The following is a 143,579-nucleotide window of genomic DNA, read 5'->3' on the forward strand; positions in this document are numbered from 1 at the left end:
GTGGATGCCCAACTCGGAGAGGGTGGAAGGAGGATCTGACACAGTATCGAAATGTAGAAGGATGAGAGCAGAAAGAGAGTTAGCTTTAAGTGCGGAGCGCTCCGTGATACAGAGTATAGTCTCAGTTGAATGACTATCTTGAAACCTGACTGATTAGGATCAAGAAGGTCATTCTGAGAGAGAAGCGGTAGAGCTGGCCAAACGGCACGCTCAAGAGTTTTGGAGAGAAAAGAGAGAAGGGATACTGGTCTGTAGTTGTTGACATCGGAGGGATCTGAGTGTAGGTTTTTTCAGAAGGAGTGCAACTCTCGCTCTCTTGAAGACGGAAGGGACGTAGCCAGCGGTCAGGGATGAGTTGATGAAGGTGAGGTAAGGGAGAAGGTCTCCGGAAATGGTCTAAATGATAGGGTCAAGCGGGCAGGTTGTTGGGCGGCCGGCCGTCACAAACTTCAATTTCATCTGAGAGAGAGGGAGAAAGAGGTCAGAGCATAGGGTAGGGCAGTGTGAGCAGAACCAGCGGTGTCGTTTGACTTAGCAAACGAGGCCGGATTTATCGACCTTCTTTTGGTTGGCTAGTCATCTGCAGAGAGGGGAGAATTCAGGAGGGAGGAGAAGGTGGCAAAGAGCTTCCTAGGGTTAGAGGCAGATGCTTGGAATTTAGAATGGTAGAAAGTGGCTTTAGCAGCAGAGACAGAGGAGGAAAATGTAGAGAGGAGGAGTGAAAGGATGCCAGGTCCGCAGGGAGGGGTTTTCCTCCATTTCCGACTGCGAGCCCTGTTCTGTGAGCTCGCAATGAGTCGTCGAGCCACGGAGCGGGGAGGGGAGGACCGAGCCGGCCTGGAGGATAGGGGACAGAGTCAAAGGATGCAGAAAGGAGGAGAGGAGGGTTGAAGGCCAGGAGATAGGTTGGAGAAGGTTTGAGCAGAGGAAGAATGATAGGATGGAAGAAGACAAGCGGGGGGAAGATATTTGGGAGCAGTACCACAGTAGGGGCAGTGTGGGAAGTGTTGGATGAGACAGGGAAAAGGATACAAGGTAGTGGTCGGAGACTTGGAGAGTTGCAATGAGGTTAGTGGAAGAACAGCATCTAGTAAAGATGAGGTCAAGCGTCATTGCCTGCCTTGTGAGTACAGGGGGGAAGGTGAAGGGTGAGGTCAAGAGAGGAGTGGAAAAAGGAGGCAGAGAGGAATGAGTCAAAGGTAGACGTGGGGAGGTTAAAGTCGCCCAGAACTGTGAGAGGTGAGCCGTCCTCAGGAAAGTAGCTTATCAAGGCATCAAGCTCATTGATGAACTCTCCAAGGGAACCTGGAGGGCGATAAATGATAAGGATGTTCTGCTTGAAAGGGCTGGTAACAGCATGGAATTCAAAGGAGGCGATAGAAGATGGGTAAGGGGAGAAAGAGAGAAAGACCACTTGGGAGAGATGAGGATCCCGGTGCCACCACCCCGCTGACCAGAAGCTCTCGGGGTGTGCGAGAACACGTGGGCGGACGAAGAGAGCAGTAAGTAGCAGTGTTATCTGTGGTGATCCATGTTTCTGTCAGTGCAAGAAGTCGAGGGACTGGAGGGAGGCATAGGCTGAGATGAACTCTGCCTTGTTGGCCGCAGATCGGCAGTTCCAGAGGCTACCGGAGACCTGGAACTCCCGTGGGTTACGCTGGGACCACCAGATTAGGGTACTCAAGCCACGGTGTGGAGCGTTTGTATGGTCTGTGCAGAGAGGAGAGAACAGGGATAGACAGACACATAGTTGACAGGCTACAGAAGAGGCTACGCTAATGCAAGGAGATTGGTATGACAAGTGGACTATAGTCTCGAATGTTCCAATTGTTTTACGTAGCAAGAATCTTATTGACTAAAATGATTAAAATGATACAGTACTGCTGAAGTAGGCTAGCTGGCAGTAGCTGCGTTGTTGACACTACACTAATCAAGTCGTTCCGTTGAGTGTAATAGTTTCTATTGGAGAAATGTCCTCTGGTCTGATGAAACAAAAATAGAACTGTTTGGCCATAATGACCATTATGTTTGGAGGAAAAAGGGGGATGCTTGCAAGCCGAAGAACACCATCCCAACCGTGAAGCACGGGAGGTGTCAGCATCATGTTGTGGGGGTGCTTTGCTGCAGGAGGGACTGGTGCACTTCACAAAATAGATGGCATCACGAGGATGGAAAATTATGTGAATATATTGAAGCAACATCTCAAGACATCAGTCAGGAAGTTAAAGCTTGGTTGAAAATGGGTCTTACAAATGGACAATGACCCCAAGCATACTTTCAAAGTTGTGGCAAAATGGCTTAAGGACAACAAAGTCAAGGTAATGGAGTGGCCATCACAAAGCCCTGACCTCAATCCTATAGAAAATTTGTGGGCAGAACTGAAAAAGAATGTGCGAGCAAGGAGGCCTACAAACCTGACTCTGTTACACCAGCTCTGTCAGGAGGAATGGACCAAAATTCACCCAACTTATTGTGGGAAGCTTGTGGAAGTGCTACCTGAAACGTTTGACCTAAGTTAAACAATTTAAAGACAATGCTACCAAATACTAATGTGATGAATGTGATGAAAGTGATGAATGTGATGAAAGAAATAAAAGCTGAAATATATAATTCTCTCTACTATTATTCTGACATAAAACATTCTTAAAATAAAGTGGTGATCCTAACTGACCTAAGACAGGGACATTTTACTAGGATTAAATGTCAGGAATTGTGAAAAACTGAGTTTAAATGTGTTTGGCTAAGGTGTATGTAAACTTCCAACTTCAACTGTATAGTATATTTATATATCTCTTGGAGCTGTGGCGACCACTAACTAAGGCCTATTTATTTTTATTTGGTCTGGCTAGTTTTAGGCACTGCTGGAGAACACACTAATGATCTGACTTTTTCAATTAAGCTGCTTGCTTTTCTAAACGGAGCCCAACATTGTGTTCCAGAATTAATTACAAGTCAATATGAGCTAGGGCCCTGTTGGGTTGAAACAGCAGGGGCCTCATGGTACTGCTATTGGATTGGAAAGAAGTGAGCGAGAACACAATTAACCAACAGACTGCTAGCAGCAGTGTTTTTAACCCTTGTCTGGGACTAGGACAAGCCACTAGGACAAACTAGGGATTGGAAGACAAAGGAAGATATTTCTGAGCAGTAACAGTAGCTAATGTGCAGATATATACAGAACTCTTTATAAGGAGATTGCTCGATGAATAAATCACCCACACGGCAGAGACTTGAAGAGTGTCATTGAAGGTCAATGGAGAACATCCTACAAATGTACTTATCAGTTTTGAACTTAGAAACTCATTTCTGAAAACACTTGTTTTAAATGTAACGTTGCTTCCGCTTTATACAAATGTCCAGTATTTCCACAAACCATCTTAACCTAATAACATTTATTCACATATACACCATCTTACAAATACTCAAATCTGACTCTTATCACAACATTATCCCTCCGCAAGTCTACATCAAAGTGAATCAATCAAGTCTGTCGATCATTAAATGCAACTACTCACGTCTGACTTGTGTCTGTATATGCCGCTATTTCTGATGTAGCCAGTAATGGGCCAGGTTAACCTCTAAAAGTCGTTGGGGTACTAAGCTAACATATGCAATTGTTTTAAGATAGTCATACCATAGATCATTTAGCGATTTGATTTGGGACTTTAGGACCCCTTTAGGTATCCCCCTCCAAAATATATATATATACTACAGCCCATGGAAACGCATATAATGACACAATCAAAAATGGCAAAAAAAAGACAAGAAAAAAAAAATCAATCATAAGGAATAAGGCTTTGAAGTGTCTGTCCGATATCTAGGAGATATAAAGAAAGCTCAGGATTATTTCTCTTCTCACATTATTAACCCCATATTTTTGCGACACAAATCCACTTCCATACTTCCATTCATTTGTATAGGTTACCTTCAGACTAGTCCTGTGACACTTGTGGGGGGGAGGGGGGTCATAGTTTTGTAGGCCAAACCGTTTGGATGCTACAGAAGCTTCTGCGAGAAGACCGATTTTCGGGATGTCCCATGTTCTGACAAATACAGCTGTAGCTCGACTACCTTCCACCGCAGATGCGGAAGGCAGACTACATGCGGAAGGCAGACTTCATGCGGAAGGCAGACTACATGCGGAAGGCAGACTTCATGCGGAAGGCAGACTACATGCGGAAGGCAGACTACATGCGGAAGGCAGACTTCATGCGGAAGGCAGACTTCATGCGGAAGGCAGACTACATGCGGAAGGCAGACTGCATGCGGAAGGCAGACTACATGCGGAAGGCAGACTACATGCGGAAGGCAGACTACATGCGGAAGGCAGACTACATGCGGAAGGCAGACTACATGCGGAAGGCAGACTACATGCGGAAGGCAGACTACATGCGGAAGGCAGACTACATGCGGAAGGCAGACTACATGCGGAAGGCAGACTTCATGCGGAAGGCAGACTACATGCGGAAGGCAGACTACATGCGGAAGGCAGACTGCGGAAGGCAGACTGCATGCGGAAGGCAGACTACATGCGGAAGGCAGACTACATGCGGAAGGCAGACTACATGCGGAAGGCAGACTACATGCGGAAGGCAGACTACATGCGGAAGGCAGACTACATGCGGAAGGCAGACTACATGCGGAAGGCAGACTACATGCGGAAGGCAGACTACATGCGGAAGGCAGACTACATGCGGAAGGCAGACTACATGCGGAATCAGTGGATTGCGACCCATGCAAACTGTTCTCTAGTTTCATTTGACGGATTTTGATGGGGGATTTTTAAAATTATGTTACCTGTGAGTCAATCTAAGTGTGTCAATAGACTAGTAAGGATTTTTAACTGACAAGAGTGCACTGCAACATCTTCCTTTGTAAATAGACCTGTAATATAAACTTGATTCAAACTCATGAACAAAAAAAGCAAAGCTGTTCTAATACAATCCACAACAAGAGTCAATCAAGAGTTTGATTCTGATTCTCAAGATTAGATTCTGTAGCAATGTTCTAATTAATCACCTCAATCTGGAAGCCTGAACACCCACACTCTCCAAAGTTCACCACCAGAACCATTATCTAAAGATTTGTCTGTAACTGGTCATCTCAGCCACGTTGGAGAATCTACTCTTTACACTAGGAAATGTTTCTCTCACTCTGCTTGACATGGACTGCAATTTGGTTACAGTACTAATTTTGGATATTTAGGTGTCATATTCTAGAGCCAATATTCTATAAGAGGTTCCCAGTAGTCAAGCAGCAGAACACTTGAGAAGTGCAGCTACCAGTACGGGTGAGAACCAGCCCACTTCAAGCAACGCTCACAATGTCAGCGGATCAAGACTGCCACCTTCAGTTGAAGCTGTGCCAGTCAAACCCTGCAGATTTTTTATTTATTGCTAAATCTACTTTGTGGGCGACACATTATAGTAAAGTACACTTTAATAGGACATTAAGTATTTCATAAAGTGTTGTTAGTTCATAGTTTAAAATCAGTAATAAACAGTTAACACATTTGAATGACTACAGGTAATGGAGAAGTTCGGGTTTATTACATATATTTATTGTTCAAGTACCTTTAAATGATAACCGCACAACTCAGCACTAAGAAACAGGTCCGGGGTAATGAATATCTCCTATAATGAATATCTCCTAAAAGTGAATTGCTGGTTGATGACATGTACAATTTTTTACATATTTACATAGAACATTTTTATCCAAAGTGAGATGTGACATAGGAGACACTTCAACAGAACATGGTTTGTAAGACGCAAAATAAAAATTTAAAGCAAGGCCCTGGTAACACTTGAGAATCACACAGCGGATGTCATGAGAGGAAGGCAATAAAAGGCACTCTGTGATGGTTGTTATATACATTTCAATGACCATAAGTGGGGGAGTTCACAGTAAGAATCACTGCCCTCCATTGGAAATACACAGACAGTGAACATCTAATAATCTAATGATAATCATAACAGAGAGACAAATTCTACATTGTAGTGTGACAGATGATGGTCGAGTACCAATATTGTCAAAGATCATGGAGTAAATGCCTCTCGTTATAAAACCATAAAGTACGGTTATTCAAATCTTTAAACAGGAGCAATAGAGGGTTGTCCATTACGTATGTTAACTTCATACAGATTCTTTAAAAATATCCATCTAAATAAATACAAAAACAGCATCTCAGAAAAGGGAGATCGTCCTCTTATACGTGGTGTTGATAAGAGAACAACACCCAGCAATACAGCACTCTGATGAAAAAGGTCCTTACCCTCCTAATCAAACACAACGGATAGCACATTCTACCTTGCACTGACCCCCGGCACAACGCCCTGGAACAGGGCTCTCCAACCCTGTTCCTGGACACCTACTGTCCTGCAGGTTCCCTCCAACACGAATCTAGCGCAACTGATTGTAGTAATTAGCTGATTGATGAGCTGAATCAGGTTAGTTACAGCTGGGGTTGGATTGGAAACCTACATGGAAGGTAGCTCTCCAGGAACAGGGTTGGATTGGAAACCTACATGGAGGGTAACTCTCCAGGAACAGGGTTGGAGAGCCCTGCCCTAGAAAATTGTACCAGAGAATTCCACTTCAACACAGGGATTTGGAGAATAATCAAAGAGTACCCATGTGAATGAGGGTAAATAAAGAAGAGAAAAGGGGATGACAAACATATCAACTTCTACTGTTCTCTTTGGTGTATTGTGACCTATTAAAAAAAGTGGATCACTTCATACTAAAGTTATTTCTAGAGACAATTTCTGCCAGGCACCAAATTTAGCTCTATAGAGCTATGAAAGGCTACAAGTCATTATTCAGCTGTATTTGTGATATATCAACTAGGTAAACATATATGATGTCCTTTCGTTGTCCAGAGTGAAACCATGGGGTCAGGAGCCTTTCTGAATGCATGTGAACACACATTAGATGATCAATGCTCTATTGAGACAAGCTTCCGCACACAGACCCTTTCTCTACACAGACACCCGTGTATGAACCTTCAGGAGACTTCTACTATGGACTCTGGTCTTAAATGCCTAACAAAAGCTCTAGACTGTAAATAGAATCTGGATCTGAACTGTCAGTAGCATGTACACAACTGGTTGTGATTATCTCTGATCAAAGATGTTATTTTCTGCACTGATCAGCTACAATTAAGACCTAACTGTAGCAAAATCTAAAAGTTACCGAACATAGTGGGGATCAATTTAAGTTGGCAGGTGTCTGCAGGTATGGGTATAATAATGTATTTAATGTGCATACACACGTACACTATGGGGAATAGACCTCAGAGTACAGTACATTGTACACAGATCGAGCTACTGCTGGGGAGTCCCTTCCTAATTGAAAAACGGAAAACATGAGGGCAACCTCAAGAAGGCATTCCTTTTCATTTTGCTCCATTGACACTAATGCATAATACAGTGATAAGTGCAGCATGACAACTCAATGCCACTTAACTTTAGAGGACTGGCAAGGTTGAGTGTTCCTGTAAAAAGCACTTGGTAGAACATGGGGCTGTATAATAGTTCCAACAATACTTGAAAAACAGCCCTGTCAAAACACTTGGATCTCGTCGAATTGGAACAGCGCCACTGCTTTAATAGGATTAAAACGACCGCTTTTTAAAATATTTAAATAGATAATATAAAACTTTATCGTTATGTTTTAAACAGACAATCTGTACACATCTGGTACGAACACAGAAAAATGACACGCTTGGTTACATTAGAAAGGATACCTTCTGATACGTCATATCAAAAATAATATGCTGCTTTAGTAAGCAGATTCATAGCATTTTTCTTCTTGTCAAATTGTACAATGCTACATTACATTACACTCAGAAAGACACTGAAGGAGAGAATGTCCGCTTTTTTTTGTCCAATGCTTTCCTACTCTGTCTGCACAATGCAGTAGCACTGAGCAGATATGAAAGCCTTGGAGTCATGAGTGTCTCCCACAGTGATCACTATGCACTCTTCTCATTTCCTCCTCCCTTCATCCATTCCCTCCTGTAGCGACTTACTCCGTACCTTTTCTTCCCCTGCCAATCCTCCCTCTAGTCAAACACTTTCTCTCCGTCTCTCTGAAGTGAACAGCTCATCCGTCGATAGGTCCGCCGCAGGCCGACTTTGTGAACGTCTCCTTCCTCTCCACCTCCATGTCAATCAATCAATCTTTTCCACTTTCCCAATGATCTTCTCCTCAAAGATGGGCAGGACAGCATCATCTTCGCGTACCTCTTCGAACACCACCCCAAAGTCATTGCTCACCTTCTTGAAAAAATACCTAGACTCGGTTGGATAGAGAACAGTTGGTTGTTAGTTCAAGTGCATTGAAAAAGCTTGATTTATTGTGCACAAAATTTACATAAGATGAAAAATGGACTTTGGGATGTGGTTCATCATTTTCCACATTACCATAAACACAACAAAAACGTGATATCCAATTTCAAGGACTTCGGAGTTTAATAGACTAAAATGTTACATAACATCATCCTGTAAATCTAGTTTCCTGTACCTCACCAGGTATAGTGACCTCACCTGTAGCTTCCTTTCTTAGTCAGCAGCTCTTTGAACTGGCCCAGCATGACCATGCGACCTTTGACCGACGTCCTATATGGGATTGGCTCCCCACAGAAGTAGTAGGCCACCGTAATGTTCTCACACGCGGGCTTCTTCGTCACTTTATGTCTGCAAACAAACAAGTAAGAGGTTCAATAAATGTATCAAGTCAAGGCTTCCTTTCATCTTTCGAATGAGATGTTTCAAAGACCTCAGCAGAACTCCAAGCTCTGATCATTTGACATTTGACAGAGTACGAGTGGGAGGGGGGGGGCAATAATTCTGACATCGAGGTATAATTTCCTCTCAGTCAGAATCTGATGTAGGAAAACAAGATTTCAAGTCACTCATACTCCCTCTTTACAACTTATGAATGTTTTGGCTGTGACAGCCACCAGAGTTGCAATGCAGACTGTTTAGGTGGTGAAGCATAATCAACCAGGGGGACAGGGACCCCTAGTGGGGCCCTTAGTTTGATTTCCAGAGGTCTGCCAAAAAGGAGACAACCAATAAATGCAAAATATGTTTGACAAACAAATTCAAAGAATCAGTTTCATGATTTGAATACTTCATGATCCACAATGTGTGACTTTACAGCATTGATTTCCTCTAAAATGCTATCAAATTGAGCACTCCTGGTACAGGTAATATTGCCCTAAGGACCTTGTCCGGGGAAAGTATTAATTTATCAATCAGAGTTCTTGGAGGTAATGTTGTTCCAGCAAGGAAATGCTGAGTTTAAATGAGATTGTGATGAAGACGTGTTATGCCTAAATGCTACCAGCAGGGAGCAGGCTACTACAGTAAGTAGTGTTCCAATTGCATGCCCACGGGCCTGTTGTTGGGTTTGATGGTGTGGAGTGAGGTGGTGGAGGCCCAGTGATAGGATGGGGTGGTAGAGACCCAGGGGCTATGCCAGGATAGCCGGGCTTTCATGTGGTCCTCACTGCAGCTATCCTGTCCCCCTACATCACTAAACTGTCCATCGGAGGAAGAAGCCACGGGACATCAAACAGACTGCAGCTTCACACAGAGAACATCAAAAGCTCTGCATTCTCGCCCCACGCAGCTTACAGTACACCTCTCCCGAGCTGCTGCCTCCTACTACCTCCCTCCCTGTTCCCCAGTTCTATCTTCCCCATCTCTCTCCACTTAATATCAATCTAATCCCTCTCATCCCCTCTGCTTACCAGTGTGAAGCTAGAGGTATGATCATTCTCACCGCCATCCACCGTCTCACTAACTGCCATCCCACCGTCTCACTAAGAAATGGCTGAAGAGGTGAGACTGATTGTTCTAATCCCCACCCATACATAAGCAAATAATCAGATCAAATATGAATTTATAATTGACAAAAAAACTAAACTACACACAGATGTTATTGTACAGGAAACTACAACTTGATTATGGGGATACAAGTATTAATGCCAGTAATCAAACATATATGCCTCAATTAATCTCTATGGAGTCTAGTCATACAGACAGGCCTCTGTTTGGCTGTGCAGATACAGAGCAGTCGGGTCTGGATGCTGCTGGTGATAGACATGGGAGGTGGTGAGGTGGGGTGCTGCTGTGACCAATGGGATGGGGGTTTGGGTGCTGCTGTGACCAATGGGATGGGTGTTAAGGGCTACTGGGGTAAACCAGAGTGGACGTACTCGGACAGCTCCGTGTCAGAGACGGCAGGCACCACGCCGAGCGGTGGGAACAGGGCGGGCCTGGCGGCAGCGCGCCCCCGCTGGATCACTTCCATCACATACCTGAAGGACCCAACAACCCTGGGAGTTAGACACGGACCAGCCACAGGGCCACACACACCAGGATACACACACCAGGGATCATGCACAGATGTGCAATGAAAATGTAAAACAAGGTTGATCAGTGCATCATGCTACTCAAAGGGGGGTTTGATCAATGAGAAAAGTGAAGGGAAAAAAGTGAAAAATATTTAATTCTTTAGAAGTCTGAGACTCTGTCATGCTTCAGCTCACCCAACCATTTGCTGTTTCAGCACAAACATTACTTTTCGATAACAACGTTACTCTTTTTTCCTGTATTATCAAAAGGATGAGTTTGGGGATTCAGTCACATGGATGCCACAATCACTACAACAATACAACGGATGGCTAGACATGACCTGAAGAACCAGGCTGTGACAGAAACATCCCCCTTCCTCCCCAGGTAACGCAGACTCACCTCTGTTTGGTCTGTAAGGTCCCAGTCTTCTTCTTCTCCTCCTCCAGTCTCCTCCTAGCCTCCTCCAGCTGGGTGAGGGGATTGGGGGCCGGGTTGGGGGGCATGGTGGGGTCCTGGATGAAGGGGTGTGAGGGCTGCACACTGTTCCGCAGCTGGGCGCTGACCCACGGATGCACTGCCCCCGGACGCTCCACAGAGCTGGGCCGCGACACCTCGTGGCTCGACGGGGTCTTCTTGGACCCTGTGGTGCTCCTGGGAGACATCCTTGTCATTGTTTGACCCAAATGCACACATACCACCATAATACAGATCAGAGAACATTCAAATGACTTGCATCTCTGTGGTTGTACGTTACCGATTCCCTACGCGGGAAAGACCCATAAAGCCGGAACTCACCCGTAGGGGCTCTTCTTGTTACGGACCGCCTCTCCCTCCATCATCCACTGGAGGATCTTCTGGTTCCTCTCCACGTCCTCCGGAGGCACGGGCACCTCAAAGGTCCGCACCTCCTCAGCTTTCTTAAATGGCCGCTTCGATAGCGTGCTACCTTTGCTACTACGAAAATTGTATGATAAAAGGACAACAATGTTAAACGGCAAGTGTTAAAAAAACATGTTAAAAAAACAGAGACATGGTAGATCTAAAAACATAATTCAAAAGAGACATGAAGAGGCTGTGTGTTTCTGTGTGTACCTGTAGCCCATAGGATCCATCGGGCTGGGGCCCATGCCGTCAGCATAGTTGCGAGACTTGGACCCATAGTTGTGCTGCTCCATCCCCCAGTGGAAGTTACCATTGACCCTCGTGGCTGCGTCAGCCTCCACCTGCTCTTTGGGCTTCCCTCCGGCTGGGTGGTGGATGTGGTGCACGTGTTTGTGGTGGTATTGGTGGCTGGCAGCCTCCCCTTTGGGCCCCAGCCGAGCTGGGTGTTTGCCTGGGCCTGTGGGCAGTGGCATCCCAGGTCCGGGCACCTTGCCACCTGCAGGGAAGCCGTCGGGTGAGCGGGACTTGGGGGAGTGGCGGCCGGTGCCCGGGGACTGGCAGCCGGGGGTCTTCATGACTCGCTGGACGTGGTCGTCCAGGATGCTCTCGGGGTTCTCCTCGTGGGCGTCAGGCCGCAGCGCCAGGCCATTGTAGCCGATGTCAGAGTAGCGGGGGTTGTTGTAGTGCTGTGGGTGGGCACCAGGGGGCAGTCTGTGACTGGAGAACGAGGTGGATGTGGAGATGTCTGCATCCTCACCCTCTTCCTCCTTCCAGAAAGAAAAAGATGATTAAATATACTGAAAATGGTTACTACCCAACTCAACAGCAATACCACAAGTTGACATATCAGAGATTATATCAGTATATAATATACAAATATATCCTACCCACATGTATGAGCTTCAGTGTCTGGTCATTTCCCAAGAAAATAAACGGAGCCCCAACTTACCACATTGCGAAATAACAACTGCTAAAAAAGGCTATTTGTTCCAATCAGTCACACCAGCAGATGGCACACTTCCACAAGACCATATGTTAACACGTGCCGTGGCATTATCACAGCTCTGCTGCAGAGGGAATGTTCTTCCTCTGTGGTGCAAAGCTATTTCACTCTACATCACGCCTGCCAGCATAATCTTTACTACAATTAAATAGCTCTATGTATTTCAAGCTACAACACTGCTATGTTCTAGTTTCTAGACAAAGGCACGAACAGCCATAGTAACTAACAGTATGACACGTACAGCCATAGTAACTAACAGTATGGCACGTACAGCCATAGTAACTAACAGTATGGCGCGTACAGCCATAGTAACTAACAGTATGGCACGTACAGCCATAGTAACTAACGGTATGGCACGCACAGCCATAGTAACTAACAGTATGACACGTACAGCCATAGTAACTAACAGTATGGCACGTACAGCCATAGTAACTAACAGTATGACACGTACAGCCATAGTAACTAACAGTATGACACGTACAGCCATAGTAACTAACAGTATGGCACGTTCAGCCATAGTAACTAACAGTATGACACGTACAGCCATAGTAACTAACAGTATGGCACATTCAGCCATAGTAACTAACAGTATGACACATACAGCCATAGTAACTAACAGTATGGCACATTCAGCCATAGTAACTAACAGTATGACACGTACAGCCATAGTAACTAACAGTATGCACATTCAGCCATAGTAACTAACAGTATGACACGTACAGCCATAGTAACTAACAGTATGACATGTAGCAGCAGTGCATACCATTGTGCCCTTATTTCACCAGGTCGGTCTCTGTAACTAACTGAATTGCTAAGGATGTGTTGACCCGGTCTTCCACTCCCCTAACTAAAACACATCAGCCCCCATTGGCTCCTCACCCTTCCCACACACCTTTGATGGCATTTCAACATGGGAATCATTGGCAAATAACAGTGGGCAATTTATGTGGTGGAGGCTTTGATGCTCACTCCAGGTAGAGGAATCCTGGGCGGGAGCGAAGGACTTTTTGATGAGGGTCTGACTGGCGCATGCAGATATTGGCCTGACTCAGAGCAGCTATGCAGGCCATTGCTCTGCACTCTCAGTTACCCTGTTCGTGCCAAAATGAGGCCAGATCCAGACCTGCTGAGCCCATCCTGCTAAAAGGCATCTACTAATGAATGTGATGTACCGAGTCTCTCTCACTCACTCTCACCTCAGGGAAGAGGAACGTACTGCTGCTATTGAACATGTAAATTATACATTAGGTGGGCCAATATTCAGAGCTTTGAAAAGAAAAGCGAAAAACACCTATTAAGTTATTGATCTCTCAGTGGCACCAATGCATTGATCCTAAAGGTTCTGTATTATTTAGAGGCGAGATAAAGACGAATGGTTTAATCAGTCAACAGCACCATAATACCACAGGCTATCCTGCAGTATTGACCCGTTCCTTTCAGACACTACTGGGGGAGTATGCCTAGACCGGATGTGACCTCTCCATCAATCAACATTGGATTGAGGCCACATTCAGTGAAATCAGGGTGTAAGTCTGTGGATGAAAACCAGGTCAGAGAGCAGAGGAGAGGAATTGGGGGCGGGGGGGGAGGACTAGCTTATCTTTGATTAAGGTAAGAATATCAGTTAATAGAGTCACTATTTGTCACTCCCCTGTCTGCCACCAGCTCTTAATAAAGAGAAACCTACTGTTCCATGATGGCGGTTCCTCTTACGGAGGGGCCAAACGACATAAAATATCTGCCTTGAGACTTAAGACCTGGCTCTGTGTACCGAAAGAGATTCCATTTGCGGTGAGCGCAGGCATTTCTTCACGGTCCAACGGACTTCAAACAAAGTCATTACAGTGCGCCAGGCTCACAAGTGGCTCAGGCTGTCTGCGAGTGTTCCATCTGATGCCAGAGACAAAGGGATCCAAGATACAGTGGGGATGGATCCCTGATAGGCCAGAGCTACACTTTTAGAAATGATTCATAATGGAATAATGTCTGTTTCCTTTTAATGAATCAACCCGGTCCTTTCAAACAGAGATATTACAGTGTACCTTCTGATAGACAGCCAGACAAACGGCGACCAGCTGTAGAGAACATGGTAAGAGGTTGTTAAGAGGATGATGGTATAGAGTGGTATAGCGCCCCACCAGGGAGGGGGATCACACCGACAAGCATGGTGGTACTTCTGTGGACAACAACGTACCAATCGGACTCTCTTCAGCCGCTCCTCCAGTTTCTCCTGGGCCTCCCTCTCCCTCAGCACTCCCTCCAGCCGGCTGATCAGATCCGCCGCAAACTTCTCCGGCTCCACGTGAATGTCCTTTGGTATCCGGTTTGTGCGCTAACAGAGGGGAACACACCATTTTCCAGTTCATTTCAAATTGTACCAGTAGTCCGTTCGCTGATAACAATGTCACCGTTTTCTCCTGAAAGGTAAAAACCTGTGGTCACTATGCTGTTCACTTCGGTTGATGGAACAAAAAGGGAGAAACTTAAACAGGAGGAAAGGCTTATCAAACATGTCGACAGTTTATCAGGGAAAAGTTAACAGGGGACCTGTAATGGAAATTAAGGTGCCAAAACAATAACCTCAAACCGAAGTCTAGATGACTGTTGCTTAGTAGCTAATGTGGTAGTCTGATATAGGCTGCTCTGCATAATGTATGCTGTAAGGCGTATAATAAATAATAAAACGTTTCAACATAGGGCACTTCCAAAGTTAGAGAAAATGTATAAGATAGTCAAATATCAGCCATAAACAACTTTGTTGGTCTGCGACTTTATAATATACTTTTTTTTTTTTAGACACCGAAATCAATCTCCAGATCGACCCGTCACAGCGTGACACTGTGCCCCACTTGCCTAGTTAAATGAAAAGGTTAACAGAGTCTGAGCTACAGGCCACGTCTGGAAAAAGACAGTGAAAAGTCGCTGGTACACCACAGACCAGAATTAATCTCTAGACAAGGTGATTGTCCGTTCAAAATAATCCCTATCATTGCATGTTTACTTACACGCAGCAAAGTGAAGTACATTTTCTATCAAAAGGAAGATGCTGGGAATATGCAGCTCTTAGCTGGTATTCCCAACACAACTCAAGCCTGTAAGGTGCATTGTTGTAGTAATCTAGCAAAGAGAGATTAAAGTACATTCTGGGGATAGCCTAAATATTGTAGAGGGCCGTTTTACTCAGGGCCCCACCAAAGCACACAAGATATGTCCACATGCTGATTACAAAGCCGGAGACTTCTCCAGCTCTGACTGCTATTTTCTCTTTGAATTCGGATTCAGTTGGATTCATATTCATTTTACCCAACACAGACAAAGTTTTACACACAAACAGCCAAGAGTAGCTTTATGGCTGTTAGAAGACCTGGCTGTAGAAATTACTTCACTACTTTGGCTATTACCCTCTATTAGTGAAGAATGTACACGGAGCGTACAAAACATTAGGAACACCGTCCTAATATTGAGTTGCACCCCCTTTTGCCCTCAGAACAGCCTCAATTCATCAGGGCATGGACTACAAGGTGTCAAAGAGATCCACAGGGATGCTGGCCCATGTTGACCCCAATACTTCCCACAGTTGTGCCAAGTTGGCTGGGTGTCCTTTGGGTGGAGGACCATTCTTGATACACAAAGGAAACTGTTGAGCATTAAAGACCCAGCAGGGTTAGAGTTCTTGACACAAACCGGTGTGCCTGGCACCTACTACCGTACCCTGTTCAAAGGCAATGCCTTGTCCAGTCACCCTCTGAAATGGCACACATACACAATCCACATAACCTATCGTCACCTTCATCTACACTGATTGAAGTGGATTTAACAATGACATCAACAAGGGTTGATCACTTTTACCTGGAGTCACCTGGTCATTCTCTGTCATGGAAAGAGCAGGTGTTTCTAATGTTTTGAATACTCAATGTATGTAGTGCATTCAGAAAGTATTCAGACCCCTTGACTTTCTCCACATTTTGTTACGTTACAGGGTTATTCTAAAATGTAATACATGTTTTTCATTTTCCTCATCAATCTACTCACAATACCCTATAATGACAAAGCAAAACAGGTTTAGATTTTTTGTTGAATTGTTGAATTGATAAAAACAAGATGTAAAAAACCTGAAATATGACATTTACATAAGTATTCAGACCCTTTACTCAGTACTTTGTTGAAGCACCTTTGGCAGCGATTACAGCCTCAAGTATTATTGGGTATGACGCTACAAGCTTGGCAAACCTGTATTTGGGGAGTTTCTCCCATTCTTCTCTGCATATCCTCTCAAGCTCTGTCAGGTTGGATGGGGAGTGTCACTGCACAGCTCTTTTCAGGTCTCTCCAGATGTTCGATCAGGTCCATTCTGGGCTCTGGCTGGGCCACTCAAGGACATTCAGAGACTTGTACCAAAGCCACTCCGGCATTGTCTTCGCTGTGCTTATGGTTGTTGTCCTGTTGGAAGGTGAACTTTCGCCCAAGTCTAAGGTCCTGAGCAGGTTTTCATCAAAGATCGCTCTGTACTTTGCGCCGTTCATCTTTACCTTGATTCTGACTAGTCTCCCAGTCCCTGCCGCTGAAAAACGTCCCCACAGCATGATGCTGCCACCACCATGCTTCACCAGACGTGACACTTGGCATTCAGGCCACAAGAGTTCAATCTTGGTTTCATCAGACCAAAGAATCTCGTTTCTCATTATCTGAGTGTCCTTTAGGAGCCTTTTGGCAAACTCCAAGCGGGCTGTCAAATGCCTTTTACTGAGGAGTGGTTCCATCTGGCCATTCTACCATAAGGCCTGATTGGTGTAGTGCTGCAGAGATGGTTGTCCCTTTGGAAGGTTCTCCCATCTCCACAGAGGAACTCTAGAGCTCTGTCAGAGTGGCCACCGGGTTCTTGGTCACCTCCCTGACCAAGTCGCTTCTCCCCCAATTGCTCAGTTTGGCCAGGTCGCCAGCTCTCGGAAGAGTATTGGTGGTTCCAAACTTCTTCCATTTAAGAATGATGGAAGCCACTGTGCTCTTGGGGACCTTCAATGCTGCCTCCATTTTTTTGGTACCCTTCCCCAGATTTGTGCCACGACACAATCCTGTCTCGGAGCTCTACAAACAATTCCTTTGACCTCATGGCTTGGTTTTTGCTTTGACATGCACTGTCAACTGTGGGACCTTATATAGACAGCTGTGTGCCTTTCCAAATCATATCCAATCATTTGAATTTACCACAGGTGGACTCCAATCAAGTTGTAGAATCATCTCAAGGATGATCAATGGAAACAGGATGCACCTTAGCTACATTTTGAGTCCCATATCAAAGGGTCTGAATACTTACATGAATAAAGTATTTATGTTTTTGATTTGTAATACATTTGCAAAAATGTCATTATTTAGTAGATTGATGAGGATTATTTTAATTTAATCAATTTTAGAATATGCCTGTAACGCAACAAAATGTGGGGGGGAATACAGGGGCCTGAATACTTTCCAAATGCACTGTACGTCTCTCCATTACCACTGCAGTATGTGTCTGGGACTAATCCATTAGACAAAAACAGAACAATCAAGGACAAGGCAGCCAGCGTTTCCATTTTTCTGCTATGCATAGAGTTAGTTTCTTTATTATTTTGTATTCTGTGTACCGAAAAGCAGAAGTCAATGAAAAAAATATATATTATATATATATATATATATATATAATATATATTCTACACAAAAACATAAATGCATCCTAATGTGAGGGAGAGAGTCTTGTTAAGCAGGACTCTTGACTCCGAGGCCCAATTAGGATGGCAGTTCTCCTGTAGGGAGCTGCAGAGGAATGCAGGGAGGCGGGACTGCCACAGAGGAGAAACACTGCTGTCTGATGGGCTTCAACACAGACAGACAGCTGAGGGCTGGGGAGAGTACCAGGCACAGTTTAGAAAGCACAAACCTCAATATGAGCTATTCACACACCCTACACAGGCCCAGAGAGAGATGCAGTCAGGCATCTTACAATGCAGGAAGGTGGAGAGATGGGAACATTTGAGAAAGACGGATGTTTCTAGAATACCAGATAAAAGCAATGTCAGCTGTCTTTGATGAGCGAGTGGGGTTCTTGCAGGTATGTGTGTATACTTGTTTGTGTAGGGGTGTGTGTGTGTGTGCAGCTAAACCAAGGTTAACTTACAGGAATATGAGGTAGTGGCACACGCCCATTTGCTTTGGCACTTTCGTGCATCTCTCGTCGATGCTGTTTACGATATTTGTATGGTGGAACCCCATCTCTGGAACAAAAACCAAAAGGACAATTTTACAAACATATTCAAAACGAGAAAACTCATATGTAAATGCAGCTTCAAAGTAACCTTTCTAAACAGTAGCTCAATCATCCTAAGAGAAGGACAACATTTTGGGACTTCATGGTAAATTGAGCGGGTTGAGATTTCTGGATTTGGGTTTCGGTAAATAACAGAGTATCTAAACCCTGAGGGTTTCCTCTGTATCCCTACACAGTAGTGAACAAGCAGAGAATGGTGCGGTCGCTGACACCAACACTATGAATTGTTTTATTCCAAGTCTCAGTGGCCCTGCTGGGTTTGACTCGTCTGCGCCAGGAGCTGTGGAACAAACAGCTGATAATGGCCTCTAATCTATCCTGCTTCTGACACATGTTTTTGTCCTGCTGAGCAGCCTTTGATGTTTCTTTAAACATGCGTTCCACTGTGCCATCTCTGAACTTACAGCACCGTTCCTGCCTTCTCTCTTCTCCGGCTTCCCTCTGCCAACACATCCTAGCTCGATTTACTCGAAAGGAAACATGCTGCTTCCCGCTAAGGCGGAAGAAAGAGGATTGCCGCGCTAAATAACAGCTTGTGTCCAACATGAGGTCCTCCAAAGGCACTACTTATACCCATCCTGAAACAAACCATTGTCAAGCAATGTGGGTATGTCATATAAGAAGACCTAGGCTTATAACATATTTTTATTCATTGTGTACCGACTCATTTTACACAATTATGAGAGCCCGTCAAAATCTACTCAACCTGTCACCGCCAATTCTCCACCATTTCCTCAGAATTCCAGGAAACTTGATTTAAAGGGTAACAAGTCAATGCCTTCAGATGACATACTGTGGCCCTGTCATACCTCCCAGTTCATAGCTCTATAATTAGCATAAGTAATGACATTTAGCAGCTTTCACTCGTGTGGGTAATGAACAGATGGCTGTTCTCTGAGGAGAGGAGCAGAGAGAGATGTGTTGCTGCTCCCAGTGACAGACAGACAGGGGGAAATGGCACCAGTCTGCGTGCAGCAGGAGGTGCTACAGTCAGACTAGGGTCCTATTCATTTGGCACCAAACGGAAGAAAACATACTCAAACTTGTTCAATTTAATTCTGTTTTCTGTGGCAAAACGTTTTGCTACTGTGTGCCCTAATGAATACAACACAGGTAGAACTCAGATACACTGGGCATGGATGAAATTGAAAACAACAATCACTATTCTCTATGCCCACACACTCACATGTCATGAAATGGTTTGTGAAGGTCCTCATGCTGAATAGGAAGGAACAAGGAAGCTACACTTCATATCTCGAAGGCATTCTGCCCTTACTTCTGGTATGTACTATTACAGTTTGACCGATTGTGTGTGTGTGTGTGTGTGTGCGTGCGAGTGGGAGGTGACGCGGAGGCTGTGCGAGTACGTACACACTGCTGTCGGTCAGGGAGAGTGTGTCTACGTCGCTGGCACTGGACATGCTCTGCTGCTCGCTGTCGTTGGCGCTGGTGGCAGGGGCCATGGCGTAGCCCGAGTTGACATAGTACGGGTTGACAGGCTCCCGCCACGGCACGCGTCTGGAAGAAACGGCAACATTCAGAGAGATAGCATTAAGGCAAAGTCATTAACAATAGAGAGCACATGACATAACACAATCAATTCGTGTCAGTGTATTAGCACCATTAAACAATAGATTCAGGTTCACATGAGATACATGCAAGTACATTTTACAAAGATTATTGCAGCACTGTATTATCACAGCATTAGAAGGGAAGGACGTTGTTAGTTATTTTGGACAAGAGCCGATAAAAGCTCAGTGACAATGTAAATGTAATTTAGATATAAAACAAAGAAACATTTCCAAATAAGACTATTGTAGTATTTCTGTAGTAATACACGCTTTTCACACCAAACCACCCACATTGTCATAATGAATATCCTTCAGAGGGTTTCTACGGGTAGGTACAGTAGACATCCTGATTGAATTCTTATTGGAGGCATCGCATCACCACAGCCTCCATCGTTGACTCAACCTCCCTCAACACACTCCTCAAACGGCTCCCTTCACATGAATTATAAATCTGGCTAGGCCTCTGTTCTCTTCATCTTTAAACTGAAAAAGATCCCTAAAGTGGTCAGTGCGTGCTCCCTCCCTGGGAACTCTGAAGGTCTCAGTCTTACCAGAGACCAAACCAAACCCAGGCTACATCCGTCTGGTTATCATTAGTCAGCCCATATTCTGCCTAGACGAAGAGAAATAACATCTATTGCGAAGTGGTAAATCATTTTGGATTAAGAGAATAATGGAGAGTAAGTTGAAGAATGTCTTTTAGTTCTACATTATGTAAGTAAAGGGATGAGATTCTAATGTCTAGAAATGACAAATGGTTCTCTTTGAAAAGCAATGGCAGTCATGACAGAAGATAGCATTTATTTTGTCATACCTAGAATGCCAATCTTATCGAATAAAATTACGATATAAACTAGATGTCCATCCAATTGTTGGGAGATTTCCATGCGACTGTTCCTAAATCCACAAAGTAAATCCGCGCATTTTCCCAACAGTGGTGGATTCCCACCAAACTGAATTGTCGAAGATAAAAAAAACAATCAGTGCCTGATGACGTGGTGCACAGAAAATGTACCTTTTCGGCGCCCCGAATAAAATGTGAATGTTTAACGTGTTTCCATCGCATTTTCAACTCTACCAACGGTTTTCCCACAAACACTAGCGGCAGGCTAGTCTCCTTTGCACCCCAGTATCTCTACCTGCACATTCATCTTCTGCCGATCTACCATTCCAGTGTTTAATTGCTATATTGTAATTACTTCGCCACCATGGCCTATTTATTGCCTTATCTTACCTCATTTGCACTCACTGTATATAGAAGTTTTGTTTTCTTTTGTTCTACTGTATTATTGACTATGTTTTGTTTATTCCATGTGTAACTCTGTGTTGTTGTATGTGTCGAATTGCTACTCTTTATCTTGGCCAGGTCGCAGTTGCAAATGACAACTTGTTCTCAACTAGCCTACCTGGTTAAATAAAGGTGAAATAAAAAATACATTTTAAAAATGATGATATCATCACAGATAAGAGCGAGACTATTTTTTTGATTTGTCAAACGGGGGTCAAGCATCGATCATCATGTCACCAGAATAAGACCCCAAACATTTATTGGAAAGGAGCATCAAGCTCATCACCGTGCACGTTCACCACCCTGTGAAGTTCATCGTAACTTATTTCATCTGTAGCCTAATAAACTGCATGGTTTCCTGAGTCGTGGTGGGAGGGACCGCACACCATGTGATCGAGTGACTCCAAGTTTACTTCGATACAATGGCTATCACTATTTGCGCATAAAGGCATTTCCACCACCATTTTGCGCATAATAACATTTTACCAAAACAAAGAGATCCCACCATGTCAAACGAACAACTTATCGGTCAGCATTTAGAAAATTGTACTGAAATTTCCTGTTTCCATCACAGTTGTTTTATTTTTAAACTGGATGACTTTACTCACATAAAATCTATGGATGGAAACGTGGGTATTGGCTATAAAAATGACAGGACCTAGGCTAGTGGCACTGCCGTCACATTCCATCAGGACCATATCAGGGTGAGGTACAGCTATTCGCAAAGAGCAATAAAGTCCTCGAAAATCTCGGAGTGAAATTTCTCCCGAGATAAACAACACAGAAACATGCCTCACTTCCTATTCCACATAACATGGACATAAATACAGGTCTAATCTTCTAAAAGAACATGTGTCCAGTCATGCTTCCTGAACAGAGAGAGCCCTGTCCTGTCCGTCAACCATAAGTCCTATCAGCGTTTATCACTGGAAAAGAGATTACAGTTTAATACTAAAGCACTTTAGTCATGAAATGATGCTTATGGCCTTTTAGCATTTTCCATCCATAAGCACTGTGAGCAGTAAACCTTTACATAATCTGCCCTTCAATGGAAGTCTACTGAATTACCCATGGCGAACATGCATGACATTTGCTTTTAGCTTACAAGCCAAATCTAACAAAACATGAAATGTCATAACGTGAACAACTAAGAAAACAAGGGAAAGAGGTCAGATAAGTACTTCATTTGGAATAGTCAGCAATTTTGCAATAAAGGTGAGTTTCCTATGAAGTCAAAAATGTCTCTCTCTCAAAAAAAAAGTTCAACAGTTGAGTAGTAAAAATCGATTCCCTTCTCAAAACAGAGGCTCTGAGGAGAACACATCTTTGCTCTGGATGCTCTAAAAAACTACTTTGAGGAACAAAACGCAAACAATGATGGCATCCCTCATGCTACATTTATCAAACAAAAACAGGTGCAACCAATACGAGCCGTCAATGCATAGAAATGTACATTTTGTGGCTGAGGTGCAACGTGGTTGTGGATAACGACCACGTTCTATGGCCAAGGTTTCAAATTGAGTGGGATTCATTTAAAGGAAAGAGCGTTGCGAGAGGAAATGAAACTGAAAGGGGCAGCTGCAGGAGGCCACAGTCTGTTTTAAGGAGTGTGCACGGCAGGGGAGCGAGCGCCAAGCAGGAAGCCACCTTTCTACCAGGGTTTCCCCTTGACCTGGAAGCCTGCTTCCCCTGCTGCCTCCTAGAAACCAGGGCTTCCAATTCCACAACCTGGCTGTGTTCTCTCTTCAGGGCACCACAGGGAAAATGGCAGCCTCCTACCAGAACCTGAACCACAGCCATCCGTCCTACTGACTGGTAGTGAGGCATCTGTTTATGAGCCTCTAAGCCCAGCCTGGTTCAGCCTGAGAGGAGGAAAGGGATGGATCACGGGTGGAAGCAGCTCTCGGATTACTGCAGCCTCTGATGATTATTCCCAGGCAGCACTCAAGCCCATGATCTAGAATCTTCTAATGATTGAAGCAGCAGCCATGATGTCAATGTTCACAGAATCACAGAGAGAGAGCAAAGAGAGGCCGGAGGAGGGAGACTCTTTCAAACCAACACCGGTTTCATCATGGTTGTTTTTTATCTGCTGTTTAGCTATGACAGTGTGGGTGCACAGCTGTAACTGGATGACATTTCATCACGTTTCTTACGACCGACGAGTAGGCCAGATGGCTTTCGTTTCACCGAAACGTTACTCGTACCTCTCAGAAAGCCCATCAAAACATCATCCATACCTTTGAATAGCCCTGTCCTGAAAAACTAAATTAACTTGTCCTCCTGATGCACAGTGATAGAAGCTCAATGCCAAAGCATTAGATGTAGGGCCTTTTGTTGTTCCAACGACTCGCGCATTTCTTTGCACCTAGAGAATAACTACTGGTCCTTTGGTCACCCCCCTTTACCCCTTTACATTGGAGTGCAGCCACCCCTGGATCACCACTGATTGGTTACACAGCAACATAGGTGAAGGTATCAGACCTGTTAGCAGCTTAGTTACTCATTAAATTCTCTCTACAATTACTCTGAAGATGATAGTGTTATATAAGAATGGAGGCTATATATCTAACCTGTTCAAACCAGAAATTGTCATGGAGATGAACCATCTAAGCTACTTTCAGAGGGAGACCTGGAGAGAGGAGGGGCACCAGGAGAAATGTTCCACGGGGAACCTGAGTCAGGTGTGAATTGAACGAGTCTTTCAGAATGAACAGTTTCATATAAAATGTGTATTCATGCTCCTCGTAGCATGTAAACATATCCAGAGAGCTTTGGCTCTACAAGAACAGTGACTGGCTGAGGCCATCACCTGCTTGTCTGAGAACGATGTAAAAATATCACGCAACAGTTTTTTGGTGCATTACTACACAACTGAGAAAGACGAAAAAAAAAATTCTCCCTTTTAATTCCCTGGACTCTGGTCTTCACACATTAAGAGACATCTGACTGGTGCAAAATTTAGTTGCACAAAAACCCGAAGGGTGATGCTAAAAGGCTATTTAAAAATGGAGGGTATAATCTTTTTGTAATTTCCGCCAAATACTAGACCTAATGAAATAGTCATTTGAAAACAACCTTAAAAATGCACTGCTCTCACTAATTAAAGCCAATCATATCCAGGGGCCATAGAATACACAATCAGAAGTAGGGTGGAGTGGGGAGTGTTTGTGGTTTTAAAATATCCTAGTCTTTCATTCTGGCACATTTATAGGCCCGCTGTAAATGAGAAAAGGCGACATATATGCCTATACACTGTAACTATACTAAAAACTCAGTTCGGAGCATCTAAATAGACTAAAGTCAGACAAAACAATATTCCTTAGCCTAAACAATGTGCTATTTCTGAGTAGACCTATTTTCAAAATCACAACACTAGTCCCAAAATGGAACAAAGACTTGGAAACGTTACCATTTAGTCAGGCTAATTGAAAAGACTGATTTCAAGTCCCTCGGCCCTGCGACCACAACTCTTCAACACATCCTCAGCACACTAAGGTGCTACTGCATCTTCTGCATATGTCAAGGTTTGTCTAAGACTGTTGATGGAAAAGTGGGTCAACTTCTAGGGATAGAATTCTGCAATCTTCAATCTCTGCACCAGACAATGCCAACAGTGAATACAGTGTCCTTAAGCACATCTGAAAAGTAAAAATGCTATGTTCTTACATATTTCAGAGCAAGGCTAAATAAATCCGCAAAATCCCTCCACATATTCTTCCCACAACTGGTGATGATAGCAGCTTTCCTTAGTGACAAATACGGAACAAATTCAGAGATGTGCGAATATGTCTTTAAAAAATATATAGATATTTCATTCACAGACTTTGGCAGGAACATTTGTAGGCCTAATCCTTTGCATAGTGGACTAAAAAGCCCAGATGCGCTGTTTCTGTTCCAACAGGGCGAGGATTAGAGTTTTAAGTAGTCAGTCACGTCGCACAATCCCATTCTGCGCAAATGAAATGACAGAAGGCTGTGACACAAAGATTTCTGTCAAATATAACACAAGCATCATATTACTATTAATTAAAGAATGGAAGACAGATAAACAAGACTGTACTTTTACAATCCTATTTTAGTCATCCAGAAGAGAAATTTGGGGAGTGCTTCCTTTTTTTTGTTGTGCCGGGTTCATTTCCATAGACAGGGAATACTTCCTTTGACTTTCTGCTGCAGTTTAACAAGACTTCTCCATTTTCCACAGTCAAAAGAGAAATCATGTTGAGCTTTTCTCCGAGAGAACCTTTCTTCCACTAGAAAAGCCTGCCATTCACAGGAAACCTGCGTGGGGAACACAAAGAGCGGCTGCCTCCACCTTCTAACAACCAGCAAATGCTCTCCCTTCGACCCCTGCCACTGCCTCACCATCACAGGTACTTAAAGGCCTCTGCCTACACTGCATTCCTCTCATCTTAAGCTGTCCGCTGTGCTAAACTCAGAGCCACTTTTCATCTCCAACTTCAGGCAGCAACTCGCACAGAGGGGGGGAGGACAAGTTCATTTCTAATTCAGCACTTGCACAGAGAAGCTAGATAGTTATAGAGGCTGGAGAGAGAGAGAGGATGTCGGGAGAGGATTTACCTGTACTCGTGACTGTCCTGGAATCTCTTGGTGCTGGTGACACGTTGGGAAGCTGTCTCCTGAAGCAGCTTCTGAGTGAGCCGGTTGCTGGGATCACTCTCCTGCTGCTCCTCCAACTCGTGGTCACATCTCCACTCCTCGTCCTCGTTCAGCGTGGGCAAATACCCTGGTAAAACCTTCCCACCCCCAGAGACTGAGCTCTGGTCGCTGTAGAGCTTAGGGCTCTCCCCCCCAGTCCTGGTGTATTCCAAGTAGATATCTGACTTGAGGAACAGAGGGTAGGTGTTCTCCTCCATCATAGTCTGAATCTCAGTCTGAGCCTGGTCAAACATGGCCGGGTCAATGTGCAGCCTCATCACACAGTCCTTGATGAAGCTCTTGGTGGCTGGTTTGATCTGTCTCGAGACTATTCCATTGTTGTCCAGGATGTACTTTTTATAAATGGCTTTCGCCAGTTTCAGCTTCTTCTCCTCGCCCTGGCCCTCACTGGCCTCGAGCTTACGGAAGCCAGTGCAGGCGAACCAGAAGTCCAACATGTCGGCACATTCCTCCTGCTTGAGGAACGTCCTGAACAGGTGGATACCATCCTGGTCGTCCAGGAGAGAGTGCAGGGACTCTGCCCACTTAAGGTAGGGTGGCGTGGGGGAGGCACTTCCCTCTGGCTCATAGCCCAGGTCCAGGTCAGGTCGTCTGGGCGTGGCCGTGGAGGCCTCGTTCTTGAGGCTCTCGCTCTTGAAGGAATAGAAACCGTGGCTGTAGGGCCGTCCATCGCTGGACACCAGCTCTCCCTCCTCCCCAGGGACCGGGGGTCTGGGGGCATCCTCAGTGAAGCTGCCCCCCAGATCCACCAGGCAACCCCCCACCTTGTCGCCCACGCTCATGTTCACAGCGTCCATACACCCCGTCCCAGTACAGCCCACCGTGCAGAACGATCAGATCCACCCCTCTACTTATGCCACCGTGAAAGAATTTCTCCTGTAAGAAAAATACAAAAATATATAATGAGTGGTAACTTTAAACACATAAAATGTAAACGTATTCACAGGCAAAGTGTCAGACGTTTATTATCTAATTTTGACAACTTAGTAAAAAAGAACAAACGTTTGAGACAAATTGGAAATCCATTCAATACGGAGAAAATAAAAGCAGACTGAATATCTATGTCTAAGCTTAGAATTCACACAAGTCGAATATTTCAAAAAGAAATCCTGCCAAAACAGAGATTAAATAAATGATTTCATTGCTCACATCGATAGCACCCATTTAAAGGTTGAAAAAATATTTTGACTACTAAGAAATACAATTCAATATCCCCTAAAGCAAAGGGCATTGAAGAAATCGATGCACACGAAAAAAACTTGATCTGTGTGTCATATGTTCACACAGATTAGCACGTTCCATTAATGACTCCCTACAGCAATACCTTAACATCAGAAGATTCTAGAACATATTTTTATTGTTGGGTTTCTGAACTGCAGCTAGGCTATATGTTAGTGTGAATGAAAGCTATTCTACAAAATACAGAGGTAGTGAAAATAAAGAACACTATTTCAGATATAGATAGCCTAACTGCTTCGTGACAATCATATTGAATGTATTTCCGACTTCAAATGATTGGCTGAAAATAACTGAACGGAAAAGGGTTATGGACACCCAGTAGTAGGGTTCCTCTTCCTTCCATTCTTTAATACTGTCAGGGTTCTTATTTTGTTTCCCCCCCCCCTGTAAGTAGAGACAGATGTGCACATCGACCCCTCTTCACTGTTGAAAATACTTGCATGTTTGACATGTGTCATGTGAAGGATACAGAGAACAAAAACTCCACTTGAGGCCACTGATGACAGACACAGATCTGAGCAGTGTACTACAGGAGCCGACCCTGAGCATGAAATAGAGCGACAAGGGCAGAGCGTTCTGGAGGTTAAAAGAGGAACTGTGGGGTGCAGGCAGAGCCCAATCTGCCATGACTGTGACCATGGCTGCTGTGTGTGGTGAATTCAGCCAGGCAGGCACTCCGACTGATCATATCAGAGGACGACCTTGAGTCAAATATTTTCAGTCCCTGCTGAGACCTGGAGGAAGTGGACCTCCCCTGTGGCTGTCCGGGAACTATGGAGTGGACAGACAGGGTCTTTTACACATCAGAGTGCAATGAACCACTAACTATCCTCAATTTCTCCTTTTCACGTTGACAGTGATGATGAATATACACAAAAATGTGATACGCTCAATTCTAGTAGCAGGAGTAGTACTTCTCTTTAGAATGTTACATTTCAAGATTCTCAATATCTTTAGAATGTCATCATCTATCTAGACACCAATTGACCTAGAATGACAGCTCATAAATACCTGGGTATCTGGCACTATCATTCCACACGCACATCAATAATCTTCAAGCAAAGGTCAAGTCCAGAATAGGCTTTCTCTAACAGAACAAATCTTAATTCACACACAGTACTAAACACACCATGGTCCAAATTACAATACTCCCATCCTGGATTATGGTGATGTCATCTACAATATGGCCCCAAAGTCCACCCTCAATAAACTGGACGTACTTTACCCCTCTGCCATAAGCTTTGTCACTAGTGCCCCATTCCAACTTCATCACTGTGACTTATTCATTAACTGGCCATCCCTACATGTATGACATAAAACCCACAGGATAACATTCATATACAAATCCCTCCTCGGCAAGGCCTCCCTTTATCTCAGCTCCGCACCACCAACACCAACCTGAGATCCAGCAATTACATAACCCTTCCAATCCCAAAGACACTCAGTATCTTTGGTGAAAATGCTTTTCAATTACCTGCTGCTAGAGACTGGACCATGCTTAAAAAAAACACAAACTATGCTCTTTTGAGTCAACTGGTATATTTAAAAACAAACTGTCTGAGATTTTAACTGATAACTGCGTGTGTTTTCCCACTACCTCTTAATTAAATGCGGCACATTACTCAATATCTTACTAACTGGATTACTGGCTGGGCATTGTGTGTACTTTTGACTGTTGTATCTATGATATTGTTTAACCTATGTGTGTGTTATACGTGCTGCGCCTGCTACCTGAGGTCTCATTGTAAATAAGAATTGGATCTTTATTGGCACTGTAGGTGTGGACGTTAGCTAATGACAACTGCTTTGACCACTGGACATTAGTTCAGCCAACTACTCAGAATGATTTGTACAATCATCAACATTATATGCAATGTATCATGTCAATATCAAACCATAAATCTAAGTTCCCCTCTTTACTGCTTTAATTAAAACGGCTCAGTTTAAAAATCAGGGGGAAAAGCTTATGTGAGAATGAAAAACGAAGCCTGCAATGAATTCACAACTTTCACTGTGGACAATACCAACACAACACTCACTGTTCGAATCAATTAACTTAGCAACATAGGCTTCCAGCAACAACGTAACAAACATGTAGGAAGCTGACGTTATACTGGAACAAAAAAAAGTAACAATATTGATGCTGGAATTCTATTAAACCACAATGTAGCCTACGTAGTAGCACATTTACCAAAATAGCAAGATCACATTATCAAGAACAGGCTGTGTGATATGATTACAACTATGAACACGTAGATCGTGCACGTATTATCATGCGCACATTCACAAATACTGTGTTGCGGTCTTCAGTTTCGTAATATGCACGAACATTTACAAAGAGCGTAATCTGTCGCTACTATAACTGTATTACTACACCCATTCCCTCCCATCCCTAATGCTTTGAAGTGAGCCCCACATTCATTGCATTCATGTCTTGGCCTCTGAGTATGAGCAGCACAGCAGCAGAACGGATGGGGGAGGGGAGGCAGAAACAAACTCCGTACACACAGCCAGGCCCTTCCGCAGCCGACCGACTAGTACACAACTTTGCAACACTATTTGCCTACTAAACTGTAAGTATCTTAGGTAATGAATGTTCAGAGTTGTTCACGACCAACACCCCACCATTTTTCAGAATCGATAAAAGACGCAGCAGAGATAGAACACTCGATCTCGGAATTGACTAGCGCGCGCACACACACAGCAAAGCGATCATCTCCGGCTACCGCAATCCCAAACCATGAGCTGAAAAAAAGTGCTCTATACTTCACCTGTGAAGACCTACTTGCCGTTTTCGAGTGCATCGGGAATTTTTGCTTGTACAGCTCACTGTGAATCGTGTCATAGATGCGAATAGCAAGAGTTTAAAAATAACAAAGAAAACAGTCCGTTCTCCACCTCTCCATGGCTGTCTCTCACTCCTGTCTGTGTGGTGGTTCAGAAGATGTACAGCGCCACGAGCGTTCAAAAAACATACTGCCGCGGTGTAGAAGAACTGGAAAGGGGGGGGGCTGAACTAGAGAGAGAGAGGGATGATGTGCATTCTCTTCAAATATTCTATATAGTAGCTTTCTCTACCCAGGCGACTATATATATATATATATATTTATCACATGTATTGATGATAACGAAGATAACCGGATCAAACCTTCTAAACAAATCAAAAGCCTAGAATGATAACGTTACATCTATACCATTATTTGGAAATCCTTTGGCAGAAAAGGGTCAAATTGAAAAAATGTATAAGCGATATTCTTACAGAGATAAACATAACATTTGTACGGAGAGGAGCAATGCCGCATGTAAAAGCAGATGATGTGGCAATAAGAGACAGTCGACCACCTGTCTCTATACAAATGCTATTTACAATATTTTCACAAGAACTGTCGCCAAGGAACTGTTTTGAGAATATAGATTCAAAAAGGCAAGTAATAATTTCATGTGGTTGTCCTTTCCCCCTGTTCTATTATGTATACGGCTGGCACAGAATAATGAAGAATGGAGTTATTGTGTTTGTCTGCTGCCACTGTACTGTAGTTAGTTCACTTTGAAAATGTCCGTGAAACATCAATATCAACACACGGGGAATATGAACGTGGAGTGCAGCTTATCTACCTTGAAGGTCACACAAGAAGAGAGCCAGAGAGAGGTTTATTATCACCATAGGTCCACTACATTACAACAGCCAATGAATTATTGTATCTTATCATTTAATTCTATCAGCTCTGCCGGAGTTTACCAAAGAGAAATGCAGGGTGGTATGATGTTACTCTTTAACTCTTCTAGCTCCCTTCTCACAGCTTGTAAAGAGATACAGATCAAAGGTATGCCTGTGATTGTATTCCTCCACCTGACCAAACGAGAGAAATGCTTAGACAAAAGATCATGCATGTGCCTTTCAACTTGCTATTTGAATCTTTTGCCCCCTTTAAGAAATACACAAGGGAGTAAGAATGAACATTTATTATTACTGGAATGTATATTTGCAAGGGCAATATGTGTTTTGACTGTGTATTCACATGTTGTGTGTTTATCTAGACCTGCAAACTAGCTGCACACACCTGCAAACAATCAGGTCTGTAATCTCAAGGCTTTATTGTACTGAGATCAAAGGCCATTGGAATGCAGAAAGCTATTACTGGTCTTGATGGTTTGATTAGATTAGATCATTCAAAAAGTACAGAGAATGACTGTACATATTTTTCAACTACATTATATTTTAGGGGGGTTACACCTGAACTGAATGAGCCAACACAAATCTAGCATATGTGCAGCCCTTCAAGAATTGGAGGTCCTGGTGTTGTGTAAAATGATCATAGTAAACAACATCTTGCTGTGTTGTTGTAACCTGGTTGAGGTTAGATATAACTAACTGTATGTGCTTCAAGGCACATTTTATTAAAGAGATTATCCGTGTACTTTTGTATACTTTTTAGCCAGTAGTTCTGAAAGTATCACTCAATAGCCAAAAGTGGTCCCTGAAAATTGTGTACTATGCAACATATGTGAACAAAGTAATTGCTCTCTCTCTCGTGTCCATTGAGCATTTGGGCCTGCACTGCAATCTCATTGGATAATGCTGGGCAGGCCTCTCCTAGCTGTGACTCAATGCGAGGGGATAGCGCTCATTGGCTAGAACTCTAATTGGTAGTGGGCTGGCCCACGTGGAGGGAAATGTACAGTTGAAGTCGGAAGTTTACATACACTTAGGTTGGAGTCATTAAAACTTGTTTTTCAACCACTCCACAAATTTCTTGTTAACAAACTATAGTTTTGGCAAGTCGGTTAGGACATCTACTTTGTGCATGACACAAGTAATTTTTCCAACAATTGTTTACATACAGATTATTTCACTTATAACGCACTGTGTCACAATTCCAGTAGGTCAGAAGTTTACATACACTAAGTTGACTGTGCCTTTAAACAACTTGGAAAATTCCAGAAAATAATGTCATGGCTTTAGAAGCTTCTGATAGGCTAATTTACATCATTTGAGTCAATTGGAGGTGTACATGTGAATGTACAGTGGGGCAAAAATGTATTTAGTCAGCCATCAATTGTGCAAGTTCTCCCACTTAAAAATATGAGAGAGGCCTGTAATTTTCATCACATGTACACTTCAACTATGACAGACAAAATGAGAAAAGGAAATCCAGAAAATCACATTGTAGGATTTTTCATGAATTTATTTGCAAATTATGGTGGAAAATAAGTATTTGGTCACCTACAAACAAGCAAGATTTCTGGCTCTCACAGACCTGTAACTTCTTCTTTAAGAGGCTCCTCTGCCCTCCACTCGTTACCTGTATTAATGGCACCTGTTTGAACTTGTTATCAGTATAAAAGACACCTGTCCACAACCTCAAACAGTCACACTCCAAACTCCACTATGGCCAAGACCAAAGAGCTGTCAAAGGACACCAGAAGAAATCAACTGTGGGAGCAATTATTAGGAAATGGAAGACATACAAGACCACTGATAATGTCCCTCGATCTGGGGCTCCACGCAAGATCTCACCCCATGGGGTCAAAATGATCACAAGAACGGTGAGCAAAAATCCCAGAACCACATGGCGGGATCTAGTGAATGACCTGCAGAGAGCTGGGACCAAAGTAACAAAGCCTACCATCAGTAACACACTACGCCGCCAGGGACTCAAATCCTGCAGTGCCAGACGTGTCCCCCTAATTAAGCCAGTACATGTCCAGGCCCGTCTGAAATTTGCTAGAGAGCATTTGGATGATCCAGAAGAAGATTGGGAGAATGTCATATGGTCAGATGAAACCAAAATATAACTTTTTGGAAAAAACTCAACTTGCCGTGTTTGGAGGACAAAGAATGCTGAGTTGCATCCAAAGAACACCATACCTACTGTGAAGCATGGGGGTGGAAACATCATGCTTTGGGGCTGTTTTTCTGCAAAGGGACCAGGACGACTGATCCGTATAAAGGAAAGAATGAATGGGGCCATGTATCGTGAGATTTTGAGTGAAAACCTCCTTCCATCAGCAAGGGCAAGATGAAACGTGGCTGGGTTTTTCAGCATGACAATGATCCCAAACACACCGCCCGGGCAACGAAGGAGGGCTTCGTAAGAAGCATTTGTGGTGTGGTGTGGGGGCTGTGCTTTGGCAAAGTGGGTGGGGTTATATCCTTCCTGTTTGGCCCTGTCTGGGGGTGTCCTCGGATGGGGCCACAGTGTCTCCTGACCCCTCCTGTCTCAGCCTCCAGTATTTATGCTGCAGTAGTTTATGTGTCGGGGGGCTAGGGTCAGTTTGTTATATCTGGAGTACTTCTCCTGTCCTATTCGGTGTCCGGTGTGAATCTAAGTGTGCGTTCTCTAATTCTCTCCTTCTCTCATTCTTTCTCTCTCTCGGAGGACCTGAGCCCTAGGACCATGCCCCAGGACTACCTGACATGATGACTCCTTGCTGTCCCCAGTCCACCTGGCCATGCTGCTGCTCCAGTTTCAACTGGCCTGGGCCCTAGGACCATGTCCCAGGACTACCTGACATGATGACTCCTTGCTGTCCCCAGTCCACCTGGCCATGCTGCTGCTCCAGTTTCAACTGTTCTGCCTACTATTATTCAACCATGCTGGTCATTTATGAACATTTGAACATCTTGGCCACGTTCTGTTATAATCTCCACCCGGCACAGCCAGAAGAGGACTGGCCACCCCACATATGCTCTCTCTAATTCTCTCTTTCTTTCTCTCTCTCGGAGGACCTGAGCCCTAGGACCGTGCCCCAGGACTACCTGACATGATGGCTCCTTGCTGTCCCCAGTCCACCTGACTGTGCTGCTGCTCCAGTTTCAACTGTTCTGCCTTATTATTATTCGACCATGCTGGTCATTTATGAACATTTGAACATCTTGGTCATGTTCTGTTATAATCTCTACCCGGTACAGCCAGAAGAGGACTGGCCACCCCACATAGCCCGGTTCCTCTCTAGGTTTCTTCCTAGGTTTTGGCCTTTCTAGGGAGTTTTTCCTAGCCACCGTGCTTTTACACCTGCATTGTTTGCTGTTTGGGGTTTTAGGCTGGGTTTCTGTACAGCACTTTGAGATATCAGCTGATGTACGAAGGGCTATATAAATAAATTTGATTTGATTTGATTTGATTTCAAGGTCCTGAAGTGGCCTAGCCAGTCTCCAGATCTCAACCCCATAGAACATCTTTGGAGGGAGTTGAAAGTCTGTGTTGCCCAGCAACAGCCCCAAAACATCACTGCTCTAGAGGAGATCTGCATGGAGGATTGGGCCAAAATACCAGCAACAGTGTGTGAAAACCTTGTGAAGACTTCCAAAAACGTTTGACCTCTGTCATTGCCAACAAAGGGTATATAACAAATTATTGAGATAAACTTTTGTTATTGACCAAATACTTATTTTCCACCACAATCTGCAAATAAATAAATAAAAAATCCTATAACGTGGTTTTCTGGAGAGAAAACAATCTAATTTTGTCTGTCATAGTTGAAGTGTACCTAGGCCTGTAATTTTCATCATATCTCATCTTTTTAAGTGGGAGAACTTGCACAATTGGTGGCTGACTAAATACTTTTTTGCCCCACTGTATTTCAAGCCTACCTTAAAACTCACTACCTCTTTGTTTGGCATCATGGGAAAATCAAAAGAAATCAGCCACAAAAAATTGTAGACCTCCACAAGTCTGGTTCATCCTTTGCAGCAATTTCCAAATGCCTAAAGGTACCACGTTCATCTGTGCAAACAATAGTACGCAAGTATAAACACCATGAGACCACACAGCTGTCATACCACTCAGGAAGGAGACACGTTCTGTCTCCTAGAGATGTATGTACTTTGGTGTGAAAAGTGCAAATCAATCCCAGAACAACAGCAAAGGACCTTGTGAAGATGCTGGAGGAAACAGGTACAAAAGTATCTATAGCCACAGTAAAACAAGTCCTATATTGACATAACCTGAAAGGCCGCTCAGCATGGAAGAAGCCACTGCTCAAAAACCTCCATAAAAAAGCCAGACTACGGTTTGCATCTGCACATGAGGACAAAGATCATACTTTTAGGAGAAATGTCCTCTGGTCTGATGAAACAAAAATAGAACTGTTTGGCCATAATGACATCCTTGTTTGGAGGAAAAAGGGGGAGGCTTGCAGGCCAAAGAACACCATCCCAACCATGAAGCACAGGGGAGGCAGCATCATGTTGTGAGGGTGCTTTGCTGCAGGAGGGACTGGTGCACTTCACAAAATAGATGGCATCGTGAGGGAGGAAAATTGTGTGGATATATTGAAGCAACATCTCAAGACATCAGTCAGGAAGTTAAAGCTTGGTCGCAAATGGGTCTTCCAAATGGACAAGCATACTTGCAAAATGGCTTAATGACAACAAAGTCAAGGTATTGAAGTGGCCATAACAAAGCCCTGACCTCAATCCTATAGAAAATGTGTGGGCAGAACTGAAAAAGTGTGTGCGAGCAAGGAGGCCTACAAACCTGACTCAGTCACAACAGCTCTGTCAGGAGGAATGGGCCAAAATTCACCCAACTTATTGTGGGAAGCTTGTGGAAGGCTACCCGAAACGTTTGACCCAAGTTAAACAATTTAAAGGCAATGGTACCAAATACCAATTGAGTGTATGTAAACTTCTGACCAACTGGGAATGTGATGAAAGAAATAAAAGCTGAACTAAATCATTCTCTATTATTATGCTGACATTTCACATTCTTAAAATAAAGTGCTGATCCTAACTGACCTAAGACAGGGAGTTTTTACCCTGATTAAATGTCAGGAACTGTGAAACTGAGTTTACATGTATTTGGCTAAGGTGTATGTAAATTTCTGACTTCAACTGTAATTTCTATTCAATTAATGACACATTTGTCAACCAAAAATAATTATTTTGAAAAAAAAAATCTCATTGGTCTGAATTTTTGTGTGCACTTACAAAAAACAAAACAAAACATGTGTTTTGATCTTGCTCAGGCTATTTGCTGGTATTTCACAAGTTATCTTTTCTTGTTCATAAACTCTTTCACCTCCAATGGCAAAAAATGTAACAACAGTTAGGTGTGTGTCATGTACTGTAAATGATCCACTTTATATGATTGGCCTGGAGCCATCTTCTTCTGAGGATTCAGTGACCTCATCCTTTCTTCTTTGACTCTTCTTATCAGGTCAATACATTTTTTGATTGTTTTTTAAAGTAAGATGGACAAATACGAAAGACTGAGAAATAAATCGTATGAAGGGTCAATTCTTGTTATATTCTTTTGAGGATTGTCTTTGAAGTGCAGATTTTATGCCACCATGGTATGTTTCAATATACACCACTGTGCAATACAAATAAGATAAGGGTGATTCCGTGGGAAGGTCAACCTGAGCATGTACAAATAAAGTTAGTCATTTCCAAATGAAACCACGTTGATAATTATTCTATATGTTGGAGTTCAAGCTTTATTTGACCAGTTTATGTAGGAAATTTGGACCATTACAGAGTAGGCTACCAAGTCTCAAAAAAAGTTTTTTCAGAAAGGGCTCACAGAGCTTGTTTTCCCACTCACAGATGTCCTCCAGTGTTAGTTCTGAAGACGTTAAGGAAGCAATACAGACCAACGATTTGTTTCATTTTCTACTATCTTATAAAGTTAGCGGGGTGACTGGAACAGGCAATGTAACATCCACTCAGGAAAAGATTTAGTAAAATATGCACCGTATATTGGATCATCTTGAAACTTTCTCCGTAAAGCCAACTTTCAACAAGGTTGCATATGGTCTATAATATATATATATATATATATTATCTGTTTCTTACATTTCATTATGAGTATCCTTTTTCAGCGCAATGATAGCCGTAACATCCATAACGGTTGTGGATGGGATGGATATTGATGTATCATATCTGAGCTTCAGAAGCTTGTGAATCCACCACATTTTGACTGCTTCTGTTCTGAGAAGTGCTCTTCAGACTTGCCCTGAAGTGATTGTTGATATCTTGAAAATGCTGCGTTCCAGATAAGATTCTATTGGAAAATATATTCTGATTTCTCATACAATGCAGTGCTGTTTTTATAGATAGAAAGATGAGAAGAGTGTATCAACAATTTGTTTGTCTTGAATATTGTTTCATGTGCATATTTTGTTACAATATTTCAGATTTTTTTTAAATGACAAAAACCTCTTATATTTGTGTCGACATTCAACGTGTCTGTATTGCTTCATTAACATCTCGTCTTCATAACTAACACTGGAGGAAAGCTGTATATGTTTAAAGATGATTTTTTTTTAAAGGTGGTGCCAGGCCTTGTATTCTATTCAGACTGCCTGTAGTTATGTTGGTTTTTTATTATTATTTTTGTTATATTATTTGACCCCTTTTTTGTGATATCCAGTTGGTAGTTATAGTCTTGTCCCATCGCTGCAACTCCCGTACGGGCTCGGGAGAGGCGAAGGTTGAGAGCCGTGCGTCCTCTGAAACACAACCCAGCCAAGCCGCACTGCTTCTTGACACAATGCTCGCTTAACCCGGAAGCCAGCCACACCATACAGCTGGCGACCGTGTCAGCGTGCATTGGGCCCGGCCCGCCACAGGAGTCGCTAGAGTGCGATGGGACAAGGACAACCCGGCCGGCCGGCCTAACCCAGATAATGCTGGGCCAATTGTGCGCCACCTCATGGTTCTCCCAGTGGCGGCCGGCTGCGACACAGCCTGGCATCGAGCCAGGATCTGTAGAGACACAGCTAGCACTGCGAAGCAGTGCCTTAGACCGCTGTGCCATTTGGGATGCGCAGCATCAGTCTCCCCAAAAAGTATGTCCATTTCATTTAACATCCATAACACTTCTTATTATCTTTATTTCTCCAACATGCCAATATTTAGAAGTCCACTTTTAGAGGATGTACACTCACCCCAAGGGGTACTATACACACACACATGAAGCAGTTCATTTATATTTTGTTTGTCCCTTCTGTGAGACATTAAAGTTGTGATTTTTCATGCAAATGTAATTTCCATCATGCTGTAATCAGCCACGAACAATGAGGACAAGTTGTAAACTACAGTGACATACATTTCTTTAAGTCAGAACTTTCTCTCTCCTCCTATAGAGAATTGCCTCTGTGAAGATTTCCTGACGAAGCCCTTGCAGTTGCATTCAAGTGCACTATTATTCAACCGTTGTAGCCACAAGGGCACACAGCATGCCAGAGGTCTCAAATGACACAGAATGGCTGACTAGAGGAATTGTCTGTCAACATAGAGTGACTTGGAGTGCAGTGCCCCTGTGCTAATCACGCCTCCTCTATGACACGTGTACATGTATTCATTATGTAAGGGATAAGAGGCTATGCATTCTATGGAAACTAATGAACGACACACTGGCGGAGTGGACCTGACCTTCCACGGCGTTGCATTATTTTCCAGAGAACGCATAGAGCAACAAGTTGATTGTCCCTTTTATTCCAATGGCTGTAATTGAACACATTTGCCGCTAGACGTGTTCATTTGCTGCTAGAAACTTGTCTAACATCCACTGAAGTAGCTAGCAAGTCTACTAGATGGTAACCAAGCAGTCTTCCTAGTTTAGCTAACCAAACCATCAGTCCTAGCTTCCTATTATGAAAATCAAATTCAACAATGCCATTAATGTTTTCAATTCACTTGTTTTCAAAATTCTACCGTGCGCCATAGGGAACTAATGCACACTCTAGAATGCCCTTCAAGCCAATCAGAAATAAGTATTCAAACGTTGCCATGGTATAAGCATTTATTATCTGGAGTGTCTACATGGAGTGTCTACATGGAGTGTCTACATGGAGTGTCTACATGGAGTGTCTACATGGAGTGTCTACATGGAGTGTCTACATGGAGTGTCTACATGGAGTGTCTACATATGACTGCACAGCAAGCAGTGTGCGGTGTGTGTAACATTTCCAATAAATATGTTCAGAAGAGATACAGAAACAGCAGCAGAGTGGTGTGCTAGTAATAGAATGCTCTATTCTCTCGGTGAAGAAAACCATTTGAAAGACCACCCCTAAACCATGAGCTATTCTATATGATGATGAAGACAGGAGGACATGCAGCACTGCTTACAGACATGCTGTATCTGCCTGACATCTGTGTCTCATTATAAATAAGAGCTCAAGTCTTAGGCTGCAGGCCCATGTGACTGAAGACATGATGAATAGGCTCGATATTGAAAGATGCCACAAGTTCTGAAATAAAATAAGAAAATATTTCTTAATTATGTAAAGCAACATGCCTTACCTTTAGTAAAATGTTACTCCATTGTTTAATGGATTTCTCTCCTCCAATTTGACACCCATTTGCTGAGGCTCCCATTGCAATCTCATTGGATAAATCAGGTGCCAGTAAAGACAACATCTCTCTCAATACTAGCAAAATGAAGGTGCCTGCCCATGGAGAATCTTTCCATACCAGGATGTATTTTTTATCCATTCGGTTCTGAAACAGAGGAACAAGAAAACATTTGGTTGCATTATCACCAAATATAAAATATTTTCAATTTGACAACAATGCTCTGAGGATGTGAAATGCTAATGAGAATTTTACTTGTGCTTTTAGTTTTGACACCTCACTCAAACAGAAATTGAAGAAATGCATAAACATCAAATGAATTTATGCCATTATTTAGAGAATAAACCAGCATCTCAAAATAATATCTAAAACCTGCCAGAAACAGCACCTTGAAGGAGACGTACTGCTGTAACCCTTTTTAACTCAAGACTGTGTTTATTTCAATATTTCTCAGCTATGTAGCACTGGCATCCAGATAAGGGGCTATTTCAACATAACCTGGTGAATAATAGCACAAGGTCTGTAGCAGAGCAGATCTCCCATCAGATGCCATCAGCAGCTGCACACACAGCCTGGCCTTCCACACACAGCCTGGCCTTCCTGATCGCTGGGCCCCCCACAGCGAACAAACCCCAGGGCTCTTGGAGTCCAGGGAATACCAATTCAGCTCAACACCAGCTGACCAGCAAGATAAATGATTTACACAGATTGAGGAACTACCTTTGCAATTCTAGTCAGTCTTACATAAAGTATTACATAAAGCCATTGAAGCTGCCTTCGAATAATCGTTAACCCTTACATTAATTTTATTTGGCTTGGCTTGTTCATTCTATATTATGTCGATGTCTGCACATAACGTATGAACATCATGTTCCCCCCATAGAGCAAAATATTAGAATCATTTGACAGCTGTGTTCTGCAGTTTTCCTCGACTATGATGTGTAGGGATTGCGACTGGCAGCTGTAGATGCCTATCAGCTACCTGTTGATTGGCCTTGGGACTGATTGACAAATGACATGACAGGTGCAGGCTGCTTGTACCTGCCCCCTCTACAAGGCAGCTGACAAGCTAGTGAGGGGTGGGTGTGTTATTGACAGTAAGGGCTGTCTTCTGTCCCGCCCTCAAGGCAGAGCTGCCCCCAGAAAAAGTTTGAATAAGGAAAAATCCACTGAGTGTGTAATCACAAGTGTAACCGGCATCAGTCTAACTTTTCTGACCAATGCCAATTCCTCAGCAGCAAAGGTACAGTGAAGGTCCAAACAAACCCTTGTGTTATACGAAATCACATTTGCTTTGCAGGTATGGCAAATCTTGTTACCTGCCTTACAAGGTTTGGTTGGAATACACAGTTGATATGCAAAGGAAAGCACAGTGTAGTAACAAAAATAAAGATTGGGTACACATCAAGTTCGGGGTGGCAAGAGATTTTTACGTACCACCATTACCATAGACTTAGGGAATTTAACGGTCTCTCCTTGACCTTTAAAATCATGACACCGTGTCACAGTCTTTCTGTCTCAAGTGGTATTAACTAGCTTTCAAGGGCATCCCTGACCATAAACCCAGCTAAGGAACAGAATGGTACGTGACACAGCACATGTCACGATGACAGCCTCGTAAAGGTGCAGGGCTCTATTTTCAGCGGCCGTTAACCCAGCACAATTCTCAAATGCACAATAATGTGCAATTTCGACCTCTTAAAGCAGGCACTCTGCTCTTTTCAAACCATTGCGCCAGGGTCGGTAATTTACCTGTCTTATATCAGCTCGCTTACGCTGAGGTGGGAGGGGTGGAAATATTTGAGGTGTGTCCTTAAAAACGCGCACTAAAGTGCCAATTTCAGGCAGCACTGTGGGGGTATTAAGGACAGACCAAAAGCACATCAAAAGAAACATCAAGTAGTTATGTGTAGGAAGTCTATTTAGAAACATCAAGTAGTTATGTGTAGGAAGTCTATTTAGAAACATCAAGTAGTTATGTATAGGAAGTCTATTTAGAAACATCAAGTAGTTATGTGTAGGAAGTCTATTTAGAAACATCAAGTAGTTATGTGTAGGAAGTCTATTTAGAAACATCAAGTAGTTATGTGTAGGAAGTCTATTTAGAAACATCAAGTAGTTATGTGTAGGAAGTCTATTTAGAAACATCAAGTAGTTATGTATAGGAAGTCTATTTAGAAACATCAAGTAGTTATGTGTAGGAAGTCTATTTAGAAACATCAAGTAGTTATATTTAGAAATATCAAGTAGTTATGTGTAGGAAGTCTATTTAGAAACATCAAGTAGTTATGTATAGGAAGTCTATTTAGAAACATCAAGTAGTTATGTATAGGAAGTCTATTTAGAAACATCAAGTAGTTATGTGTACGAAGTCTATTTAGAAACATCAAGTAGTTATGTAGGAAGTCTATTTATCAAGTAGTTATGTTTAGGAAGTCTATTTAGAAACATCAAGTAGTTATGTGTAGGAAGTCTATTTAGAAATATCAAGTAGTTATGTATAGGAAGTCTATTTAGAAACATCAAGTAGTTATGTGTAGGAATTCTATTTAGAAATATCAAGTAGTTATGTGTAGGAAGTCTATTTAGAAAAATCAAGTAGTTATGTATAGGAAGTCTATTTAGAAACATCAAGTAGTTATGTGTAGGAAGTCTATTTAGAAACATATAGTTATGTGTAGGATTTAGTCTATTTAGAAACATCAAGTAGTTATGTTTAGTAGAAGTCTATTTAGAAACATCAAGTAGTTATGTGTAGGAAGTCTATTTAGAAACATCAAGTAGTTATGTATAGGAAGTCTATTTAGAAACATCAAGTAGTTATGTGTCAAGTAGTTAGGAAGTCTATTTAGAAACATCAAGTAGATATGTATAGGAAGTCTATTTAGAAACATCAAGTAGATATGTATAGGAAGTCTATTTAGAAACATCAAGTAGTTATGTGTAGGAAGTCTATTTAGAAACATCAAGTAGATATGTATAGGAAGTCTATTTAGAAACATCAAGTAGTTATGTGTAGGAAGCCTATTTAGAAACATCAAGTAGATATGTATAGGAAGTCTATATTTAGAAACATCAAGTAATTATGTGTAGGAAGTCTATTTAGAAACATCAAGTAGTTATGTGTAGGAAGTCTATTTAGAAACATCAAGTAGTTATGTGTAGGAAGCCTATTTAGAAACATCAAGTAGTTATGTGTAGGAAGTCTATTTAGAAACATCAAGTAGTTATGTGTAGGAAGTCTATTTAGAAACATCAAGTAGTTATGTGTAAGAAGTCTATTTAGAAACATCAAGTAGTTATGTGTAGGAAGTCTATTTAGAAACATCAAGTAGTTATGTGTAGGAAGTCTATTTAGAAACATCAAGTAGTTATGTGTAGGAAGTCTATTTAGAAACATCAAGTAGTTATGTGTAGGAAGTCTATTTAGAAACATCAAGTAGTTATGTGTAGGAAGTCTATTTAGAAACATCAAGTAGTTATGTGTAGGAAGTAGTCTATTTAAACATCAAGTAGTTATGTGTAGGAAGTCTATTTAGAAACATCAAGTAGTTAGTAGGAAGTCTATTTAGAAACATCAAGTAGTTATGTTAGGAAGTCTATTTAGAAACATCAAGTAGTTATGTGTAGGAAGTCTATTTAGAAACATCAAGTAGTTATGTGTAGGAAGTCTATTTAGAAACATAGGAAGTCTATTTAGAAACATCAAGTAGTTATGTGTCTATTTAGGAAGTCTATTTAGAAACATATTTAGAAACATCAAGTAGTTATGTGTAGGAAGTCTATTTAGAAACATCAAGTAGTTATGTGTAGGAAGAAGAAACATCTATTAGGAAGCCTATTTAGAAACATCAAGTAGTTATGTGTAGGAAGCCTATTTAGAAATATCAAGTAGTTATGTGTAAGAAGTCTATTTAGAAACATCAAGTAGTTATGTATAGGAAGTCTATTTAGAAACATCAAGTAGTTATGTGTAGGAAGCCTATTTAGAAATATCAAGTAGTTATGTGTAAGAAGTCTATTTAGAAACATCAAGTAGTTCAAAAAGTCTGCTTGTATCTCGTTTATCATTTAGTTGAAAAATAATATGCAATGCAATTTGGGCTACTGAAATTTGAATGCAACATTCCCATATTGAAGGACATGACCTTTTTTAAAAGGCATATGAAAATTTGGATACATAAACATTTGTCATAACTTGGACTACTATAGTGTTACTACCCTATGTTATTTATACTCTATGCTATTTCATAAACTAGTAGCCCTATCTTTCACGGATAGGACAAACATTTTCTCCTGCCGGAGTTCATGACAACAGAACACCAAACACAACTGCAGCGTATTATTATCAAACAACATAAAACACATTCATTAACCAGCACTTTCTTATTGACACCATGCCATCCAACTGTCTCTACTTGTAACTAATGAGGTCGCTTCCTTTATAAGTATTCACATAACTTCACGTAGCAATATTACACATTATTCTCATAAGTATAATTGGAAAAATTGAGCCTTTTGGTGCTTGTAATATAATCACTTTGAGATCAACAAACAGTTAAATGGTCAAATATCCTATCATTGCATGTTGCAGAGCTAGAGAATAGCATGAGTAAGGTGGTCAGGACATCAGATACAATGTTCAGGGTGGTAATCCCAACCCTATCATACCCTCTACGTTACACATTAACCTGACATCATTACATCGTGGTGGTAGTTAGCTCCTACAACAGGGACATATACTGTACATGAGAAGGATTTCCTTTTGAATGCCTTTGTTAAACTATGTCTCAAATGTTGATGATTTTTCTGTACACGTGAAACAATGCAAAGCGGTGCAATACAGAGGAATATATCTTGGTTTCCGCTATGCTTTAATTTTGTCTTCCTCTGAATTATCAGAAGACAAACCCTTGGGTGCAATAATGCAATGTTTATATTATACCCATGGATGATTCCTTCAATCCATTGTAATGGTCCAAGTAATATGTATTATCTGTAGGTACACTATCAACATATTGTATGCATGCGGTGTGGAAAGTGCAAGGTTTACAAAGTTGCTGTGCTCTGCATGCAAAACACCATACTGCTTTATTGCAAGAGAATATTCATGGACAATTAATCATCCCTACTGCTTTACCGTCAACATAGTACGTGTTATGAATTGAGTTATAATTTAACATGAGGCCTTTCAGCATTAGTGGTAAAAACCAAGTAAAACTTGGGATTCAATCAGACCTGACATAGAATTGGGGGGGGGGACTACCTAGTGTGGAAAAGCATGTTTATGCCACTGCAATGTGAGCTTGATTGAATTGAGCCCATAGTCAGATATTCACTGAACTGAGATCCATTGTGTTACAAGTGAATAGAACGAACAGGTACACGCAACGGAATACTCCATCTTTATTTGTGTCTCATAGACCAGAAGTCAAAATGTTCATATCTGAATTAACAGCAGCTTAAACATTTACCACCGATGGGCTATGGCGCACTTGATTTCCTGTGCTGCAATTCACAGCTGCCGAAGATGATAAGGTAACCTAAACCAGGCCTCTAGGTGTCTTTCATGTTCTCCATTGTCTGTGACCCAACCATCTGCTCACCTACAGCAGATGAAAATGTTTCTACAGGGATCCCTCCAGTGAGTTATATCACACAAGAATGGAGCCTGGGCCAGGCCACGCAGGGGATTCATGCACTGTCTTAGACCGTGATGACATGAAATGAGCTTTCCGCATAGCAAGTGGTATTTCAATTTCATCTCCTCCTCCTCTCCTTAAGATTGCTTAGCTTCTCATTTTCCAGACATATTTCCTGTAAATCCAAAATAAATCTCAGGGCTCTCCCACGGGCCTACTCATTTTATCTCATTTGCACATCTGAGAGCTGTGTTTGCTTAAAGATAGTAAAGTCTCATTGGTTAGGGGGGAAAAAACGACCAATGTGCAAGTTTGAAAGTGACCATGTTAAAGGTCACATCCCAGAATAACAGCTGAAATGTAATGAAGCAACAATGGGCATGCCTTTCTTTTGCAATTTCTCTCCTTTTTTGGGATAATTTACTGACTGCAGAGTTATTTCTCTATTTTCCTTCAGTATGTGACACATTATTCATTGCTGTAGAAATGTGGAGAGTATTGAGAATGGGATCTGTAGTTACATGATGCTTGCCAACCCAATATGCTATATACCACTTTGCCAAAAGTCCAGACACATAAACTCCTATTTTGTGTATGGCATTTTACGACCCAGTTTAGGATACTGTGCACATGTACTTTACACTTACGCCTACTTACTTGATTCATTGCTTTTTATTTCAGAGTTTCTTATTTCCGTTGTGGACATGCTGGACAATCACTCCTACATCCTAATCAGCAGGAACGAAGACAAATGACATTCTGATCTCTCAGCTGTATGTCACGAATTCATGTACCCATTCAAAATGCTCAAGTTCTGTTCCAACTATTTCAGTGGCTGTGACTGAATAATATGCAGCTCAAGCTTTCAATAAACAGGCAATGACAGCCATAACGCCCAATTGAGATTGAGAGGGAACAGAATGAGACCTGCAGATGTTCCTTTGACTTCCTTTCACACTGCTCTGGAGAACCACTGTTGGCTGTAGAGGGATCTTTCGAAATAGGCATTGACTCAATACTACTGTAAATATAGTAATTGCCACCATTCTAGCTTCACTACAAACAGTTTAAAGATGCAGATATGGATGGACAAAGCATACATACAATGCATACACTGTCATTTTTCTTAATAAACATGAATAAATCCTTAATTTCACATTTGTTACTTGATGTGATTCATTTGTTTGCATTATCATTGGACTGAATTAGGATAAACCAAGATAAAGAATGAGGTTTTGAGGTTAAAATACAGACAATGAAAACTAATGACGATGAATTAAAAAGCAAATTCATCAGTAAGTTTTGTGTTTCCTCTCCTTCGTGATAGGATAAAAAACATGATTGCAATCAACAACAAAAAACCTGCAATCATCTAATTGAATGATGCAAGCTTCCTTTCATAGAACAATCTTAACAACTTAATTCTTCTTTTCTATTGCCTTTTGTTCCAGCTGCCAATGTGGATTTTCACTCCCTTTGTAGGCCTTGCTTGAAATAGGCTTATCTCTGGTGAGGCCTCTTCACTTGACAATAGCCCATCTATACATTAAAAATGAATGCTCCATTTCTTTGTACACACAAGGCGATATCATGTTTTCAAAACCAGTAGTTTACAAGTCACTCACAAAGAATTAAGTTTGCATAAGAACAAAAGCAATAAAATAAAATGTATTTGTCTCAAGGTTCTCATTAAAAAAACTATGAACAAGACTCAATGAAATTAAACACAGACAAATGTTTTCAGCAGCTGATACGTTGAACCACAGTGCAAGCTTTGGTCAAGAATAATTAAGTTGCTTGAATAGAAGGGACTTGAAAGAAAGAGTGTCTCTTTGGTGTATTGATATGCTGCTCTTTTTAGTGCTTGAACGTCTTAAAAGAGCAATACCCCGAAAGACTGTCCGAAAATGTATTCTGGAGTCCTGCTGATGTTCTTTGTCATTGCTGAATATATCGTGACTAACAAACCCAAGAGTGGATTAGGCACAGAGGATTAAACCATTTGCCGTCTTGAGTTTATATTACTACTTATAGTTTCTACTCTTCGAAACATGCATATAATATAACTACATATTCTGGCTGCTTTTTGTTTGTTATGGAATGGAACCCTGAAGAGACATGCAGCGGTGGCCGTGCACCTAATGGCGAAAGTCCTCTGATCATAGAAGATCTGTTGGGTTGGACAAATGCACATGAAATTAGGCATGAAAGCTTGTCATTATGCCCAGTATTTTGGGCTTGGGATGCACTTCAAGCAGTCAAAACAATTGATGTGCTCTGCCTTGGCTAACAAGGAGGCCCGTGACAGTAGCAAGATCATCTGGGACAGAAAAAACGGAAACTGTTTCGAAATGACAAAGAAATGGAGCGATAAACAATGCAAAAGCAGCCATCGCTCTCAAAGGTTCAACGCTGTGCAGACAGTATAACTACCACCTCCATTTGAATTTACCTTGTTACGCGATGCTTGTTTTTGTTCTGCTGAAATGCAGACGGCTCCGATTGTCTTGCTATGGACCACGTCCCGCTCTACGCAGTCTGCGGTATGCAGAGCCGCCATCTTTAATCACAACTGAGTTCATCTGTCGATGGTTCTTTCCTTTCTCCCCTCTCTTACTCTGTTCTTGTCTCTCCGTCCCGGCCCCCTCTGCGATTGTTGTGGGGGTTCTTCTTTTCTGACTGACATCAGACCGCCATATCGACAGGCTCATGTGCCGCCTGGTAGGGGGGCAGCTCAAAACAAGCAGCATTGGCCGCTCTCCTTTACCTCGCCGCACATTCACTGACCACATTTCAAATTTTTCTAAAAAAAAATAGCGATTCCAAGCAAAAATTCATCTCAGCACTGAGGCCTTTGATGTGTGGAAGGCCGAATTCAAAGCTCCTCAATAGGGTCTATTGAATACATCTTTCTGTCAGATGTTCCGAGTAATGAGATTTAGAGGACTTTGATTGATCTAGGCCAATTTGTTGTCACCCGTACAGTCTCAGTCACAAATTTTACGGATAACTAAGGTAGAGACACAAACGCTTGATCCAACCAATCCGACTTTGTTGTTCTTCCGACATACGAAAACCGAGAGCAAAAAAACATATCATAAGTAAACAAGGGCTCAGCTGGAGTTCTATGATCGCGCCATTTGAAACCAAAACAATTCTGAGAGGCCTTTGACTAGGTTTTTGTTGTTGCTTTCATCCGACAACGCTCTTCATCCATTCTGACACCCCACTCACATGACTCTTTTCCCTCTTATGGTCGGAGACTCGATTTTAAGGATAATCTTGTTTTACTGTCACAGTTTTTTTGTTGTTCCGTAAAGTACTTATTTCGTGCAATAACCAGTTAAGTCTCAAAAATGGTCGAAGCTCTCACCTGGCTCTCCTGCTGAGTGTGTCGTCGGTTCTGATTTCTCTGGTCCGCCATGACTGGGCGCAGTCGCCTGCTTGCCACTCTCGACTACTTTCTTATACTCATGAACCTGTTTCTGTTTCTTACTAGTGGATTGCTGAAAGATGTGCATCTTTACTTCATGTTGCAGCTTCTTCACTGCAACCCCATTGGAGGATGCGAGGACCAGATGATAGTCTGCAGAATCCTATTGTAACTATAGCAACAGACCCCGCAGGCATGAGTGATTTGCACCTAATTGCTTGGTAAACAGTAGAAATAGCCCACTTACTATTAGCAGATATGATCACAGTTTGTGATGAGACTTAGGGGTGACAATTACAAAGATGAAAGTGGCTTTGAACAAACAAAGCTGAACGGAGTCCTCTTCCGCAATCCAGTCTGGTTTTATCCAGTCTGGTTAAAAAAATAAACTCTCTAGTCATGGAGAGTGGTGGAAATAGCTGTGCTTTGTCATAAAATCTGAAGTTGGGTTATTTTTTAGATCAAAGCTAGCATGTGTTTAATGGAAAGTGAAGATTGTGAAATGCCACAAAACACACAACAGCCACTGAGAAGAGGTATAAGCAGATGAGAGTAGTGAAAAGAACATTGGGGAAAAGGGGGAGAGATGATATTGCCTTTGTTGTATAGCGTTATCAGCTGCTTACCTTTCATATGAATTTCACACTTGCTTGTCTTGTAGCAGCTAGGGTCAGATTCAACAAACCCTTCCCACAATGACCGATTTTCCATTCACACTACCCCAACGAACATCCATGGTGTCGCCTGCCACTTGCATTTGCCTTGATTGCGCCACACTAAAACAAATTTTACTTTCAGATTTTCGCTTGATTTCAGTGGTTCTCTTTTCGCTCCTTTGGGCACATTGGTCAGCATCTGTAATAGAAACAAGAGAAGCTACAAAGCTCAAAGAAATGTAACTCTTAAAAAGAAGAGAGCATCAGAGGACAAACAGCTGGCCTGTGGTATCAAGGAGAGCCAGGATTAATGTTCGGGAGGGGTGAGATGGTGGAGCAGTCAAGTCCTGACTTGGGGAGAAAGATTTTATTTACGTCGCTCTTCATCGAAGATGAGTTGTAAGTTGTCATGGACAAAATGATTTATTTTGTCTTATTTGCTTCTAATCCTACAGATTCTCTCTATAACTCCCCCAGTGGAACGCAGACCTACAGAGAGGAAATATTCACGGAGAGGAAATTTGATCTAAAGTTTTGCCTGACATTTTTTGTATTTTTACCTGAACAAATGGATTAGAGAAGAAACAAAATCGAGAGCTAAAGTACAGTCTACAAATCTTTCATTTGGTGGAAGTGACTATTATAGTACTGCAGATGCACATTTGACAAAATAGTCTGTGTGTGCATGGGTGTGTTAGGAACATATTGTCCTCTCTATATTGTGTTTGATTTTGTTCGTATTGCCACCTCACAGCATTCTCTGCACATTCTCTGACTATGACGTCCTCACTACATCAGAGAGACTCGTCAAACAGATCCACTGCTACAAAAATACAAAGCAAACAATACCCCGCCACGTACACAAATGAAGACATCTACATTGTCTGACCACAGAGACAAACACTCAAAGACCTCCGTTTGGACAAAATAAACTACAAGTGCTAAGACCTCTGGCCACCAAGTGTTTTATATTGTACTCTGTGCGTGTATCAGGTAATATTCCATAGTGGTGGATTTCTCATTTGAAGCCGACTGTGTTTTCATGGACACACTCACTCCCATATTTCCCCTCATGAATGGAAAAACAAGCCCTGCGTATCAAAGAGCAGTTTGGCCAGTGTGTCTATAACAAGGGGCAATGCATTATTAAAAAGATAGCTACATTAAATGGTTGTCTTATTCTCAGAGGGAGAAAGTGAGTTTCTTGGTGTTTCGTCACATGAATAAAAATGCCTCATAATGATGTAATTTCAGGCTAAGAAATAGCTCTCAGGGTTGAATTGATTTACGATTCTGTTTACAGATTTACGGCGCTGTTCTGAGCACAAAATCAATGCTGTATGACATTACAAACTCCACGGGAGCAGGCACCATTGTTTCAGTTTCATTTCAAATGTTCCCCTACATTCTCCATGCCTCAGATACCTGTTCTTTACTATAAAGCCAAGATGTTCTGCAGCCTTTGTTCTTCATCCATAATGGGCAGTAAAAGCCTAGTTAAAGTCATTGAACAAAATCCTATCAACAGAAGTGCAATGGACAATGGATATGGCTTGTAATGACTGCTAGGATGAATGTCCTCCTGTGTGGATCAGGATGTCCAAGGCCAAAGACTAATTTTCTGTACCAACTGAGCTCTGGACAGAACCTTGAGCTCTGGCTACTGGAGAGTGTGATATATCCTTGATGTTATAGGCAGGTGCTTGGCATTTACAGTGCCTTGCGAAAGTATTCGGCCCCCTTGAACTTTGCGACCTTTTGCCACATTTCAGGCTTCAAACATAAAGATATAAAACTGTATTTTTTTGTGAAGAATCAACAACAAGTGGGACACAATCATGAAGTGGAATGACATTTATTGGATATTTCAAACTTTTTTAACAATCAAAAACTGAAAAATTGGGCGTGCAAAATTATTCAGCCCCTTTACTTTCAGTGCAGCAAACTCTCTCCAGAAGTTCAGTGAGGATCTCTGAATGATCCAATGTTGACCTAAATGACTAATGATGATAAATACAATCCACCTGTGTGTAATCGAGTCTCCGTATAAATGCACCTGCACTGTGATAGTCTCAGAGGTCCGTTAAAAGCGCAGAGAGCATCATGAAGAACAAGGAACACGCCAGGCAGGTCCGAGATACTGTTGTGAAGAAGTTTAAAGCCGGATTTGGATACAAAAAGATTTCCCAAGCTTTAAACATCCCAAGGAGCACTGTGCAAGCGATAATATTGAAATGGAAGGAGTATCAGACCACTGCAAATCTACCAAGACCTGGCCGTCCGTCTAAACTTTCAGCTCATACAAGGGGAAGACTGATCAGAGATGCAGCCAAGAGGCCCATGATCACTCTGGATGAACTGCAGAGATCTACAGCTGAGGTGGGACACTCTGTCCATAGGACAACAATCAGTTGTATATTGCACAAATCTGGCCTTTATGGAAGAGTGGCAAGAAGAAAACAATTTCTTAAAGATATCCATAAAAAGTGTCGTTTAAAGTTTTGCAAACACAAGGCCACCTGGGAGATGAAACCAAAATTGAACTTTTTGGCAACAATGCAAAACGTTATGTTTGGCGTAAAAGCAACACAGCTCATCACCCTGAACACACCATCCCCACTGTCAAACATGGTGGTGGCAGCATCATGGTTTGGGCCTGCTTTTCTTCAGCAGGGACAGGGAAGATGGTTAAAATTGATGGGAAGATGGATGGAGCCAAATACAGGACCATTCTGGAAGAAAACCTGATGGAGTCTGCAAAAGACCTGAGACTGGGACGGAGATTTGTCTTCCAACAAGACAATGATCCAAAACATAAAGCAAAATCTACAATGGAATGGTTCAAAAATAAACATATCCAGGTGTTAGAATGGCCAAGTCAAAGTCCAGACCTGAATCCAATCGAGAATCTGTGGAAAGAACTGAAAACTACTGTTCACAAATGCTCTCCATCCAACCTCACTGAGCTCGAGCTGTTTTGCAAGGAGGAATGGGGAAAAATGTCAGTCTCTCGATGTGCAAAACTGATAGAGACATACCCCAAGCGACTTACAGCTGTAATCGCAGCAAAAGGTGGCGCTACAAAGTATTAACTTAAGGGGGCAGAATAATTTTGCACGCCCAATTTTTCAGTTTTTGATTTGTTAAAAAAGTTTGAAATATCCAATAAATGTCGTTCCACTTCATGATTGTGTCCCACTTGTTGTTGATTCTTCACAAAAAAATACATTTTATATCTTTATGTTTGAAGCCTGAAATGTGGCAAAAGGTTTCAAAGTTCAAGGGGGCCGAATACTTTCGCAAGGCACTGTATAATAAGGGCCTGGCAGAGCAGAAAAGTAAGAATAACCTAACTTGTGTGTTGCTGTGTTTGTTTATTCTAGCCACTGGGCACACACTGGTTGAATCAACGTTGTTTCCGTGTCATTTCAATGAAATTACATTGAACCAACGTGGAATTGAAATTGACTCAGGGTCCTGTGTGGCTCTGTTGGTAGAGCATGGAGCTTGTAACGCCAGGGTTTTGGGTTTGATTCCCATAGGGGACCAGTACAAAAATGTGTGCAGTCACTCTGGATAAGAATGACTCAAATATATTGATGTCTGTGGGGAGTCACTACTGTATGCAATAAGATCCATCCTCATTATACAAGTGACTTTCTTATCCTGAATTTGGTTAGTGAGCTACAGATTTTTATTGTTTTAACAATAGTTTTTTTTAGCTCAATGATCATAATTGAGGCCTCATAGAAATGCTTTGGGTTGTGGTTGATGATTATTGTAATCCACAAATTCCATAACTTTCCACGCTTCACCACTTTATACCCTGTATTTATGGATTTCACAATTCCTGTGAACTAACAAATAATCTCCTACTATTGGTGTTGTTTTCACCTCATTTCACTAACTGGGCAGCCCTGCACCTATCAGCATCCCCAGACTACAGAACATGTAACCCTGAGATAAACTGCACACAATGAAATTCCACCAATGATCAGCAGGGGACAAAGTAGCAGCCAGCAGCTGCAGTCACTTTTAATCTCAACCTACAATTCAGTCACAAACAAAACAATGAGCACGGAAACAAACAATAGACACCCTCCACAACTAATCTTGACTGACACATTCTGTATGTCATAGACACTACGGCAGGAGCAGAGCTCATTCAAACCATTTGTGTCCTGAACATTGCATCATGACATATTGCATTTCTATTGTCCTTCTCAAATCACTCTGCTCATGTTACTTCCGAAACAATCACAACTATTTGGGACTTCATTAGCTGTGGTGGAAGTTCTATTTATGTTGGCCGTGCCTGTGCCGTGATGTAGCAACTCGTGCTTTTAGATTTCATTTTTTGTTTTAAATATGGCTCAGTATAGTTGCTTGCTATACTTACTAAGCTGAAAAGCCAACACTAGTGTAATAAAGACATTGTTAGCACCAGCAAACCTCAAGAATAGTTTAACATAAAACAGAGCAAGCTTTTGTTCGTCTCTAGGTACTGATGATTAGGGATAAGCAGGTCAAGGTTTCATCCACAACATCTGTTGGTTTTCAACACTGACTCACTCCCAATGGTAATGAGTCTTGTTCATTTTGGAAAGCCTTTGAAACAACCCCTAGGATATCTGATCAAATGAAAGCCCCAAGGCAAGCATTTCTCTCTGAGGTTTTGGGGAAGAAGAAGATAGTGAGAGCTCCACCAGCCTCATGCATATTATATCCCTAAATGTAGAGGCAATACAAATGTACTGACTATCCTTATCAATACCGTAGAGCAGTTCAACTCGTTAGCTTTTCTGGGGTGCATTTTCCCAGACTCAGAAATAACACTTACATTTATCTGCAGTATTCTAAAATACAGATTTGTATTTCTATAACGATGTACCCTCAGTAACAATGTAACCCCCCCCTAGAAAAGGCAATTCAATTTGAATGTTAGTCCGTCTGTTCCCAGTGTTCTGCAATTAACAGTCTGAAAATAAGGATACATCTCACGCTTACATTTCCTGTCTCATGACTCTCCCTCTCCTCTCTCCCCTCCCCCATCACTAGCAGTCTGTCTCCTCTCTCTCTCTCTCCTCTCTCCCAAAGGTGTTTGTTTATTCCTCCCTCCAGGCTGTAGGACTGAAGCCCACTCCCACTGTCAAAGAACCCACCGACAGAGAAGATTAAAGGACCCAGTAAAACAACTGGTGTAACTCAGCTGACCAAACCATCTGTGCCTCTAAGAACACATTGGCAACAGCACAGAACACACACTGCCGTTAACAAAACATTTATTTTGACAGATTATATTGCATTTCTGCTTAGGTGTCTTGTCGTTTCTGCATTCCTGTTTAGGCCTCAATAAGTATTTTGAGCACAAATTACAGACGTGTTAACGTTGGGCCAGTAACCCGGAAAGTCGCTGGTTTGAATACCTGAGCCGACGAGGTGAAACATCTGTCAATGTGCCCTTGAACAAGGCATTGAAGGGCGCCGTAATACTATGGCTGACCTTGTAAAATAACATATTTCACTGCACCTAAAAAATATATAAATGTTTGGCCAATCGCAATTACATTCATTTTACATTACTAGCTGGGTCATTCTTAAAATGTTGTGACAAATGTGTCCCATGTCTGCAACAATGAAAACCTGATTGAATATCACATTTTTGAAGGGTAATTTAAATATAAAAAGCTGATTGAATAATAATTTTAATTGGACTGTTTATTGCATAAATTGTGTGTGTGTGTGTGTGTGTGTGTGTGTGTGTGTGTGTGTGTGTATGAGTGTGTGTGTGTGTGTGTACTCCCTAGCCTTGTGAAGTATTGAAAGACATTGCAGTGTAAGAGCCTCCCCTTGTGGTTCATGTAAAACATTTTATTTGCCTTGTTCTTTTTTTAACTCAAACCAAATGTTCATTTAAATAGGCCTATGCTAAAATACATTATATTTGACATGCATTGTTAGGGGCCCTACTAGCTACTCCCTTTCAAGTGAAATTGTGTTACTTTTGTCTTAAACAAAAACATTACCTATTTCCAATTTAAATAGTTTGAGTGTAGAACATACAAAAAATACATGCACACGGCATAAGCCATGAAAAAAATGATTCTAAATTTTAAAAATTCAGTGGAATTTAATATCATAGGGTCACCACAAGTTCGCTGTGTAGCATGTACGTCTACATGAGATATGGAACACTCTTTCATGCGCTAACCAGCGCAGGCGCGGTGGCCAAGTGGTAAGGCGTCGGTCTCGTAAACCGAAGATCGCGGGTTCGAACCCCGTCCGTGCCTTTTAGGAGATTATCAATAGCATTTCTGCTAAATCAAAGATATATGTAACATTACCATACTCGAAGTAGAAATAATAATGGAAAGCGTGATTAGCTACTACAGTCACATTTTTACTTCGACTGCATACATGACTTTTGAAACATTGTGTGGGACTACTTTACCCTCAATAGGGGGTAGCAAACACATTAAATGTTTTTAATGCGTCCATACAATCTTTCCTTTACAATGTGTACATAACATTGTAGCTAGAGTGAAACGTGACATATAGGCAGCAACTGCCTAAATTAGTGTGCTAAATTGCGCAATATATTTATATTTTAAAAGAGACATGGGGACTTTTGTAAGAATTTTACATTAAAACAACGCAATGTTTTGTTTTTGTCACATTCCATTTAATTTGCATTTTCAAACCCTTTCATCATTAACCTTATTGTGAAAATCTTTTGGCGCGCGCGGAGCCCTGTTCTGGGCACCATAAACGCACAAAACAGTGTGAAGCTCCATAGATTTCGAGGAACACATTTCCCTGTTTCAATATTTGTATAATACTTTCATGAAAATAAAACTCATAATTTCATTTACATATAGCATATGTATATGCTATATGCTAGCATATGCCAAACTTTCCCCCGATAGCTGCAGAAAACAACGCAGGACAACGCCATCTCTGACTCTGATACGACCCCCCCTAGAATGTTTTTCTGAATTCCAACAGCCTATAATTAACAACAAAAACAAATATATTTGGATAAATGCCATATTGCTGTTGTCTGTTTTTAAGATTGCATCACCCCTTTCACCGCCTCTCTTACCTCGTGGCGTGACCACGAAGCAATGTTTGGGGCGCTGGTAATCGAGATTTTATTTTAATGCATTGAGTCAAATCCGCCAGACACCGCTGAGCTCACCACTAGGAGCACGGATACTTAAAGAAACAACAACACATAAAATCAGACAGTCGTTCCTTCCTATCCTGCTGACTGGTCTGATATTATCATAGTAAGTTTAAAGCGATGTTATATCCATGATACACGGAAGATGTTTGGCTTGAGAGTTCGGAGGGGCTGACATGTCGTCTTGTCTACCGGGTCTGGGAGGGCCAGCAGGTGCGAGGGTAATTCTTATTCACTCCGATTATCTAATAATTATAGGACTTTGTTATGGATGCTTTTGAATAGCACAATGAACGCTAAACTTGTCTGAGAATGTTTAGATAATGCTATTGTTTTGATATTAGGTTTGCATGATTAGTTTTGTCGTATTAAATGTGCTGTTCTTTTCAAGGGGTGGTCTCTCAGAGTAGCAGACAGATTGTGTCTGAGAGTACCTGAACTCTCTATGGAGCACCAGACACTGTCTGGGACTCAACTAACGCCCAGTGAATTCACTAAATGCACACAAGAGCTGTATATTAAAACCTGTTGTTTTACATTCAATACAGAGGGACATATTGCAGCAATATGATATTAATGTGCACGTTATAATCCAGTTGTTGTACAGGAAATGTCAGCTTGATGCTAATCAAGTGTGTAGTTTATGAAAGGAAATGTTCAAGGATTGCACAGTGATTTAAATCATGAGGATTGCATAATCAGTAATCACATCATTTGTATAAAATACGCAGGCTACTGTAAAGCCGTTGTTCTCATGAAATCAGCCTTATTGTAGGATGTAGCAAGATTAACTAATTATTATAGCAGGCTGACACTGACACATTCTCAATAACAGTGAGTGGTTTTATAGCCAGACAAAACCCCAACCTAGACCATAACCCAATGTCAGTTATGCAATAGCCTACACACAAATTGCACTCTTTGAAAATGAGTTGAGGACAAAAGCTGAGGATGATGTAATATTGTATCTATAAGTAATTGTCATGTGTATGAGAATGTCAGGTGGCCTTCGTGTGGTCTCAGTCACGGGATCTTGTGGGCGAGATGAGTTTGATCAGAATCCAACTGGCCCGCAAAGTCCCGCTTCTGGGACTCACCCTCTCATCTTAAAACCAATTAGCCCAAGTTTATGTTTGTTTGTATGATACTGTGATTATGTTGGGACAGAATAAATAGTCAAAATAGTGGCAGGCGGTGGTGCCCAGTGAAGTTCAAATGTAACACCGCAGGGAGAATGAGGGGCTTTTGGGGGCACTTGTGTTTCAGTTTCACCATCATAATGCCCCTAAAAATCCTTATTGCTCTTGCACTGATCTCCTATCATTGTGCTTATGGTGGTGTAGAAAATACATATCAGATTAAACTAAAATTAATATCCGATTAAACTAAAATATATATCAGTTTTAACTAACCCAACTATTTCCCCTCTATACATTTCACAGTACCCTTGGATCAATGTCCTAACTAGCTTTATTGTATTGGATTCCATTACATAGACTGATGATGATGGTGATGATGTTGATGATGATGATCATGTAATCATCATTTTTTATGTTTAGTTTTAGGTCACCATATTTTTGATGATGTTGAATTGATGTTTTTGAAAATGTACTTACCTTCTATGTAAGGCCTTGCTTTGTACTATTGCTAGTGCTCATGTTGAACATTAATATTGATATATTTATATTGATGGCTGCCAACCCATGACTAATGACTAGCATTGTATGTACTACCTTTACATTTAGTATCTTTGTGATTCAAATGTGTTTTTTTAATGTTTCTACGTTGTATGTGCTCCTTGCTGCAAAACCAATTGCCCTCTGTAACAAGTTATTGTTGAAACATGAACTAACATAGACCACAGAGTTGCAAAGAAAAAGCCATATCTCAGACTGGTCAATAGAAATAAAATATTAAGATGGGTAAAAGAACACAGGCACTGGACAGAGGAACTCTGTCTAGAAGGTAAGCATCCCGGAGTCACGTCTTCACTGTTGACATTGAGACTGGTGTTTTGCGGGTACTATTTAATGAAGCTGCCAGTTGAGGACTTGTGAGGAGTCTGTTTCTTAAACTAGACTCTCTAATGTACTTGTCCTCTTGCTCAGTTGTGCACCGGGGCCTCCTACGCCTCTTTCTATTCTGGTTAGTGCCAGTTTGCGCTGTTCTGTGAAGGAAGTAGTACATAGCATTGTACAAGATCTTCAGTTTCTTGGCAATTTCTCGCATGGAATAGCCTTAATTTCTCAGAACAAGAATAGACTGACGAGTTTCAGAAGAAAGGTCTTTGTTTCTGGCCATTTTCAGCCTATAATCGAACCCACAAATGCTAATGCTCCAGATGCTCAACTAGTCTTAAGAAAGACAGTTTTATTGCTTCTTTAATCAGAATAACAGTTTTCAGCTGTGCTAACATAATTGCAAAAGGGTTTTCTAATGATCAATTAGCCTTTTAAAATGATCAACTTATATTAGCTAACACAACGTGCCATTGGCACACAGTAGTGATGGTTGCTGATAATGCGTCTCTGTACGCCTATGTACTTATTCCATAAAGAATCTGCAGTTTCCAGCTACAATAGTCATTTACAACATGAACAATGTCAACACTGTATTTCTGATCAATTTGATGTCATTTTAATGGACAAAAAAATGTGCTTTTCTTTCAAAAACAAGGACATTTTTAAGTGACCCCAAACTTTTGAATGGGAGTGTACATCTCTGTCAAATTGTTAATTTCATGCCAAAGGATAAAGAAAATGTTATACCTGTATTTTGTTTATTTGTTATAGATGCAATTAGGTCCACAGTGTAATGTTTATAAATAGTATTACATGTACTGTAGGTAGAAGAAAAATTATAATTTTGTAGATTGTTATCTCACTTCTAATGATGAATAGATAATGATTGCATTGCATAAATCACAATTCAGTATGGATATTGGCTTTATATCAATTGTGAGAGGTTTGCATCAATTACAACATGTAAGGAGGCATTTAAATTCCTCAAAATATTAACGCAGGGGAGTTTTGACTTCTTAGAATTTCCCTTTAAAGAAAGGAGCCGTGTCTTCTTTCAAAGCCCAGATTGTTCCATCCTCGTCCTGAGGCAAAGGCCAGAACACACTCTTTCAGTGCTCAGAGCATGTGACACAAACACAAGCCACTGCTCAATATTTGTTTGTGTTAACATTGCCAATGTATCTCCCTTGGCTTGAACAAGCCCTTTGGTCGGGAGTTCACATAATGTCATGCCTACAATTTGTGCTTCTCACAGATGGCCTTGAGTGCACCATTAAGTTGTTTTGCACCTACGTCCGCTCACAGACCCTGTGTATCACTTTTCCGTTAAATTCCAGATGACTGGGATCACTGAATTACTACTATACACTGTAAAAAAAAAAAAGTGCTAATTCTACTTTTTTTTAAAGAGCTTTTTGCATCAGCTTTTTGAGTATTTCCAACATGAGGTATTACTATGTATAATATACAATTCCAAAACAGTTAGATCTACTTCATCTTTTGGATCAGTTACTTTCAGTGATCATGTCAAATATTTTTTGATGTCTTTGATTATTTGCCATTTTAACCCATTGCTGAACACAGTGCGCATTCCACTAGCAGTCAGTGGAGGTAGAACTGTGTCCATTGTAAGATGCTGCATGTGTCTCTAGCATTAATGGTTGTGTAACCTTGTTGATGCTGGGAATGGGTGGTCTCATCGTTGAACGTTAATTTGCCTGATGGTTTTCATATCAGTTCATCATGATCCATTATACCTCATAGCACAACAAGCTGCTTAATACTGATGCAGAAACATTCATATGAAGTTGTGTAAAAGTATCATGAAGTCAAACAATTTAGAATTACCCACAATCCTCTAAAAACGAGGCCACATGGCAAGTTGTTGTGAAATTCTTTAATTATTAAGCTGAGAGTACATATTATGGATATGTAAATTATACATTGAATTTTAAATTGAATTGACATGTCCAAATGTCATGCTCTTTGAACACATACAAATGAAGTAAGGTATTACAAGTTTTGAAGTCAAACCTGAATTTGTAAGTGAAAATCATATATTTTGGGGGATAATATTTACTAAGCCCCTGAATAATTTTGTGCAGTGTAGTGCAGTCACAGCAGCTGTGGATTCATGATCAACAAACCGATGGTTTAGTTCGATTACCAAAATGTTTTGTAAATTAGATGAGGGAGAATAGATGAATTGCTAGGTAAAGCCCTGCTTTATCTCAGCTCACTGGTCACCATAGCAACACCCAACCATAGCACACACTCCAGTAGGTCTATTTCACTTGTCATCACCAAAGCCAACACCTACTTTGGCCGCCTTTCCTTCCAGTTCTCTGCTGCCAATGACTGGAAAAAATTGCAAAAATCACTGAAGCTGGAGTCTTATATCTCCCTCTCTAAGCATCAGCTGTCAGAGCAGCTTATCGATCACTGTGCCTGTACACAGGCAATCTGTAAATAGCACACCCAACTACCTCATCCCCATATTGTTATTTATCCTCTTGCTCTTTTACACCCCAGTATCTCTACTTGCACATCATCATCTGCCCATCTATCACTCCAGTGTTAATGCTAAATTGTAATTGTTTCGCCTCTATGGCCTATTTATTGCCTTACCTCCCTACTCTTTCACATTTGCACACACTGTACATAGATTTTTCTATTGTGTTAATGACTGTCCGTTTCTTTATGTGTAACTCTGTGTTGTTGTTTTTGTCACACTGCTTTGCTTTATCAGTTGTAAATGAGAACTTGTTCTCAACTGGACTACCTGGTTAAATAAAGGTGAAATAAAAACAATCAATGGAATTTTGATTAAAAGGAACACTTTCAGTAGGCCATTTGCAATTCTGCTCATCTTCATGAAATATGCTGCACAGCAAGCGGGCTAAGACATAAAACAGGTGGTCAGTGGTCATTCACACCCATCATGTTCTCTGTATGTCCACAAGCCTGTAGCTACTGCTATCAGGAGAGCACTTCCTTCTATGTGGGATATACTGTGAGTGAGCAGAATAAATATTTAGATATCTATAACTAAGCCCATCTAAATAAACTCTCAAAATATCAGTAAATAAACACATCTATATCATTGTAAACATATCCCAGCCATGGGCATATGGAATCAAAACTAATAATTTGCATCGTGAGATGTGACGGTGAAGTCGTAAACACCTTCCCTTGCTGTGAAGGCGCTGTGTGTGAAGAATATGGTCAGGCTGTGTTGAATCACAGCATTTGCTGGCTTTCCAGACAGGTTTGTCTTTGCTTATCGTGCGGGAGGCAGTTACAGCTGGGGAAGTCATTATTGACACCCTATACCTTCAACGGAACGTTCCAATCTAAATGACATGGCAGAAAGGATCTGTGCCTTCATTGATTTTAAATAAAACATCACAGCGAATGCCTATGGTAATAATATTGAAATATTAATATTGCAATATGAGAATTTAAAATATTAAACTGTGAATGACAAGATGAGAAAACAACAGATAAACTATTAAATAGACTGATTAATAATTATAGTAGAAACTCTAATTGTTGGTATACAGTAATTTCTGCATCAGGTGCCTTTTGCCTCAAGAAGTAGATGATGAAGTAAATGACTGTCATAGTTGAGATATTTTTAAAAGGGACTGCAAGATATTAATCTGAGACATTTGATGTTCAATATAATGAGGTAATGGCCAAACGTTTTGAGAACGACACAAATATACATTTTCACAAGGTCTGTTGCCTCAGTTTGTATGATGGCAATTTGCATATACTCCAGAATGTTATGAAGAGTGATCAGATTAATTGTAATTAATTGCAAAGTCCCTCTTTGCCATGCAAATGAACTGAATCCCCCCCCAAAAAATTCCACTGCATTTCAGCCCTGCCACAAAAGGACCAGCTGACATCATGTCAGTGATTCTCTCGTTAGCACAGGTGTGGGTGTTGACGAGGACAAGGCTGGAGATCACTCTGTCATGCTGATTGAGTTCAAATAACAGACTGGAAGCTTCAAAAGGAGGGTGGTGCTTGGAATCATTGTTCTTCTTCTGTCAACCATGGTTACCTGCAAGGAAACAATTGCCGTCATCATTGCTTTGCACAAAAAGGGCTTCACAGGCAAGGATATTGCTGCCAGTAAGATTGCACCTGAATCAATAATTCATCGGATTATCAAGAACTTCAAGGAGAGCGGTTCAATTGTTGTGAAGAAGGCTTCAGGGCACCCAAGAAAGTCCAGCAAGCGCCAGGACCGTCTCCTAAAGTTGATTCATCTGCGGGATCGGGGCACCACCAGTACAGAGCTTGCTCAGGAATGGCAGCAGGCAGGTGTGAGTGCATCTGCACGCACAGTGAGGCGAAGACTTTTGGAGGGTGGCCTGGTGTCAAGAAGGGCAGCAAAGAAGCCACTTCTCTCCAGGAAAAACATCAGGGACATATTGATATTCTGCAAAGGTACAGGGATTGGACTGCTGAGGACTGGGGTAAAGTTATTTTCTCTGATGAATCCCCTTTCCGAATGTTTGGGGCATCCGGATAAAAGCTTGTCCGGAGAAGACAAGGCGAGTGCTACCATCAGTCCTGTGTCATGCCAACAGTAAAGCATCCTGAGACCATTCATGTGTGGGGTTGCTTCTCACCCAAGGGAGTGGGCTCACTCACAATTTTGCCTAAGAACACAGCCATTAATAAAGAATGTTACCAACACATCCTCCAAGAGCAACTTCTCCCAACCATCCCGGAACAGTTTGGTGACGAATAATGCCTTTTCCAGCATGCTGGAGCACCCTGCCATAAGGCAGAAGTGATAACTAAGTGGCTCGGGGAACAAACATCGATATTTTGGGTCCATGGCCAGGAAACTCCCCAGACCTTAATCCCATTGAGAACTTGTGGTCAATCCTCAAGAGGCGGGTGGACAAACAAAAACCCTCAAATTCTGACAAACTGCAAGCATTGATTATGCAAGAATGAGCTGCCATCATTCAGAATGTGGCCCAGAAGTTAATTGACAGCATGCCAGGGCGGATTGCAGAGGTCTTGAAAAGAAGGGTCAACACTGCAAATATTGACTCTTTGCATCAACTTCATGTAATTGTCAATGAAGGTCTTTGACACTTATGAAATGCTTGTAATGATACTTCAGTATTCCATAGTAACATCTGACAAAAATACCTAAAGACACTGAGGCAGCAGACTTTGTGAAAATTAATATTTGTGTCATTCTCAAAACATTTGGCCACGACTGTATGTGTGCCATTTAATGGGCGCTCTTAATGTTTTGTACACTCAGTGTATGTGTGTCTTCAAGAACCTTCCCTCTATTCATCATAGGATGAATGGATTTGTATGTGTGAGTGAATAGAAGATGGTGTATGTATTCTTTCACTACGCTCATGCACATGAGTCCTCCTAGTGTTATTTAGTGGTCTTCAGACAAGGCAGAGCAGAGAGAGAAGGGCACACAGCCCCAGTTTACTGTTTAATCATCTCTGCTCGCAGTTCTCCACACTGACAGCCTGCCAGATACAACAATCTGAGGGTGTGAGAGTTAGCAGGCCAAGAGCACGTACACACACAAACACAGACACACACAGCTTTTAAACAAAATACCAGGTGGCATAGCAAGATGAAATGTGCCTTTTCTTGTCAATGCACATAATACATTGGACAGGACCACAAGATGGGATGACACATTTAGTTTCAGTCCTTCAGCATTCATCAGATGCTGATTTTACTTGTAAGTAATACAACAAGTATTGTAGTTACTGTAATTACAGTAATCCTGAACCTTAATACAGCGTAAGAACAATGTCATAACAACACTTGTTACAATGTAAGTGTTACACATTCTGATGATAAAAAAGTTTGGAATTGTTCCAATCGGGAATGCTTTATAACAATGTTAGTCAGGAAAAATATATATTTCCTTGTCCAAAACATCAAGATATGTGTGAAGCAATAGGCACGGTATGAAACCCTTCCAGCCAAGACTCACACCCACATCTAATCCTATTGTAGATATGGCCATATTGAGTGCTCTATTGTTGCTGATGTCAGATTCCGTTGTCATTCACGATGAGCACTGTTGAAGTCCCATTTTGAAGCAGGACTACTTAGACAGAGAGGGACACACAGAGACCTTGCAGGGGAACTCTGCTGGGTAAAGTATATTGAAAAATCTCACATGACAAGCCACCCTCACACAGCGAGGGGGATACATTTACCCTTTCTGCCTCAGCAGTTATATTTAGAGCTTCAGTAGAACCGGCGAACAGAGGACATCATGATGCATTTGAAGCTAAATGGGAAGGAATTTAGATGATTCTCTTGATTCTCATGCTCGAATCAGACACCAAACATGATTAACACAGTAAGACAAATGATTGTAGGCTGTGCTCTCTTGGTATGACAATGTAATAATGACAATAGAAATTTGTCCAGCAAAATATTACCAAGTTGTCGCTCTCACTTAAACTAAATTCATATATGGCCATCCAATACTTCAAGATGGAGCTGGCCCTTAACTCGGTAAGTAGCTGTCTCCTGGGCACATGTGCATCCAACACTGTCATCAAAAGCTGATTTCTCACATAAATGCACACATTGATTCAGGTAACAGACCATGTAACTAGGGCTAGAACCACTAGGCAAAGCAAGTGAAACAATATTAATAGGCTAGTTATTGGGTTCGTAACAATATACATTTGTGTAACTACTGTGCCGAGGTCCCATTTGAATCACGAAAAATTATTATATGCCCAGTGTTGGAAAAAGTACTCAATTCTCATACTTGAGTAAAAGTAAAGATACCTTCATATAAAATGACTCAGGTAAAAGTGAAAGTCACCCAGTAAAATACTACTTGAGTAAAAGTCTAAAAGTATTTGGTTTTCAAATACACAAGTATCAAAAGTAAAAGTAAAAGTATGAATAATAGAAAATTACTTAGATTATGCAAAACAGACAGCACAATTTTCATGTTTTTTAAAAATGTACGTATAGCCAGGGTCACACTCCAACACTCAGACATAATTTGTATTTACATTTGTGTTTAGTGAGTTCGCCAGATCAGAGGCAGTAGGGATGACCAGGGATGTTTTCTTGATAAGTGTGTGAATTGGACCATTTTCTGTCCTGCTAAGCATTCAAAATGTAACGAGTACTTCTGGGTGTCAGGGAAAATGTATGGAGTAAGAAGTACATAATTTTCTTCTGGAATGTAGTGAAGTAAAAGTTGTCATAAATATAAATAGTAAAGTGAAGTACAGATACCCCAAAAACTACTTTACTTAAGTACTTTACACCACTGAATATGCCTTTAGGGGGTGCGGATCATATGACTCATCGCACGTCTCGTTTTCTGAGACGTCTTTGTGAAGGCAACACGTGTTTAGCATTGAGCATATTTGGACAACATTCATTGTAGTAATCACATCTATAAACCATACTTGAACGTTGTCCTGTGACCTATGTGAACACTCAGGAGGGTCATCAAAAGTGGACCAATTGCTAGACATATGGGGATGTGCACTGCTTTATTTCACTGTCATGCTGCCAAGCACGGTTTTTCACCACACTCAAGTGCATGGACAGACCACACAATTGGACACAGTTATTGAAAATCTAGGTTAAAAGTTCTAATTCACAGCATAGCACATTTTCCTCACTGAGCAATAAGTAGGATTTACATGAACTGAATCTATGATTCCTGTTAAATCCAGAATCCTTGACAGGCATCCCTGGAGACCAGCTCTGTGCAGTAGAGCTCAGCTTCCTCATGTGACTGCCAGGCCTTGGAGAGAAGCCCTCAAATGAATCAGTAGCAGGCCCTGGTTACTGCATTCTGGCCCAGGGCTCTCTAGCATGTAGACCCAGGAGTAACAGCTTAATTAACAACCACAATGGACATGTACGGTACCTAAAGATATATCTACATTAGGCAAAGATGCCGTTGTTATTGTCTTTAAATAGGCAGGTAAAAACACAGAGGCAAAATAAGATCCTCCTGTTGATTCAGTGGTTAAGAAATCACTCAGAGATATTTTGGCTGGTTGGGTTATGACTTTGGGATGTAGCCATGTTGTTGTGGGTCAATGACAAGCTGCACTGCCAGCTATTATGAGTCTACCGTAGTCGGAACATTGTGGAAAGAGGCAGGTAATATGTCTCTATGCTTCGGCCCTCTGGCAGAATGTCAACAAACCCCTTGACAGTGTTTCAAGGGTGCTGTATTGACAGGGTTCTGAAAAACGAGGACTATTCACATGACAGACATGCTCCATTTTGCACAATGGTGCTTATTTGACTTTTTTCTTACATCAAATGGTGACAAATAGTATGAAAGACTCCCTTTGTTCAATCCATCATTGCAACTGATCATGTTTCTTACCTTTGAGAGGCCATTTGTCTAAGGGAAATGTTACTGTAAGTTGAATATAAAACCAAATGGAGTGCGTTCTATCCTCCCAGTTGAAAAGATCAAATAGGATTTAAAATGCTGACTGGCACAATTTACATAGAATATCGTGCAAGACCTACTCCACTGGGCACACACTGTTTAAATCAACGTTTCGCTACACTCGCATTAACATCTGCTAACCATGTGTATGTGACCAATAAAACTTGATTTGATGATTTGATTTGATATTTTTGGCCTTCCTGTGACATCGGGTGCTGTAGGTGTTATGGAGGGCAGGTAGTTTGCCCCCAGTGATGCGTTGTGCAAACTGCACCACCCTCTGGAGAGCCTTGTGGTTGAGGGCAGTGCAGTTGCCTTACCAGGCTGTGATACAGCCCGACAGGATGCTCTTGATTGTGCATCTGTAAAAGTTTGTCAGGGTTTTAGGTGCCAAGCCAGATTTCTTCAGCCTCCTGAGGTTGAAAAGGCCCTGTTGCGCCTTCTTCACCACACTATCTGTGTGGGTGGACCATTTCAGTTTCTCTGTGACGTGTACGCCAAGGAACTTAAAACTTCCACCTTCTCCACTGCTGTCCCTCTGCTGTTTCCTGAAGTCCGCAATCATCTCCTTTGTTTTCTTGATGTTGAATGAGAGATTGTTTTCCTGACACCACACTCCGAGTGCCCTCACCTCCTCCCTGTAGTCTTTCTCGTCGTTGTTGGTATTCAAGCCCACTACTGTTGTGTAGTCTGCAAACTTGATGATTGAGTTGGAGGCGTGCATGACCACGCAGTCGTGGGTGAACAGGGAGTACAGGAGGGGGCTGAGCATGGACACCTGATCTTCAAGGACACCCGAGCCATGGCCTGTTCACCCCGTTACCATCCAGAAGGCAAGGTCAGTATAGATGCATCAAAGCTGGGACCAAAGACTAAAAAACAGCTTCTATCTCAAGGCCATCAGACTGTTAAACAGCCATCACTTGCCACCTACCACCCGGTTACTCAACCCTGCACCTTAGAAGCTGCTGCCCTATATACATAGACATGGAATCACTGGTCACTTTAATAATGGAACACAAGTCACTTTAATAATGTTTGCATACTGCTTTACTCATTTCATATGTATATACTGTATTCTATTCTACTGTATTCTAGTCAATGCCACTCCGACATTGCTTGTCCTAATATTTATACATTTCTTAACTCCATTCTTTTAATTTAGATTTGTGTGTATTATTGTGAATTGTTAGATATTACTGCACTGTTGGAGCTAGAAACACAAGTATTTTACTACACCCCCAATAACATCTGCTGAATATGTGTATGTGACCAATACAATTTGATTTTATTTTATTTGAATTGACGTCTGTGCCCAGTGGGACATTTCATGATCCATGGCCAAATGTTTTCTCTCGCTCCCTCTTTTTCTGTTATGGGATAATTGCATGGCGACCTAGTAGTCTGCATTCTTTGTTTTAGTATTGCCTAACTGAGAGAAGATCATTGCTAGTCCACACAGAACCATGCTCCTAATTTTCATAAATCATGGGGTCAAGGAAAAGGGATGGGGGGATAGGTCGGGCTGAGCTGAACCACGCCTTCTCTGCTGATTAATGCAGTGCAGCACAGCCTCTAACCAGAAGCACATGCAGGCCTTTTGCAGCCAAAGCAAATTAATGAATGTCTATCATGAGACGAGTAGAGGACGGGGACAGAACAACAGAGAAAATGTTGAGACACACAGCTTTGTTGTATGCCTCTTGTTTGGCAGAATCTATTTGGGCCATCTATGTCTGCGTCTAATAATGTCTCTTGTTAAAAGTGCAATAAAATGCCAAAATGCATTCTCATGGTGAACACATGATACAAAAAGGATGCTATAACCACATAGAGGTGGCATGGCCGTAGGGGCCACAAGGGCACCTCATATTTGTGCTGTTTTTGTTCAAATGATTACTAAACAGTTTATTATTATGCATGAATTATTTCCAAAATAAAACCTGTCAGCGGTATTTTACAGAGCAGGCACACTGACTGGACCAGGCAAGGAGTACCCCTACATCCTCCCTAGTAAGTGGTTCCTTCCAAGGTGCACCATGAGCAAAGATATGCTAGGCAGGATGCTCGATACTCTAGTGCGTGCAGACAGTATTTTCAGTGAAGGAGGAGAGAGAGTGTTGATTGACACACAGCGTTTGATTAGATTTTAGCTGCTGGTGATGAGCAGGACTTGCAGGAGGTATGTTTGTAAATGAATTTGATCAAGCTATGTAGCCTATTGATTCCTTCTGGATGAATATATAAAACAAAATTTGTTGTTGTTTTTCTGTAATAGTAGCTATAGCTCCCAACCCCGCGCCCCCCCCTCCCCTCCATCATCACATACTTTGTGAACCCTCTAAAATAATGGGTGCATGATGCCCCTGTATCCATATACAGGTTATACTGAGCAGAATTGCAAAGCTCCATCCCTCTGTACTTTAATGAGAAATACTCTTCTAACCCAACCTCAATTAATCAAAATAACTTACATTTCTCTACTATTTAGCTAAAGTCATATCCCACAAGACAGGTTGAGACATGTTTCACTGCACATAGCAAAACCCTCAGTTGCTGCAAAGCATTTTCACAATCTTCTTCTGCAAGTCAGGACACTTTCCTTGTGAATCATCACACATTCTCCTTTGTCTTTTCTCACCAAAGAAGTGAAGATAAAAGTCATTCCTCTCCAAGTCATGAAAGAGAGGAGACAGATCCCTCTAACTTCCTTATCAGATTACACACACTCCAGTCATTGGTTGATTATAGGCCTGTAAGTTGCCATGTGAATGATGGTCAACATGGTGACTCAGCAGGCTGAGTGGACCTGAGTGGTAGGTTTATTGAGTGATGGTAGCATTAATAATCACAGCTGCTCCTCTTCATGTCTACATGAGTGGAGTCTCCTCAAAGGAGGAAGGGGAGGACCATCCTTAAAAATTAAACAGGGAAACACTAAAAAAGTTGTTGTTTTTAGATAAAACTATACTAAATATATTAATGTCACCAAATAATTTATTAAAACACTGTTTTGCAATGAAGGTCTACAGTAGCCTCAACAGCACTCTGTAGGGCAGCACCATGGTGTAGCCTGAGGATATTGAGTTCCCGTCTTCCACTGGGTACATTGACAGAGAGGGATGCTGTGTTAGCTAGCTGGCTATACAACACTAGAACTCTTGTTATTTTTTTACCAGCTAAAGATGTAGGGTGTGTGTAGTGGTCAGCGGTTATGATATGAAAGTTTGGCTTGGAAAGTTTTTTTTTGCCTGGTCACAGACAGCTGATTTGTTGTGCACTGAAGTCCAGTGAAGGGAAAGGGTGAGAGGAGAGCACAAAGATGAGAGAAGGAATTTTTGTGATCATGCTGTTTGTATGTGGCTGCTATGAAAGTGAACTGTGTTTGCGTGTGATCAGGGGTGTATTCATTATGTCGAAAAACGTTTCTTAAACTGAAGCAAACGGAACCAAACAGGGATAAACATACCTGAATGTGTCCAATAGAAACTCTTGTTCACAAATGTTGGACTAATGATTACACCCTAGATCACCTAGATGCAGGCAAGAGGGTGCAATGTGTCACTCACTGCCTGTCACCTTGATTACTAACATTTTTCTCTCACCCTGTGTTGTAAACTTTCATTCACAGGCTAGGTTTTAGCAACCTTATGATGGGTATAGGGAACATTAGAGTACCATGTATTAGCCAATTTGAAAAATGTCATATGTAAACAGCTTTTCAAGATGGTGAAACCTTGTTGTGTTCACTTTTATGAGAAACAGCAGAGCCTGCCAAACAGCTACAGTAATATTCAAAACATTGAAGCACATGAGAAATGTTTTCCAGTTCAGCCTGTCTTCGGTCATGTGACAATAGGTGTTGTGATGCAACACCACATATCCCACAAAGGGCTGCTCCGCTCCAAGAAATGAACTCCTTGGCAGTCAGAGGCTCTTTTCTTGGCTTGGCCTGTGAGGTGGGAAATGGTCAATTTTAGCTACTGTGGTTCCTCAATCTTACTCCTGTCTTGTTAAAATGTCTTACGAACCAGTGCCACCTTGAATTACAGGTAAGATAGATCTTATAGCTAATAATGGTATTTGACATATTGTGTGTAATATGAATATACATATTGTGTAATGTAATGGAGAAATTGTAGGAGTAGAGTAAACTCAACATTTGGGTTGCAAGGCAAAAGGATAGAGGAGTTAAATTATGTAAATGACGCACCACATTATGTCCTCTTAGTCAAATGAAAGTGAGGAGCTTCTAAAAGGAAGTTAACAGGCCAACATGAAAATGAGGAATTAAAAGCACCCTCTCTCCTCCTGCCTTGGCATGTGACGACCACAGCATATGACTTCCATCGTCCATTACCCAGTGAAGGGCTGGACACAATTGAGTGAGTGTTGTTTGGACCATGCCCTAGATACTTGTTTCTCCCAGTCCTCAGCTCTATCTGGCCACTGTGCAGAAGCATCCACTCCCATTTCAGGCCAACTCACCACTGGCCACACTGTCTGCAGGCTGCAAGGGGCTTTACATTATGACTCATACCGGGAAACAAATACATTTTAATAGATTTAATGTCACGCAAAATGTACGTATTTCTAATATATATAGCACATTTGCATATTTGCTCAAATGCATGTAATGCCTGACAATATGCCAAAGTGGTTTCTAATTCAGCTTCTTCAATTACTCTTTACATAATGATCAATGGAGATAATTTTTTGGGGCCACCAAGCCAAAACGTTGGCAGTGATCTCATTTAAAGTGTGATGGTGAGTAAAAACAAACGTAGGATTTCACCGAATTTGAACATTCTTTCATAAAGAGCACATGTTCAAATTCATGAAAAACATATTTTCCTATCTCCCACCAAAAAATATATAGTAAGTGCCTCTCTTCAGCTTAATTAAATAATTAAACAATTTAGTTGTTTTTGTATAGTTTTTGTTTTAGTTTTTAATGATTTAAACAAAACAAAAATACATTTTACAACGCTCCACAATATGTCAAAATGTAGATCTATGTCTTGTGCTTCCAATGAGTTATATTATACAGCTCTGCAGTAGATGGTTAGCGGTGTTATGGTGCGTCCGTAGCCAAGTGGGAAGTGGGAATTTACCACATCTGGGAAACATCCAATTGAACAGTCCTTCAACTGGTAGTTACCAATGGTGTATATAAACCATGGATTGTTGATGCTATGTATTGGCCATTGAGAGGCTTTGAAGCCACCAGTCGGCCATATTGGCTTGTCGGAGCAGTCCTCCATATTAATTAATGTAATTCTACAGTATTTCGGACAAAATAACATGTATTTAAGTATTTTTCATGTTGTCGTGGGGACAGTAACATGAGTCATCTGTAAATTATACTTTAAGGAGAATGTTTTTATATATTTTTTCTTTGTATGTTTAGCTCACATAGTACACTGTAAAACTATGCATCAAGCTGTCTGTAATATAATAACTGCAGTAAACCTTAATGTAGACCTTAATACATGCATTTCAATAGTTTATAAAATATTTTCTACAATGGTGGGGGAGTTGAAAAATCGAGACACAGTGGCTTCAACACAGCTCCCTCTATCAGTCACCTATTGTATACAGTGCCTTCAAAAAGTATTCACACCCCTTGACTTTTTCCACATTTTGTTGTGTAACAAAGGATAAAATTGTTAATTTTGTGCTAATGAAAAATGAATGTCTTGATTAGATAAGTATTCAACCCCTGAGACAACACATTTTAGAATCACCTTTGGCACTGAATACAGCTGTGAGTCTTTCTGGGTAAGTCTCTAAGAGCTTTCCACGCTAGGATTGTGCAACATTTGCCCATTATTGTTTTCTAAATACTTCACACTCTGTCAAATTGGTTGTTGATGTTCAAGCAGATTTAAGTCAAACCTGTAACTCAGAACATTCACTATCTTGGTAAGCAACTACTGTGTATATATTGCCTTATGTTTAGGTTATTTTACAGACTTTTACAGATGCACAATCGAGAGAATCCTGTCTTGCTGTATCAGCGCCTGGTACGGCAGCTGCTCCGCCCACAACCATAAGGCTCTCCAGAGGGAAGTAAAGGCCAAAAAGATCATCAAGGACAACAACCAACCGAGCCACTGCCTGTTCACCCTGCTATCATCCAGAAGGAGCGGTCAACAGGTGCATCAAAGCTGGGACAGAGAAACTGAAAAACAGCTTCTATCTCAAGGCCATCAGATTGTTAAAACAGCCATCACTAACTAACATTGAGTGGCTGCTGTCAACATACTGACCCCAATCTCTAGCCACTTTAATTATAAAAAATGGGATGTAATAAATGTATCACTAGTCACTTTAAACAATGCCACTTTATATAATGTTTACATAACCTACATTATTAATCTCATATGTATATACTGTACTCTATACCATCTACTGCATCTTGCCTATGCCGCACGGCCATCAATCATACATATATTTATATGTACATATTCGTATTCCTTCCTTTACACTTGTGTGTATAAGGTAGTTGTTGTAAAATTGTTAGATTACTTTTTAGAGATTACTGCACGGTCGGAACTAGAAGCACAAGCATTTCGCTACCCTCACATTAACATCTGCTAACCATATATATGTGACCAACAACATTTGAATAGTCTATTACCATTCTGTATTATGTCATGTATATGTATTTTCTGGGGTTGGTGGGTTAAAATATTACTCGATGTCACAGAGGGTGCACAGGGAATATGTCAAAATGCTGAATATTTGCACTTTACCAGTCTTTATTCATATTGAAAATCTGATTTATTGAATTATCCATGTGACCAATATTAAAGAGCACTTCATTTCATATACCAGACTTTTAAAATGCAATATTGCTGCATAATTTCAAATTAACATATGAAATGTATTTAAAAGGCACTAATTTCGTCGAACGACCCAGTACACGTTAAGTTCTGCCAGTTGGAAGTTGGTTGCAATGCGCTCGTCAATATTTTTTACAATGGTGGGGGATTGCCAAGATGGAGACACGGTGGCCTCTATTAGTCATCTAGTGTATCTATAAATCATTGGTAATTACTAGTTCAATCCACCATGACAGGGGGAATGGAAGCTTGTTGTGTGCAACAGGGAGGTCCAATTGAATGCAAAAGCTACCCAGTACACGTTAAGTTGGATGTTGGTTGCAACGTTCTCGTTAAGTTTGTTTGTTTATTTGTCACACACGGTCACTACATGACCGATGATGTATCATGTCTGTAGTCATTTATGTAGTCATTTAAATGTTTCTTAGTGCTTTTGGTATGCTTTTGGTAAGTACAATAATTGGCGGCAGCCTATTAAAAGACTTGGAGGCTTGTCTTTTGGGAGTGTAGTCTCCCATGAGATGGTTTATCATGCCAGTTTATGTGTTAAGTTGCGTTCTGTAAAGGTTAAGCTGCTGTGGAGTCGCAAGATGGTGGGTACACCTGAATGGTTATCGGACTTGGGGATTGAGTCAGGGGAACCCATTGAGGTGGGTAGGGGAAAAAAGAATGAATTGGAACATTTTAAGAGTAAATATAGTGTGCTGGAGAAGGAAATTGAACATGACGAGACTGAGGATGAATTAACTGCGGTGGCAGGTGTCGGAAAGACCGCCAAGTTTGAGCCTCGTCCGATGAGGATAAATCACTTTTTTGCTAAGTGGAAGTGATCGTTTTGGAGAGAATGTGTCCTTGCCTTCTGGCTGATCCATATGTATTGTCGGGTTGAGTGGAGAAGAGGTTGGAGAATGTTGGGTCGGTGAAAGTGACTCGAAGTGGAATTATGTTGATTCTTTTGCTTTTTTGTCATCCAGAAGGACAAGAACTGTGACTTGCTTTCCTCTCCCGTGGAGGGCGCTGTTGAAAGGAGTGATAACTGGAGTGGCGTTAAGTGTTGAGGAGGGACAAAGATTTGAAGATTGAAGATTCCTGGTGTCTGTGACTCCCTCCGTTTGGTGCGATGAGAGTGTGGTGATACAGAGAAGACACTCTCTGTACTACTGAGTTTTGATGCAGAGTTTTTTACCAGATAAAGTCAAGTTATGGTCATGTGGCAGCTGTGAGTATGAGGGAGATTCCAAGATGTGAGAAGTGTGCAGGAGGAATGTTTAGTGTTGTTGTAAAACGTTGTGTGTGTAAACTGTAGGGGTACCCATGTTAGGGGTACACATTGCTTTGTCTAAGATGTGGCAGCTGAGAGAAAGGCAGGTTTAGGTTACCAGGATCAGAGTAGTGCAGAAGGTGTCATATGCTGAAGCAGTGAAGAAAGTAGTAGATGAAGATGGGTCCAGGGTGAGGATCCCTGTGAGTAGGCAGAGGTCAATAGAGAGTGATAGGAATAACGTGCTTCAGTAAGGCGGTTTTCTTGTCGTTGTCACCTATACCGTAGGAATGAAATGGAAATCACAGAACATAGATGTTGTGGTTGCAGCTGCAGAGAAGTAATTGGGTGTACAAGATTTTACTGCAAAAGAGTTACAAGGTGTTTTGAATGATAGTGTCCTGTCCTTCTAGGCTGTTGGCTTGGTGTAGGATCAGATAAGGCCAAAGTAGTGGAATAGTGATGAGGTTTTAATGGGTGTGGGGTTAGTTGACAGGGCAATGTTTTCACAATGCGTAATGAATTTATACTACAGAATAGTAGGCTTATTTAGAGCCGATACAGTTGGTGGCGGCATGCACCTATAACATTTGTTTGCTGTCCGCCATCCTACCAAAGAAGAAGAAAGGTTAAGCTTGTACAGGGCTAGTTCTACAGTCTTAATGACACTGACAAAAGTGCATGTGATACTAAAGAGCCTACTGAAGTTTCATTAAGACACTCACCATTTGGTTACAATATGATTTGTCATTTTATTTTATGTTTGCCATACATTTTAATTTAAGAATGTATTTCTTACAAATACATTTAAATGCATGTTGGAATATATTTTACAAAACATTTCCAAATACATAAATAAATATATTAAGTACATCAATAAATACACTCACTTAAAATACACTTAATGTATTTCAGAATGTATTTTGAAATACATGAAATACATTTTCTGATGCATTTAACATATATTGTGAAGCAAATGTTTCTATACACATTATATTTATACATTCCGTATTATATGTGAAATATTTTGGGGGGCCAATTTCAAATATTTCACATAATGTATCTAAAAAATATATTTTAAATGTTATTTCTTTCCATATGGGGAGTGTCCAGTGTCAGCTAGAAAATTGGACACGCAGGCTTAGCTACTTCACTGTGACCTGTGAAAAGTGGATGCACTTACTGAAGTAATCAGATTACACTAATATGGTTGTTTACATTAGTTCACATGATGAAGACTGTTGTACTTCTGAGTTTACTGGTCGGTAGTGTCATACAGTATATAGCAACAGCGATCATCATCGGGTTATATAAGTGGGAAGGAATTTATGTGCAATATAGTTTGGGTTCAAAATAGGAGTCAGACATAATAATTATCTCTTGACCCCTACTGCTCACACTTATTGGAAAACTATTTGAATTAATTTTGGGTCCTTATGCATTACATGAGGTACAACAGTAGACAATGTTCAGCCAAACTAAAGTACAACTATTTATTTCTTTGCAATTTAATTGAACTATGATTCAGACACAATAAACATCTGTGCTGTCTTGTCCCTTCTCCATCTAGTCTCGGGTCTAAACTTTGTTTATGACACCACCTGCTGGTGCTGAGTACTCGCTGACACTACCTACAGCAGATTACAAAACAAGGAAACCATTCAGATGGGGGAACATCCTCCACCACCACACCATTAACACACAAACAGATTTACTTCCTAATCTTATGTCCTTAAACTCAGGTCTGGAAACTGAGGCCATCTCTGTATGGAACTCACTGTTGAGCCATGTGGGAGTGACGTGGGAAAAAGCATCATACCAATGACTGTATTGAAGGAGGAGGGCCTTCTTCAAGCAGCCTGTGTTTCCTTTTGCCCAGAGGGGGAGCCAGATTCCTTTCATGAGCATCTGTGGAGCTACTTCTGCACTGCCGAAGGAGAATGCCAAACATTCCCAGAATACGAATACATACCGCTGTAGATTAGACTAAAGCAGGACTTCTATACAGACTACTTATAGTCATAGCATCTGTATGATATCTCCAGCTTATTACAGGAGTTTGGGTTTCTAATGAAAGTTAAGGCTATTGTTGTCGTTAATAATTTCAAAGAGCCATGCCCAAAAACAGAAATACTAAAACATTCCAAACAGCTTAATCATTGGAAGTTAGGAATTCATTTCTGATGCAGCGTCGCAGGACAAAACATACCCAAATAAAGTATAAGACAGACTTCAGTTGCCTCAAATTTGACATTCCCTATGCTGGTCATATGTCACCTGCCACAAACATAGACAAGAAATTGATCTACCTTGGAGGAGACCTGGGTTTAATACATGCATATTTCTGTGTATTTGAGTATTTTAAAATTATTTTGCCAGATCAGCTACTTTAATTTTAAGTATTTGAAAGTATTATTGAATAATTATATAAATAGCCATCCTCAGTTATTTCAAATACCCCTAGGACCAAATGGACCTGGGGACAAATGCAAGGAGTATTTTAATATTTGTATTCGAAAATATACATATCTGTGTATTTAAGCATTTTCAAATACATTAAATAAAGTGTATTTCCAAGTACATTGCAATATTCAACTACTTGTATTTTCAAATAAAAAAGATCAAGTGTTCTTGTAAGTAATTGAAATACCCGAAATAGTATTTGCACCCAGGTCTGCCTTAGATAGAATTCATTAGGCTAGATGTAAGTATACAGTATGCTACTAATAGTGTATGAACGTGTTTGCACCATTGCTGTAAACTGTAACGTGAACATGCATCTTAGCTTTGCAGTTAACATTGCCATCTGTTGGTCACATGCTGTACATCATACTTTACGGCTACTGAGCTCCAGCAAAGTAAACATTAAGTTGAAAACGTCAATCAGGTGAAAAGCTCAGGATGCTTTTAGAATCCTTTTTAAGAGGTGAAATATCATGCTGGGTTAGTTCGAGAGGATTAGAGCAGTGGAAACGAGACCTCGGCAGAACCTCAGGGAGTATAAGGTAAGGCACAACACACCCAGGTATAAGTACACTATTGTAAGGACTTAGGCTACCTGATCTCACCTTGGCTGCAACATTCCACCCCCTAAGAATAAACCCTTGGATGTTATGTAACCACTACTAAGCTCTCTCTGTTTTGTACACTAGTTTGTTACCTGTGCTTGTAATTTCTGGTCATTATACTCAATTTGGAGAGCCTCATCGCACAGTTTGTTTATCTAATGACATAGTCACACTGTGATAGTGGTTTAAGCATGTTTTTCCTTTTCATATAAATGGAAAAAAGGAGATACCAACACAAAATGCCCTGAAGTATTACTGCTCTTACATGTCATTATAATGTTGTGAAAGAGATCCTTCTGATATTCTAATAACATAAATAGACACACAGCAAATGTAAAAATCAACAAGTGTACATTTATTGAATCAGTAGATATTACACGTTGGCAGTGTACACCCACAGAGAAAGTCTGGCCACATAGCATATTTCCGGATGAAAGGTGCCTTTCTCAAGCATTTGGCTGCCTCCCTGTCACATTTGCAGAGAATCTTCTCACATTTGTCCTTGAGATCATCTGGAATGAAAGGAGGGTTAAGCGGGTGAGTAGTTTCCTTAAATGACAGCTGATGTGAAAGGAGTGGTCTGTGGAGGATATGAAGGAAACACTGAGGTTTAGAAATGTTAGAAAATGTCTGATGCTCAAATAAACACCGTAAACATCCTGAACTGTGTTGCTTGTCCTATGTGCTTTTGCGATTAGCAATTATGGTTGGGAGCTTAAAATACCTGAAAATGTGGGTGAGAAATTATTCCTTTCGTGCCCATTCCCTCCTAGCACTCCTGTCCCCTATAATGTCTGCAGTGTTTGTAAACTTCTCAGATGTTTGTTGATCACACATCTGTTATTTTCCATGCACTGAAAAGACCCATTCATTTTCAACAGCAAAACAATGACAAAGTCATAGCATGTAGTATTTTCTTTCTCTTAATGACCACACCTCTGTAAGAGGTGAATAGACTTATTCAGCTTGATTTAATCAGTATGTCTCATTCATGTGCATAAAACTGAGATGGCATACCACATTCTGCAGTCCTGTCTTCACATGTCCATTGATACTTTCTTGTCTTGGTTTGGCAACCAGCAATTTCTGCATCTCCGTAGCAGCAGTCATGTTTGTGACAGCACCTTAATGAAGGAAAAAATACACTACTGTACACTTAAAAGTAACACTTAAAATAGGGCATTATAAGAACTATTTGCTGTCTCATTGATGCACTACATAAGTAATACAGTCTCTTTTTCTAGAAACGATTAACTGAAAAGGCAGAGACTGGGCGTTTTTCCATATTATTGTAGCTTGGACCAACAGCAGCTCTATTTAAAACAAAAGGAAATGAAAGAGGATGGGCTCAACTATTGTTAGTAGGCAGGCCTGTGAGAGATTTGGAGGCTGGAGGTTCTGTAGTTTAACGGTTTTGTGGGAGTTCATGTCTGTGATTAGTGGACAGAAGGAAGTTATGGTTAGGATTTTGGGTGTGGGAGCGCTGGTTGTGCATGTCTATTTCCAAATATCCAATTGACAGGAGGGCAAAACCTCAAAAGAAAACCCAAAATGATACTCTTTGCAGTTTGAACTGCATCGCATAATGCAGGTTGTTATTGTGGCCTACCAGACTGAAAAGTAAATGGAGGGGTTTTTCATTCAGTGGTACTTTAAATGATCAGAGTTTGTTATGAAATGGCACTCCCCCCCCCAAAAAAAGATATATATTTATAACATGTTTATAACACATCATTACAACTGCCTCACCAGTCTGCTTTATCCCTGGGCCAGCCCTGACCCCCCAGTCCACAGTAGCAGCCATACATCATATAAGCCAGGGCTGATCTGCCTGTGCTGCACTTGATGACTCCTGCCAGCTCCAGTAGCCCTCTCTTAGTCCGTGGGGGGCTCTGCAGTGCCATAGAGGCTATTACCACTGCAACAACAACAACAACAACAACAACAGAAGAAGAACATGAAACTCAGCACATCACATGTACACCAATCACATATACACACATCTTGTTCAAAATGTGCACTTACATATACTTGTCTGTATGTAGCAGCCTTGCTTAGTATGTGCCATTTGCTTCATACTATCTCTTTAGTCATATGTCCTGTCATCAAGTGAATATTGAGAAGTGTAGCTCGGTGATTAGTCTCTCATATGAAGATTATTCTGAATGTCTAAGTGTTCAAAGTGTCGGAATGGACATGCTGTATTATTACAAGTCTATTTATGTGACAACCTAATATAGCAATTGCAAACCTGGAGAAGTCCCTCACATTTTCCAAGAAAGATGCACTTTGTAATGGGGAATATTTAAGACGAATAAAGTTCATATTCATTTAAAAGTAATAAACACAATACTTAGAAAATGTTGTTGTTTTCCCTTTCTGTCAGACACATGATTTCCAGTGTTCTATCTGTGACGCTCATTCGTGTACGGGTTGATGGTCACTAGACTTGTCACTGAATGTTATGGATTGTTCTCATATCGTTTGATAGTGATTGACGCCAGAGCTACTGAATGTGCAAGGACTGAGGACACAATGACATTATGAACTCCGTGATTCTGTAGCAGCTGGCAAAGTCACTGTCTTTTGTTTTGACTTCGTACAAGCCTCTCAGGCTGATGTTTAGAGAACATTTCATACAGTCTGATTAATATATAAGTACCTTCTCAGAGAAGGCCCGTTTAATGTTTTCTATGCTTCCATGCTGGGGTGTCTCCTTTTTGCAACTTGTATTAAACCAAATGTGTTTATGATTGACTATAATTTCTTTGACACTGATATTTTTAGACAACCATAGCTTTTGAAACCCCTTTCCCACAATACAAAACAACTTCACACTTTTTATGGGACTGCTCTCCTTTTTGTTCAGCTGGAAATTCCCTTTACACTCTTATACTATGGTCTAGTTCTATAACCTCTTTTCCCAGATCAAATTAACATGAATTTGTAATGTGCATATTAGTTGTCAACATACAAGACATGACAATTGACATTGGTACTGATTTGTTAAATCATTAAAAATGCATTAAAGTAAAAATTCAACCATAAAATGAGCTCTATATAAAGATCACAAGATTATGGAAATAAAAGATTCAATCATTTCAAGATGATACAATTGTATTGTTGTGTGAAATGAAGGAGTTGAATCATCAGGCTATAACAGATCTAAATTCCTTTCATGTTAGATCCCTGAAGGCACTCATAACATTGTCCTTTAACATTACTTCACTCCCTCCCAAACCCTCTTAATCATTCCCTGCTAAATGTGTTAAAAAGGTAAAGAAATTCAAGCAGCAATTTACCAGAGAACAGTAGAAGTATCCGATAAAGCGCAGGCATGGTGTGCAAGAGGGAGTCTGCATGCACTGCTGCTTATTTACACTCTGGTGGACATAGGCATTCAGTGCAGTGGGGAGTTTTTTTTAGAGTCTGGTTTGAATAATCTCCTGAGCATCATTCCCTCCTCCTCCCGGAATAATCTGCTGTAAACTAATCCTTGAACACTGATCTGAACTTGGTTTGAGTTCCCTTTCTGTTAGAATCACCCAGTCCATAATGTAGTATTACTTAAAGCCAATTGCTCAATGACTTTTGTTCAGATTCTCAAAAACCAAGGACTTCAGTTGACTTTTGTTCAGATTCTGGAAGAACAAGGACTTCAGTTCAGGACTAATGCCATGTAGAATACTAGAAGTAGGTCTAATTTATCAATAAATGAATGTTTGTGGTCATTGTTTTATCATGTCAACAGCCTTATTGCATGCAATTCCTCACAGAAAACATGTTCATAAAGGCCCAGCAAGTCAACCGTGTCAAAAGGTTGTATATCATGCTATATTCCCATTAATAATTCATTTGAATTATATTTATTTGTTGACATTTCAAGATCTCATCATGTACATAGTACTTTAATTTCATAGTTTATTAAAGTAAAAAGTCAGAACACAGTTTGTGGTCAACAGGGGGCCCTGTTTCCTCGAATGAGAATGGAATCTAGCAAACATTTTAAAAAAACGTCATGCCAGAGACCAGGCCACATCATGATTCGTGTCCCCAACACTCAAGAAATCACTGATGCTGGCCAGGGAACAAGTCATACATCTTAAGCTGTACTCATTTAGATGTGGACTTTTTTTTACATCTAAATATTCTTTAAGGGTGAGCATATTTTAAATGTCATTATTTGTAACATGGCTAACTAGCTAGTTTGCTATCTAGCTGCGAGCTACACCGCTAACAGTCGTGTACTGTTAGCTCTCTTGCATCTCCCGCCCGACATATTGATAACTAGCTTGCTAGGAAGCTAGCTAACGTTAATATAGAACAATGTACAGATACTATTAGTGTACGTTCTTTGACAAGCATGTAACTGTAAACTGTATAGCCATGGCTATCTAGCAATCACATTACATACTGTTTGTGTTTAGAATGTCAATATCTTTCTCGTGCCAGATCGGTTAGTTTAATTTAGTTAAGCTAGCCTACCTATGTTGAGGTATTTGTTCGACCTAGATGCTATCTAGCTAGCTACATATGTCCGTGGGTATCGAACATTTCCTCTGACGTTATGGGGCTAACTTGTGATAATGTACACTTTATAACGTTCGTCCAGGATCAACTCTCCCAACTACTGTACTGTAGATTTGTATATCCAGACTCGTTGTCAGTCGTAAGCAGACTCACTTTAGCTAGTTAGATTTTTATCTTCTCGAAATATTGACCGATTACTTTTAACTAACTAGCTTGTGAAGACGACAGACAGGAAGTTCAAGGCATGACGAATTTTAAAGCCATGGGGTTTTCGAGGCTGTCGTATGCTTTGTTGAATCAGTAGCACGTGAAGCCTGAAAAGTACTTTTCAACCTGTTTAACGTTATACAAATTCATGATGTGAATAGTTTCGTCTTTATTTGAGTAGTTAATGAGTGAGTAACTTAATGAAAATGTATGTTTGGACGTATTCTTACGGTAAGGCCTACAACAAAAACGGTTTCGACAATAATACAATTATACTCAGAGTAGGCCTAAAACATGTTAACTAGAAAGGTAACTAACTTTTTTTTAAATTACATATTGTGTTGACAGAGATCAGGACCTAAAGAAACAGGTGAACATGTCAATCCTGTGTCAGGACCGAAGCAGTCGCTGGCAGGATATTCAGAATGGACTGCAGTTCATCCAGTGAGTATGATCAGGACTCCCCAGTTCAAGTCCGTGTACCCAGGGAATGCAGATTGGTTGAGCGCATAGGGAAATCAGGCTACAGAGCTGTTGTCAGCCACCAATGGATGGTCTTGGGGGAAGAGAATTACAATTAATTTTCGCAGGAGACAGCCTAAGTGTTTGCATAGTGGTAACTGCCTGGAACTGTACAACAAGTCAGATGTTGTTTAGCAATTTCTGGATCTTGTGCCTTAATGTGAGTAATATTGAAATTGTATTATTTGGGAAAAGATTACTCCATGACGCCCTTGAATGGTGTAACACTTGAATATGCTCATGTTTTCAGTGTCAACGGAAGGAGATCTAAGTTTGAACTTGTTTGTTTCTAGGTCAACTCTGCCCTATCCTGGAACTCAGGAACGATATGAGGTGATTATGCAATCAAGCCAAATGGCAGCACCTACATTCGTGACATATGAAGCTCAAAATGCACCTCATATTTTGGTATTTATTTAGAAGTTGAATTTGTTTTTTCAGGTGTTCATTCAGGACCTTGTGAAGAATCTGTTTGGTGAAGGAAATGACGTGTTCAATGAAGGGGAATGGATGCGATCTATAGAAATGTACACTGAGGCCTTGAGCATAGCAGAATATGCAGATTCGGAAGACATCAGTGTACCTACTGGAACGTTGGAAAAGCTGTATGCCAATCGAGCTGCTGCTTACTTAAACGTTGTACCGGTAAGTCAGGGTTAAGAAAGTGGTGTGTTTTGTCTTACATTTATGAATGATGTATTATTTCTCTATTTATTTTTTGTTCAAATAGTGGTATAATTTGGGAATTGTATTTCAGGGTCTGCATGATGAAGCACTAGTAGACTGTGAGAAAGCTCTTCAATTGAACGAGGGAAACCATAGAGCTCTTTATAGGAAAGCCAGAGCCTTGAAAGAGCTGGGCAGGCATAAAGAGGCCTATGAGACTGTAGCGAAGTGCTCCCTTGCAGTGCCTCAGGTGAGACCGCAGAGGAAATATACCATGTGGTAAGGTTTTGTAGATTGTTCCTTTTATTGTCTTAAGTTCATAATCCTTATTGTCAATATGTGATTGTTTTTTCAGGATCCCAATGTCATAGGATTGACTCAGGACCTGGCCAAAATGTTGGGATTGAAAATCCGTAAAGCCTATGTCAGGAGTAAGGTGAGAGTGTACTGTGTTGAGTATGAATTATGGCACATAGGCTACTTCAGTATGTGGCTTAGTATCTAACCTTGAGACATTTCTTTCAACAGCCTGCCTTAAATGTTTTGCCTGGATCGAGCTATTCAGGTGCATCCAATGACAAGGTAAAGGGAATTCCATTTCTTTGTGTGAATCTGCACACAATACAGATTACTTGCACCAAATGAACATGGTGTACCAGCAAGTAAAGATGTTAAGAGCATTCTTTTTTATTTGTTTCAGTCTCATGGATCTACATCTGTGGAAGATATAGAAATTGGTAAGAGATTCTGTGATTTAGTTTGAGTAATTTACTTAAAGGCCCAGTGATGTCAAATGTGGTTTCCCTGTGTTTTGAATACACTGAGTATATAAAATATTAAGAACACCTGCTCGTTACATGACAGACTGACCGGGTAAATCCAGGTGAAAGCTATGATCCCTTATTGATGTCACTTGTTAAATCCACTTCAATCAGTGTAGATGAAGGGGAGGAGACAGGTTAAATAAGAATTTAACCACAGGAGGTTGGTGGCACCTTAATTGGGTACGACGGGGTTGTGGTAATGGTTGGAGTGGAATGGTAGAAACCATGTGTTTGATGCCATTCCATTAGCGCCGTTCCAGCCATTATGATGAGCCGTCCTCCCCTCAGCAGCCGCCATTGTTTTTAAGCCTTGAGACGATCGAGACATGGATTGTGAATGTGTTCCATTCAGAGGGTGAATGGAAAAGACAAAATATTTAAGACCTTTTGAACAAGGTATGGTAGTAGGTGCCAGGCTCACCGGTTTGTGTGAAGAACTGCAACGCTGCTGGGTCTTTCACGCTCAATAGTTTCCTGTGTATCAAGAATGGTCCACCACCCAAAGGACATCCAGCCAACTTGACACAACTGTGGGAAGCCTTGGAGTCAACATGGGCCAGCATCCCTGTGGAATGCTTTCGACACCTTGTAGAGTCCATTGCCCAACTAATTGAGGCTGTTCTAAGGACAGAAGGGGGGGTGTACAACTCAATATTAGGAAGGTGTTCCTAATGTTTGGTTTACTCGGTGTATATTTCTAGTATGAGGTTGGAATAATACTGTGAAATGATGTACATTATAATGCCCTTTTAGTGTAAGATCTGTTTGAAAAGACCACCTGAAATTTCAGGCTATTTTGGTGGGATGGGATTTTGGCCGACCTTGCTAAATTAGTTAATAGACCAATAGATGGGTTGGCTGACATCACGTAAGTGATGCGCCGCATTGACGTGGCTGGAAGGCGTGCATTATGATTCTGAACGGTCAGATGGATAGTAACAACTGACAAGAAGCTGTCATGTGGGGAATTGTAGTAAGCTCGCTTCAACTCGTTGTATATTGTTATTGATACCATTTCTTGTTTTGACTCATGCCTATGCTGATATTGCAATCAAAACGCATCATACAACAATTTAGCAGATTTTACGGAGTTACACCCCCCCACCGACATGCCAATTGCACACTCCCTCAACTTGAGACGTCTGTGGCATTGTGTTGTGACACAACGTGGCCTTTTGTCCCCAGCACAAGGTGCGCCTGTGTAATGCTCATGCTGTTTAATCAGCTTCTTGATATGCCACATCTGTCAGATGGATGGATTATCTTGGCAAAGGAGAAATGCTCATTAACGAGATGTAAACAAATTTGTGAGAAACTTTTTGTGTATATGGAACATTTCTGGGATTTTTTTTATTTCTGCTCATGAAACATGGGACCAACACTTTACATGTTGCATGTTATATATTTGTTCAGTGTATTTGAGACAACAATTGCTCATTGTGCAAATGTATTTCTTTTCAATTAACATTTCGTGACAAAATAAGCCAACCCTGTCTGTTTTGCTCCATAGTTGCGCACGCGTCAGTTTTGTTGATAAACAACCAACACGTCCATAAGAGAGAGAGATCCAAACCTCTGCCAATAACGGCTTTCTTTTCCCATTTCCACTCCCCACTCAGACAGTCTTAGCAAAATATCTTACTTGAGAAATTGCTCTTTGTGAATAAGTCATTTTTAAATAGTTTAACTCATTTTAATTGAAAACAATCACAGTAAGTTACTTAGTTGTTTCCCAGAAATGATTTGATGAGAGAAAAACGGCTGCATTGGACCTTTTTAAATGTGGACGGTCTTGTTGCTAAAAAATAATGTTTGCACTTTCCAAATTCCCACCTGTGTTGTAGGAGTGAATCAGCCCCCTCAGGAAACTGACGGTCCAGACCCAGCCCCCCAAGCCATGACCCATTGGCAACAATGAAGGTGCACCCCCCTCGGAATGAGAGACTAGAAGCTGAATCCCCCCCTGTCAGCATCATCCCTTCAGTATCGCCTGTTGAGGTTCACACCCCAGAGCCCAATCATGTTCCGGTGCCCCTGCCTATGCCCATTTCCAAGCCCATGCCTATGCATACGTTGGTCAATGGTGCCAGAGCCAGCCCTACCCAGTCTTATCATTTGCCAATGCAAAAGTCTCACCCGGACTTCGATGCGGAAATTATTGGAGATGACCTGGATGATCTGCTGGACCAAGCTGGCCCCGGCCCCACAGAATCTCCCATGGTACGTTCATGGGAGATTGCTGCTGATTTAGGAAAACCTTCTTTTTTTTTTTTTGCACATTCAATTTTAGTTTTAAAAAATCTGTTTTTGTTTTAAATTTGGCCTTTTCACTATCATGTTAAAACAATATCTAATGTAGAGTGTATTGTTCTCTCTCTAGGTCATTCCCACCATGAAGGGCCCTATCCCTTTTCCAACCAGTGCCCCCTCAAATTCCATGTCTAGTCCTTTCCTTATGCCATCTCACATGAACCCTTTTATGCATGTGACATCACAGTGCACAGTGACTCTGCCTCCTCCCTACCACAAGCCACAAGCCAGCGGGTACTCTTTAGGTCTGGACACCTTCGGGGTCTCCTCTCCATTGGACTCACTGGACAGTCTCTCCATGTCAGAGCCTCAGACAGGTATGCAAGGAGTTGCATACAGCCAGTTTAACGGTAATACCTCTCGAATGTGTTGAACATTTGTTATTATCCTTATGTCTTATATATGGGGCGGCACGTAGCCTAGCGCTTGAGAGCCAGTAACCAGTAAGCTGGTTCGAAAATCTGTCCCTATGCCCTAGAGCAAGGCACTTAAACTTAATTGCTCTGGATAAGAGTGTCTGCTAAATGACTAAAATGTAAATAACGTCTTATTGAATAGTGAAATCTCAATTGCTAACAAATTTGGATTTTGACAAAACAATCAACTGAAATTTGATTTTTTTTTTTTGTTATTTACGTTTTGTCAATGTTGTCTCTGATGTATTTTTCTCCCCCCCCCCCCAACAAAAAAAAATTCTAGGATATAGTCAGCATCCATTCATGCAGGTGAGTCTAGCTAGTCTAGTCTTTATGTCCCACTGATATTTTCACAACAGTTTGTGTTTTATATGTTTAGTTTTTCTTGTCTATTTTTTTAAAATAAATCTTGATATTTGTTCCCCCTCCAGTTGACCGACCATGATAAGCCAATGGGAATGGCCCTGGGGATGCCGGATGTAACCCCCCTCCCTGCTGTTGTGGATCTGGCCAAAAATCCCCTGGCTGATACTCATGAATTCAAACAGGCATGCTCAAACTGCTATGTCAAGACTGGTAAGAACATGCTTTCTGTAATATAAACGCAACATGCAACAATTTCAAAGATTTTACTGAGTTACAGTTCATATAAGGAAATCAGTCAATTGAAATAAATAATTTAGGCCCTAATCTATGGATTGCACATGCAACAATTTCAAAGATTTTACTGAGTTACAGGGGTTTATTTCAGCTCATGAAACATGGGACCAACACTTTACATGTTGCGTTTTTATATTTTTGTTCAGTGTATATGATTGTCTGTTTTGCTTATTGTGCAACATCTAAGAGTATGAAACTGGGTTGATAAATTTAATTTTTAATTTTACCTTTATTTAACCAGACAAGTCAGTTAAGAACACATTCTTATTTTCAATGACGGCCTGGGAACAGTGGGTTAACTGCCTGTTCAGGGGCAGAACGACAGATTTGTACCTTGTCAGCTCGGGGGTTTGAACTCGCAACCTTCCGGTTACTAGTCCAACGCTCTAACCACTAGGCTATGCTGCCGGTTATGGGACATGATAATTATTGTATGTGAAAGCTCATGTTGATATCTTATCACTAGGGCTTGGAGTGTTGGATTTCACACTCTATGCCGAAGAGCACAAATGCAAGAAGGACATATTACTTGGAAGGATAAAAAATCAACCAGACAAGTCATGGAAGCTGATCAGACCGAGACCGACAAAATCCCAGTATGTTGGGCCATACTACATCTGCAAAGGTAAGCCTTGAAAATAATACTACTACTATAATAATACTACTACTCTAATACTACTACTCCAATGTGCTTCATGGTCCGTCTGTGCCAGTGTTCAGCTGCCTATGGAGATGTATTAACTAAAACGATGATCTTGTAGATGTCGCCATTGGAGAGGGGTGCAGGTACCCTGGTCACTGCACATTTGCCTACTGCCAAGAGGAGATTGATGTTTGGTCCCTGGAGCGCAAAGGCTTCATCTGCAGAGACTTTCTCTTTGATCCATTTGGGCCCACCAGTAAGATCAATCTGACTGTCCCGAAGATCCTACAGGAGCATCACGGGATATTCATGTTCCTCTGCGGAGTAAGTTGGGCTTTTTAATGTAAAATGTTTTATATAATTGTGACGTGTTCCTCCTGGAATGGGGTGTCTTCATTGATAAGTTGCTGACTCTGTCTTATTGCATTGCCATTGTTGTGTTAGAGCAGCAAGGGTACACAACTCTGGTTCTTGAGTGCTGCAGTGGATGCTTGGTTTTGCCTTTTCATCAGCCCAGAGTAATAGTTTGTGTTGACTCTAGAAAATCAATTTAAGTGTCAGGGAGAAATGAAAACCAACAGGACTGAGGATATCTGACTGGAGTGGAGCACCACTGTTATAGAGAGAACTTTTGACTTGAAGTTCCCCTGATGTAACCTGACTAACCACATCCTGTGTCCTCATTCTTCTCATGAGCAATAGAATTCCACGGAACAAGGATGCTGAGACTACAATTTTTTTTTCTGTTTTAAAAGTATGCCAAACAAAAACCATACAAATCTATGCATTAGGACAACTTTTAACAATTTTCCACTGATAAAAAAATCTAATTAAACATTTGTTGTTTTTTTGCCATCATTCTGTTACCGTGGAATTACCCTGTCATATTACTGCTTCTGGTATAAGCGGCAGTTTTATGAGTGGGAGCTGTGTCCTTTATTAAAACCTCTACTCTGTGTACAGTGTCTTGTAAGAGTTGTCCATCCCTCTAATGTATTGTATCTGATCTCCAGGTGTGTTTTGATCACAAACCCAGAATAATCAGCAAAACCAATAAGGACAACCCATCTCTTTGCTCTCACCCCGTGACAAAACATGCCTTTGAAGATCAGAAGTAAGCCATTTCACTTGTTTATACATGCTGAGACAGATGCAGAGGTTTTTTAAAGTGAATTAAGCAGCGGTCTACCTTGTAAGTGATGGTTTGTGGCTGACCGCTCTGGTTCCTTTAGTAATTAAGCCCACTAGTGTATATTGTAACATGATTCTATGCCCTGCACAGTGGGGTTGTGAACTTGATGAGTTGTTGTGCTTTCAGGTGCCTGGTCCACATTCTGAGGGAGAACACTGTGCGCTACTCCAAAATCCGTCCGTACAGTCCGCAGAACCAGATGGACATCTGTCGGCATGAGGTGCGCTACGGCTGCGTGCGGGAAGACGAGTGCTTCTATGCCCACAGCCTGATCGAGCTGAAGGTGTGGATGATGCAGCACCAGCTAGGTAAGCTCTTACCACCTATTAAAGGTGCCTTCAAATAGCATCTAATCAAAGAATGTTATTGGTAATTCAACAAGATTACTTTTCCCAGTTGTAAGAGGTGCCGACAGACATGGCACCTCTGCTTCTAGCTCCTAAGCAACCTTGTAGTATTTAGTTTGTGTGTTATTTCTTACATTATTAGCTTTTTTTGTGTTATTACATACAGCCAAAAAATTATTTTAAGGACCTTCTGGTAACTTTTGTGGGTTTTCTAAGTGAACATCCCTCTTAACTCTTTGCAATCTGTTTATGATCATATAGGCATCACTCCTGAAAATATAGTCCATGAGGCTAATAGGTTTTGGAACATGGAGGCAGGCACCCAAGGATCCCTGGTAAAAACAGTCATTGTACACAACACTATATTCAGAACATGCTTTATTTCCTAAATGTATTTCTAATGTTCATTTGACTACAGATTTTCCACATGACTTAACACAAACCATTTATTTTGTGTCATTCCAGCAATTCACCACACCACTGAAGAGGTTTGGACCCCCAAATCTGAAGATGCAGTTTGTGTGTGGGCAGTGTTGGAGAAACGGCCAAGTTAGTGAGGCAGACAAGAACAAGAAGTACTGCACTGCCAAAGCCAGGCATTCGTGAGTAGTTCTTTCCCCTGAAACCATTTCAGGACAATTTGAACAATGAGCCTGGTCAGCATAGTGAATTTCATCTGACCTGTGTTGCAGGTGGTCAAAAGACAAACGAGTGGTGCTGGTGAGTTCCATCGAACGCAAGAAGTGGACAACAATCCGCCCTCTCCCAACAAAGAAGCCCATCCCATCTCAGTTTGAGGTAGGCCTAGGAGGGCTGAACATGCTCCCAGAGCAACTGGTCTGACCACATGCTCAGCTGACTCGTATGGGAATCTCCCAGAGAGAATCATGTTTTGTCCTCGTGTAAAGTGCTCATGTTTTGTTTGTGTGTATTACTTACAGATTTGTATGCACGTGTCCACTGGCAAAAAGTGCCAGTACATCGGAAACTGCACATTTGCACACAGCACAGAGGAAAGGGACCTGTGGACATACATGAAAGAGAACAACAGTGAGTTTGTTACAGATGGACCATAGTTTTTGTACAGCAGTGCATGCCTATGTGATGTACAGTAAATATATTATGATGACTAATACAAACTTAATCAGATACTAAACTGTGTGTGTCCATTTAGTTCCTGACATGGAGCAGCTGTATGAGCACTGGCTGCAGTCTCAGAAGCCTGGCTGGAGCGAGGAGGCCTCCAACAGCGCCATCAAGGAGAACGGGAAGCAGATCCACATGCCCACAGACTATGCTGAGGAGATGGTAAGCAATCTCTGTTTTAACCACACCCAGATGGTTATATGACCTTCAACATGCTGTAAGTGACCACAAACCTTCAACATGCTAATATCATCTTGATGATATCTGTTACGCTAGACTGGCAACCACTGTTGGCTTTGTGGTAAGAACTGCAACAGTGACAGGCAGTGGCAGCAGCACATCACCTCAGAAAAACACAGAGAGAAAGTGTTTAACTCTGAAGACGATCAGAACTGCTGGCAGTATCGCTTCCCCACTGGCACCTTCAGAGTTTGCGAGAGGTAAGGTTTCTATGCTAATTCAAAGTTTATTTGGGTCACTGGTGCCTAATTTGATTACTGGAAATGGTGTTCTTGGTGACTGACATTTCTGATACTGCATCCATTTCCACAGATACCTTAAAGGCACTTGCACAGAGGAGGAGTTGTGTAAACTGGCTCATGGAAACGAGGAACTAAAGGAATGGACGGAGCGCAGGGAGTTCCTTTTGATGAAACTGGCCAAAGCGAGAAAAGACCATCTTATAGCCCCAAATGACAATGACTTTGGCAAATATAGTTTTCTGCTTAAAGACATAAATTAATGATTTGATGACAATGATTATGTTGGGATGCAATATATTTTGCAGTGTTAAGTAAAAGAGGTACAGGTTCAGGTTAGCCTTTGGGAGGCTCTAGTCTGTACCATTTAAGAGGAGAGATGCAGATCACAGCTTGATTTTAATGGGAAGTACACAGTTGGCCATGTGCTCCAAATGATCATAGCGGTGTTCCTTTTATCACAGATAAAGAGATGCACCATTGCCTTTTACGTAACGTAGCAATCATTGACGCGTCACAAAGATTGCTTGTCATAAAATAGATTGATTGATGTCCTGCTCAGAGAAGCCAAAGCAGCGGTAGACACCATCGGAACAGCTCTTATGTCGAAAGGTCAAAAAGGCTTGTTTTTGTATTTGAGTTAAGAAAGGTTCCTTTTTGTTTTATATGATTCAGAAGTCTAAAGATTGGAATGTTTTGAAATGGAATTATGCATCCTTTCAAAAATTATGTTCACGTAGGTCTTTTTCATTATTTCCATAATTTGTTGCATTTATGCCTGTTGGTTTTGGAATATGCCAACCAACCAAAATAAAATCTTGATTTCTTGTTGCAAGTATTGATTTTGTACTTGTTCATTAGGGTAGCAGCCTAGAAAATGTAGATTGCATAGAATGTCAATGTGTTTAGTTGTCATGAAGTCTAAAATGGAAGACATTTTGCAAAGTTTAATCAGTGGTTGCATGTGGTAGGATGGATACAATGGTTTGTGGAATGACAATAGTCGAGTTCCTGCCTGACGACATTGCAGATGCATGCTAGATCTTACAACTCCTGGATAGGTGTCAGCTAAACACAAAATGGGCCGTTCCTCTGCCCAGGTGTTGCTGACACCGGCCAGATCTTACAACACCTGGATAGGTATTTTACGTACCAGCTAACCACACACGATATATACAGAAGTATGGACACCCCTTCAAATTTGTGTATTTGACTATTTCAGCCACACCTGTAGCTGACAGGTATGTAAAATCAAGCACAAAGCCATATTATCTACATAGGTAAACATTGGCAGTCTTACTGAAGAGCTCAGTGACTTTCAACGTGGCACTGTCATAGGATGCCACCTTTCCAACAAGTCAGTCAGGCTCGGCGGATCCCAGGAGAACACTCCCAGCCCAAAAACATAGTGCTAACTGTAAAGCTTGGTGGAGGAATAATGGTCTGTGGCTGTTTTCATGGTTCAGGTTAGGTTCCTTAGTTCCAGTGAAGGAAAATATTAATGCTACAGCATACAATGACATTCTAGGCAATTCTTTGCTTCCAACTTTGTGGCAACAGTTTGGGGAAGGCCCTTCCCTGTTTCAGCTTGACATTGCCCTCATGCACAAAGCCATGTCCATGGTTTGTTGAGATTGGTGTGAAAGAACTTGACTGACCTGCACAGAGCCCTGATCTCAATCCCATCAAACACCTTTGGGATGAATTGTGAACCCTGACTGCGAGTCAGGCCTAACATCAATGCCCGACCTCACTAATACACTTGTGGCTGAATGGAAGCAAGTCCCCGCAGCAATGCTCCAACATCTAGTGGAAAGCCTTCACAGAAGAGAGGAGGCTGTTATAGCAGCAAAGGGGGGGACCAACTCCATATTAAAGCCCGTGATTTTGGAATGAGATGTTTGACAAGCAGGTGTCCACATCATTTTGGTCATGTTGTAGCAACCTGTCAGTCAATACCATTGGTTGATGCATGCCATGTCTGAGCAGGGGAATGCGACCCATGTAATATACAGTGCCTATAGAAAGTCTCTACACCCTCCTTGGATTTCTTCAAATTTATTGTATTACAAAGTGGGTTGAAAATGGGTTTGTTTTTTGACTATGCTCTACATAAAATAATGCTGAGGAGAAATTTACAGATTAATGAACAATAAAAAACAAATATACACTTCTGTTCAAAAGTTTGGGGTCAATTAGAAATGTTGTTTTTAAAGAAAAGCAAAAAAAGTGTCCATTTAAAATAGCATCAAATTGATCCGAAATACAGTGTAGACATTGTTAATGTTGTGAGTGACTTTTGTAGCTGATTTTTAATGGAATATCTACATAGGTGTACAGAGGCCCATTATCGGCAACATTCACTCCTGTGTTCCAATGGCACATTGTGTCAGCTAATACGAGTTTATCAGTTTAAAACGGTAATTGATCATTAAATCAAATTTGAGTTGTCACAAGCGCCGAATACGACAGTGACCTTACAGTGAAATGCTTACTTACAAGCCCTTAACCAACAATGCAGTTTTAAGAAAATACTGTTGTGTCATCAGCAAACTTAATGATGGCGTTGGAGTTGTGCCTGGCCGTGCAGTCATGAGTGAACATGGAGTATAGGAGGGGACTGAGCACGTACCTGTGTTGAGGATCAGCGTGGTGGATGTGTTGATACCTACCCTGATGACCTGGGGGTGGCCCGTCAGGAAGTCTAGGATCCAGTTGCAGAGGGAGGTGTTTAGTCCCAGGGTCCTTAGCTTAGTGATGAGCTTTGAGGTCACTGGTGTTGAATGCTGAGGTGTAGTCAATGAATAGCATTCTCACATAGGTGTTCCTTTTGTCCAGGTGAGAAAGGGCAGTGTGGAGTGTAATAGAGATTGCATCATCTTTGGATCTGTTGATGCGGTATGCAAATTGAAGTGGGTCTCGGGTTTCTGGGATAATGGTGTTGTGAGCCATAACCAGCCTTTCAATGCATTTCATGGCTACAAAGTGCTACGGGTCAATAGTCATTTAGGCAGGTTACCTTAGTGTTATTGGGCACAGGGACTATGGTGGTCTGCTTGAAACATGTTGGTATTACAGACTCAGAGGTTGAAAATGTCAGTGAAGACACTTGCCAGTTAGTCAGTGCATGCTCGGAGTACCTGTCCTGGGAATCCATCAGGCCCAGCGGCCTTGTGAATGTTGACCTGTTTAAAGGTCTTAATCACACAGTCATCAGTACCAGCTGATGCTCTCATGCATGTTTCAATGTTACTTGCCTCGAAGTGCGCATAGAAGTTATTTAGCTCGTCTGGTAGGGTCCTGTCACTGGGCAGCTCTCAGTTATGCTTCCCTTTGTAGTCTGTAGTAGTTTGCAAGCTCTGCCACATCCAACGAGCGTCGGAACCGGTGTAGTACAATTCGATCTTAGTCCTGTATTGACGCTTTGCCTGTTTGATGGTTCGTCAGAGGGCATAATGGGATTTCTTATAAGCTTCCGGGTTAGAGTCCTGCTCCTTGAAAGTGGCAGCTCTACCCTTTTTAGCTCGTTGCGAATGTTGCCTGTAATCCATGGCTTCTGGTTGGGATATGTACGTACAGTCACTGTGGGGACGACGTCCTCGATGCACTTATTGATAAAGCTTGTGACTGATGTGGTGTTCTCCTCAATGCTATCGGAAGAATCCCGGAACATGTTCCAGTCTGTGCTAGCAAAACAGTCCTGTAGTTCAGCATCTGCTTAATCTGACCACTTTTTTATAGACCGAGTCACAGGTGCTTCCTGCTTTCATTTTTGCTTGTAAGAAGTAATCAGGAGGACAGAGTTATGGTCAGATTTGCCAAATGGAGGGCAAGGGAGAGCTTTGTACGCGTCTCTGTGTGTGGAGTATAGGTGGTCCAGATTTTTTTCCCTCTGGTTTCACATTTCACATGCTGATAGAAATTTGTTAAAAGTGATTTAAGTTTCCCTGCATTAATGTCACCAGCCACCAGGAGCGCAACCACTGGATGAGTGTTTTCCTGTTTGCCTATGGCGGAATACAGCTCATTGAGTGCGGTTTTAGTTTTAACTTCGCTCTGTGGTGGTATGTAGACAGCTACGAAAAATACAGATTAAAACTCTAGGTAAATATTGTGGTCTACAGTTTATCATGAGATACTCTACCTCAGGGAAAACTTTGAGACTTCTTTAGATATTGTGCTCCAGCTGTTGTTTACATAAATGCATAGGCACCCACCCTGTGTCTAACCAGTGGTTGCTGTTCTGTCTTGTCGATCGTGTTTAACCCACCAGTTGTATGTTCTTAATGTCGTCGTTCAGCCACTACTCGGTGCAACATAAGATATGACCGTTTTTAATGTCCCGTGGGTAGGATATAAACTCAGCAAAAAAAGAAACCTCCTCTCACTGTCAACTGCGTATATTTTAAGAAACCTCCTCTCACTGTCAACTGCGTATATTTTCAGCAAACTTAACATGTATGAACATAAAAAGATTAAACAACTGAGACATAAACTGAACAAGTTCTACAGACATGTGACTAACAGAAATGGAATAATGTTAGTCTGAACAAAGGGGGGTTGGACAAATCAAAACTAACAGTCAGTATCTGGTGTGGCCACCAGCTACATTAAGTACTGCAGTGCATCTCCTCCTCATGGACTGCACCAAATTTGCCAGTTCTTGCTGTGAGATGTTACCCCACTCTTCCACCAAGGCACCTGCAAGTTCCCGAACATTTCTAGGGGGAATGGCCCGAGCCCTCAACCTCCGATCCAACAGGTCTAGAAGGCCAGCATCCCAGAGTCGCCTCTTCACTGTTGAAGTTGAGACAGGTGTTTTGCGGATACTATTTAATTAAGCTGCCAGTTGAGGACTTGTTTGTTTCTTGTTTGTTTCTCAAACTAGACACTAATATACTTGTCCTCTTGCTCAGTTGTGCACCGGTGCCTCCCACTCTTTCTATTCTGGTTAGAGCCAGTTTGCGCAGTTCTGTGAAGGGAGTAGTACATAGCGTTGTACGAGATCTTCAGTTTCTTGGCAATTTCTCGCCTTCATTTAATTTCTCAGAACAAGAATAGACTGACGAGTTTCAGAAGAAAGTTCTTTGTTTCTGGCCATTTTCAGCCTGTAATCAAACCCACAAATGCTGATGCTCCAGATACTCAACTAGTCTAAAGTATTTGGGGAGTTTCTCCCATTCTTCTCTGTCAGGATGGATGGGGAGTGTCACTGGACAGCAATTTTCAGGTCTCCAGAGATGTTCGATCGGGTTGGAGTCCGGGCTCTGGCTGGGCCACTGAAGGACATTCAGAGACTTGTCCCGAAGCCACTCCTGTGTTGCCTTGTCTATGTGCTTAAGGTCGATGTTATGTTGGAAGGTGAACCTTCGTCCCAGTCTGAGGTCCTGAGCGCTCTGGAGTAGGTTTTCATTAAGGATCTCTTTGTACTTTGCGCCAAGCGGGCTGTCGTGCCTTTTACTGAGGAAAAGCTTCTGTCTGGCCACTCTACCATAAAGGCCTGATTGGTGGAGTGCTGCAGAGATGGTTGTCCTTCTGGAAGGTTCTTCCATTTCCACAGAGGAACTCTGGAGCTCTGTCAGAGTGACCATCGAGTTCTTGGTCACCTCCCTGACCAAGACCCTTCTCTCCTGACTGCTCAGTTTGGCCAGGCGGCCAGCTATAGGAAGTGTCTGTGGTTCCAAACTTCTCCCATTTAAGAATGATGGCAGCCACTGTGTTCTTGGGGACCTTCAATGCTGCAGAAATATTTTGTTTTTTGATCTGATATGCACTTCTTCTTCTATGATATAATGGCAGTCAGCAAACCAATGTTAAAGGTGCATGCCCCCACCTTCTGTGCTGGAGTGTGGTCAATCACCATTTGCAACATTTCTAAATCGTTCTACCTTGCTTCCCCTCTGGAACGCTGCTGCTACTCTCTGTTATTATCTATGTATAGTCACTTTAATAACTCTACCCTTATGTACATATTACCTCAACACCGGTGCCCCCGCACATTGACTCTGTACCGGTACCACCTGTATATAGCACTGCTATTGTTATTTACTGCTGCTCTTTAATTATTTGTTATTATTATCTCTTACTTTTTTTTAGGTATTTTCTTAAAACTGCATTGTTGGTTAAGGGCTTGTAAGTAAGCATTTCACTGTAAGGTCACTGTCGTATTCGGCGCATGTGATAAATAACAATTGGTAGACTGTAAACTCTCCTTCCAAACTTACATTAAGCATCTTCAATCCAAAATTAAATCTAGAATCGGCTTCCTACTTCGCAACAAAGCATCCTTCACTTATGTTGCCAAACATACCCTCGTAAAACTGACTATCCTACCGATCCTTGACTTCGGTGATGTCATTTACAAAACAGTCTCCAACATTCTACTCAGCAAATTGGATGCAGTCTATCACGGTGCCATCCGTTTTGTCTCCAAAGCCCCATATACTACCCGCCACTGCGACCTGTATGCTCTTGTTGGCTGGTCCTCGCTTCATATTCGTCGCCAAACCCACTGGCTCCAGGTCATCTATAAGTATTTGCTAGGTAATGCCCCGCCTTATCTCAGCTCACTGGTCACCATAGCAGCACCCACCCGTAGCACGTGCTCCAGAAGGTATATTTCACTGGTCACCCCCAAAGCCAATTCCGCGTTTGGCCGCCTTTCCTTCCAGTTCTCTGCTGCCAATGACTGGAACGAATTGCAAAAATCACTGAAGCTGGAGACTCATATCTCCCTCACTAACTTTCAGCATCAGTTGTCAGAGCAGCTTACAGATCATTGCACCTGTACATAGCCCATCTGTAAATAGGCCACCCAACTACCTCATGCCCATATTGTTATTTATTTTAATTACATTTTTTTGCTCCTTTGCACCCCAGTATCTCTACTTGCACGTTCATCTTCTGCACATCTATCACTCCAGTGTTTAATTGCTCAATTGTAATTACTTCGCCACTACAACCTGTTTATTGCCTTACCTCCCTAATATTACCTCATTTGCACACGCTGTATATAGACTTTTCTATTGTGTTATTGACTGTACGTTTGTTTATTCCATGTGTAACTCTGTGTTGTTGTTTGTGTCGCACTGCTATGCTTTATCTTGACCAGGTCACAGTTGTAAATGAGAACTTGTTCTCTATTGGCCTACCTGGTTAAATAAAGGTGAAATAATACAAAAAAAATGTTTAACTCAGTACTTTCAGAAAAAAAAAATAGACCTACTAACTTCTAATAGACCCTCCCCTATCCCCATAATCTCTTCCAACCCTGTTCAACCTCAATGACCCTACACTTCAATATTTCCCTCTCTTCAACATACTTACAACAATTTAACCGTCACTGTTTCATTGACCATACACTCCAGACACCAACCCTTCACATGTTTGCCAACCAGATGTAATGACGAGAGCAATTGAGCAAACACCACCTTCCTTCCTAATCTGACCTTTGAATCATGGTCCACCGACCTTTCTTTGGAGGGCATATAAATGCTGGCCCTTGTGCTCAGAGTCCCATCTCTTCTGACACACATCTATCAAAATGGCTCTGATCTTACATTTGGCCTGTACCCAGTGGCACATTAATATCAATTATATCTCGTTTCAAAGCTCTTTTAGCTAACTGGTCTACAATTTCATCCCCTTCCACACCTGAATGGGAACGTGCTGGGACCCAGTAGAATCTCACAAATACACCCATTCTCTCAATTCTCCATAATAACATTAATACCTCCAATAGTAGGCCACTCCTATAAGATTTACCAGATGATAAACTATTCAATACAGACAGAAAATCTCTGACATGCACTTTCAACTGTGGGACTTTAAATAGACAGGTGTGTGCTTTCCAAATCATGTCCAATCAATTGCATTTAGCACTGGTAGACTCCAATCAAATTGTGGAAACATCTCACGGGTGATCAATAGAAACAGAATGCACCTGAGCTCAATTTCAAGTCTCATAGCAAAGTGTCTGAATACTTATGTAAATAAGGTATTTCTGTTTTTAATTTGTAATAAATTGGTTAAACATTTCTACAAACCTGTTTTCACTGTCATCATGGGGTATTGTGTGTTGATTGATGAGAAATTTTTTATTTAATACATTTTAGAATAAGGCTGTAACGTAACAAAATGGAAAAAGTCAAAGGGACTGAATACTTTCCAAATACACAGTAAATATTCACCACCCTTAGTCAATACATTTTACCAACACCTTTGGCAGCGATTACAGCTTTGTGTCTTCTTGGTGAAGTCTAATAAGAGCTTTGCACACCTGTATTGTGCAATATTTGCCCATTATTCTTTTTATTATTCTTGAATTCTTTGAATTCCCCTCCCAGTGTCTGGTGTAAAGCAGACTGAAGCAAGTTTCACTCTTAGGTTTTTACCTGTCCTTAGCTCCATCACTTTCGTTTCATTCTGAAAAACTCAATTTCATATGGTATGTTATGAATTTCAATTCATACAATACGTTATGAATTTGCTAAACGTGTATATATATATATATATATATATTTTAAGATGAATGAAAAATAAAAAAACACCTTTATTGGATAAGTATTCACCACCCTTAGTCAATACATTTTTACAAACACCTTCGGCAGCAATTACAGCTTCGAGTCTTCTTGGTAAAGTCTCATAAGAGCTTTGCACACCTGTATTGTGCAATATTTGCCCATCATTCTTTTTAAAGTTCTTCAAGCTCTGTCAAGGTGTTGGGGATCATGGCCAGACAGACATTTTCAAGTCTTGCCATTGATTATTCAGCAGATTTAAGTCACAACTGTAACTTGGCCACCCGGGTACATTCACTGTCTTCTTGGTAAGCAACTTCAGTGTAGATCTGGTTTTGTGTTGTAGGTTATTGTCCTGCTGAAAGGTGAATTCCTCTCCCAGTGTCTGGTGTAAAGCAGACTGAAGCAGGTTTCCTTCTGGGATTTTGCCTGTGCTTAGCTCCACCCTGTTTTTTTTCATCCTGAAAAACTATTTAGTATGACATGTTACGATTTACAATTGATATGATATTTTACCATTTGCAAATTGTCAATATATTTTATGAATTTGCAAAATGTATAATATGTTACGAATTTGCAAAACTTGTGTTACGAATTCCAATTTGTTATGGATGACATTAGCTAGGTGGCTAACGTTAGCTAGGTGGCTAACATTAGCTAGGGGTTAGGTTAAAGGGTTAAGGTTAGCTAAAAGAGTTAAGGTCAGGGGAAGGGTTAGATAACATGCTAAGTAGTTGCAAAGTAGCTCGAAAGTAGTAGGTAGTTGCAAAGATGCTAATTAGTTCAAATTGTCCGTTATGACATTCGAACAAGCAACATTTCCGTTGCTAGACGTTCGCAGTACACAACCACACTCCTTTCGTGTTCGCCTTAAGTAACCTATCTTATGTAACTATGCCAAACATAACATATCAAACTAATTTGAGTGTCCCAGATTTACATTTACTATGTAACTTCTAGTCTGAGACCAGTTTGCTGTAGCTTTTTTAAAATCACCAATGGCCTCATGGTGACATCCTTAAGCAGTTTCATTCCTGTCCTGCAGCTCAGTTCAGATGGACAACTGCATATTCGATGCATCTGGGTGGTTTAGTACATCATCCACAGTATAATTATTAACTTGGTCATGCTTAAAGATATGTATTAAATGTCTGATTTGTTATTGTTACCCATCTACCAATCACTGCCCTTCTTTATGAGGCTTTTGAAAAGCTCCCTGGTCTTTGTCCTTGAATCTGTGCTTGAAATTCAATACTTGTCCGAGGGACCTTACAGATGTTTGTATCGGGGACAGAGGAAGGGGTAGTCATTCAGAAATCATGTCAAACCCTGTCATTTCACACACAAGTTATGTGATTCGTTAAGCCACATTTGACTTTGAACTAATTTAGGCTTGCCTAAACAAAGGGGGTGAATACTTATGCAATTACTATATTTTAGTTATTTAATTTAGTAAAAATGTGTAGAATGTTATTTTCACTGGCATTATGGATGACTTAATGTAGATTAATGACAAATTACAATTAAATCAACATTTTAAAAAAGTTCAATGGGGTGTAGACTTTCTATAGGCACTGTAGTAGGCAGGTCCCCTGCACAGGTGTTGCATGCATCAACCAAAGGTTTCGTGCCACTTCATCGACTGTGTCATCGACTGACAGATTGCTGTAACATATGATGTTGTTAGCTGAAATATTAAATACCTATTCAGGCGTTGTAGGATCTGGCATGTCAGCAATGCCTGGGCTGAGGAATGCGCCCTGTGTATTGGGTAGGTTCTAACTCTAACTGCCTTCAGGTTATATGGGAGATGATGAATCATCTCTCTGCACTGGTATGACACTGTAGGCATTGAGCCTTCCAATTAAGTCTATGCATACTGCATATTACTTATGCAGGTGGTCATACTTTTAGTAGTACTTTTAAATGTATACTGTATTTCACAAGCTGCTGAACTCTCAAGACAGAAGTGGGGTCATCTCAAGTTTGTCAGCAAAACTTATTGGAACCAATACTATTACCATTTGTGTAATCATATAAAATCTACAAATTGTCACATTATTATGATATTTCAACAATACATACACCTGTAAGGAATTAATCTAAAGGAATCATAAGGTCTATGGACCGATATAACATTTAAAGTGGATTTGTATTTTTTTAATTTAACCTTTATTTAGCAAGTCAAGAAATGATACAATGGTACATCAAATGACAAAGAGAACAATAATCTTCACAATGTTATTTACATTTCATAATACTTTATAACATTGTTTCATCAAATATCAACCTACTCAGCTACCATAGAATCTGGCCATCAGGATTTCCTATATTGCAACTGAATATAGAAAATATGTAATTGGCTCTTGGTAGCTTCTTGGCAGGACTCAACCCATGTCAGTTGTAGCAGCTACTCAGTGTTGTAGCTATAAATGAGGACACCTAGGTACGGACCTTGCCAACATTAAAAAAATATATAATAATCTATCATTTTTTTAGGAACAGTTGGGGTTTCAACTTACTGTTGAGAGTTAGAATAGTAAAATACACAAGGTGCAATTTCAAACTTGGTTGTGAATCAGCAGTTTCCCTCTTCTTATATGTCACTCACTGACTGTCACTCAATTAGCCCATGTCAATTACATGTTTTTAGATTGTTAAATTAGTCTAGCCAGCTATCTAAATGTGTAGTAATCATGGCCAAATTTTTGCTGTTCTCCAAATAGTATTTTAGAGTGCGAACCTCACTAAAACTCAGACCCGGGACCTTGTTGTGCTTGTGAAATGTGATGGTTTATCAAAGAAGAATTGCCCTTTCAATGACTGGTTTTATTTCAGTGGTTATCTGTGCAACCACAGGAGGAAATAGATGATTTAGTAAGTAGCAGCGACAAACAGACATAAACTAGTGAATCACACTTTTTATCTTCGGGCAAATCTGGCATTAAGCAAATTATTAAAATGGCTATTAACTCACATTTGAATACTGAAGGTAAATAAAACCAAGTTCAACTATGCAAAACAAACAAACAAATTAAGCAAATTTCAAATCATTTGAGCAACTTGATATTAAGTAAATTGTTTTGTCATCAATTTGTCATACATTCTTCCAACAAGCTCTAAAGAAGGTTTTGCCCACTCATTTGTTCAGAGCGCTGTCTACCGTCACAATTCAGTAGTGGATTGCTGAGTTAACAAAAACTATCAACATCAATCAGATGTACATTTTTGAGTTCAAAATATGTATACTTAAGAAACCTAACAATGAACTGTTCACAACCTCACATCCTGAGATCCACACAATGGAATGAGAAACAAAAATATCACATTTCCTTATAAGACATTGAGCTGCAGTCCGTTTATCATCCTTCAATGGCACGATGAAAGATGATGATCAGCAGGAAATGTGAATGAGGTGATCATCTTGGTTAATATTAGGTGATGACAGTTTCTTAATGACTCAGTTAAGTGTGATTCTCAGTGCCGTTGTGGGCGAGCTTGGTTTTGTGCTCGACGTGAGGGCCCCTGGTGGAGTACTGTACCATCAGGAAGGGCTCCTTGGTCTCGCCCTCTCCTACAATACTCTCCTCATCTTCAGACTGGCCAATCCGCTGCAGGAGCAGGTAGCACCAACATCCGCAGATGAGAACACTGAGGGCAGCAACAGCAATGAGGATCACTACGATTGTCACCACCCCAGTAGTTGGGCTGTGGTCTGTGATGTACATGTTGCAACGGGAAGGTGACTCAGAGCATTGTGACAGAACAGGGTACTTGACAAGGACAGCGTGGTGTGATCCCTTGCTGATTTTGGTGTCTTACGGTACTGCTTGGGAGACCTGGGGGTCACAAAAAGCAAATTAGGTTGAATATTTAACTCACAAAAATAACAAAATAAACCCTGTGGTCAGTGCTTGTATCTGCACATCTGAATCTGTTTAATGAATTTTCGGCAGACATCTGCTGACTCAACCATAGACCAATGTAATAGGACTCAACACATAATCTAACCTCCAAATCCAACATAGAAGCAAACGGCTTGAAATAATGTATTTATACAAAATTTAGTTGATAGCCTAGCACCCTGTGATAGGTAATCACATATTATCTATACGCCATATTCTGCACAACAGCGTATGCAATAATGAACTATGAACGGAACGCCTTTATGCCATCAATGCTAACGCATGTTTCAACTGTGCACGTCGAATCACATTGCTCAGTAATACACATTTATGTATGTACATGCATGATACATCGGGTCGGAAGGAGAATTAAGACGCACTAGATGAGATTCCTTACAATTCCATTAAGACAGACGACGCTTTCGCGTGTCTTCATCAATGTGCTATGCAGCAACAGCCCTGCCTGTATCAACATATAAAAGCCATGGCTCTTCCTAAAGGAACCGATTTCATTCTAAAAAAAAAATGCTAATACAGTGTATTAAATACACTAGTAGCTACTCACGAAAGAACTGAACTTCAAGGCTCCTGTTTCAGTGCAGGAAATGAGACCATGTGATGCACAATATATCGAAACAAATGTTATTTATGCTGTCAATCTCTATTTTAAAGCAACAGTAGTAGCTATATTATATTAATTGACATGTACATTAAAATATATCACTTAATGTTTGTCTATGGACACAATTTTGAAACGTGAAATATTTATAGGAGCTCATAGAATTGCTGTGTTTACCTTCTTGGTCTCATATCAGTCCTAGCTCAATGTTATGTGGTGGTGTCATGTAAATACTGATAGATGCTCCAGAGGCTAAAATAGCATGTGATACATACAGGCTGCTTGTTCATGGAAGATGGCTCGAGCTACTGTCAAAGTATTTTATTATGAACACAACAAATACAAAAGCAACCCAGAAATATACAAACAAGAGTACATAAACCTAACAGACTATTACATATCAAGATTAATTTTCAATTATTAAATACTTTTATGGTGCGTAAATTGCTTCTTTTTTTTCAAGAGAGAGATATATAGATATGTTGTCTTTGGCCTAAATGCTTTTAGGATGAATGAATGAGTGGTTATCCTGCGGAAGAAGTCTTATTTCCGGATGTTTTGATTGAAATCCAGGCACCTTGGAGCGTTCCTAAGTCCATGGTTTTACAAGGGTGTCATTGATTGTATAGGCCCCATTTATTTTCATTCATCACATACAATTGTGTGCTTCTGTAGAATTCACTTAATGGCACTTTTTCAATGTGTATGCATGACATAAGCACAAATAAAAGAGATAATTTTACCACCAAATGAGATCATTGTTCATTCTTTAATTTAAATTCTTTGTCTTTTGTTTGAGTTTGTGCTTTCTTTCCCGGACTAGCTTTTTTCCAATCATAATCCTCCTCCAGCTCTTCTGACATGTTTAGTGTATTATATGCATATATTATAAACTGGGTGGTTCGAGCACTGAATGCTGACAGTATACTTAGCCATGGTATATTGACCATATGCCAGACCCCCTAGTGCCTTATTGCTTAATTATAGCCTATCATAAACAGTGTTAGGCTATAATATATGCATATAATGCACTTTCTATCATAAACGGTGATGGGCACGTACTTCTAGGCTATGATCCATTACCTTTGGCAATGAAATATAGACACCGCTCAAAACCAGTAGCAATATTTACATTTTGATAAAAATAAATGAAAACAAACAGGCATTGATATCAACATACTGCTTATGCTTCTTTCTACGTGAGTGTTTGCTGAAGGTCTTCCACCTCCAACTTCCACATTTTTCTGTGAATCGCAGCACGTTCAGAAAGGTCAGCCATCTTTACCGCGCGAAGGACAGGTTCTGGAGAGAGGGCCTGGATCATCCCCATCACCATGACATAAGTACCTGTGTAAAAAAATCAGGGGGTAACAAATTAAAGGTTTTGTTAAATGTTGTACATATTTTAGCTGCAGCTAGAAGGAAAATAAAAGTGCATCTCACCCTGAAGTAGGCATGGGTTACCCTTGGGAATGTTGTTGACGCCATTGACAACGAATGTCCCCGTCTCATCCAAAAGAAGAACCGTGTTGTGATCGGACCTAACTTCCAGTATTGTCCCTTGCATCCAAACCACAGAGACTACAAGTGCAGTATTTTTCAATTGTCCCAGTCTTTTTATATTAAATTCGAGCTTGCCATTCAATCGGCTTTCTTTTCCCTCTCGGAGTTGGCTGGAAAGAACTTTGATAGGAGGACTTTTCTTCTTTTCGCCTGAAATTTGTCCTGAGTCCATGCCATATGCGAGTGAAACCTTTCAAACGAGTTAGTTCCAAAAAATATTTCGTGTGACCTTTGACGTAATTGTGACCAATTTCCGGGATGTTGATTTCAACATTTGTCTTTTGGGTATTGTTTATATATAGACTTGTGTTCCCCCATGTACTTGTTAAATCGATTTGTCGTTAATAATAAAAATACAATAAAATATTTGAACATTTCAAAATAAAAGCGTGTGACCTTTGACGCAATTGTGACCAATTTCCGGGATGTTGATTTCAACATTTGTCTTTTGGGTATTAATATATATAGACTTGTGTTCCCCCATGTACTTGTTAAATCGATTTGTCGTTAATAATAAAAATACAATAAAATATTTGAACATTTCAAAATAAAAGCACACGTGGTGCTAACACTGGGTATTATCAAAGATTATAAACTGGGTGGTTTGAGCCCTGAATTCTGATTGGCTGAAAGCTATGGTATAGCAGAATGTATACCATTGATATGACAAAACATTTAGTTCTACTGCTCTAATTATACCACACATATTCGTGCATTATTGCTTAAATATACATGACAATGGGAGTCGTTTTTCACAAAGCGAAACAGAGGGCTGTCTAGCTCCCGCCTATCATTTCTTTGGATTGGTGGATACATTTCCATGAGGATTGTTGACGTAAACCTCCTGTATTCATTGGATAGACTGCTACTAGCTTCATACAAGGAATATGCATAGCTATCTCGAGATAACTCCGATATAAAGTGTTTTTTTTCTTCTCAAAGTTGACGGGATGTCACCTGTCCTACTTATATCAGTACACTCCTAACAATTTAAGAAAGTTATATTCGACCAAATAAACCTCACGTAGAAAACAAGCCATTATTTTTTGTTGTTGAACAAATTCGACCCTCTCATTGACCTCCATACAAACCTCCTTGCATGGTGTGCGAAACAACGGAAAAACGCCACTTGCTGCAGGGCGAAAGATTTTCCGCGGAGTCGGGCCTCTGGTATTTTCATTTGCTGATGATGGGCATAGGGAACACACGTTTTGTCTTACCCATTTGATTTCTTTGATCCTGATTGACCCATGCAGTTTCTTAGGCCTATCACTATTGTGGACCATCAACTGAACAAAGTAAAACCATGTTCCGTAAATAATAATAACATTGACGAGCAAATATAAAACTAGAAAATCAAATTGGACGCTTTTTCATTTGAATTGAAAAGTCACATCTTTCTCCCTTTCTTTGAGAAAAGCATTTCTGGCAGATTAAAGTGGCCCTTAGTAAAACCCATAACAGAACACCCTCATATTAATCTGTATTTCTTTCCCATTCCCAACATACAAAATTAAATAAACAAAAAAGTATATATATATATATATATATTTTAAAAAATGTAGTAGTTGATAAATAACCTACAGTAGTTATATTAATATTAATGATTAACCAATAGAAAATACAATTGGAACAATGGAGTTGATAGAACACTATATATTATATGGGATATTTATTGCATAGTGCACTCATTTGGCTGTCAAATATAATGTCAGCTTTAATGTCTTCTTTAAAAATAGATTACAAAAATAGATGTAATATTAAGACGTGATACTGCGTTCATCCACCTCTGGCCTGCTCGCCTCCCTACCACTGAGGAAGTACAGTTATAATAATAATAATATATAATAATATATGCCATTAATCCTTCTCACCCCCTTAAAAGATTTAGATGCACTATTGTAAAGTGGCTGTTCCACTGGATGTCATAAGGTGAATGCACCAATTTGTAAGTCGCTCTGGATAAGAGCGTCTGCTAAATGACTTAAATGTAATGTAAATGTATAATTATGCAATTTGGTCTAAATTATAAAGCTTCTCTTGCAATATTATAATCTACATTTGCACTGCAATGAACAAGAGACCAAACAGGAAAAGCAGACAAGCTGGATATGTGCCTCTGCTCTGGCCTAAAAGATAAGGAGAGAGAGAACAGAATAACAAGGTTAAGATTTGCATGTCTTCTGTCATTACTGTTACTTTCTGTTCCCAAACACATTCCTATACATTATAAATATAATTATGTTGATGGTACATTACAGATAACTAATGTCCCTCGTTGAAACCAAATGATTTGTAAACTTTCTAATGGAATCACATTTTAAAATGAATTTAGCGCATGCAAAGCATGCTAACCATGAATGTAACATTTGACACCTTACTGGAAGTTGTATTTTTGATGGTGGTGGCAGTATTTGTTGTCATGGGGGTGGTGTTTGAATCCACCCTTCCTCCGGTCAGACTGATACCCAGCTTGTCAAGCTCAGACTAACTGCTTTGACACCCAATTCTGCATTACAGTGGTATTCTCAAAGGTTTTCAGTCAATTTAGGTTGGAGCCGAGGAGTCCAGACACTTCACTCACACTACGAGCCTATTTGGAGGCAGAGAATTACAGAAAAAAATGATAGATGACAATTAATATGAGTCACTGCCATCCATCACAGGTTATTGATGAATGGTATGGTTACGGGAATGAGCACATACCTGGACAGCAGCTGAATCCAAACCAATAAAAGTGTTGATGTCCATGCTAATATTCACCCTAGACAGACTCCGTATGTAGGTGATAATGGCACCTCCTAAAAAAGGGTTACGAACATGGTGAGAATGAGGACTGGGGTGGCACAAGTGTTCTCTAATGTCACAGCCCGAGTGAACTAAATCTTTTAAATCACATTTATTACAGGATATCCAAGAAACCATTGTATTTCTGTATGTATGCAGAAAAGGCAAACCTGCAGTGGCGTAGGTTTGGATGAAGTTGATAGGAAAGGCGATCTCAGCTACTGCAAAGAAGGCCTTCTTATGTGCTGAGGAACAGCTAGTGATTTCCAGAGCATCTGCATCTCTGTTGTGTTCAGAAGGCACAAGAAAAACACTAACTATGAACACTCAAACAAAAAAAGCATATGAAAATGGTCCAACATTTTAAGGGGCGTTTAGGCCTGGATACTCTGTTGAGGTTAACCACTGCAAGAGCACAACAAAGATAAATGTGAACTGGAGTGACTCGACCACAAGGTGTCTCTCTCACACAGCAAGAACTGTCGATGATCTTACCGGAGACTGTCATTTCTGATGCCTTGCAACACACTGAGGTCCAGTGCGCACAGGTTAGGCCCTCCAATTGAATTAAATTCAGAGGCTCCAAGCGAATTGCCAGCATTTAAGAACTTGGTGACAATAACTTTGGCCTGAAATTGAGAAAGGAAGATGAAAGATACATTTAAATCAAAAAGCCAACCCGTTAAAATCTACCAAATGCACATCTTTTAGAAGCAAAATGTTTATCATGTTGTTTTTTTAACACCATTTAAAGACATTGTTGGTGTAAAGTTAAATATCCCTACTTTGTCGGAGTCCCATTCTCCATTGCCATTGTCCATCAGTGCTGCTAGTGTGTCCACTGTAGTGATGTTCCACTTGTTAATCTGCTCCATGGAAGCCACGCGAGACACTGACCCAAGCACCTGAACCTGCTGGTCTGAGAGGCCTTTGGGGTACGCCTAGTGGACAAGACCACACCATAAAGAGTTGTTACTGAATGACCACCTCTTGGCTACCTGTGAGTTTGAAATCTGTTGGTATATTTGCTACTGTATCAAAGAACAGCACAGCCTAATGAAACAGAGAGAAACAGAGGTGCAGACACATTTATTGATGTATAATACACATGTTCACCACTGTATAATCGTGTAAATTTTGAAGGTCTACACAGCTTTTGAATACTACAATCCCCTCAATACCTGCTGAGGTTTCCATTTTTTCTTGTTGATGTTCAGAGCAGTGAGTTTGATTTCCAGTTGTTGGGAAATTCAGTAGATTGCTGGGAATGTCAGTTGCCATTTCATCTGGGACATTGACTATCAGTTCCGTTGGTTTCATGTCGACTGATGATCTGAATAAGTCATACAAAAACATGTCAACATTTTAAAATTAATACTGTTATTATGATTGATTACCCTAGATTTTTTCACAATACATTTAAATGAGGCATGTAGAAATATTGGGAGGGAAATTCATAACGCCTACTTCACATCAGTTAGTCTAGCTACTGTAAGTACATACCTTATTAACATAGATCTGCTGCACAATTGTTGGAGCAGTCAGCATGTTGGTAACACATTTTGGGTAGGCGGATGTTGTCAGAACCTGCTGCTCGGGTATTGCGGTGAGTGTTTGGGTTGGAAGACCTCCCACTAAAGAGCCCAGGTTTATTAGACTGTCGGTATTGTTTATCTAAAGAAAGAGAACATTAAATTATGAAATATCCTCTACATTGGAAGTAGAGAGGATGGAATGGTTTAAAGCATGAATCATGGTTGTGAATGATGCTCACAACCAATAGGCCACTAGCAATAAACCTATTAAGAAGTGAATCAACTGGAAGTTTTGGGTGATGAGAATCTGTATGATGGACAAGGACTGTCCCAAGTTCCATCCAGAAACACTACTCAGAGTACTCAGGGATTGTAAAATCACACTGGGCGGGGCTTTAGTGATCTGTCCAGTGTTCAGACTTGTGACCTGCGGGCCCAGGGCCGTGATTGATCCCGGACTTTGATCCCGGATGAATTTGGATATTCGATGCCAGTGCGGAAGAAATCTGGAAGTAAATGACATCAGCGAAGATTAGGTAACAGTATCACTTAACCAATCAATGGATTATGATCACATGGAAATAATGGCTCATACTGATCCTGATGGTGCTCACCTCTGAGTCCACGTTAGTACAGGAATGGTTCAGGTTGCACAGGACAACCACACTCTCTGACTCATTGAGCTTAGAGTAAGCTGAAGCTGGGACAAAACATTGTAAGTCTGGTGGAAGCCTAAAGATATGGGAATAAAACAAAATATGAAATAAAACACTGAGTAACACTATCTTGGATTAGAATGTCATGCCCAACTTCCCCATAGCGTCATTCAGATTCAATGTAGACTGTTGTCTGTTAACATACCCTTGACATAAATGCAAGAAATAAAGTAAGTTAGTAACATAAAACTAATTATTTTAGTGGCTACTGTTCAAAACTCACTGCAGTGGGAGGAAGTTGGAGTTCTGCAGGAAGATAAGCTCAGTAAAGCGTTTCGTCAGATTTTGAGGAGCTCCGGTGAAATTGAACAACTCAATGTTGACAGGGTTCACGGCAAATAGTTTTAGCTGTAAAAAACAAACAAAAAGATAAACCTTTGGTTATATATTTTTGGTAATATATGATGCCCCTTCATCAAACAGGCAGGTGGATGGGCTTACCGTTGACTCTGAGCCAAATGTGTTGAAGTCTTCAATGGTCACAAAGGTGATGAACACACCAATGTAGTTAAGGAACCAGGTCAGGTGGTGGAGTTGAGATTTGGGTCAGAGGGACTATAACACTTGGGTGCTGCTGAGCCTACAAGTCAGAAATCAATAAATATGTGTTTGATGTGAGAAATCATATACGCTGCCGTTGTATGCCGCTTTAATAAAAGGCATACATCCTTGAGGAATATCTGTCATGAAGCAGAATTTATGCATATTCTTTGGTAACAGACCTTATGTTGAAAAATATCCATTCATGCAATGTGTAAAGTGCTATGATAAATAAATGTATAATGTAAACTGGAGTAATCAGTAGTTAGTACTAAAACACTCACTTCCTATGTTGAGGTAGGTCTTTATGGTGCTGTACGCATCATCTTGAGTTATGGCTGAGCCAATGAAAGTGAGCTTGAATCCCAGTCATCAACCTTTTCTTCCTTTTATTCACTTTAAATGATGTAGATATATCTGTGTAACAGCATCAGCAAATGTAAGGTATTTCCAGTGTGGTAGCTTACAGTCTCCTGAAGGGTAAGCAGGAGGCGTTGAGTGTGTCAGAGGACTGGAGCAGGTTTCTGTTGAGGAACTTCAGGTAGTTCCTCAGTCTGTTGTCAAACCAGCGGTCAACCTCAGCCTTGATATCAGCGGCCAAAGCCAAAGGCCAGACGCAGGGCAGGACTGGACGCTTCACATCATCCGGAAGATTCTCATACAGACAGATAATGATCAAAGTCAAAGGACTGAGAATGCACCATTTAACAGAGTTTTTTCTTTCAGTAAATCCTAAGAAAGGGATACTCAGTGAGTGCTTGAAAATGGTGACCACAATCAGCAGTGTGTGTCCTTATGGTTTCCAGAACTCTGAAGTTATTTTGTTTTTTGTAGTTTCGGAAGATTGTGCAGAGATTAGTCTGCACAATCTTCCTGAGGATGGTGCTGAGCTCTGAGGGATGCATGGTGTTGAGCAGCTGGAAAAACAGATAGCATAGGACACAGTGACTCAAGGCCAGAACACACTTTCCAAAAGTTGAAGTGCAGCTGAAACAAGTTCAATGTACTGTACCTCAGATTCCCGCTGGAATAAGGGAGAGGAAGTTGGTCAACTTTGGGAATGTAAAGTTGAGGAAAGATTGTCTCAGGAACATGAAGAAGCTGTTGTTCCTATAGCAATGTAGTGGAGTTGATTCTGCGAACAATGAGATAAGGTAAATTAATTTGTTCCTCATTTGGTCCAGCATTAAGCCCAAAACTGCAGCCCTCAGACCATGGTATATAAAACCCATTATTCTATATTATCATGTATTTAGGGAGAATTATAGAGAGAAGGATCATGAGAAGTAAAGTGAGATACTACTACTGTTACTGGTAACTCGTACTTTGTTGAGGAAAGATCTACTTGCTCCGGGCAGCCGAGCGGAAATGGAGGAAAACTCGCCTCCCTGCGGACCTGGCATCCTTTCACTCCCTCCTCTCTACATTTTCCTCCTCTGTCTCTGCTGCTAAAGCCACTTTCTACCATTCTAAATTCCAAGCATCTGCCTCTAACCCTAGGAAGCTCTTTGCCACCTTCTCCTCCCTCCTGAATCCTCCCCCCTCCTCCCTCTCTGCAGATGACTTCGTCAACCATTTTGAAAAGAAGGTCGACGACATCCGATCCTCGTTTGCTAAGTCAAACGACACCGCTGGTTCTGCTCACACTGCCCTACCCTATGCTCTGACCTCTTTCTCCCCTCTCTCTCCAGATGAAATCTCTCGTCTTGTGACGGCCGGCCGCCCAACAACCTGCCCGCTTGACCCTATCCCCTCCTCTCTTCTCCAGACCATTTCCGGAGACCTTCTCCCTTACCTCACCTCGCTCATCAACTCATCCCTGACCGCTGGCTACGTCCCTCCCGTCTTCAAGAGAGCGAGAGTTGCACCCTTCTGAAAAAACCTACACTCGATCCCTCCGATGTCAACAACTACAGACCAGTATCCCTTCTCTCTTTTCTCTCCAAAACTCTTGAGCGTGCCGTCCTTGGCCAGCTCTACCGCTATCTCTCTCAGAATGACCTTCTTGATCCAAATCAGTCAGGTTTCAAGACTAGTCATTCAACTGAGACTGCTCTTCTCTGTATCACGGAGGCGCTCCGCACTGCTAAAGCTAACTCTCTCTCCTCTGCTCTCATCCTTCTAGACCTATCGGCTGCCTTCGATACTGTGAACCATCAGATCCTCCTCTCCACCCTCTCCGAGTTGGGCATCTCCGTCGCTCCTACCAGGTGGCGTGGCGAGAATCTGTCTCCTCACCACGCGCTCTCACCACTGGTGTCCCCCAGGGCTCTGTTCTAGGCCCTCTCTTATTCTCGCTATACACCAAGTCACTTGGCTCTGTCATAACCTCACATGGTCTCTCCTATCATTGCTATGCAGACGACACACAATTAATCTTCTCCTTTCCCCCTTCTGATGACCAGGTGGCGAATCGCATCTCTGCATGTCTGGCAGACATATCAGTGTGGATGACGGATCACCACCTCAAGCTGAACCTCAGCAAGACGGAGCTCCTCTTCCTCCCGGGGAAGGACTGCCCGTTCCATGATCTCGCCATCACGGTTGACAACTCCATTGTGTCCTCCTCCCAGAGCGCTAAGAACCTTGGCGTGATCCTGGACAACACCCTGACGTTCTCAACTAACATCAAGGCGGTGTCCCGTTCCTGTAGGTTCATGCTCTACAACATCCGCAGAGTACGACCCTGCCTCACACAGGAAGCGGCGCAGGTCCTAATCCAGGCACTTGTCATCTCCCGTCTTGATTACTGCAACTCGCTGTTGGCTGGGCTCCCTGCCTGTGCCATTAAACCCCTACAACTCATCCAGAACGCCGCAGCCCGTCTGGTGTTCAACCTTCCCAAGTTCTCTCACGTCACCCCGCTCCTCCGCTCTCTCCACTGGCTTCCAGTCGAAGCTCGCATCCGCTACAAGACCATGGTGCTTGCCTACGGAGCTGTGAGGGGAACGGCACCTCAGTACCTCCAGGCTCTGATCAGGCCCTACACCCAAACAAGGGCACTGCGTTCATCCACCTCTGGCCTGCTCGCCTCCCTACCACTGAGGAAGTACAGTTCCCGCTCAGCCCAGTCAAAACTGTTCGCTGCTCTGGCCCCCAATGGTGGAACAAACTCCCTCACGACGCCAGGACAGCGGAGTCAATCACCACCTTCCGGAGACACCTGAAACCCCACCTCTTCAAGGAATACCTAGGATAGGGTAAGTAAGGGTAAGTAATCCTTCTCACCCCCCCCCCCAAAAAAAAAAGATTTAGATGCAAGTGGCTGTTCCACTGGATGTCATAAGGTGTATGCACCAATTTGTAAGTCGCTCTGGATAAGAGCGTCTGCTAAATGACTTAAATGTAAATGTAAATGTAATATGTTGTTATATCACCCAGCTGTCTGGAAAGATTCACCCATTTTAAATGTTAGATAATTTTTCTGCATCTCTTGAACTTTGTTTATTAATTCCTGGGGTCATTTCATGTTTCATGTGCATCTGAGCTATTGCCGTTCAAGCAGGCAAGCATACAGCTGGTATGATGAGTTTTGCATGATATGATGACGTAAAAAAGTACATAATTGTCCTTAGAAATATAGTGAAGTAAATGTAAAGTACAGTTACCCCCAAAAAACAACTTAAGTAGTACTTTCAAGTATTTTTACTTAGTACTTCACACCACTGGAGATGATGACTAGGTGAATACCTCTGAGAGGGATGATTATTTGATGCTGGCCAACAGCCTGTGTGCCGTTGGACAGTGATGGTAGGATAGAGTTCAGCAATGCCACTCTGTAGATGACAGAAACCAGAAAGAGCACCCATTGATATGCTTTGTCAAGCACAACTAAGAACAGTAATGTACTGTACACGAAGGTCAGTTGTAAACATGCATCACATTATTAGAAATGATTAGTGTTTCTATAATACACTGTGCTGATCTTACGTTTTGGTGTTGCAGTCTCTGTGTCTGACAATGTTGAAGAGGGGGGGCCACATGCTCCTCTGTTAGATTTGGTAAAAGTGGGCGGAGTCTCTGGCCCAACCACACCAGTACCTCAGGGTCTTTGATGGAGGGATCTGATAGGTTGGCATTGTCAAACACCTGCTGGAGCAGCACCTGACGCACATCCACCGGAAGGTGAAGACCCTGAAGGACAGAAACACATGTGGTGATTGTACTAAGTAAAGGTACAGTGCCTTGCGAAAGTATTCGGCCCCCTTGAACTTTGCGACCTTTTGTCACATTTCAGGCTTCAAACATAAAGATATAAAACTGTATTTTTTTGTGAAGAATCAACAACAAGTGGGACACAATCATGAAGTGGAACGACATTTATTGGATATTTCAAACTTTTTTAACAAATCAAAAACTGAAAAATTGGGCGTGCAAAATTATTCAGCCCCCTTAAGTTAATACTTTGTAGCGCCACCTTTTGCTGCGATGACAGCTGTAAGTCGCTTGGGGTATGTCTCTATCAGTTTTGCACATTGAGAGACTGAAATTTTTTCCCATTCCTCCTTGCAAAACAGCTCGAGCTCAGTGAGGTTGGATGGAGAGCATTTGTGAACAGCAGTTTTCAGTTCTTTCCACAGATTCTCGATTGGATTTAGGTCTGGACTTTGACTTGGCCATTCTAACACCTGGATATGTTTATTTTTGAACCATTCCATTGTAGATTTTGCTTTATGTTTTGCATCATTGTCTTGTTGGAAGACAAATCTCCGTCCCAGTCTCAGGTCTTTTGCAGACTCCATCAGGTTTTCTTCCAGAATGGTCCTGTATTTGGCTCCTTCCATCTTCCCATCAATTTGAACCATCTTCCCTGTCCCTGCTGAAGAAAAGCAGGCCCAAACCATGATGCTGCCACCACCCTGTTTGACAATGGGGATGGTGTGTTCAGGGTGATGAGCTGTGTTGCTTTTATGCCAAACATAACGTTTTGCATTGTTGCCAAAAAGTTCAATTTTGGTTTCATCTGACCAGAGCACCTTCTTCCACATGTTTGGTGTGTCTCCCAGGTGGCTTGTGGCAAACTTTAAACAACACTTTTTATGGATATCTTTAAGAAATGGCTTTCTTCTTGCCACTCTTCCATAAAGGCCAGATTTGTGCAATATACGACTGATTGTTGTCCTATGGACAGAGTCTCCCACCTCAGCTGTATATCTCCAGAGTGATCATGGGCCTCTTGGCTGCATCTCTGATCAGTCTTCTCCTTGTATGAGCTGAAAGGGACGGCCAGGTCTTGGTAGATTTGCAGTGGTCTGATCAAAAAAAATACAGTTTTATATCTTTATGTTTCATCCATACCTCAACAGCTGGAGAAACGATGTCAAAGAACTCGCCCAGATCTCTGGGAAGCACATGAATCAGTATCATGTGGACATCTCCAAGGTTTCTGAGCTGCCCAGGGGTGGAGGCCACCTCTCCCAGCTGCCTGGGGCTCAGCATAGGCAGGACATCCATCTACACAGTGGAATAAGAACATGGATTCAAACTGGTTACAAATGACTATTGGATGAATCCGTAAGTTCAAAAGGTCAAAATCAATCAACTAGTACCAACCACTGAGAAGTTTCCATGCAGTCGTTTGAGTTCTTCTAGGGGCGCAAAACCAACAAACAGCCCAAAGTACTTTTTAAGCCAGTCAGCGCTGTTGTTGGAGTGGTTGACACAGTTGGGGTCTGAAATAATAAAAAATATTTTCAAAGGTTGGAGAAATATAGCAGTCTTTCTATCCTAACTGATTACAATTCCTTTGTCTTCGACATGCTTAGTAAAATTACATTTTCAGGTATCCTTGATATTACAGAATTATTTAAATGTACCTTCAGTGTCATTGAGCTCAATGAAATCAGTGTAAATCAAAGCTGTCTTTGTCTGTCCATAGCTGAGTTAGCAGGGTTAGGGTTAGCTGGTTGATGACCTAGAGCTTCCACCCTGCGAAGGCAAAGACACCATATTGAAGTACTAGATCAAGTGAGGGCAAATAGTCAACCACATGGAAATAAAATGTATGTTTTCACATACACAATCTGGTAGGTCCCACAAGTGAAGTTCTTGGTGCTAAGACAGGAACTCTCTGGAGGCTTGCAGGAGGAAGGGTTTGGGACTCCTCAGGAACCACTTGCGGGTGTTTTTCCTAGCCACCGTGCTTCTACTCCTGCATTGCTTGCTGTTTTGAGATTTTAGGCTGGGTTTCAGTACAGCACTTTGAGATATCAGCTGATGTAAGAAGGGCTATATAAATAAATGTGATTTTGATTTGAGTAATAACCCATTGAGAGGCCAGCAAAACGTCACTAAAATTACTAGAGAATACCAAAGGGTGATGATCTTTACTGGAAACTTGGAGCCACCTGGGTTAAAGGTCTTTCTCTAGCCATGTCGATGTCAATAAAAATGACTTATTATTCATAGTCTGGAAACGGAAGTATTATTATAACCACTGTAACCATTTTGTAATATTATCATTATAACATTTACAATTGTAAGTATGTCAAGTACAATGTTTAAATTGATGGTTCTCTGACAACTCCAAGAGATGGTTGCAATATGATGTTTTTTTTATTGCCAGACAACACTGATGTGCTCTTATAAGCTGGTTGCTTAATTTACATTTAGTTCAGTATCTGCTCAGTTGATGACCTTATTACTGGCAAAGGTATAACCAGTTAATAGCACTACAACGTCAGTCCCAAACAACTTATTTCCGTTATTTGCTTTTAAAGTGTCTGTATATTTTTTGCAGATTTGAAAAAATACATTTTTAGGCTTTGGAAATTTGAATGGACATTGGCAAATGCAAAGCAAACTTGGACTTCATATGCTTTTCAGTGTTTGTATATTTATGAAATACTTTAAATAAAATTATGTATTTGAATGTTGCAGTTACTGGTTCTTATCTGTATGTAAATACATTAAGGCCTTTGCATTTCTGAAAAATTATACCCACGGCAGATGATATTGCTATCAACAAGAAATGTAAAAGTGTGACATTGTGGCCCTCTCCTGTAGGAACAGCATAGTGCATCTAAACCAGGGAAGGGCCCTCGGATCAAAAGTATTTATGTTTAACTCAGTAGGTGTCTCAAGTTGCTGTTGCAAGCTAGAATGGTAGAATACACTTAAGGTGCCATTTCAAAATTTGGTTGAGCATTAGCAGTTTTTCTCTTGCTATGTCAGTCACTGATAGTCCATCACATAGCCCATTTCTAACATTTTTTAAATTGGTAAATTAGTCTAGTGGCCAGCTACATTATCTGAACTTAGTAATAATGGTCGATTTACCGTCCAGGAGGCCCCCATTGATTTTGTTAGTCAGTCTCACTCAGTTATAATTTTAAAAACATTTCTCTGTCCACCCTATGGCAAAATGTGTAGAATTACAGGAAATTAGCTGTAAAGCAGCAAGTTTCCCTCTTTGCCCCATTGTAAAATGTGTAGAATTATATTAAAATGTGTTATATAATTGCAAGATCTTGTCTCTGAAATATGACAGAATGTGTAGAATTGCAGCAAACTTGCTTTAAAACAGCAACATTTTCTCTACACCCCATGGCAAAATGTGTAATATCCGCTGTCAAGAGGGAGGCTGCTAATGTGGTGATGGGGGGAGGGGAATCACGAGCAACTGCGGCCCCTCATGATGGGTTCAGATTTTTTGTGGCCCCCATCAGTTGCCCATCCCTGATCTAAACCATGTGATTATACTAATTCCCTTTGCATGTGACAGAGGTCTCATGATAGCATGACACTGGATTGCAGTAATGCTCAATGTCTGGCCTGATGCTGAATAGAAACATATTCTGAATCATCTGTGAGACTATTCCACACCATACCACAGCACACTCTTCTTTTTAAATAATCAACAGAAATCCCCCCTCAACTATAAATGATGATTGTAAAATAGCAAAACTTACATGAGTAAGTTTCTTACTACTTTAAGTTATATAGTGATCTACTTCTGCTGAGGGAATCTTCTTAAATTCCATTAGATGTTTAAATCATTTCTGTTAACATGAACATTTATCATGACTACAAGTAAAACCAATATCTTGAGACCTTTAGAAACTGTATTCAACTTTGGAAAGTTTGCTTGTGTTGATCCATAGAATACATAAACATAGGCTACCACATACTAGTCCAGCTTTTTTCTTTTTTTCCTTAAATACAATTTATTACTTTAAGAATAACTGAAAAATGCATCAGCAATCTCTGTACATTTAGTTTTATTGTTTTCCCTTGGGTTTGCTCAATTTTTTATGATGAACTGGGCTGAGGAATATGATGATGCCTCATAGTGCACTTGAAACCCCAAATAATATGATTAGTCCATTGGCATCCTTCAGTTTGCTTCTCTAATATGCTTCAATGTTAAGTTCCTTAAGACTCCTTGTTGTCTCCAGATCCCCATTTTCATATGTTTCTGTTCTAGATCACAGTTTTTCCACTGTCAGTAATAGAGGCACATTAGAAATACTGCCACTTTCCAAGGACTGTGTCTTTGATTGCATCAACAAACTGAATTGGCACCCAGTAGACCCAATACTGAGAGGCTTCTGTTGGACCCAACTGAAACGCCTAGGAAAGTGAATGAGAGAAAATGAATTGCACCATAAATTATAGTAAGAATGCTACTTTTGACAAAATACAAAGTAATGTATGTGTTTATGGAAAAAAACATACATTACATCAATTGTCAATCTGGCTTGTGCAGTTTGTAGTAAGGAAACGTGTTACCATCATGTGATAATCCTCATGGTCTTCAATGGGTTCAGTCACCACATGTTTGATGGAGCCCATTGGGATTTTCTCTGTCCTCTCTGTAGAATAATTTACACAGATAAGGGTGAGTGCCATAACACTTTTTACTTATACACAATCCAACTAAACCAAGGGGGCATCTCACCCTTAGTTCCAATCCACAGTTGATCTTGTTCCAGTTTGAAGGTGAGACGAACTTTTCCACCAGATTTGTTGTACATTCCGGCTAAAGGCACTGTTGGTAAGCGTTCCTGTGTAACAAATGAGAGATCACTTGCTGGTCATTAGTGGAAGAACATTCACAACGACCCATCTCCAAGCTCCTGAACGTGATAGTGTTCCAGTGGAAATATCTGTGAGAAAAATATATAAACAGGATAATATACACCGAGTATACAAAACATTAGGAATACCTGCTTTTTCCATGACACAGACTGACCAGGTGAATCCATGTGAAAGCTATGATCCCTTAATGATGTCACTTGTTAAATCCACTTCATTCAGTGTAGATGAAAGGGAGGAGACAGGTTAAAGAAGGATTTTTATGCCTTGAAACAATTGAGAAATGGATTGTGTATGTGTATGTGTGCCATTCAGAGGGTGAATAGGGAAGACTAAATATTTAAGTGCCTTTGAATGGTGTATGGTAGTAGGTGCCAGGCACACGGGTTTGTGTAAAGAACTGCAACTCTGCTGGGGTTTTCACTCAGTTTCCCATGTGTATCAAGAATATTCCACTACCCAAAGGACATCTAGCCAACTTGACACAACTGTGGGAATCATTGGAGTCAACATGGGCCAGACACCTTGTAGAGTCCATGCCCCAAAGAATTGAGGCTGTTCTGGGGGCAAGGGATGGGGGGCTGCAACAATATTAAGGTGTTCCTAATGCTTGGTATACTCAGTGTAAAACAACCATTAAAAGCATAATTTTCCCAACCATCATTCGGGTTTTGTTGAAAATACTCACCTTTGTTCCTTTAACAGATGGCATTATGTCCTCTGGTTTGCCTTTGTCCAACACCTTTCTGTGTTGCTGAAATTCAATACATTATTATAAGTTCACAGTTGAATAAAAAACATCATAACCTGTGACCATACCTTGGGCAAAGAAGTTGTTTATTTACAAATATGGAACTCAAAGACGTTGAAAAGTCCTACTTTTTGCCGACACAAAGGTTCCTTTTTGTTTTCTTCAGCTTTAACTTCCTGCTGAATAACCTCTTTTGGAGTATTTACAGCTAGTACATCATTTATTGTAGATCCAACCACCATTATTTTTGCACCATTTGTAACTTTAATTTCACGTAGTGTCTTATCTTCTGGTAGCAGTCCCTTGTACATCACTTTCTGCATAGCAGGTGGAAGACCTATTAACATAAGAGGGAGAGAGAAAAATAGAGTGGTTGAGAGACATTAATCAACACTGTGACTGTTATACATATCCAAGTAGTTAGTACGCAAGCCTAAACAACTACTTACCAGTGAGTGAATGGATTCGCTCTTTCAGTTTGGCTCCAGTGCCATCTAAAGGAATCTTGAGATCATACTTATTCTTGTTCCAAATAATCTTTAGATCTACCATCTCCTTTCCTTCATCACTGTCATCTCCATTGCTAACAGTGGGGTCCTGAGTTGAAGAGCTTTCCCCGGCATTATCTGTCCGAGACACAGTTTCTGATACTTCAGCATTTCCTTCGCCAATATTTTCACACAGTGGTTGTGGCTCTTTCAACGTGGCTTCAGTTTCCATTACGACTTCTTCATTTCCTATGAAAGGATTGTGAAAGGCATAGTTTAGCTGAGAATTCTCAACTCCACAAGAATTATCAGTCAGGCACAGCTATGTCAACACTCAATGTTTGGGAATAGTTTGTCACATTAGGTCTTCTCAGCCAAGTAATAACTAGCAAGTATGGCTTCAAGCAGCTCGTTTGTTATGACAAAGCAGCAGCAAGCAACTGGCTGGTTGACCTATTTGGTATTCTGTGGGTCGTTTAGCTACGTTAGCTAAATCTGACATCTCACGTGGCTGTTAGCGAGTTACTGTAGCTTATTTGCAAATAGCGCTAACTACCTAGTCATGCTAGCTAAGTTAGCTGACACATCCAAGCTACATTTGCAGTCAGATAAGAGTTGGCTAGCTAGTTAACATAACTTGATAGCTTATAAATGCCTAATATAGCTAAGGCTGATAGCTACAAAATAACATAGCGATAGCTACAACTATTACACTTGTCCTAGGTTTCTAGAATCAAATTACAACTTATGTAACAGTAGCTCTAGTTATTTTGGCTATGTAACAAAATCGAAAGAGCTAACGTTATCTAGCTAAATATGGTTGGCTAGCAGCTAGCCAGTGACCAGGATAACCGGGCGAACCTTGGATTATGAAGAAAATAGGATTTCAAATCCAATTGACATGTTCAATTTGCACCAACACCATAAATACGATTAAATTCCTAAATTAATGATTTGAAAATTGATAAATTGCGCCGCATAGATTTGTGGCAAGCATAGCATTATATTTTTTTCAATACCTACCATCCTGGGTCGCCATGATGATTGTGTACAATATGAAGTGAGACTGCTGGGAAACGGACGCGCTGACGTGTATTGGTCCTACGGGCTTCCATTGCCTGTAAAGCGTTTGATAAATCTCAACTGTTTGCTTGGTTTCTAATGAAAGTCATTTGGCAATTGTCCCCCCTACAACAACGACATAAAGCTTGGTCGTATTATATGCGATCACGAGAAACTTCGCTAGCTAGCTATTAGATACATAGCCTACTAACTACAACAATCTACCAAATGTGCTAATGGTAGGGTTATGCTGAATTGGCTCGTGCTGATAACTTATTGACAGAGAGAGCGCGAAGAAGAAAAGTTACCATATGGATTTTTGAAGAAGAGTAGCCGAAAAGTGCTTGTCCAACAACGGCGTGGGTGTCTAGTTAGATTCTATGCTTTTTGTATTTGCTTAGCCATCTCAGAAATGTCTGGTCGACGCAAGAAGTGTAACTGTTGGAATAATCTTATCTCATTGCATTGAGTCCTGTGTAGCGATCTGGGACATCTACCAAGAGGTGGTGCAAGAATAATATAATCATGGCAGACCTCAGGATTTACAACGTTGTCATTCTGGGACTAGGATTTCTGTTCATTTTCACTGCTTTCACCACCTGTGGAAACATTGAAGTAAGTCAAAGAACACACTTTCACTTGTGTGACCTAAACCGAAACTATATTGACTGGTAATTTGTTTTGTTTGCTGGAGTCAATATCACTGGAGAAAATTCACACCTACTCAATGATATTTCAGATACCAGCAACTTCCTAACTAGCTAATTTATCTGAAATTGACAGCTGTTTGACCTCTCCCCTTCAAATGACCTGTCATGTAGGCTACATACTCGAATTAATCAGAAATATAATACATGTTGTCATTTGACATGTTTGTAATATATTGACCGATCAGTTGTTTTGTTTGCTAAATAGTCAATTTCACTTGAGACAATGGACAGTTACCCATTGATAACTGCTATCTAAATTTGGTAGCTGTTTGATATCTTAAAAGTGATTACATTAGACATGTTATAATTGTTTATCATTCATGGTACATCAATATTTATATATTTCTTAATTCCATTCTGTTACTTTTAGATCTGTGTGAAATGTTAGGTATCACTGCACTGCTGGAGTTATTAACGCAAGCATTTCGCAACACCCGCAATAACATCTACTAAATATGTGAATGCGACCAATAAAAAATTATTTGAATTGTTGTCATTTTGCAGTCATGCTTTGCTTTTTTTCAAGTCCATTGACTTTGACTCTCAAGTTTAAGAACTTTTACCCCATAATAAATTGCATCAGTTTATTTTCTTGTGCATCTTCCAGCTCACATGATGTCCTCAGCAGTCTTGTCAGTGGTGCATTGTTGGAGGAGTCCTGGGTCAGGCGCATCTTGTGTTTCCAATTTCTTCATCAGTCAATAGATTGTCATGCCAAAGGAATTACTCAAATTAATACATGTAAACGTCAAACTCCACAGGGCACGTAGGTAGTGGTGGCAGCAATATTTGAGAACATATTTTCTATGTTCATATGATTCACATTAATATCCCATTTCTTCTCTATTTTAAAGCAAACCATAGTTAAAAGCCTGGACAATGATACCTTCACTGGAAGTGGTTATCACAGGTGAGTTGGATGGTGTTACCATAGGCAACATATTGGAAAACCACATTATCTCAGCAAAATGAGTGGGGGAGATAATGTGCATCTTTCAGAATCATTGACCCTTATACCAGACACTAAATTGTACTGTTTTCTTTCTGTCCTTGTACAACAGCCTTGGAATCATCTATGGAATTTTTTCATTTTCAAATTTGTTAGCTCCAACTGTTGTTGCAATAATTGGACCACAGTTTACAATGTTTTTCAGTGGAATTCTTTACAGGTGAGTATCATGAATTCTAAAGGAATTACCCCCCCCCATTCATTTTATATTTGCAGGTCAGTAGTTGGTTGATATTTCTGTCTGAAGTAGTTGTCTAGTTATAACAAGGTCACGTGCTGTTGTTTGTTATGGTTCCATTCTTTTCCATAGTGGTTACGTAGCTGTATTCATCACCCCATCAACATGGTCCTTTTACTTCACCTCAGTACTAATCGGCATAGGAGCAGCCAGTAAGTCCGGTTTCATGGGATCTCTCCTTTGTTCCCTCTGCTATCTGGTTAACATTACTACAGAATCTACAGAATCCTTCACATAATTTCATATTGGCACAAATTGCATTGAACTGTCATGATTTACATGACAGTTTGGTATAAAGTCATATACACTATATTACAAAGGACTGTATGTGGACACCCCTTCAAATTAGTAGATCTGTCTATTACAGCCACACCAGTTGCTGACAGGTGTATACAATCGAGCACACAGCCATGCAGTCTCCATAGCTAAACATTGGCAATAGAATAATCTTACTGAAGAGCTCAGTGACTTTCAACGTGGCACCGTCATAGGATTCCACTTAGTTTGTCAAATGTCTGCCCTGCTAAAGCTGCCCCGTTCAACTGTAAGTGCTGTTATTGTGAAGTGGAAATGTCTAGGAGAAACAACTGCTGAGCCGTGAAGTGGTAGGACACACAAGCTCACAGAACGTGGCTGCCAAGTGCTGGGAGCATGTAGTGCATAAAAATCTTCTGTCCCTGCTTGCAACACTCACTACCTGGTAGCAACATCAGCACAATGTTCGTCGGGAGCTTCATGAAATGGGTTTCCATGGCCGAGCAGCTGCACACAAGCCTAAGATCACCATGTGCAATGCCAAGTGTCGGCTGGAGTGGTGTAAAGCTCGCTGCCATTGGACTCTGGAGCAGTGGAAACGAGTTCTCTGGAGTGATTAATCACACGTCACCATATGACAATCTGACGGACTAATCTGGGTTTGGCGGATGCCGGGAGAACACTACCTGCCCGAATGCATAGTGTAAAGTTTGGTGGAGGAGGAATAATGGTCTGGGGCTGTTTTTCATGTTTCTGACTATAGACCCTTGAAGAGAAATCTTAACGCTACATCATACAATGACATTTCTGTGCCTCCAACTTTGTGGCAACAGTTTGGGGAAGGCACTTTCCTATTTCAGCATGACAATTCCCCAGTGCACAAAGCGAGGTCCATACAGAAATGGTTTGTTGAGATCGGTGTGGAAGAACTTGACTGGCCTGCACAGAGCCCTGACCTCAACCGCAATGAACACCTTTGGGATGAATTGGAATGCTGACTGTGAGCCAGGCCTAATTGCGCCAAACCTCACTCTTGTGGCTGAATGGAAGCAAGTCCCCGCAGCAATGTCCCAACATCTAGTGGAAAGCCTTCCCAGAAGAGTGGAGGCTGTTATAGCAGCAAAGGAAGGACCAACTCCATATTAATGCCCATGATTTTAGAATGACATATTCGACAAGTAGGTGTCCACATACTTCTGGTCACGTAGTGTATATTTCACCTCTGTGCATATGCCTAATCCAATCCAAAATTCTCTACATGCCTCTGGAGTCTGCTATTCTCTTATGCATGCCATTCATTCCTAACACATTTGTAAACTGAGTTGGACCCATTTTTCTGCTTTCGGAATAATGATTTGTAAGTTGTAAGTAGATCAAATGCCATAGTAATTACATAGTATTATAAACTGTTATCAATATGGGTACGGCAGATCAAATCAAGAAGGAGCACATGACCTGCATGCATGGTAAAGAGTATTGAGTCTGTCTTGTCAGTTTCTGAGCTTTGGACAAAGGTTACCATGGTTATGATGTCTGAAATGGAGCTTGTTAATGATTTACATAAAAGGGAAATGCCGGGGTTATGTTCATTATCTCTGATCGCAAGCAAAGCAAACATTTTACAAACGGGAGTGCTAAATGAGAATTCTTAGAGCAGATGAACCAAAATGTTTGATAATGTTAGTTTGTGCCAAATAAAATAGACACATTTTCCCTGAATAGTTCCCCGATAATGCATTTTGATCAATTCAAATGTCATCAAATGGCAACCATCTCTATTCATTACATCTGCAGTTCCTCATCAGCCTCTCTCACTCTTTGTTTGTATCCCTTTCATCAGTGCTTTGGACAGCTCAAGGACACTTCCTTGTGGAGAACTCCGATGCTTCCACCATCAATAGGAACACAGGGATGTTTTGGGCCCTTTTACAGTGCAGGTATATTAATAGTATATATTTACATTTACATTTAAGTCATTTAGCAGACGCTCTTATCCAGAGCGACTTACAAATTGGTGCATTCACCTTATGACATCCAGTGGAACAGCCACTTTACAAAGATACTGTTGTGAAGAAGTTTAAAGCCGGATTTGGATACGAAAATATCTCCCAAGCTTTAAACATCCCAAGGAGCACTGTGCAAGCGATAATATTGAAATGGAAGGAGTATCAGACCACTGCAAATCTACCAAGACCTGGCCGTCCCTCTAAACTTTCAGCTCATACAAGGAGAAGACTGATCAGAGATGCAGCCAAGAGGCCCATGATCACTCTGGATGAACTGCAGAGATCTACAGCTGAGGTGGGAGACTCTGTCCATAGGACAACAATCAGTCGTATATTGCACAAATCTGGCCTTTATGGAAGAGTGGCAAGAAGAAAGCCATTTCTTAAAGATATCCATAAAAAGTGTCGTTTAAAGTTTGCCACAAGCCACCTGGGAGACACACCAAACATGTGGATGAAGGTGCTCTGGTCAGATGAAACCAAAATTGAACTTTTTGGCAACAATGCAAAACGTTATGTTTAGCGTAAAAGCAACACAGCTCATCACCCTGAACACACCATCCCCACTGTCAAACATGGTGGTGGCAGCATCATGGTTTGGGCCTGCTTTTCTTCAGCAGGGACAGGGAAGGTGGTTAAAATTGATGGGAAGATGGATGGAGCCAAATACAGGACCATTCTGGAAGAAAACCTGATGGAGTCTGCAAAAGACCTGAGACTGGGACGGAGATTTGTCTTCCAACAAGACAATGATCCAAAACATAAAGCAAAATCTACAATGGAATGGTTCAAAAATAAACATATCCAGGTGTTAGAATGGCCAAGTCAATGTCCAGACCTGAATCCAATCGAGAATCTATATATATTAATGGTAGGCTACGTAATAATGGCAGTTATTTCAATTATTTGGTGACCTAGAGCAGAAGGTGTAATTGTAACACATTGTTTTCTTTTTCAGCATGTTATTTGGCAATCTGTACATTTATTTTGATTGGAATGGAAAGATGGAAATATCAGGTATGTGCATGTGAAGATCATCCAATGGAAAAATATGGAGAAAAGAGAGCTAACATTAATGAAAACTTGCAATTGCATCTTTGTTTTCATTAAGGATATGACTCATACGTCCTTCCAATGTTGTTGCCCTACTTAGTAATGGTGTGTGTTCTCTGTTTGACACTGTTTCCTTTGTTCTTGATGTCCCTCTCAGATAGGAGCAGAAAGACTATCTTTATTGGTCTGCTGGTTACCTCAGTGCTGGGAACACTCAGCTTCCTGGCTCTGAGAAAGACTCTTCCACCAGAGGAGGAGATGCTCAATGAGGAGGAAGGCCAGCCTTTGCTCTCATCTCGCATGATGTTAGTTTCCTAATTAACTGACAGTACTCTCTCACTGTACCCTTATTTCAATGGGAATCTATGGCACTGCGTTTGGTGTCTCTGTTTTAAATGATGGTTATTCATTCTGCTATGAATTTGAATATCACAGTATTGAAAATAAATATTGTTTGTCTTGCTAATTTGACCATTTTCCATCTTAATGTTTGGCAGGTATAAGCAAAGAGCCAACTCTGCAGTACAAGATGCAAAGTCAGAATTCAGTAAGTCAATGTAGCTTCACAGGCACATGTGTTATTATACAATCAATCATTGATCTATTCCTTTGGGTTAAAGGGCACCTCCGTTACCTTGCTTATGTTGTTTCACTGTTTTACTATCCTGTTAGTCATCTAAAGCAATTCCTTGTGTGTTTCCTTCTCTTCAGAGACAATCCTACAACTGCTCAAAACCAAAACCATATTGCTTCTGAGCTGTTGCATGGCATACAGTGGTAAGTAGATTGTACTGCACAACCAAAAGTCCAGACATTTCCCTCAGAGGAATAGTGTTTTTACCAGTGTGTTGTCATCGTAGGTCTGGAGCTATCTTTCTACAGTGGTGTGTATGGGACATGTATCGGGGCAACAACAGAGTTTGGAGCGGCAGCTAAAGGCTTGATTGGGATCTCCGGAATCGTGTTGGGGATTGGAGAGATAGTTGGTAGGTTTGTGTTGCCCAGTGTAACTTCTACCCATCACTCTTATGTTGCTGTTAGAATCTAACAAGGAACTAGTTTGACAGTAATCTGATGTGATTTGTCAGGTGGAGGAGTCTTTGGACTAGTATGTAAGAATAACCGCTTCAGACGGACATCTGTGGTCTTCCTGGGGATGGTCGTCCATTTTGTCGCCTTCTACTTGATCTACCTCAACATCCCAGATGATGCTCCTGTGGTTTTAAAAACTAGCACACTGAACAAGCCATATCTGACACCAAGGTATTGCTTTAATATAAACAAAACAATAAAAGCAGGGCTGTGTATTGTTTTTATATTAATCAGAAATCATGTCAGTTGAAAATGACCTGTAGTAACCCCCTCACAGTTGAGTGTCTCCTATCTGTTTCCTAGTATCTCTATCGCATTGCTCTGTAGTTTCCTGCTTGGACTCGGTGACAGTTGTTTCAACACTCAACTGTACAGCATCTTGGGGCATGTTTATGCTGAGCAAAGCGCGCCTGCTTTTGCCATCTTCAAATTCATCCAGGTAACCCCCGAGAGAGCATGATACAGCTGATCGTTTACTGAAACATATGTACCAGCAACTGTACCAGCAACTGATACTGTGGTGCGCTGGGTGTAGTTAATTGCTGTATAGTTGATTAATAACTTATGGCTGTTTAGGTATGCGTAGGCCGATGTACACTACCGGTCAAAAGTTTTAGAACACCTACTCATTCAAGGTTTTTTTTTGTGTGACTATTTTCTACATTAGAATAATAGAGACTATTTTCTATTAGTAGAATAATAGAGAAGGAATCTCAACTATGAAATAATACATATGGAATCATGTAAACTCAGCGAAAAAGAAACATCCCTTTTTCAGGACCCTATCTTTCAAAGATAATTTGTAAAAACGCAAATACTTCACAGATCTTCATTGTAAAGGGTTTAAACACTGTTTCCCATGCTTGTTCAATGAACTATAAACAATTACTGAACATGCACCTGTGGAGCAGTTGTTAAGACACTAACAGCTTGCAGACGGTAGGTAATTAAGGTCACAGTTATGAAAACTTAGGACACTAAAGAGGCCTTTCTACTGACTCTGAAAAACAATAGGATCTCAATCCTATTGAACATGTCTGGGACCTGTTAGATCGGAGGTTGAAGGCTAGGGCCATTCCCCCCAGAAATGTCCAGGAACTTACAGGTGCTTTGGTGGAAGAGTGGGGTAACATCTCACAGCAAGAACTGGCAAATCTGGTGCAGTCCATGAGGATGAGATGCATTGCAGTGCCTAATGCAGCTGGTTGCCACACCAGATACTGACTGTTACTGTTACTTTTGATTTTGACCCCACCTTTGTTCAGGGACACATTATTCCATTTCTGTTAGTCACATGTCTGTGGAACTTGTCAAGTTTATGTCTCAGTTGTTGAATTTTGTTATGTTCTTACACATGTTAAGTTTGCTGAAAATGACAGTGAGAGGACATTTCTTTTTTGCTGAGTTTAGTAACCAAAAAAGTGTTAAACAAATCAACATATATATTCAAATAGCAACCCTTTGCATTGATGACAGCTTTGCACACACTTGGCATTCTCTCAACTAGCTTCATGAGGTAGTCACCTGGAATGCATTTCAAATAACAGGTTTGCCTTCTTAAATGTTAATTTGTGGAATTTCTTTCCTTCTTAATGTGTTTGAGCCAATCAGTTGTGTTGTGACAAGGTAGGGGGGTATACAGAAGATAGCTCTAGTAGGTAAAAGACCATGTCCATATTATGGAAAGAACAGCTCAAAAGAGAAACTTACTGTCCATCATTACTTTAAGACATGAAGGTCAGTCAATACGGAACATTTCAAGAACTTTGAAAGTTGCTTCAACTGCAGTCGCAACAACCATCAAGCACTATGATGAAACTGGCTCTCATGAGGACCGCCACAGGAACTTAAGAGCCAGAGTTACCTCTGCTGCAGAGGATAAGTTCATTAGAGTTACCAGCCTCAGAAATTGCAGCCCAAATAAATGCTTCAGAGTTCAAGTAACAGACACCTCAACATCAACAGTTCGGAGGAGACTGTGAATCAGGCCTTCATGGTCGAATTGCTGCGAAGAAAGGACACTAAAGGACACCAAGAATAAGAAGAGACTTGCTTGGGCCAAGAAACATGAGCAATGGACATTAGACCAGTGAGAATTTGTCCTTTGGTCTGGTCCAAATTGGAGATTGTTGGTTCCAACAGCCGTGTCTTTGTGAGACGCAGGTGGGTGAACAGATAATCTCCGCATGAGTGTTTCCCATCGTAAAGCGTGGAGGTGTTATGGTGTGGGTGAACAGAGGATCTCCGCATGAGTGTTTCCTATCGTAAAGCATGGAGGTGGAGGTGTTATGGTGTGGGTGAACAGAGGATCTCCGCATGAGTGTTTCCCATCGTAAAGCATGGAGGTGGAGGTGTTATGGTGTGGGGGTGCTTTGCTGGTTACACTGTCTGTGATTTATTATCTAACCAGCATGGCTACCACAGCATTCTGCAGCGGTACACCATTCCACCTGGTTTGCACTTAGTCCAACTATCATTGGTTTTTCAACAGGACAATGACCCAACACACCTCCAGGCTGTGTAAGTGCTATTCTACCAAGAAGGAGAGTGATAAAGTGCTACATCAGATGACCTGGCCTGCACAATCCCTCGACCTCAACCCAATTGAGATGGTTTGGGATGAGTCAACCCGCAGAGTGAAGGAAAAGCAGCCAACAAGTGCTCAGCATATGTGAGAACTCCTTCAAGACTGTTGGAAAAGCATGGTTGAGAGAATGCCAAGAGTGTGCCAAGCTGTCACCAGGGAAAGGGTGGCTATTTGAAGAATGAATAATGTCAAATATAAAATATATTTTGATTTGTTTAACACTCTTTTGGTTACACACATTCCATATGTGTTATTTCATAGTTTTGATGTCTTCACTATTATTCTACAATGTATAAAATAGTAAAAAATAAAGAAAACCCCTTTTGAATGAGTAGGTGTTCTAAAACTTTTGACCGGTAGTGTATCCCTTGTGTGGTTATACTGCAAGAATAACTAGAGTGAAGGACGATTGAAGGCCTTCTTGTGTCGGTCTATTTAGCCACTCAAACATGCATTATTGTTATTTTATAGCTGTAGGTACCAATTAGTTTATTACATTAGTGTTCTGTAAGAACTCAAAATCTAAGACACAATTCATACATTACTGTGACAGAGTAGTAACACAAAGTCAACTTTTTGTATGACTTTCAACAAGTTTTTGTTTTCTTCTTTCCTTTGCCAGTCCATTTTTGCAGCAGTTGCCTTCTTCTACAGTGGCTACTTGCTGTTGACATGGCAACTGCTCATTATGGTCACCCTGGGTTTCACTGGAACACTCTGCTTCTTCATGGTGGAAAGAATACAGAACTTCTCTGTAGACCTACAACAAGAGCATTAGGACCCATCATTTCAACACGGGCACAGTCAAATGACTTACATTTCTTGTTTTTTTAACAGGAAAGATACTTTGCACCTTCAATATCTTAGCTTTAACTTATCTTGCACAATACACTAATTATAACATGAGTAAATGTAATTTTTGTAAAAACTTTTCCAATAGGATTGTGTATGTATACTATAAGACGTAACCACTCACCTGATGTATTGGCTGTCTTTATGCATTGCTCTCAGGGTTGTTGTTTAAGATAGTCTCATTGTTGCAAATTCTATGGTAGTGTTATAATACATCATACATTTCATAACGTGATGGAATTGTTTTTAGATGTTTGTTAGAATTTAAGATGCATACTAAACAGAAGAAATGTTCATATTGAGGCTTATATAATGATCTTACTGTTTCAGAAAATATGTTATTAGTGACAAAAACACGCTAGCTATAGTATGTACGGGAAACGATGTATACCTCTAAATTTAATGCTGTGTTGAAATGTGTATAGATAGACAAAATTGTTCAAATTTAGTCAATGACAATTCTCAACATCCACCATGCCAAAGCTTACAAGAGCTTATCCAGTGATTTAACAAAAAAACAATATTGCCTTGTAATAATACAATTACTGTACAACTTATTTTCAGTGCCCATAGCATGCAGTAGAGTAGTTAAAAAAATACATCTATATGCATTAACATTTATGGTATCCTTTTACTTCCATTTCATTATATTTTACATTTTACACTTCAAAATGTTGTCAGTCATGCATACTAAGTGCCTGTTAATGTTTTGGTTGCTTGTATCTGTTTATAAAGACTTTGAAAAAACAAAATTGGTTAAAGTAACCTATTTGCCGTATGAGTCCTCTGTGGCAACGAGAAGGTACAAACACAATCTGATTTTTAAACATTTAAACCAACAGGTGCGCTAACTTGTGCTTCTTCGGTTAGTGTCTCCCAAAGTGTTGGTAGACGTCACTGGGCAAGTGCAACACTTTCATTTTTACTGGGAATTGAAGTTCTAGATTGCACATTCATTATCAGAGGTTATTGTGTGGGACAACAACGTGCAATACACATTATGCTCAGGAGATGGTGCTAAAATACAACTGTAGGCATCAATTTAGATCAGAATGAAGGAAACATTAACGTTGATCATACAATAAAAAGCACTCTAATTAAACTCACATTTCAACTATTCATTTCTAAAGACTGTCAGGTTGCACCTATACTGTTGCGGTTCTCCTTTTCTTATATACAGGAAACAGATGTGTTAACTCAGTCCAAGCAGAGACATTTGCATCCTCATGATAATGCAATTCTCTTTTTTCCTACCATGGCAATAGATTGCGTGTGCTGTTTTCGATTGCAAGTTCTTTCTGATACTGTACATCATATAAAATGTGTGAAACATACAATGGTGGAAAAAGTACCGAATTGAGTAAAATAATTGAGTAAAAGTAAAGATTCCTTAATATAAAATGACTCAAGTGAGTCACCCAGAAAAATCCTACTTGAGTAAAAGTAAAAAGTAGAATTTTGGTTTTAAATATACTTAAGTATCAAAAGTAAATGTCATTTCTAAAATGTATTTAGGTATCAAAAATAAAAGTATAACCATTTCAAATTCCTTATATTATTCCTTATATTATGCAAACCAGACGGCACGATTTTCCTGCTTTTTAAATGTACAGTTAGCCAGGGGCACACTCCAACACTCAGACATAATTTACAAAGTATTTGTGTTTAGTGAGTCCGCCAGATCAGAGGCAGTAGGGATGACCAGGTATTTTCTCTTTAAGCGGTGAATTAGACAATGTTCCTGTCCTGCTAAGCATTCAAAATGTAACTTTTGGGTGTCAGGGAAAATGTATGGAGTAGAAAATACAATATTTTCTTTAGGAATGTGGTGGAGTAAAAGTTGACAAAAATATAAATTGTAAACTACAGATGCCTCAAAAAACTACTTAAGTGTAGTACTTTAAGTAAAAAATACTTTAAGTACTTTACACCACTGGGTACATATTAAAGGTGATGCAGACTTTCAGCCTAAAATATTTTCCATTACAAATACTCACCTTCAAATGTCCAACATTTTATTACACTTGCGACAATTTAGATAGAAAGCCAAAAAGAACCGGATAAAGGGGATTTCATTGTTAGTACTCCATAAAAGTGATGTATATTTTCTCCCTCTAAAAAGGACATTTTAACGTTGATCACTGGCAGGAAGATGTGACATCACTGCAGTTAATTTGTTTTCCAAGCAAGGTTCAAGAGCAGGGCCCATAAATCATAGAGGTGGATGACGACCTTAGAGAAGCACTGGACCAGTGAGGGCACCAGAGGTCCCGCAGTACTTCACAGGTAATTGAGTATTGATTGCATTATAATCAGAATCCTAAAGTGTTCATCCTTTGTGCTATTATTTTGTCAATTGTGCAACTTGATGCTTTGCATACAAACATTAAGGGGAATGTGTGGTATAAGTCCTGAAATGTATATTACCTATTGGAATCTACAAGCGCTCCCATGGTATTTCTAACACTAACTGGACCGAAGCTTAACGTGCCTGCAACACAGAGAAGTACATAGGTATTTGTGGTATTAAATGGCAATAACAGAAAGTGGTGCCCATGACATAACTCAATAAATTCACATTTTCAAGACAACCTTTGAGCTTCCTTTTAATCCTCAACAAAATTCAATTTTTCAAGCCGGTGAAAAGTAATTTCCATCACTTGCATTTCCTGTCCAAAGCATTCGAAGTATGACGTAGTTGTGAAAATGGCCTTTCACAATCCCCTCCGGTGTCTCCACACTTCTATCTTGGCATTTGTTCAAAACGAGCCGGTCATAATACCGTGAAAGAAATTATGCTGAATGCCTCAGTCATTCCAACGGTATACTATTATTGATGGTTAAACTGTGGCAAACTCCTCACAATTTTCTGCATGATAAACCATCGCTCTGTGTCACTAGTCAGGTAATCTTTATTCAAGCTTCACCAGCGCCCACAGAGATGAAGCGAGGCGGCCATGTTCTTAGGAAACTATGCAGTATTTTGTTTTTTTAATGTATTATTTCTTACACTGTTACCCCAGGAAATCTTAAGTCTTATTACATACAGCTGGGAGATACTATTGGATATGAGAGCAACGTCAACTTACCAACATTATGACCAGAAATACTACTTTTCCGAAGCATATCCTCTGTTTGGTCTACCACCCAGGACAATGGATTGGATCCCAGCAGGCGACCCAAAACAAAGGCGCCGCAGAAGGGGCAGACGGAGCCAGGCTCCGTAGATGGGCACATCGCCCACCGCTCCCGAGTGTACTACTTGCCAATGTCCAGTCTCTTGACAACAAGGTAGACGAAATCCGAGCACGGGTTGCCTACCAGAGAGACATCAGAGACTGTAACATTCTTTGTTTCACAAAACATGGCTCACTCGGGATACGTTATCAGAGTCGGTACAGCCACCTGGTTTCTTCACGCATCGCACCGACAGAAACAAACATCTCTCTGGTAAGAAGAAGAAGGTGGTGTATGCCTTATGATTAACGAGACGTGGTATGATCATATCAACATACAGGAACTCAAGTCCCTTTGTTCACCTGTCCTGGAATTCCTCACAATCAAATGCCGACCGCATTATCTACCAAGTGAATTCTCTTCGACTATAATCACAGTCGTGTATATACCCCCCAAGCAGACACCTCAATGGCCCTGAAAGAACTTAATTGGACTCTATGTAAACTGGAAACCACATATCCTGAGACTACATTTATTGTAGCTGGGGATTTTAACAAGGCTAATCTGAAAACAAGGCTCCCTAAATTGTTCCAGCATATTGAATGTGCGACCCGGGCCGGCAAAATCCTGGATCATTGTTACTCTATTTCCACGATGCATACAAAGCCCTCCCTCGCCCTCCTTTCGGCCAATCTGACCACGACACCATTTTGTTGCTCCCAGCCTATAGAAAGAAACTAAAGCAGGAAACGCCCGTGCTCAGGTCTGTTCAACGCTGGTCCAACCAATCTGATTCCACACTTCAAGATTGCTTCGATCATGTGGACTGGGATATGTTCCGGATAGCGTCGAACAACAACATTGATGTATGCGCTGATTTGGTGAGCGAGTTTATTAGCAAGTGCATCGGAGATGTTGTACCCACAGCGTCTATTAAAACCTTCCCCAACCAGAAACCATCGATTGATGGTAGCATTCGCTCAAAACTGAAAGTGCGAACCACTGCTTTTAATCAGGGCAAGGTGACCGGAAACATGACCGGAAACATACAGTGTACATATTCCCTCCGCAAGGCAATCAAACAAGCTAAGCATCAGTATAGAGAAAAAGTAGAGTCGCAATTCAACGGCTCAGACACGAGATGTACAGTGCCTTGCGAAAGTATTCGGCCCCCTTGAACTTTGCAACCTTTTGCCACATTTCACATGAAGTGGAACGACATTTATTGGATATTTCAAACTTTTTTAACAAATCAAAAACTGAAAAATTGGGCGTGCAAAATGATTCAGCCCCCTTAAGTTAATACTTTGTAGCGCCACCTTTTTCTGCGATTACAGCTGTAAGTCGCTTGGGGTATGTCTCTATCAGTTTTGCACATCGAGAGACTGAAATTTTTTCCCATTCCTCCTTGCAAAACAGCTCGAGCTCAGTGAGGTTGGATGGAGAGCATTTGTGAACAGCAGTTTTCAGTTCTTTCCACAGATTCTCGAATTGGATTCAGGTCTGGACTTTGACTTGGCCATTCTAACACCTGGATATGTTTATTTTTGAACCATTCCATTGTAGATTTTGCTTTATGTTTTGGATCATTGTCTTGTTGGAAGACAAATCTCCGTCCCAGTCTCAGGTCTTTTGCAGACTCCATCAGGTTTTCTTCCAGAATGGTCCTGTATTTGGCTCCATCCATCTTCCCATCAATTTTAACCATCTTCCCTGTCCCTGCTGAAGAAAAGCAGGCCCAAACCATGATGCTGCCACCACCATGTTTGACAGTGGGGATGGTGTGTTCAGGGTGATGACCTGTGTTGCTTTTACGCCAAACATAACGTTTTGCATTGTTGCCAAAAAGTTCAATTTTGGTTTCATCTGACCAGAGCACCTTCTTCCACATGTTTGGTGTGTCTCCCAGGTGGCTTGTGGCAAACTTTAAACAACACTTTTTATGGATATCTTTAAGAAATGGCTTTCTTCTTGCCACTCTTCCATAAAGGCCAGATTTGTGCAATATACGACTGATTGTTGTCCTATGGACAGAGTCTCCCACCTCAGCTGTAGATCTCTGCAGTTCATCCAGAGTGATCATGGGCCTCTTGGCTGCATCTCTGATCAGTCTTCTCCTTGTATGAGCTGAAAGTTTAGAGGGACGGCCAGGTCTTGGTAGATTTGCAGTGGTCTGATACTCCTTCCATTTCAATATTATCGCTTGCACAGTGCTCCTTGGGATGTTTAAAGCTTGGGAAATCTTTTTGTATCCAAATCCGGCTTTAAACTTCTTCACAACAGTATCTCGGACCTGCCTGGTGTGTTCCTTGTTCTTCATGATGCTCTCTGCGCTTTTAACGGACCTCTGAGACTATCACAGTGCAGGTGCATTTATACGGAGACTTGATTACACATAGGTGGATTGTATTTATCATCATTAGTCATTTAGGTCAACATTGGATCATTCAGAGATCCTCACTGAACTTCTGGAGAGAGTTTGCTGCACTGAAAGTAAAGGGGCTGAATAATTTTGCACGCCCAATTGTTCAGTTTTTGATTTGTTAAAAAGGTTTGAAATATCCAATAAATGTCGTTCCACTTCATGATTGTGTCCCACTTGTTGTTGATTCTTCACAAAAAAATACAGTTTTATATCTTTATGTTTGAAGCCTGAAATGTGGCAAAAGGTCGCAAAGTTCAAGGGGGCCGAATACTTTCGCAAGGCACTGTATGTGGCAGGGTCTACAGTCAATCACGGATTACAAAAAGAAAACCAGCCCTGTCATAGAAATTGATGTCTTACTCCCAGACAAACTAAACAACTTCTTTGCTCGCTTTGAGGACAACACAGTGCCACTGACACGGCCCGCTACCAAAACCTGCGGGCTCTCTTTAACCGCAGCCAATGTGAGTGAAACATTTAAACGTGTTAACCCTTGCAAGGCTACCCAGACGGCATCCCTAGCCTCGTCCTCAGGGCATGCGCAGACCAGCTGGCTGGTGTGTTTAGGACATATTCAATCAATCCCTATCCCAGTCTGCTGTTCCCACATGCTTCAAGAGGGCCACCATTATTCCTGTTCCCAAGAAATCTAAGGTAACTGAGCTAAACGACTACACTCACTTCCGTCATGAAGTGCTTTGAGAGACTAGTCAAGGATCATATCACCTCCACCCTACCTGGCACCCTAGACCGACTCCAATTTGCTTACCGCCCAAATAGGTCCACAGACGACGCAATTGCAATCAGACTGCACACTGCCCTAGCCCATCTGGACAAGAGGAATACCTATGTAAGAATGCTGTTCATCGATTACAGCTCAGCATTTAACGCCATAGTACCCTCCAAACTTGTCATTAAGCTCGAGACCCTGTGTCTCGACCCCACCCTGTGCAACTGGATCCTGGACTTTCTGACGGGCCGCCCCCAGGTGGTGAAAGTAGGAAACAACATCTCCAAGATCCAGAGATCTTCTGTTGAATCTGACAATTAATCTTAATGGTTGTACAGTCGTCTCAAATAAAACTGTGAAGGACCTCGGCGTTACTTTGGATCCTGATCTCTCTTTTGACGAACATATCAAGACTGTTTCCATCTACGTAACATTGCAAAAATCAGAAACTTTCTGTCCAAAAATGATGCAGAAAAATGAATCCATGCTTTTGTTACTTCTAGGTTAAACTACTGCAATGCTCTACTTTCTGTCTGCCTGGATAAAGCACTAAATTAACTTCAGTTAGTGCTAAATTTGAATTATTTATTTGATTTATTTCACCTTTATTTAACCATGTAGGCAAGTTGAGAACAAGTTCTCATTTACAATTGCGACCTGGCCAAGATAAAGCAAAGCAGTTCGACACATACAACAACACAGAGTTACACATGGAGTAAAACAAACATACAGTCAATAATACAGTAGAAACAAGTCTATATACGACGTGAGCAAATGAGGTGAGATAAGGGAGGTAAAGGCAAAAAAATGGGCATAGTGGCAAAGTAAATACAATATAGCAAGTAAAACACTGGAATGGTAGATTTGCAGTGTAAGAATGTGCAAAGTAGCAAGATAAATAAATAAAATAAAATAAATACAGTAGGGAAAGAGGTAGTTGTTTGGGCTGAATTATAGATGGGCTATGTACAGGTGCAGTAATCTGTGAGCTGCTCTGGAAGCTGGTGCTTAAAGCTAGTGAGGGAGATAAGTGTTTCCAGTTTCAGAGATTTTTGTAGTTCTTTCCAGTCATTGGCAGCAGAGAACTGGAAGGAGAGGCGGTTTTGGGGGTGACCAGAGAGATATACCTGCTGGAGTGTGTGCTACAGGTGGGTGATGCTATGGTGACCAGCGAGCTGAGATAATGGGGGACTTTACCTAGCAGGGTCTTGTAGATGACATGAAGCCAGTGGGTTTGGCGACGAGTATGAAGCGAGGGCCAGCCAACGAGAGCGTACAGGTCGCAATGGTGGGTAGTATATGGGGCTTTGGTGACAAAACGGATGGCACTGTGATAGACTGCATCCAATTTGTTGAGTAGGGTATTGGAGGCAATTTTGTAAATGACATCGCCGAAGTCGAGGATTGGTAGGATGGTCAGTTTTACAAGGGTATGTTTGGCAGCATGAGTGAAGGAGGCTTTGTTGCGAAATAGAAAGCCGATTCTAGATTTGATTTTTGATTGGAGATTTTTTGTTTGATATGAGTCTGGAAGGTAGAAGGTTCGAAGTTCCTCGGCGTACACATCACGGACAAACTGAATTGGTCCACCCACATAGACAGCGTGGTGAAGAAGGCGCAACAGCACCTCTTCAACCTCGGGAGGCTGAAGAAATTTGGCTTGTCACCAAAAATACTCACAAACTTTTACAGATGCACAATCAAGAGCATCCCGTCAGGCTGTATTATCGCCTGGTACGACAACTGCTCCGCCCACAACAGTAAGGCTCTCCAGAGGGTAGTGAGGTCTGCACAACGCATCAACAACCACCCGAGCCACTGCCTGTTCACCCCGCTATCATCCAGAAGGTGAGGTCAGTACAGGTGCATCAAAGCTGGGCCCGAACTGAAAAAAAGCTTCTATCTCAAAACCATCAGACTGTAAAACAGCCATTACTAACATTGAGTAGCTGCTGCCTACATACTGACTCAAATCTCTAGCCACTTTAATAATAAAAAATGTGATGTAATAAATGTATCACTAGTCACTTTAAACAATGCCACTTTATATAATGTTTACATACCCTACATTACTCATCTCATATGTATATACTGTACTCTATACCATCAACTACAGCTTGCCTATGCCGTTCGGCCATCGCTCTTCCATATATTTATAAATACATATTCATATAAATATTCATTCATTCATTCCTTTGTTGTTGTGAAATTGTTATATTACTTGTTAGATATTACTGCATGGTCGGAACTAGAAGCACAAGCATTTCGCTACACTCGCATTAACATCTGCTAACCATGTATCAATAAAATTTGATTTGAAAGCGCTTTGAAGGGAAAAAAGTCTTTATGTTTTCTACCATAAACACTACAAAACATGAACTTCATCCTCAGAAAATAACCCTAAACAAAGACAATTTTTCTGTTATAATATATAATATAATATGCCATTTAGCAGACGCTTTTATCCAAAGCGACTTACAGTCATGTGTGCATACATTCTACGTATGGGTGGTCCCGGGGATCGAACCCACTACCCTGGCGTTACAAGCGCCATGCTCTACCAACTGAGCTACAGAAGGACCACCTGTTGAACCTGATTCGCAACACATCTATGACATCAGAGGCTGGCTCTACTTTCTGGGAGTGTATTTCCATAGAAGCTGGAAGCGCAGAATAAGGAAGTAGGCCGACCACTTTTTTCATCAGAAATTCAACCTCAATGTTTGCATGTGGCTTGTACTGTTAACACTATTTAGCCTATCAAACATCAGATGCAATGAAACTGTCTGACTATTTTACTATTTTGGGAAGCCATTTGAAGAGAAGTCACTTTCAGAGGCTGGAGAATAGTTTGACGACCTTGATGTTTAATATAGATGTTATTGCTCAGTATTTCAACTGAAGTACACATCCTTATTTTTGTACATCCCAGATGATGAACAACATGCTTCAGACAAATGAGGCAAAGACAAGACATGTTATATCTCCTCAACAATTAACTGTTGCAGTTTCCCCACACACACATGTTTATTTACAGAAGCTGTACATCCAAAATTTTGAATATTTCTGGACTTGAGGCTACAGCATTTTCATGGCAGAATGGTATTCAAACTGTTTTGTATACTATAGAAAAAAACATATATATGAGCTCAAGTCCCCAAAATAAAATAAATTGTAAAGAGAAGTGCAAAAGTGTCTACCGTAGAATCACACACAATGATAAGAGCTGTCATTGTCTATTTGCATGGCTTGGTCTGAACAGAACGCAGTAAGAAAGGGATTTCCAGGTATTGGATATTGTCCTCCCTGTGAGTTGGACAGGACATTTAGAGGTATGTTCCTCATGGAGCTTTGAGGGATCTCAGTCTCCAAACACTTGTTCAGCAGTTTGTCTGAAACCCACTGATCTGGGCTATTTTGTCCCAGGCTCTGTAAAGTCTGATAATCGCCGTCACTCGGGGGGAGGCAGCATCCAGGGTCAGGCAGGCCGTGGTAACATGGATTCACATCGTAAATCAGTGGCTCGCTACTGTCCACATCCTGGAAACCCTTAAGTGGCAGTGGCACATCCATGAAGGCATCAGTTCCTCTCTTATTGTCCTTACCGACCGCCTCACTGAAGCTCTGATATCCAGCAACGACACTGATAACATTGTGAGGTTCGGACACATTGCTGTCATTAGAGCCATAGATCAGACTGGTGTCCTCTGCTGACGTGGTAGTCTCTGAATCATCACTGGTGCCATCACACGGGTGATATGAAAACTC

The 143,579-nt window shown here is 41.0% G+C and overlaps 9 protein-coding genes, 2 long non-coding RNA genes and 1 other non-coding gene across 24 annotated transcripts in view; 5 read left to right on the forward strand and 7 right to left on the reverse strand.

The window, feature by feature from the left end:
* Window positions 1-5,895: 5,895 nt before the first annotated feature.
* axin1 (axin 1) lies at window positions 5,896-30,353 on the reverse strand. Of its 6 annotated transcripts, none has more exons than XM_035747421.2 (11): window positions 30,103-30,350; window positions 25,994-26,968; window positions 19,922-20,068; window positions 18,401-18,497; window positions 14,444-14,581; window positions 11,457-12,013; window positions 11,160-11,315; window positions 10,764-11,015; window positions 10,226-10,327; window positions 8,547-8,696; window positions 5,896-8,292 (listed from the first exon to the last, which is right to left on the reverse strand). In XM_035747421.2, the coding sequence occupies exons 2-11, from the start codon at window positions 26,887-26,889 to the stop codon at window positions 8,172-8,174; spliced, it is 2,616 nt and encodes an 871-aa protein (XP_035603314.2). In that variant the 5' UTR covers window positions 26,890-26,968; window positions 30,103-30,350; the 3' UTR covers window positions 5,896-8,171. The 6 variants fall into 6 exon arrangements, with proteins under 6 accessions (XP_035603314.2, XP_035603312.2, XP_035603313.2 ...); XM_035747419.2 differs by having other exon boundaries at window positions 11,160-11,318; window positions 30,121-30,348; XM_035747420.2 differs by having other exon boundaries at window positions 11,160-11,318; window positions 30,117-30,348.
* On the forward strand, window positions 29,540-36,572 carry LOC127914491 (uncharacterized). The gene is made up of 2 exons (XR_008088563.1): window positions 29,540-29,904; window positions 33,712-36,572. It is a non-coding gene; the product is annotated as an uncharacterized LOC127914491 (long non-coding RNA).
* Window positions 36,573-55,584: 19,012 nt separating this feature from the next.
* On the forward strand, window positions 55,585-55,656 carry trnat-cgu (transfer RNA threonine (anticodon CGU)). The gene has a single exon. It is a non-coding gene; the product is annotated as a tRNA-Thr (tRNA).
* Window positions 55,657-56,558: 902 nt separating this feature from the next.
* LOC127914492 (uncharacterized) lies at window positions 56,559-73,876 on the forward strand. The gene is made up of 2 exons (XR_008088564.1): window positions 56,559-56,770; window positions 73,012-73,876. It is a non-coding gene; the product is annotated as an uncharacterized LOC127914492 (long non-coding RNA).
* A 4,672-nt stretch (window positions 73,877-78,548) lies between these two features.
* Window positions 78,549-81,654, reverse strand: LOC118365331 (phospholipase A2-like). Its single transcript, XM_035747469.1, has 4 exons — window positions 81,517-81,654; window positions 79,964-80,132; window positions 79,232-79,338; window positions 78,549-78,726 (listed from the first exon to the last, which is right to left on the reverse strand). Exons 1-4 carry the CDS (start codon window positions 81,551-81,553, stop codon window positions 78,578-78,580), a joined length of 462 nt encoding a protein of 153 aa, XP_035603362.1. The 5' UTR covers window positions 81,554-81,654; the 3' UTR covers window positions 78,549-78,577.
* A 543-nt stretch (window positions 81,655-82,197) lies between these two features.
* LOC118365306 (zinc finger CCCH domain-containing protein 7A-like) lies at window positions 82,198-92,991 on the forward strand. The gene is given in 24 exon segments (XM_035747417.2): window positions 82,198-82,372; window positions 83,300-83,395; window positions 83,767-83,806; window positions 83,915-84,118; window positions 84,231-84,389; window positions 84,495-84,575; window positions 84,668-84,721; window positions 84,840-84,876; window positions 86,808-86,846; window positions 86,849-87,183; window positions 87,344-87,590; window positions 87,973-87,998; window positions 88,121-88,265; window positions 88,816-88,974; window positions 89,111-89,316; window positions 90,006-90,106; window positions 90,311-90,492; window positions 90,793-90,866; window positions 90,997-91,133; window positions 91,224-91,329; window positions 91,473-91,581; window positions 91,706-91,839; window positions 91,954-92,117; window positions 92,230-92,991. Coding segments are annotated over 23 exon segments (2,997 nt in total). The 5' UTR covers window positions 82,198-82,372; window positions 83,300-83,327; the 3' UTR covers window positions 92,420-92,991.
* Window positions 92,992-102,826: 9,835 nt separating this feature from the next.
* Window positions 102,827-106,527, reverse strand: LOC118365335 (stannin-like). 4 transcript variants are annotated; one of them, XM_052490927.1, is made up of 2 exons: window positions 106,380-106,527; window positions 102,827-104,514 (listed from the first exon to the last, which is right to left on the reverse strand). In XM_052490927.1, exon 2 carries the CDS (start codon window positions 104,401-104,403, stop codon window positions 104,140-104,142), a length of 264 nt encoding a protein of 87 aa, XP_052346887.1. In that variant the 5' UTR covers window positions 104,404-104,514; window positions 106,380-106,527; the 3' UTR covers window positions 102,827-104,139. The 4 variants fall into 4 exon arrangements, with proteins under 4 accessions (XP_052346887.1, XP_052346888.1, XP_035603367.1 ...); XM_052490928.1 differs by lacking the exon at window positions 106,380-106,527 and adding an exon at window positions 105,377-105,441; XM_035747474.2 differs by lacking the exon at window positions 106,380-106,527 and adding an exon at window positions 105,146-105,353.
* Window positions 105,506-107,087, reverse strand: rmi2 (RecQ mediated genome instability 2). The gene is made up of 2 exons (XM_035747471.2): window positions 106,643-107,087; window positions 105,506-106,546 (listed from the first exon to the last, which is right to left on the reverse strand). The coding sequence occupies exons 1-2, from the start codon at window positions 106,932-106,934 to the stop codon at window positions 106,395-106,397; spliced, it is 444 nt and encodes a 147-aa protein (XP_035603364.1). The 5' UTR covers window positions 106,935-107,087; the 3' UTR covers window positions 105,506-106,394.
* Window positions 107,088-108,661: 1,574 nt separating this feature from the next.
* On the reverse strand, window positions 108,662-113,193 carry LOC118365337 (mesothelin-like protein). 2 transcript variants are annotated; one of them, XR_008088249.1, is made up of 12 exons: window positions 112,625-113,193; window positions 112,242-112,380; window positions 112,024-112,148; window positions 111,699-111,816; window positions 111,053-111,590; window positions 110,731-110,882; window positions 110,335-110,490; window positions 110,045-110,178; window positions 109,720-109,832; window positions 109,469-109,563; window positions 109,144-109,355; window positions 108,662-108,891 (listed from the first exon to the last, which is right to left on the reverse strand). XR_008088249.1 is itself a non-coding variant. In XM_035747466.2 (6 exons), exons 1-5 carry the CDS (start codon window positions 110,422-110,424, stop codon window positions 109,305-109,307), a joined length of 483 nt encoding a protein of 160 aa, XP_035603359.1. In that variant the 5' UTR covers window positions 110,425-110,496; the 3' UTR covers window positions 108,665-108,891; window positions 109,144-109,304. The 2 variants fall into 2 exon arrangements, 1 of the variants encoding a protein (XP_035603359.1); XM_035747466.2 differs by lacking the exons at window positions 110,731-110,882; window positions 111,053-111,590; window positions 111,699-111,816; ... (1 more) ...; window positions 112,242-112,380; window positions 112,625-113,193 and having other exon boundaries at window positions 108,665-108,891; window positions 110,335-110,496.
* A 7,349-nt stretch (window positions 113,194-120,542) lies between these two features.
* Window positions 120,543-123,781, reverse strand: ubfd1 (ubiquitin family domain containing 1). Of its 2 annotated transcripts, none has more exons than XM_035747455.2 (7): window positions 123,639-123,781; window positions 122,577-122,864; window positions 122,256-122,464; window positions 122,065-122,130; window positions 121,240-121,345; window positions 121,071-121,153; window positions 120,543-120,911 (listed from the first exon to the last, which is right to left on the reverse strand). In XM_035747455.2, exons 1-7 carry the CDS (start codon window positions 123,652-123,654, stop codon window positions 120,801-120,803), a joined length of 879 nt encoding a protein of 292 aa, XP_035603348.1. In that variant the 5' UTR covers window positions 123,655-123,781; the 3' UTR covers window positions 120,543-120,800. The 2 variants fall into 2 exon arrangements, with proteins under 2 accessions (XP_035603348.1, XP_035603350.1); XM_035747457.2 differs by lacking the exon at window positions 123,639-123,781 and adding an exon at window positions 123,477-123,623.
* Window positions 123,782-123,891: 110 nt separating this feature from the next.
* On the forward strand, window positions 123,892-134,244 carry LOC118365316 (UNC93-like protein MFSD11). Its single transcript, XM_052490929.1, has 14 exons — window positions 123,892-124,036; window positions 124,158-124,292; window positions 125,242-125,297; window positions 125,449-125,556; window positions 125,707-125,786; window positions 127,730-127,826; window positions 128,854-128,912; window positions 129,106-129,253; window positions 129,446-129,495; window positions 129,660-129,725; window positions 129,809-129,934; window positions 130,037-130,211; window positions 130,344-130,479; window positions 133,250-134,244. The coding sequence occupies exons 2-14, from the start codon at window positions 124,203-124,205 to the stop codon at window positions 133,403-133,405; spliced, it is 1,347 nt and encodes a 448-aa protein (XP_052346889.1). The 5' UTR covers window positions 123,892-124,036; window positions 124,158-124,202; the 3' UTR covers window positions 133,406-134,244.
* An 8,412-nt stretch (window positions 134,245-142,656) lies between these two features.
* LOC118365308 (uncharacterized) overlaps window positions 142,657-143,579 on the reverse strand; it is a 4,252-nt gene continuing 3,329 nt past the window's right edge. For all 3 annotated transcript variants that reach the window (XM_035747427.1, XM_035747428.1, XM_035747429.1), the window contains one exon: window positions 142,657-143,579. This exon is cut by the window's right edge and continues 559 nt beyond it. In XM_035747427.1, coding sequence (XP_035603320.1) covers window positions 143,019-143,579 — 561 coding nt within the window. In that variant the 3' untranslated portion in view covers window positions 142,657-143,018.

The sequence above is a fragment of the Oncorhynchus keta genome, chromosome 32, assembly GCF_023373465.1.
Source record: "Oncorhynchus keta strain PuntledgeMale-10-30-2019 chromosome 32, Oket_V2, whole genome shotgun sequence".
Classification (NCBI taxonomy): Eukaryota; Metazoa; Chordata; class Actinopteri; order Salmoniformes; family Salmonidae; genus Oncorhynchus; species Oncorhynchus keta.

Excerpts from the sequence above, each read along its gene's own strand:
- axin1 (XM_035747419.2), bottom strand. The coding sequence starts at position 26,889 with ATGGACGCTGTGAACATGAGCGTGGGCGACAAGGTGGGGGGTTGCCTG. Across the intron at positions 14,582-18,400 it reads TGCCACTACCTCATATTCCT|CGCACAAACCGGATACCAAA; the intron begins GTAAGTTAACCT and ends CCCCTCTGTTAG. Across the intron at positions 11,319-11,456 it reads ATGGATCCTATGGGCTACAG|TAGCAAAGGTAGCACGCTAT; the intron begins GTACACACAGAA and ends CAATTTTCGTAG.
- LOC118365331 (XM_035747469.1), bottom strand. The coding sequence starts at position 81,553 with ATGCCTGCGCTTTATCGGATACTTCTACTGTTCTCTG. Across the intron at positions 80,133-81,516 it reads GATACTTCTACTGTTCTCTG|TGGTAATAGCCTCTATGGCA; the intron begins GTAAATTGCTGC and ends TTGTTGTTGCAG. Across the intron at positions 79,339-79,963 it reads CCCAGGGATAAAGCAGACTG|GTGCTGTCACAAACATGACT; the intron begins GTGAGGCAGTTG and ends TCCTTCATTAAG.
- LOC118365335 (XM_052490927.1), bottom strand. The coding sequence starts at position 104,403 with ATGTACATCACAGACCACAGCCCAACTACTGGGGTGGTGACAATCGTA.
- rmi2 (XM_035747471.2), bottom strand. The coding sequence starts at position 106,934 with ATGGACTCAGGACAAATTTCAGGCGAAAAGAAGAAAAGTCCTCCTATC. Across the intron at positions 106,547-106,642 it reads TAACCCATGCCTACTTCAGG|GTACTTATGTCATGGTGATG; the intron begins GTGAGATGCACT and ends TTTTTTACACAG.
- LOC118365337 (XM_035747466.2), bottom strand. The coding sequence starts at position 110,424 with ATGGAGCAGATTAACAAGTGGAACATCACTACAGTGGACACACTAGCA. Across the intron at positions 110,179-110,334 it reads GAGAATGGGACTCCGACAAA|GCCAAAGTTATTGTCACCAA; the intron begins GTAGGGATATTT and ends TCTCAATTTCAG. Across the intron at positions 109,356-109,468 it reads TGGATTCAGCTGCTGTCCAG|GCTCGTAGTGTGAGTGAAGT; the intron begins GTATGTGCTCAT and ends GCCTCCAAATAG.
- ubfd1 (XM_035747455.2), bottom strand. Across the intron at positions 122,131-122,255 it reads AACCTTTGTGTCGGCAAAAA|CAACACAGAAAGGTGTTGGA; the intron begins GTAGGACTTTTC and ends ATTGAATTTCAG. Across the intron at positions 121,154-121,239 it reads ACTGTGGATTGGAACTAAGG|AGAGGACAGAGAAAATCCCA; the intron begins GTGAGATGCCCC and ends ATTATTCTACAG.
- LOC118365316 (XM_052490929.1), top strand. The coding sequence starts at position 124,203 with ATGGCAGACCTCAGGATTTACAACGTTGTCATTCTGGGACTAGGATTT. Across the intron at positions 129,935-130,036 it reads GGGGATTGGAGAGATAGTTG|GTGGAGGAGTCTTTGGACTA; the intron begins GTAGGTTTGTGT and ends GTGATTTGTCAG. Across the intron at positions 130,480-133,249 it reads CCATCTTCAAATTCATCCAG|TCCATTTTTGCAGCAGTTGC; the intron begins GTAACCCCCGAG and ends TTCCTTTGCCAG.